A 119,203-nucleotide genomic window follows, 5' to 3' on the forward strand; every position below is an offset into this window, starting at 1 on the left:
GTGAACAGTTTTCTGCCTTCTCCACCTGTAAGCCAGATATGATAAACGCCATCCCGCACTTAGTGACAAACACATGAAACAGTAGCTCCTGCCTCTGTAGCAGAGGTGACAGCCAAGGGCAGTCCTGTGCTATCTAGGTCTGGTAGCGGGGCAGCCTTGCCTCAGGTGAGGGCTGAGGGAGAGACTGAGGTGGAGCAGATGGCAGTGGTAACCAAACCAGTTCCCTTGCCTTGGGTGGGGACAGAGGAGAAGCACGGAAGCATCTGGAACTAAGCAATCAGGACAGGAGGCTCAAGCCTGGGTGAGTCAGGAGTCCAGGGGCTTTCTTCTCTTCCAACCCACTGTCTGCTGGTGTCTCGGCAAAAGCCAGCCACGGCCCTTCGCCATCCTTCAGACTCCAGGGTGAGCCCAGCCCAGCGACACAACAGAAACCAACCGCCATGGGGGCTGGTGTCCTCCACCAGCATTTCTCCTCTGGTCACATCTGTGTCCTGATGGGACTTCTCCCTCCACCTTGGACCATCAGCTTTACAGTCCAGACCACCCTGCGGCCTCCCAGCTGCCCCAGTCTCTTGGGCAGGATGCCTTTTGAGCCTGTTGGGAGAGGCCTTGCCAGGAGAACAGTGCCTGGGGCAGGCAAGAGGACACAGTCTTTGGGAGCCAGAAGAGCTGCGGCCCAGGGGGCCGGGCCACTCCCAGAGGACAGGAAGCCCAAAAGCAGGGAAAGGCTCCGTGTTATGGTGGCCCCATGCTTGGAGGCTGTGCTGCCTTCTCTCTCCCTGACTGCCCAGGCATGGGGTGGCGTGGGGCATGAAGCATCCTCTGGTGTTCCCTAGTAGCCCAGGCTGTGTGCAGGGGCTCCCATTTTGTGTCTCAGTTGCAGGAAGCCACGAAAGGAGGAGAGGCTCATGGGACTGCTGAGAGGAAGGTGTGAAGAAAGGGAGTGTGGCCCTAAATCAGTCCTTTAAAAAGCCTCTGTTGCCTGAAAGGAGGTCAAGCAGAGAGGAATGGTTGCGTATGTGTCCTACTGGGCAGGACAGGACGGGACAGAGGGAGGTCATTGTTACACAGACATCTCCCCCTCCTTTCCTCCTTCTCCTCCACTTCCCTGTGAAGGCCTGGGGCAGGCTGTGGCCAGGCTCAGGCCCCAACTGTGGGGTACACACCAGGGAGGGCCACGCCTCCCGACAGAAGGGGTGGAGTGGTCAGTGGAGCCAGCACCCTCTGCTGCTTCAACATCTCCGCCTGGAGCCAGCTGTCCCCTCTCTCCCAGGCTCCATCCGAACAAAAGGAAGGCACAGCCTGAGATCCGGCTCCCCATACCCCTCCATTCAGCACTCAGTTAGAGCTGGGTGGGGGCATGCCTGCCTTCACACGCTGCCTTATGGCTTTTGTGTCCCCAACAGCCCTCAGCCTCTGGCTGCTCTCCTTCCCAATAGTCACAAGATTTACCATGATAATAATAGGTTAAGACTTGAATAGTGTATTCATCCTCTTTCATCTTCACTCTGTCTCACGTTATCTTATTTTTATCGTGATGACAGAATAGGTACTACAGGTATTTTTACCCTGGTTTTACAGTCAAAGAAACTGAGGCACAGGCAGGTTTGCCCAAGGTCACATAACTGCTTAATAGCAGGGTAGACAAGTGAAGTAACTGGATGTGTATCAGCCATGCCCTTTCCCCATGCCCCCGGCACTCCCCATGACAGCTCCCTGAATCCCAGCATTTTATTCTTTTGTAGGATTAGACCCAAGCATATAAATTCCTTTTTCCCTCTCTCCATTCCCACATCCTTTTATTTTCACATACTTACTATAGGCCTTGTAGGGGCTCTGTGAACCAGACAAAGGCCAGGTACAGTGGCTCATGCCTGTAATCCCAATGCTTTGGGAGGCTAGGCGTTTTGAGACCAACCTGGGCAACAAAGCAAGACCCGGTCTCTATAAAAAATAAAAATGACCCGGGTATGCTGGTGTGCACCTGTAGTCCTAGCTACTTGGGAGGTTGAAGTAGGGGGAATCACTTGAGCCCAGGAGTTCGAGGTTACAGTGAGCCGTAACTGCACTCGTCCTTTCTTTGGTTGACAGAGAAAGACTGTCTCTAGAAAAGAAAAAACTAAGACTGGTAGTTCTGGCCCTCATGGGGTCAATCATCCAGCTAGGCAGCCAAGTCCATCAGTAACAGAAGATGCTGAGGGATGAAGTCCAGAGCAGCAGAATCCCAGGGCCGCGGCATCTCAGTGCTTACCCTAAGCATTGAGGCCCAGAGCTGCTCCCGTCGGAGCATAGGTTCATAGCCCCAGCTCCTCTGAGCCCTGCATAGCTCTGTCCCCTGAGATGGGGGTGCTCTCCCCTTACCACTGGCACAAGCCACCTGAGTAGCAAGCAGCTATGGTGGCTGGTGGCTGCAGCAAATTCCGACCTGGCAGTTGTCCTCAGCCCCTTTCTCCCTTCCACAGACCTATAGGCCAGAAAGTACATGTCTTTCCAAAATGTGTCCTAGTACCCCAACCCACACTCAGTATTGAGCTCCTCCTACATCGGCCAGGCCATGGATCTATACTAAGTAAGTGTCCACCCAGGCCTGTCCAGTTGCTGCAGCCAATTTAGGCACCCTCCTCTCAGATTCTGGACTCTTCAAGACCTGAGCCGTAGCCTTCTTGCAGCACAGTCTGCTGGCATCTGAAGGTGAAGGGGCTTGCGGGCCAGGACACAGGTGACTGCCGTCCCTCCCAGTGATGATAAAACTGGATCATCCTGAGAAGCCGAGTCTGACTCAGCTGCACTTAGAAAGAGTCTTCTCTCCCATGCCTGGGGGCCTTCCTAGAGCAGGTGCCTCGATGGGGTCAGGGGAGGATGCTGCTGGTGGTAGTTGGTAGAACACAGAGGAGCCTGGTGACTCCCAGAAGATAGAAGGTTAAGCTCACAGCTTGGACCCACTTTTTGTGCTAGGAGGTGTGGGATTCTGGTTGTGCGTGTGTATGTAGACTCTGACCAGTGTGCACCCTGGACCAGTGAGCTGGATGCTTCAGGCTTCACCCTGACTCTGCCTGCCTTGCTCTTGGCCCTTGGAGAGCACTCGGGTCTTGGTTTTCTCACTGGAGTGAGTTGTAGGCAGCTAGAGCTGTTTTGGACTGCTGAATGGAGGGCTGTACTGGCTTTCCTGGCACTTAGGTGATCCTAGCCAGCAGAGAGGTAGAGACAGGGTGCCTTTTTAGGGGGCCAGGACAACAGGATATTTTAAACTTACTTGACCACCCAGAAAAGTGTCCTGTCCACCAGAGTATAAGGCAGCATAGGGGATCCCATAGGTGGGCAGTGTGCTGGGGCAGGGGGGCCTCTGTCTCTCAGTAGCCCTGGGCAAGGCAAGTGCCTTCCTCTCCCTGGGCCTCACTTTCCCCATTTAGAAACAGGAATTTGGATGAGAAATGTTTGAGGATCTATGAATTCGGCAACTCAGGGTGTCAAAAGGGCCCCTTTAAGCATCTTCCCAGTGGTGGCTTCCAGCCATGACTGCTCATGGGAGGGATAGTGAGCTGCAAGCACTGTTTCATTGGAAGGGTTCTCAGAGCTCCCTACCCTTGAGTGTTGCTCCCTGCTACCTGCCTGAGTGCATGACTGCTTGCCTTTTACTCTTTGAGTTCTAGTTGTCAGTAGAAGGCCCCTGTTATGTAGATACATAAGTTGGGAAGATTCTAATGGCCCAATTGTAGATTCTAATTAATATTTCTAATGGTCACTCTTAAAAGAATGGAAAAAGAAGAGCCTCAAGGCAATGGCATTAGGGGAATTTTAATGGCATGATCAGTGGCAAGGTCCAGAGATGATTACTTGGGTGGGAGAGTGTTACAGGGGTCCTGGGAAACAGGGCATCCAGGGTGGGAATCAGAGCGAGAGGTAGGTGGCCAGTTTCACCCTCTCAGCCTTGCTGGGGCTGAGTCCTGCAGGAGCAACCTGTGTGCTGGAGGGAGAGCCTGCACATGCAGGCTGGACTCTGATGGCCCAGGGAGAAGGTCAGCAATCTTTGTTTCTCTTCTCTGGTTCTTGACTCCATGCCAGGCAGCTGTGGATAATCTCATCAAATAGAGCACAAGGCTCAGGAGGCTGAGCCATGGAGTTGCTGCTCGTAGCTTAGCCCCATTGAAGCTTTTAGCTTCTCCCAGAATAAAGCACTCTTCTTCAGGCTGCAGGACACAGCCCCAGAAAACGGGTGGTTCCTTTTGGCACCAAACCAGGTGAGTTAGACGGTGCGACTCATCAAAGGGCCATCCCCAAGACTTGAAAATACTGACGGTGCACATGTTTTAAATGAAAATATATCTTTGGAATTATAAAATAAATATTACATCATAGAGACTGTAGATTAGAGAAACTGCCACCTTCTCACTATTGTCATTTTCAGAACTTTTTTTTTTTTTTTGAGATGGAGTCTCGCGCTGTAGCCCAGGCTGGAGTGCAGTGGTACAATCTTGGCTCACTGCAAGCTCCACCTCCTGGGTTCACGCCATTCTCCTGCCTCAGCCTCCCGAGTAGCTGGGACTACAGGTACCTGCCACCACGCCCGGCTAGTTTTTTGTATTTTTAGTAGATGGGGTTTCACCATGTTAGCCAGGATGGTCTCAACCTCCTGACCTTGTGATCTGCCTGCCTTGGCCTCCCAAAGTGCTAGGATTATGGGTGTGAGCCACCGCCCCTGGCCCAGAACATTTTTATTTGTATTTTTAATTTTTATTTCTTTGAGACAGAGTCCTGTTCTGTTGCCCAGGCTGGAGTGCAGTGGTGAGATCTTGGCTGACTGCAGCCTCTACCTCCCAGGTTCCAGCAATTCTCCTGTCTCAGCCTCCTGAGTAGCTGGGATTACAGATGTGCATCATCACGCCCGGCTATTTTTGTATTTTTAGTAGAGACGGGTTTTTACCATGTTGGCCTGGCAGGTCTCGAAGTCCTGACCTCAGGTGATCTGCCTGCCTCAGCCTCCCAAAGTGCTGGGATTACAGGTGTGAGCCACTGTGCCCAGGCACAAAACATTATTAATATTCATTTTTCAGGCCTTTCCTAACCATCCTATCTAAATTACACCCTTTGTGGCCCCCCCTTTTTTTTTTTAAACAAACATCTGGTCTTATGTATTAGGCACTGTTCTAAAACCTTTGCAAGTATTAACTTATTCTATCCTCACCATTGCCCTCTAAGGTACTCTTACTTGTTCTATTTTAGATCTACCGGGGAAACTGAGGCACAGAGGGGTGAGGGAACTTGCCCAGGGTTGTACAGCTGGTGAGTGTCAGAATTGGGATTCAAACCCAGGCAGCTTGGCTTTAGAATCAACAGTCTGAGCTTTGTGTCCTGCTGCCCAGACCTGGCTGTAGATGCTCTTTATGTCTTTCTTTCCCTCCAGCTGCTGAGCTGCTCACTCTTTATCCACTTTGCTTATCACAGTATCTGGCACAGAGTCGCACTCAAGTGCTATTTGTCAGGTAAATGAAGGAATGATGAGAAAGGGGGAATTTCCCATAACCCAACTACCTTAGCACAATAATTATGGTAATTTTGATAGATTGTAGATTTCAAATCATGGGTCAGGAACTGCTCCTGCCAGTCCTGTTGTCCCGTCATCGTCTTTCAGGCCAGAACGGTCCAGCTGCGCCAACATACCTGGGGCGAGAGGCAGCCCATGTTCCTCATGCCAGGGGCCAGCTGTGGGTTGGCCTCGGGCCTGTGTCTCCTTTGATCTTGCCCTTACTCACTCCCTCGCTGTCTCTCTGAGCCTCCTTATCGCTGTCTGCCTGTCTTGTCCACCTCTCTTTGTTCTCATTGTGCCTCTACACGCTCTTTAAAGCCACTGGAGTTTGAGGACATGCAATAGTAATTTTCTAATCGTTACTGGGCAGTGTAAAACAAACATTAGCACAGCTGGCAAAGAGTGTAGGCAGGTGGTTCCTTTGGGATCCTAAAAAAGCAGGATACAGCTGAGAACTCTGTGACATCGTGGATTCAGAAACTGCTGGAACTATCCAATCCCTGTGGTGGCTGCCCCTTGTAGGGGTGGTGCCAAGGGTGGCTTGGGGGTTTAGGGCCTCCTAAATTTCCATTAGGCCCCAACAAATATACAATATAGCTAAAAAAAAAAAACAACAAAAAAAAAACAAACAACAACCCAGTGTATTTGTTACGAAAACGCAACTTCGAGATGAGTCTCTAGACCCCACAGTCCCCCTTTGGATAAACTCTGGAGCTTCATAGCTGCCAGAGATCCATTTGCTGTCCTCTGCTTTGCTAACCATCTTCACTGAGTCTTTAATAACAAGTGGGGCTGGAAGGGTGACCAGTGCCCTGATTCATTTTCATATTGAGTCATTGCAGGTCCCAGACACAGGTTGATAATTATCTAACTGTTAGATTCTAACACACATTGGATGGCAATATAAAGGATCCATGAGGCAGGGTCCCCTTCTCAAAGAACTTCAGAGGAAAAGTTAAATGGCAGTGCAGGGGTTAACTGACACCATTGGCAGCAACTGATGGTCAGAGATGACTGCGCTGTGTCAAAGGCACACAGAACAAATATGCACAACCGAGTTCATAGGCAGGAGAGATCCTGTGGGCTGGAGAGAGGAGGTCAGGCTTTGTGGAAGAGTGAATTTGCCCTGGGGCTGGAGGATGAGTAGGAGCTGGAAGCTGAGCAGGGAGGGTGGAGGAGGGTGTTCCAGGCTGAGGACCAGCATGGGGTGTGGCTGGCACAACTAGAAGCGCAGCATGGGACTATGTGATGAGTGGGCCTAGCTGGGAGGTCTGACGGATATGCCCAGCCCAGGCAGTGAGTGTGATGCTGATGTCAGGGCTGCCCACAAACTTAAACAAAAGCCTGGGAACACAAACGTGGTATGCACCATGCTAACCAATGTGGGAAAGAAATCACACATGGAGCTGCTTCTAAGACACATTCAGTAAGATCAGACATGGGTGACCATCCTGCGCTTCTATCCTGTGGGCCAGGGCAGCACTCCCAGGGAGAACCAGCATCTTCAGGTGCCAGGGTCCCTTTGGGAGGTGAGTCTGGGCCTCGCCTGTGATGGGCCAGCTGCAGGGTCCTTCTGCACTCAGGTCCTTTGCTGAAATGATGTGACCTTGGTTTTGCAGGAGGGCGAGGATGGTAGAATAGGCTGGCCTGGGCAGGTGTCCCTTTTAGTTGTCTCTGGGTAGTCTCTCTCATGGCCTGTTGATCCTGATAGACCCCAGAATACCTGTGGTAGCCCAGAGATGAATGAGGCCTACTTCAAACAATGGCCTAATACTGGGGCTTATCTGGCCTTTGTCCCACCAGAAACCAATCAGTTCCAGGAAGAGTTTTTCAGCCTGGCCTGAACCCTGCCAGTCCAATAACAGCATAGCCCCTGGCATGTGGTGAGCACTCGATAAATATTTAGCTGATGGAATTCCCACTCTCTACATCTCTGACAGCTGAGTGCCTCCCAAATCCTTGCCCAAGCAGCCTCACCCTCTTCCTCACTCTCCAAGCCTTCACAGAGGCCACAACTGCACCATCTCTGTTGCTATTCTCATCATCGAGACACCATCTACCATGCTTCTCCCTCCACTCTGTCCCTACCCCAGCTCTCCAGGACCCAGCCTACTGCGATTCCCAACTTGCTGGCTGGTCCCACTGTGGCTTCTTGGGAAGTCTGCAAGGATGGAAAGCCCATGTGAGTACCTAATGGCATGGGGTACTAAGAAAGAGGAGCAGCAGAGTTCTTGGTCCAGAACAGGCTAGCAGGGAAGAGAAAGCTGTCTGAAATCTATCTTAATGTATCTCTCTGTGTGTGTGTGTATACACATATATGGACATCTAAGTTTATGAGGCATCTTTGCATGAATATGTATTGATATATTTTCATTTATTGACTTAATGGATTTTTTCTGCCTTCGTCAGCGTGTCTTTGGTTATAAAATCTGGGGTTTGGGAATCTGATCTGCGAAGAGGGAGCATGAGCAGCCGTGAGAAGGCATATCCCAATTCCCCACCCCTCAACCCTCAGCACCAGAGGCATTGAAGGAGAGGCAAGACAAGCACTTAGGGTTGTTTAGGGAGTTGCGACATCCTATGAGAAGTGGAACTAGATGACAATTGAGGTCCCTTTAATTCCAGTGAATTTAAATCTAGACTGCTTTGTACAGTAACCAGACATGATTAAGTGGTGGTTGAAAGTGTGATGTTGTGGGGCAATGGAGCAACAGTGCTTATGAGAATGGCCCCTGGTCAGATGGATCTGGGTTGAGGCACAGCTGCATAACTTAATGATTGTGTGCTTCTGGGCACGTCTCCTAGCCTTTCTGTGCCTCAGTTTCTTCATTTGTAAAATGAGGACAGCAATAATACCTATTAAGGTTGTAGTGAGAATCAATGAGATAACACATATGATAACACACATGGTAAGTGCTCAGTGAATGTTGCTGGTGGTTGTTAAGGCTGTTACTCTTGTTGAAGGATGCAGTTTTAAACACTTCGGTCCTCAGATGAACCATCTGGCTCTATGGAGTCAGCCCTAACTGTCTTCCCAGCTCCCATCCTTGCTCCTGACCTAAAATTCCACTAATGGGGGGAAGAGCTCCTGCCCTCAAAACACCATCCCATAGCCAGTTCAGCTGGACACCAGGAGAACCTAGCCAGGCTGCACTCCACTCTGACAGCTTTGGCTTCAGTTAGGGTCCACCCAGCTGGACACTTGGAAGGGACAGACCATTCAATCCCAAATTCTGAGGCATCATCGCTTCCCAGGCCAGCCAGTGACACACTCCTTTGTCCCCTAAACAACAGGAGTCAGAGATATGTTTATGTGGTGCCAATCCAGGGAGGATGAGGATTCTGACGGGCAGTGACTCTGCAGCCTGCTTTTAGGTTGTGTAAATGAAACTTATGCAAATGAAGCAGCCATTTCTGCTCTTACTCCCTATAACCAGCTTCCTTCTGGGAGAGAAGGGCCAGGCTCACTCTTTAGTTGTGCTTCCCGGCCGGATGCAGTGGCTCACACCTGTAATCCCAGCACTTTGGGAGGCCAAGGTGGGTGGATCACCTGCGGTCAAGAGTTCGAGATCAGGCTGGCCAACACGGTCTCTACTAAAAATACAAAAGTTAGCCAGGTGTGGTGGTGCATGCCTATAATCCCAGCTACTTGGGAGGCTGAGGCATGAGAATTGCTTGAGCCCAGGAAATGGAGGTTGCAGTGAGCCGAGATCACACTGCTGCACTCCAGCCTGGGCGACAGAGAGATTCCATCTCAAAAAAAAAAAAAAAAAAAAAAAAAAAAATATATATATATATATATAGAGAGAGAGAGCACTTACGGTGTGAGCTCTTGCAAAGGTTGCTTGCCCTAGGCCTGTCCTTCTCTCTACCCCTGAGTCCCTATGTTTGGACTCCTCTCTACACAGCAACAGGTTGGGGGATTTTCTTAAACCCACCAGCAACTGTTCAACCTGGCGTGTGGGCAGGAAACCTCGAGATTAAAATCTGATAACCTGGAAGGGATTGTCAGATCCAACCCCATCATTTCAGATGAGAAAGCTGAAGACCAGCGAGAGGAGGAAACTTCTCCTGTTAAAGCACACTGGATGAAGACGTGCTCCACTCCCAACCTCCGGAAAAAAAATCACTGATAGAGTGGCCTCCACTGTTCACCAGTTTTCCCTTTGTATATGATATTTTCTTTTCTGAGAGGGCTGAGAATCCCCATGCAGTGCTCTTTCTGGCAAGGGCATCATACTTTGCAGATTTTACCCTTATTATCGTGGAAAACTTGACAGTCACGGGGAGCTGTTCCTCTTCTTTTGGACTTGGAAACAAAAGAACCTCACTGGGGAGGAGTTCTTGAGGAGAGGAGTGTAAGTGGGGGTGAAGGGAGCAAAACCCTGGGCTCCCAGGGGAAGAAGAGTGGGCCTTCAGTTGCCTTTAAGAGGCCTCTTGCCCCTCCCCTGCCTCATAAGGAATCTGAAACATTTAAACTCCAGAGGCTGACTCAGTAAGAGTCATTTGCATAATATTTTAGGGTGATTTAGCCATGCGCAGCTAAATGTGGCTGATTTAGCTATGCTGGGCTTGGTGGTAATAAGAATAGCCCTGGTTCTGACAGACACATCCTATATGTCTCTGTCCAATGACCCCAACCCTTGCCTGGGCACTTAAACTGCTTGTCAAACTTGAACCAATCACCTTACTGTGTGCCAGTGTCATGCTAAGCACCAGGAATTTGAAGATGAATCCAACCTGTGGCCCCTTGAAAAGTCAGGTCTGAGACTTGGAAGTAGGTGTCTGTTTGGTGGGGATCACCCAGAGATCAGCCCATGGGTGTCCCTAATTTGGACAAAGAACCCCCCCAACTGGACCCATCTTGGTGTGCCTGCCTGCATGACCTATTTTTAAAGCTGCAAACAGCTAGCATTACCTGTTCTTAACATCTGGCATTACCTACCTGCTTAGTCACCTTCCCTCAGGCTTCAAACAGCTGTAGGGCCCCACCTCCTATCCATCTAGGGTCCCTCCCTTCCATTTTTCTTCCTGAAAGGATCTGGAGACACCAGCTCTACAAGTCCTGGTGTCTTTAAAAGGATCAGCTTGAGGAATAAGGCTCATTTGAGAGCTGTGACATTCATCTGACTCTAGTGAAAGTACAACAGCCACTCCCTTTTTGGCCTCCAGCTGGGCACCATGAGGGCCTGCATCCCCCTGGTATTGGCCGTGCTGTGCAGCCTGGCCTGGGCTGGTAAGTCACTATCTGGCGGGCATGGGATTGCTGGCAGGGCGGGATCTTGCCTAAACAAGCAGAGAATTGGGGAACTGGTAGAGGGCAGGGCTATGGGACAAGGGAGGGTAAGCTCTGTTCTAAACCCACAGAACTCTTTTGGGTTGTCCTTGTCTGAGGGTGCAGGTGTTGTTCCTGGAATGAATTGGACTATGTGGAGAGAGTTGTAGGGCTGATGGTCTGATTTCATGGAAGTCCCTTCTTGACACCTTGGAGGATCAGCCCCAAACATCCCTTAGTCCAGCCTGACTTTTGATCTCCCCAAGATTTTGTTGTCTGGGGCCACTGTATGGTATAAAGCTAGGGATGGGTTCCATGGGGTCTAGTGGCCTGGCTGCCCTTGGTCACTCCTTCCACTGCCCGGTGACAGGTGAGGTTGTCTAGGGTGTGATCTTACTTTGTGTAGTGCCTTAGGAGGTGGGCAGGCTTAGGAGGAAACTGGAAGGATCCTTAACCAGGAGGTGGGCCACGTCCTATCTGGGGCTATACAGGGGTCAGAGGAATGGATCTCTGTTGCAGTGTTAGGGGAATTAAAGAATAGAGAAGGGACCTGGCCCACAGTTATAAGAGGTTCAGGGGATGGGACTGGCAGAGGAACAGGACCATGTTCTTGTTTAGTAACTGTGCAAAATGCTGGTGCTGATGTGTTAATTGGTAGCTAGTGGGTGGGTGGGAAGGACTGCCAAGGGAGGGACTGAGCTGAGGAGTGTGGGGAGAATCCTCCTCTGCCCACAGGAGAAAGAATCTTTCCACTGGGTTACTCCTGTATGGGACTGTGGAAAGGATTAAATGAGATAATGTATGAGAAGCACCTGGTGCAAAGTGAGATCTCAGTGAATTGGAAATTCGCTATGATTATGACTATAAATATTCTTGAGACAAATTCCACTTGGGGTCATTTCCAATGGGGTTGTGGAAAGGAGACCCCTAATGGGATTTTTAAATGGAAAACCCTTGGAAGAAGAAGTTGTGCCTCTCAACTGTGGATGAGATAGTGTGCCTTACCAGGAACCAGCTCTGCCTGGGCCCTACTGGTGGAGAGGGAGTGGAACCTGGGGGGGCTTAATGTGGAGGGGTGGCCAGCAGTCTTGGCATATCCCAGCCTTAGGAAAGGAGAGCAACTCTGGACATTTGGTCCCTGGGAGGACATCCCTGAGGGCAGAGGTAGCAGTAGCTTTAGAAGTGCAGGTGGAGCTCTTGCTGCTGGGTCAGAGGGCAGTATCTGCTTCGTCTGTGGGATGGATGGGAAGTGAGGTCAAGTGTGTGAGGCCTCCTATGGTGGCAGAGAAGAGGCTCTGCACTTGTTGATACTATCCCAACATCTCAGAACTGAGAGGCAAGAATATGAATCACACAGGGAATCATTGACAGCCTCAGGTCCTCCTTTATGAGCTGGATGTCTGTGGAGAACCTTGGTTGATTTTTTTGGTTGTGAATGGAGGCAGGAAGCTAGTCCAAGGGGTGAGGCTTCTTGGTTGACTAGGTCTCCATGGAAACAGCATCTGGGGCCTTCTGAGAGGTACAGACATGTAGAATGTCCCAGTCATCAGAGGGGCTGAGCGCCAGTGTACAGGGACACTGTGTCCACCCAGGCTTGGGACCAAGCTTTCTTGATGGCCTATGGATAGGGAGTGGCTGTTCTGGCATATTGAAGTCTTAGAAAGTACAGAGAAATTGAGCATTTCATAGGGAATGGAGGAAGAATCTGAACCCAAGAGAGGAAAGACTCAAATGAAGAAAGGCAGAGAGTCAGAGAGGTGAGGCAGAGGAACAAGAGGCACAGGTTACTAGAGCAGTGATTCAGGCACCTGGCTTGGGGAGCAAGGCTTACTCAAGAGTATTGGTGTCAATGGCACAGTGTGGGGGTGCTGGAGTGAGTTAGGGTGACTAGTTACTCATCAGAGTGTCCCCAGAACGTCACGGCAAAGTGCCTGTGAGGAAAAGTTCCTCCCACCCCTGCCCTCCACTGTCAAATCCCAAGGTCACCTTGAAGCAGACCAAGTGCACAGAGAAATGTGAGAAAGTGCTGGCATGGGGCTCTTGCTGGAGACAAAGTTTTTGAGCAGAGATGAAAAAGCCCACTCAGCTTGGGCCGGCGGGGGTGCTCTCCTGCACGTCCAGCTGACTGCTCGCTTGCAACCCTTCTCAACTGGTGCCAGCTGCTGGAATGAAGTGAATTATTTCCCTGGACTCTGCTGATTTGGCCCATTAAAAACATTGCCCTGATTTGCCTGAATTCTCTCCCTTTGGATTCTGGGTGTACTGCCAGGCTGACTGAGTAGGGAGCTGATGGGCTGAAAATTTCTCCTTAAGATCTTTGCATTCAGGCTCCAAGGGAGCATCATTTAACATTCAAGAGGAGTTCCTGTGGGCCTGAAGGAACAAGTGGCCTTGGGCCTGGTCTCTTTTAGGAACTGGAAACCTGCCTTCCTGGCCACCTTGGAGGCCTGACAATGCGAAGTTGTCTGAAGACCTGGGTTAACCTTGACCCGATGCCTCTCTGATATAAAGAATACAGACCTGTAGTGATGAAGTCAGCCAGGAAACCAGCAACACAGATGTGCTGACAACCCAGCCCAAGGGATGGCCCTGTTGAAACCCTGGGAGAGTGTCAGCTAGATTAAGTGTGTCAATAGGGCCACCACACAGGAAAGACTTCTCCACCCAGTCTGAACACTTGTCACTTGGAAGATGGGCATGAAATATTGCCACCGTTTATTCACCTAACAAATACTTCTATAGTACTACTATGTGTCACTTGCTGTCCTAAGTGCTTTACACATATTAACTCATTTAATTCTTATAAATATTCTATGAGATAGGCTCCATTATCATCCCACTTTTACAGATAAGAAAACCAAGGCACAGAAGTTTAAATAACTTGCCCAAGATCACATAGCTAGAAAGCAGTGGAACCAGAATTCCAGCCTCAAGCAGTTTGGTGCCAGAGTCTAGGTTCTTAACCTCTCTGCTATGCCGTCCCTCATTAGACACAGTATCAACCCTAATCCCAGAATCCAATACTAGGGACTGGTAACTAAACCCAACCTCTAATATTTGAGCTCTAACCACTCCAGGCTTAAATTAAGATACTATACCTGTGTTGAATCATAACCAGAACCAAGCCCCCAAACAAAACAGGGATTATTCATCTTTTCTCATCCTGACACATTCCTCAACCCCGAATGTCATCTTAAGTCTATTCCTGTTCCTTACCCAAATATCAATACAAAATTGTTAATTTATCAACTAATTTAACTCAAGCCCAAATCCTAACTGTAGTTCTTAACCTAACTAACCCCAACCCTGGTTCAAATTAGGTTTCAGTTTCCTCACTGATACAAATTCTGATGCCGATGGTAACTCTGACTCTGATCTTGACATTCTCTGTAACCCACAGTATGACCTCTGAAGCCAGCGTTCGTGAAATCCAAACCTCAGGAACCTCAAATCGAACAAAGACTCTTATCACCCTTAAAGCCCAGAGTGGATAGTGGGTTTCCACTGTTCCTTCAAAATGTCTTGTCTTACGTCCCTTGCGACCAAAACCTTGCTTCTGCAAACCATTTGGCTGCAGTGGGGGATGTGGTCTGTGGTTACACAATAGAATGCTAGGCCAGAGCCCAATTCTCACCCGTACCCACCTCATTCCCCACCCTGAGCATAAATTAATCTGAATGTACTCCAAAGATGGGAAAGAACAGAAAGATGTGACACAGGGGGAAAGAGGGTACAGAGAAGACAGATGAAGGGGAGAGAAGAGCAAAGAAGCAAAGAACATAACAGGGATGGGATAAGAGCCCGGGGAAGGTCAGAGGGCAGGGGACATCCCTGGTACAGCATCTACATGATAGGTGAAGGGGGCCTGTGGGCCACACCCAGTTCACAGACCTATTTCTTTGATGTGCTTAAAGTTTTACATGGTTGGAAAATTTCACATCAAAATGAAGATTTATCTTGAAAAAAAAAATGGGAGCTCTGGCAACACTGAGCCCACATCCCAACATGGCAACAATCAGCTGGAGCTGAGCATCAGCTGCGAATTTCAGATGGAGCATTGCTCTCAAGCTTGTCACGGTCTCCATTTCTTCCTACTGCCTCAGACCCTGCTTCTTTACTTGTTTATGTTCTGGGCCTAACCCAAATGCCTATTTGGGTTTGTAATCCTGGTCTCTTTGATGAGCCTTGAAATATTTGGTGGGTGTTGGGCGGTGGGGAGGAGGCTTATGTTGTGCACGGGAAGCTGTGGATGTACTTCTCCCTTGCAGAGAGTAATGCCCTTCCCTGCCAGGTACACTCCTGTCCTGATCTGTGAACCCTCCTGTAGGAGGCACCTTGGGGAGGAGAACAGGTTCTCCATAGAGCTGAGTTTGTGACCTTTACTGACTATAGGAAAAATGGAATCCTGTGCATCTCGATGTAATGAGAAATTTAACCGGGACGCTGCCTGCCAGTGTGACCGCCGGTGTCTCCGGCATGGGAACTGCTGCGAAGACTACGAACATCTGTGTACTGGTGAGCCTCCTTGTGAGACGAAGGCACGTCCAGCCTGTCTAAGGGGCCATTGGCCTTGGTGTCCAGCAGGCCAGAGCAGCGTTCAGAGCTGACAGGGGCTCTAAGGATCTGGACAGAAAGCACCGAGAGACAGAGGCAGGGTCAGGACTTTGGCCACCACTTTTCTCAGGTTTTCTAGGATGCCCCCAACTTAAAATACAGTAGATGTCATTTACCTAGAATTCTGTCTGAACTACCAGTATTAACAATATCTTGAAAGTTTAAGTACCAAATTCTAAAAAAGGGTAAAATGATAAAAATAATATTTTAGTATGTATGACATTACTAATTGTTATTCAACACTTTAAATCACAAAAATGTAAAAATGGTAGCAAACTCTCACAACTCGTGTACCGCCAGGAAGACTGCATGGTGTCATCACAGTGACGGACACGATTCATACCACTCTTCCTCTAGTGAAGGGACCACATGGCACAACATCTCCATACCGTCATTTCCAGCCCACCAATTAGAACAGGACATGCGCCACCTTTAACTGCATAGTTTTAAATGAATACTTGAAAAACATAATGTATGAATAATCAAATTGTTTAGGTGCTTCCAATGTTGTCAACTCCCAGATTAATGATCTTCTGCTTTGTGACATCATTACCTAACGTGGCTTCAGTGAGCATGTTTTCACAACTGGGAGTCAGAGTGCACGGATTGCCAGCACTTAGAACACAGCCTGACACATAGTAAGTGATCAGAAGATGTTTGCTGACTGAAGAATAACTTGACTGGTAGTTCTGATGGTAATAACTTTTCAGCAAACTCACTAGTAGATTCTGAATCACTTTGTCACAGTATTGTTTGTTGGGTGTATGGAGGGGATTGGTGGGGTATTATTCCACTGTGTGATGAGAGAGGAACTCAGAGTCCCCAGGAACATTTCTCCCTGCCACACCACCGCCAACCTCAAATCCACCCTTCTCTGCCCAGAGCTGAGCTACAATCACTCAGCTTGCAGGTGAAGGGAGTGGGGCAGCAATAGGAATGTGCTTTTCTGAACATGCCCTTTCCCTAGACACAGTCTTTGTGGCCATTTCCAAGTGGGGCGAAGAAAGAAGGGGAGTTGGAATCTCAGGAAACAGCTCTTATTCCTTGAGGCCCTGAGAATTTACCCTGAACTCTGATGAGAAGTTTTTCTAGGTACAGGATGTTCCTAAGTGAGGGCCTTGTCATTAGGACAGCATCAAGGCTCTATTCATCTGTCAACTTTTGTTAAATCAGAGTTTTCATCACCAAAATCAGAGTTTTCAATCCAGATGTGTCACCTGGGGAAATTATTTTCCTTTTTTATAAGTTTTCTATAATGTGTCTTCCCTTGGAAACATCTTCCATTTTCTGTTTTCATCCTCATTATTTGGTGCCCGTCCTTTGGACCCCAGCCCCTGGTCGGGATTTGCACCCAGTGCCCTTGCTTGTCCCCTGAGGCTGGGGGAGCAGAGAACTAGAAACCAAGCAGCAGGGGAATTCTCAGGTTATTGGTGACTTTATTTTTCTATTTACCTGCAGAGGACCACAAAGAGTCAGAGCCATTGCCACAGCCGGAGGAAGAGACAGAAGAGGCCCTCACCAGCAGTGAGCCTACCTCCCCAAAGGGGGGCCCTCAAGATAAAGCAGGAGGGACATGAGGGTGACAAGGAGGGGCGGCCATGGCAGTGGCACCAGGCACAGGCCTCAGCCAGATGACAGGCTTGTTGGACTCTGGGAACCTGGGCAGGAAGAAGCCTGGTGGGGCTCAGCCAGCCTGGGGGGGCTATGGGGGGAGGGTAGCTAGGAAAGAGAGCCTGAGGCCTGGAGAGGGAAGTGGAAGAGATTTTATTTTTAGAATGGGAAGATTAGAAAAACAGCATGCCAGAAAGTAAAGATCGGCATCAGAAAGGACTTCCTGACTGTGAAGGGTGTGCACGAATTAGGCTTGTTTGTTTTCCTTCCCTGGAGATCTTTGCTGGGCAGAGTCAAGAGAGCCAGGCTAGGGAGGGACGGCCTGCGGGGTGTTCAGAGCGACCTCTAGAGGTCAGCCCGGGACACACCTCCCCTCTCCTCTCAGACTTGTACTCGGCACCCACCTCCTGCCAGGGCCGCTGCTACGAAGCCTTCGACAAGCACCACCAATGTCACTGCAATGCCCGCTGCCAAGAGTTTGGGAACTGCTGCAAGGATTTTGAGAGCCTGTGTAGTGACCACGGTTAGTCTTCTGCTCCCTTAGCTAAGCTGCAGAGACAGAAGGACTCTAGAGCAGGTTCTCAATGTGTGGTCCCTGGACCAGCAGCAACAGCAATGTCTGAGAACTTGTTAGAAATGCAGACTCTGGGGCTTCACTCTGGGCCTACTTAATCAGAAACTCTGGAGGTGGGACTCACTTTCCTGGTCTACCAGGGCCTCCAGGTGATTCTGATGCATGCCCAAATGTGAGACTCCTCCTAGGGGGAAGGGGCCGAGGACATTCTGTGGGCAATGCCTGTGCTGATTTTACAGGTCCTTTAGGCTCTGGGCCCCTGTCTACCACTAGGGTGTCCAACTGTGGCTCCCCTCTGTCCATGCTGGCTTCTTGAAGGTGCCCAGGAGGGGATGCACACAGACAATTTCCTGCCCGCCCCCCCTTCCCTCTGGCTCTGAGGCCACCCCTCTCCTAATTCCTCCCAGAGGGCTTCTCCCACAGCAGTGATGCCATAACCAAAGAGGAGATTCAGAGCATCTCTGAGAAGATCTACAGGGCAGACACCAACAAAGCCCAGAAGGAAGATATCATTCTCAATAGCCAAAACTGCATCTCCCCGTCAGAGACCAGAGACCAAAGGGATCGCTGCCCAAAGCCGTGAGTTCCCGCAGTTCCTCTTCCTACCCCCCAAATCTCGCCCCCATCCTTGCTTCTTTTGATGCCTTAGCTCTTTTATCCTCAAGTCAGGCAGGATCAAAGGGAGAGCAGGAAAAAAAATAGGTCTCTAGAGACAAAGCCATCTTGAGCGACTGTGGATATCCAGTTGGGAGGGTTTCTGTGATTAGCCAGGTTGAGGATAGAACAGCTCTTCCAAAACATGAGGTAGAAGAAAAGTGACCTGTGGCTTTCAAGGGTACCCAAAGTGCCCCCTCGGCTCCTGAAGCCAGCCCTCGCCTGCCTGCCCCTGGCTTGTCTAGAAGTCTCTGGAGGGGTTGCTGCCCCGTGTTTGGGGCTCTCAGTGGGTTTCCCTCTGCCTCCCCCAGACTTTTCACTTATGTCAATGAGAAGCTGTTCTCCAAGCCCACCTATGCAGCCTTCATCAATCTCCTCAACAACTACCAGCGGGCGACAGGTCATGGGGAGCACTTCAGTGCCCAGGAGCTGGCCGAACAGGACGCCTTCCTCAGAGAGATCATGAAGACCGCAGTCATGAAGGAGCTCTACAGCTTCCTCCATCACCAGAGTGAGTGAGCACCCCCAGGCCCCAGGGTGCATGAGTCTGTCTGAAGGGAGCCAGGCGGGTGGGGGAGGGGAAGGTTAGGAGGGCAGGTGAGGAGGCGGTGGGGACTCTGTGGAGGTCAGTGTACATCTGGGAGGGATGAGGGATGAGGCCAGGGGGAAGCCAAGGAGAGGTTAGGAACCCAACCAGGAGCTGACACATCCTCTGGCTGGCTTGGAAATCACCCCACCTTTGACTTCATGTTAACTGCCTCATGCATGCCCACCCTTTGCTACAGTCTCAGGGTTCTCTGCTGGGCATGAGCCTCCCCTCACATCCCAACCCCACCCAGGGCACGTCTCAGTCGCCTCTGCGATCCAGGAGTTAGCGCCATGTTTCAGACAGGTAGAGTCACTGACTCTACTCCCTCCTCCTGCACTAAAGTCCAGGAATCGGGTTGGCTGAGTCCACCTTTTGGCTGGGGAAACAGCATCAGAAAATCAACAAAGGTTCAGAGAGGGAAGTCCTATCGGGAAGAGTTGTGGTTGGAAAGCCTCCAGATAGAGATACATTAGAGTCAGACCAAAAAAGATTTTGGCCGCAGGACTTCTTGGCATGGGGTTGTGTTTGTTAGTGTTCTGCAGATTCCTTTCCCAAACTCCAGGCAGCTGGGCTTTGTCTGAGGGGTGGCTCTGTCTGGGTCTTCCCTCGTTGTCCCTGAGAGTGCCTTGGCTCAGAGCTGCTGCCTCCCTTAAGAGTTGGTGACACTGTTTTTAGGCAAAGTGACAGTGACACAGAGCGACTCTATGAAGAAGTTGCAATCTTGTGCTGCCCCCTGGTGTTCTCTTTGTAGTAAATACACAAGAGAATCTTGGAGGTCTAGACTGAGCAAGGGCTTTTCAAATGAGAGAAATGGAGGCCAGACAGGCTAGACTTATCTGAGGCCACAAATGAGTTGGAAGCAGAGCTGGGGCTGGAACTCAGGGTTCCGATGCCAAGGCCAGGCTGTCCCGTTACTCACTCTCTCCTCGCCTCTCTCCTTGTCCAAATCCCACTTATCCTTAAAGTTCTATAATAGTTCATATCCCACAACATTTGTGAAGGCTGCACCTGCCCCAGCTCACTCTGGCTTTCGGCACCTCTGCAGAGTCTGGAGTGTGGTCCACAATAGCCTTGGGTCAGAGAGATTTGGTTTAAATCTTGGCTCTGCCACTTGCTAGTGACTTGACCCTGGGCAATTTATTTGATCTCTCTGGGGCTTCCCTTTGAAATGGGGTTTTTGAGGATGACTGCTTATAAAGCACCCAGTAGAAAGCCTGGCACTCAGTCCGCGCTCAGTAAGGGTAGCTATTCAGTGTGTGAAGCCATTCTCTGTTATTTTTTGTATATTTAGTCTTGTTTTCCAAATGTGTTTCAAGTCCTTGAAAGGAAGGAATATGTCTGGTTTTTCTTTTGTATTCACCGTACAAAATTGTGGGCAGTGAACAGTCAATCTTTGATGGTTCCCTCATTGAAATCTCCAGCCCTGAACTTTCCCAAGGGCCTTTTCAACAACTCCACTTAGCTATCTAACTGATATTCACACAGAACTTAGTGTAGAAAGAATTTTTGGTTCCCATCTCTTCCTCCTTACCTGCTCCTCTCTGGGTCTTCCCCATTTCATAAATGGCAACGTAACCCATCCGGTTGCTCAGGCCAAAAGCCTAGTAATTAGATTTAATTGTTCTCTTTACCTCAAAGTTCCCTACTCCCATCTCCTCCATCAGTAAAGTAACGTCCATCACTCCCACTTCAAAATATGTCCTGGGCCTACTGCTTCTCTCTCCTCCTCCGGAGTTAATACCACTATCTAAGCCCCATCAACTTCTTACGTGGACAAAGCATGAGCCTCAAAACTAGTCTCTCTCTGCTTCCACTCATACCACCCCATTGCCTTTTTAACATACACAGCCAGGGTGATCTTTGAAATGCTCCTATCATACAATTCCCTTGCTTAAAATCCTTCAGTGGCTCTGCACTACCAAGAAGCTACAGAGTTGTTAAAGAGATTGGTCTCTGGAGCTAGACTGAGTGGACTCAAGCACTGTCTCCACCTTTCATTAACTGTGATCTTGCATGAGTTTCATACTTTGTCTATCTCAGTTTCTTCATTTCTAAGTTGGGGATAATTAGTATCAACCTTATGTGAAGATTCAATGTGAGGATTCAGTGTTACATTGAAAGCACTTAAAATGGCACTAAATGGACAGAAAACAATTAGTAAATCTAAAATATTTTTTGTTTTATTTCTATTTGCCTGAGATCTGACCTTCTTGCCATGGCTTGAAGGATCTGACCCCTGGCTGCTTCTCAAACCTCCTCCCCTACCACTCTCCTCTCCTGCTCCAGCCTCACTACTTCTTTTGGTTCTTTGAACAGCAAACTCAAGTCTGTCTAGAGCCTTTGCTCTTGCAGTTCCCTCTACACAGAATAATCTTCCCCCCAGTTCTTCTTCTTTGTGTAGCTAGTTCCTTATCCTTCAGCTCTCTGATAAGTACTACCTTCTCACGGAGGCCTTTCTGTTCTTCCTTTCTAGAAGACTCCCCCCTGCCTCCTGTCCCCAATGTGCCAGCCCTTTCCCATCATTACGGGCTACTCTGCTTCACAGCACCGATTTGAAATCATATTTCTTATTGTTTACTTGTTTATTATTTGACTCCTCCACTGGAATGTAATATAGATAGAGACTATGTCCTCACTATTCCCAGCTGAATCCTCAGCCTTTAGATCTGGACCTGGCACAAAATAGGCATCCCATAGATAATCATTGAATAAACAGCTGAACACATTTGTTGATTGAACCCCCATGTTTCTTGACGTGTGGAACAAGTAGCTCTTTAGGTCTCTGTTTAGCGCTCCCAGGACCTGGCCCTGCCTCCCCTCTCCAAAACCCTCTGTGTTACTCTCTGTAGATCGCTATGGCTCAGAACAAGAGTTCATTGATGACTTGAAGAACATGTGGTTTGGGCTCTATTCAAGAGGCAATGAAGAGGGGGACTCGAGTGGCTTTGAACATGTCTTCTCAGGTGGGAGCACTTTTCTTGGAAAGAAAGAGTTGGAGGGATGAAGAGGAATGGTTTTGCTCAGGAGCAGGGCAGCCCTGGGTATGGATTAATCAGCAGTCCGGCCAGCTAGCATGGAGGGACCCATGCATTCTCCCCCACCCAGATGGCCGGGGGAGGGGGGTGTCTGAGGAGCCATTCTGAGAAACAGTCTTTTCTGGAGTACCTAAGGGGGAAAGAAGACCAGATGCTGGGGCTCCCCAGGGAGCACATCTAGGGCAAGACACGTGTCTGGGAGCAAGTTTGCCTACCTCTGAACAGTCCTTTGCTTCCAGAGCCTGGCCAGCTGCTTTCCAAGAGGGCCATGGTCTGTTCCCCGCTGTTCTACCCCATAAAACTCCCACCAAGCCTGGCTTGCTGCTGGAGTAATGGCTGAGAGAGGTCATCAGGATCACCAGAAGGAAGGATTCTCCCAAGGGCTTGAGCCAGAAGGGGTGCCTTCCTGAGGTGAGAGATAGGACTGTGAGAGACTCTGGGGGCTCAGAGCAAGGGGCCAAGCAGCTAGAAGTCAGAGACTGGAGAAGGGGGAAGCCTTGGCATGGGGTGGAGAAAGGGGATTGGAGGAGAGGGTGGGGAAGGAGCCCAGATTATCCATCTTGGACTCTTTATTATAGGTGAGGTCAAAAAAGGCAAGGTCACTGGCTTCCATAACTGGATCCGCTTCTACCTGGAGGAGAAGGAGGGTCTGGTTGACTATTACAGTCACATCTACGATGGGCCTGTGAGTACACGACCTGGAAAAGCCTTGTCAGCGCCCAGATGTCCTGCTCTCACTCTGCATTCCAGTCAGACTTGTCTCTCAGCCTGACTTTCATGGGGCAACCCCAGGCAATTGTGACTATGATGTCCTCACCTGCTGGACAGCCAGTTTAGCCAGCCGGGACACTGGAATTCCCTTCCAAACAGTGAAGGCTTAACTGCAAGGGACAGGAGGCAGGAGGCACAATATTTGGGTGGGAGCCTGGAGCCTGGGGAGGATTCTCAGAGGGAAGAACAAAGATATGCAATTACTCCCTGCCTCAGCTTCCTTAGAATGTGGCTGAAAATTTCAGCCTGGCTAGTCTGAGCTAAACTTCATACACTTTATAAGACAGAAACCTTTGCTGCCTGGTACCAGGAAATAATTTGGGGGTAGTAAACTATCCTTCTCTTCCATGTGTGAGGGCCATTGGGAATAGTGATGTCCTTGATACCCAGAGATGGATCCTATGGATAGTGATTTTGGCCTTCCTGGTAGATGTGCACTAGCAGCTCCAGGCAGAGGGTCTGGGTGGGCTCAGACACCTTAGCAAGGCAGACTGGCTCCTCTATTTAAAGAATCCAGTCTCCCTGGAAGGTTCACACAGGCCCCTAATGGACCCTCAACAAATACTGTCTGACTGTTGCCATTGGGCATCTGTTCTACTCCACTCTGTGGCACTCACCAGACCCCCTTTTCTGCCCTTCCCTCCACAGTGGGATTCTTACCCCGACGTACTGGCAATGCAGTTCAACTGGGACGGCTACTATAAGGAAGTGGGCTCCGCTTTCATCGGCAGCAGCCCTGAGTTTGAGTTTGCACTCTACTCCCTGTGCTTCATCGCCAGGCCAGGCAAAGTGTAAGGACGGGGCCAGCCAGGCCTGGGGAGCAGGCTGGGGCTGCAGGCTGTCCTCAGCCAGCACAGAGTCAAGAGACTTGGACTCTGCCACAAAGAGGCTGAGAGGGTTTGGACAAATCTGTGCTTTGGGCCTCAGTTCTCTTGCTTGAACAATTAAGTTTCTGGATTGGTTTGGTGGCTGCCAAACTTCATCTTAGCAGCAAAACTATCTCCCTTCATCCCCTCAAAGTGAAATCTTACATAGGACCTTAATATATGAAATAGAAATGGAGTTGTCCTGGGGCTCTCAGCCTCTTTATTTGTGCTCTGAGGCTACTTAGGGGAACCTAGAGCCCCAGAAAGTACCACTAGGAACCACGGGGCTTCATGTTCTCTAACATTCGGACACATTAAGTTCTCCCACTTCTGAAACCCTAAGCAAACATTTAATTTCTGAGGATTTCACCTCTAGAATCTGGGATTTTGGAATACTGCTCTGGGAAAGATGAGGAACAGCATTCTTTAAGAAGACAAGAAATAAGGCAAAGATTTTGAAATGGCTCCTTGCACATGGGGAGCTGGAGGCAGCTGCTGAAGAAAGCAGTGCCAGCTCTGTCTTTCAGGCTGTTTAAGCAGAACGGAGCCCTTCTGCTTAGGTTGGGCTTGATCCTTCCAGTCCAGGGAGAGGCAGGGTGAAGTGGGGAGCCCCTCTGATTTCAGGATCTTTCCCCACAGGTGCCAGTTAAGCCTGGGAGGATATCCGTTAGCCGTCCGGACATATACCTGGGACAAGTCCACCTACGGGAATGGCAAGAAGCACATCGCCACAGCCTACATAGTGTCTTCCGCCTAATAGAACTTTGGGCCAGAAAGGGGTATGAGGGCTCTTGCAAGACTGAAGTGCTATCTTCTCCGGACTAGAGAGAAGAGGGAGAGGACTGGGAGGGATCACCAAATCTTAAAGCAATGAGAAGCATTCCTAAATCCCAAAGTGCCCACATGGGAAAGAGATAAAATGTACAAATTAGAAAAATTGGATAAACAGTCAAACCTTTATCCTCTAGAATTTTGGCAATGTAGACTAAGAAACAGAGTCCAGGCAGAGAAGGTAGGAGCCCTCCATAGCTCTCTGCCCTGATGTGTGGGGTAACTAGGAAGAAGTCCTTTGACCTCCCCAGGCCTCATGCTTCCCTTTAATGTAAAGGGAAGGGGTTTCCCCACTTTCCTCTTTTCGGGGTTGGTGAAAGGGCAAACCCTGATATTTTTACTGTGATAGTGTTTTCAATTGTTCTTAGGAAGAACAGCTGATAGAAATTCAAGATTACTATAATGGCTGTTATTATACACAGCTCTGTAAACTACAACTCAGCCCTGTGTTGCAATCCTCAAAGAAGTAAGGCCACAGTAATCAAGCAAGGGCCTTTGTTTTTTTCCAGCGTTAGATCCTCTCAGAACAGAGTCGGGGAGAACTCCAATGCTGAATGGAGAAGGGTAATAGGTTGGTGCAGTGAATGGGCTGAGGGTGGGGTGGCCTTCTCCAGGCCTGAGTGTTTTTGTGTCCAGCTCAGTATCTGCATCAAGAAGTTTCCCACTTGTGGATGTTTAGTGCAGCCGCAGACTTGTATTTTGATCCCCAATGTTATTTTTGAAAGAGTTCTCATAGGAGGAAGATTCAGCATCAGAAAAAGAAGGAACCCACAGCTTGGTGTCATTAACATAATTATTTTAAGGCTTATCCAGCAGGCATAATTAGAGTAACTCTAGGAGACCAGAGAGACTGTGGTTCCCTATTTTAACCTCAATTATGCATTTGTCCCCCAACCCCACTGAGAACTAAATGCTGTACCACAGAGCCGGGTGTGAACTACAGTTTAGAAGGTTCAAGTTTCCAATTAAAGTCATGGAAGAAAACTTGAAATGAGTGTCTTCTTTGTATATGGCCTCCCTCCACTGTCTGTCTCCCTGCCTTTTCCCTGGAGCAGGGCTGGGAATGATACTTTTGCTCTAGCGTTTTTTCAGAATGGCTTGCAGAATGCAGTATCTGGGTGAAGTCCCTGTTGACTCACTAAGTCTCTCTAGCCAAGAGGGGAAGAGAATTCTGTAATATGAAGAGTGGAAGGAGCATTGCATACAGATAGTGAGGCAGGGGGTAAATGGAGATTGGTGGTCCCCATCCCCAATAACCAGTTCCCTTGATCACATACACAGGAGTATAAGGACATTTCTGGATGTAGCTTCTGTGGTTGCAGAGGTTGACTACACTGGAGGAAGAGGAGATGCTAAAGAGATACAGAAAAAGACTTCTTATCTGTAAACAGATTGCTCAAGCCACAATGCTAGAAAATAGTCAGATATGAAGGGATACCTCTGGCAAGTTTATAGACTGCAGATGGATGAAACAGGGCTGTGTCCTGCCCTTTCCCAGGGATGTTCACAGTCAATGGGCAAGACAGTGAGTCAGCAGAGCACAGGGGTAACAGGTACAGGCTCTGAAGTCATGTTGCCCAGGTACCTAGCCAGGCTCTGTTGCTTACTGGCCATATGAGCAAATTTCTTACTTATTCAGATTGTTTCCTCACCAGTCAAATGGGGATAATATTACCATTGTTGTGAGATAAGGAATGTGAAATAACATGCTAGTCTTTCTTATAGTAATAATTGTCTCATACAGATTTAATTTTATACTGAGAGAGGCAATTTACTATCCCTGCTATCAGCCTTAACCTTCACCTACTGGTGCCCAGTACTTGTGCTCTTCATAGGCCTCTTCAGGTCTTCCAGGTAGTCCAGTAGGAGACAGAAAGACAGAAATGTATGAGAGAGTACTGTATTCCAGGGTCTGGGCTTTAGCTTTGCAGGAGAGAAGGGTAAGAACTAACATTTGTTAAGCTGTTACCATGTCCCAAGCTGTGCTAAGTAGTCCTTTTATATTCATTTTCTCAATCTGGTGGGTATTTTTATCTTCACCACTTTAATTTTACCTAGACAACTGAGGCTCAGATTAAGTCACATTCTTAGTCAGTAGCAGAATCAGGATTGCAAATTCAACCCTTTTCCTTATGTTGTAGTGAGCCTGGATTTCTAGTATTCATTCATTATGAATACTAGAGCCTGGATTTCTCACTTATTCATTCATTATTTTTTAAAGAATATTTATTAAGACCCCTTACAGAGGCTGCTGGTTACCCCTCAGTGTCTGCTCTCCTCTTCTTCCTTATTCATTGAACTCTTAGTTTTTAGGTACACAAATGACTGTCAAGAGTACAGACTCTTGACCTCCCTTGCAACTGGAAGTAGGCGTGTGTCTATGTCCTTACCAATAGCATGCAAAAGGAAGTATTCTTAATGGGCAGGGGGTACCGTTATTCCCACTCTTGCCCTTTGCTGCTGACGGGATTTCAGACAAGATCGTGGGAGCTTGAGCGGCCAGCTTGAACCATGAATGAAAGCCATGTGCTGAAGATCACAGAGCAGCCAGGAAGGAGCCTGGGTCTCACACTGGAACTGTCACACTGGTCCTGGATTGCTTATATTCAGTCTTATATGAAAGAGAAATAATCTTTCATGTTTAAGCCACTCTTATTTTGGGCTTTCTGACACATGCAACCAAACTTAACATAGTATCTCCATAACAGGAAGTTCCAAGGTTCATTTTCTTCCTAAAGTTACTTAGCTAATACTTCCTTTCTTAAGATTTACATTAACTGTCAGACTCTTCAACTATTTGAAAGATCCCAATAATTGTTTTGGATATTAAAATTAATAGCATTTACAATCATTAATTGCAGCATTTTAATGTTGCAATAATAAACACTCCTGTTTATTTCCACTGACCATTACAATTTCAACATATAAAACACATAAAAAGGTTTGTCTCTTTGAAAATAACTATTCAGGTATTAATGGTAAGTTCAACTGAGATGACTGGAGTAGATGAAGAGACATAAAAGAAAGGCATGATTTACACATTTTGTTGAAATCCATTTGACGATAACTGCCAATAGAAGTGGGGAGGTCTGCATGGAATCTAGGAAAGAACTTAAGGTGGCCTAGGTCTGAGCTCACAGCAGAGAAGGCTGTCATTGCAGGCACAGGTTTTGTGGGACAGCAAGAGCCTCAGAATTAGGTGATGATGACCATCAAAACCGTTTGATTAACTTTTCTCACTTTGACTCTATATTCATTAAGCTACCTCTGATTATTATGTGGTTTGAGCGAGAAAAGAAGATAAGTCAGGGCATATCTAAAGACAGAGTGTAACACTGGCACATGTCAAAGACAGACTCAGAGATAGATTCACTCAGGAAAGGAGTTTACTTGCAAAAGATGCAAGGGAGTTAGACGGAAGGACTAGTTTGCCAAATACCAGTACTTCAAGAAAAACAAAAATACCCTAAAATTACCAGGATTACCAGTTGACAGTAGTCTGTTCATGGTGGAAAAACAGTAACTTTCTCACATGGTTATACTCACAAAGGTCAGACAAATCGTTAGACATTAGCAAGGTAAATATTAGAGCTTAAACTGTTTGAAGGGAGTCCAACGAAATAGTCAAGGTTTTATTGTTTTGGAGATCAGAAAATCAGGATGACCCTGCAGTTTTTGGGTTATCCCCTATTAAGTTTAGTCATATTGGAAGGAGGCAGAAGGCTCAGATATTGCTTTTACATACCCTCAAGCCACCAAGCTGGTTCCATCCTGAGAAGGAAGTCACGAAGCTTACTTCCTGCGCGCGCTCAAGCCCAGGCTAAAGGGGGCGGGGCGAGGCCGCGGGGACTTGTGGGAAAGCGCAGGAGGCGGGGCTCTGCGTGAGTCACTGCGGGGCTGACTGGGCTGCAGTGCGGCGGGTTACGGCCTGGTCAGGTGAGCGGGCGTTGCGGTCCTCGCTGCCCGGAGCAGCGCAGGAAATCCTTGGGGTGGCCGGTGGGAGGAGAGGTAGCGGTTATGGGTAGCGGTGAGGCGGGGCGGGCTAGGGCTAGCGGTGGAGGCGCACGTTGAGGCGGCGCGTCGGTGTCCAGGGTAGCGGCGTCCCGGGGTGCGCGTTCCCGGAGGGGCTCGCCCTGGCAACACGGGCCTACGCGCTCTGCTTTGCGGACGGACCCTCCACCCTGCTGCCCGGGGTATTGGGCGATTTGCAGTGCTCGGGAAGGCAGAGCCGCCCTCCCGCAAAGACGGCGGTGGGACCCGCCCCCTTGCGGCGTGGGTGTGCGGCGTTCGCCGGACAGCGCGTGTGAAAGTGATACCCCAAGCGCTGGAAGTTTCTGATTGCTGGCTCGCACCCCTGCCCCATCGCAGGGTCCCTGGGAGAGTTTTTGGGCCTGCTTGAGCAGCAGCGGTGATGGGTGAAATGGAAAAGCATCTAGCACCCGTTAGTATCTGACTGACTTGTTGCGCTTTTATTCATTTATTTGAGTCCCCGACGAAGTGTTGTACCAGTTTTGGTTTTGAATGAGATGTACATGTATGATCCAACATGGACACTGCCTGAAAGAAGCTTAAACCTAATTTAGTTGTTGAGGCTACGGGTCAGAAGACCTATCTGCATCTGCAGCTGTCTCTTCTTAGTGAGGTATTTTTCACTGTCCTAAACAAATATTTTTCTAATTCCGTCTACTTCCCTTCCACCTTCTCTCCCCTCTCCCTCAAGCTTTGAATCTTCTTCCACCTTTTTGGAGACTTTGCCCCATCACTCATCCTTTTTCCTGTATCTTTTACTTTGTTCCTCTTCCCCCAGACTGTGCTCAAGAACAGGTCTTACATTATCAAAGGCAAATGTACTCTAATTTCATTTGCTTAACTCATTTCATTCCCCCCTCCTTTTTTTTTTTTTTTTTTTTTTTTTGTCCAAGGCTGGAGTGCTCTGAGGCCATTACCGCCCACTGTAGCCTCCATCTTCCGATCCTCCCACCTCAGCCTCCTGAGTAGCTGGAACTATAGGCACCCGCCACCACACCTGGCTGATTTTTGTATTTTTGGTAGAGACGGGGATCTCGAAGTGTTGCCCAGGCTGATCTCGAACTCTTGAGCACAAGCTATTCCCCCGCCCCCCAACCTTTGCCTCCCAAAGTGCCGGGATTACAGGCATGAGCCACAGCGGTTGGCCTTCCGCCCTTTAAAAAAAATCTCAATGAAACTGAGTAGAGGTCAGGCGTGGTGTCTCACGCCTGTAATCCCAGCACTTTGGAAGGCTGAGATGGGCGGATCACTTGAGGTCATGAGTTCCAGACCAGCCTGGCCAACATGATAAAACCCCGTCTTTACTGAAAAAAAATACAAAAATTGGCCGGGTGTGGTGGCCTGCACCTGTAATCCCAGCTACTCGGGAGGCTGAGGCAGGAGAATCACTTGAACCTAGGAGGTGGAGGTTGCAGTGAGCTGAGTTCGTGCCACTGCACTCCAGCCTCAGCGACAGAGCGAGACTCTGTCTTAAAAAAACAAAAACAAAACAAACAAAAAAACCCCAGCAACTCTGAATAGTCTTTATATGACTAAACATAATGCACTTTCTTTCCCTCTATGTATTCTCCGTGCCATTTGGCACTGCTAACCTCTCTCACTTTCTTGAACTCATTTTTTGTCTTCTGTGACAGTACACTCTAGGTTTTCGTCCCAGCTGTCTAGGTGCTACTGCCTACTTTTTTCTTCCTTGGCATCTCTTCCTCCATTTAGTGTTCTCCAGGTTCACTCCATTCCCAGTTGTCACAATGGTTAAACATGGCCACATCCTTGATTCTAGCTTCTACCTTTATGCTAGTGACACCGGCATTCGTCTCTAGTCCTATGTAGCTACCTATGGAATATCTCCTCGCCCCATTAGCATATCCCAAACAAATTCTGCATATCCCAAACAAATAATCTGACTTTCTGTTTGCCCTCCAACTGACGCCTCTTTTCCTTTTAGCATTGTATTTCTTGACTCAAAATGGCATCAGTAATCTTACCAGGCTCCCAAGCCAGAAATCTAGGCCTCTGTTTGAGTCTTTCTGTGTTCTCCAACACCTCAGTCTAATCAGTCGTCAAGTTCTTTTTACCTTGATATTTTCATATAACTTTCAGAATATAGGTTATACCTCATGGCCTGCCATTTCAAGTCTGTCCCATGTCCACCTCTTTAATCTTCTCTTTCTTCATTCTCCCTTATAATTCCTCACTCTGCCTGCCCTCTCCTCCCTGTTAGTCACTTGGTGGGCCCCTTTGAAATCCAGCTAAGTTCCAACACCTCTGGGGACTCCTTCCTTGACTCTACCACCCTACCATCTGATCCATGCCTATTTTTTTGCAGTCAGTTCTGTAGCATCTGTATGTACCTCTCACACAGGGTTCTCAACCAGGGGTTATTTTTACCTCTCAGGGAACATTTGGCAGTGTCTGGGATTCTTCGTTGTCACAGTCCATGAGGGGAAGGGATGATCCTGGCACCTAGTTGGTAGAGGACAGAAACGTTGCCAACCATCCTACAGTGCACAGGACAGCACTCTTACAACAACTTTTTTGGCCCAAAATGTCAGTGATCCCAAGGTTGAGAAACCCTGCCTAACGTATTTTGTTACTGGTACTTTATATATTTTTTTCTTCTCTGCTACACAAGGGACCTCTTGTTTTTGCATCCCTAAATCTTGATTCAGGGCCTTTCACATAGAAGAAGTTAAATGTTGGAAGAAAAAGAAATAAAGGAGGTAATTGCTCAACTCCAGAGATGAGCAGCCTGTCTGCTACCACAGGCTGCTTGATAATTTCAGTGATTTTTCTCCCAATTACCTTTCTTTAATGTTGCCTTTCAAGGATGCTCAAACTTGTCTATTTTTCATTTGTTTATTCAGCAACTGATTTATTTTTAAAATATTATATTGAATTTTTTTTGTTCAGCATCAGTTGGCTCTCTTCTGTCCAGGTATCTTGGCCGCTTATGAAGTGGTAAAAAAATAATTAGCTAGCTTTCAGAAAAATAAACCAAATAGGCCTATTCTTATCAGAGGTTGGTTGTTCAAAACTCTGCAGGCCATAATGACTTCAGCAAATAAAGCAATCGAATTACAACTACAAGTGAAACAAAATGCGGAAGAATTACAAGACTTTATGAGGGATTTAGAAAACTGGGAAAAAGACATTAAACAAAAGGATATGGAACTAAGAAGACAGAATGGTGTTCCTGAAGAGGTAAATTAAGAATTCCTAATTAAGATCCACCAAAACTGTTTTTATAAAAATAAAGCATAACTTTTAAAAATGTTTTGTGAAAATACTGACATTGAAGTGATTTGCTTCATTGTCAATTTGTTTTTTCTTTTTATTTGTTTTTTTCTTTGCAATGGAGTCTCACTCTGTCACCAGACTGGAGTGCAGTGGCGCGATCTCGGCTCACTGCAACCTCCACCTCTCGGGTTCAGGCAATTCTCCTGCCTCAGCCTCCTGAGTAACTGGGACTACAGGTGCGCATCACCATGCCCAGCTACTTTTTGTATTTTTGTTTTTTAGTAGAGACAGGGTTTCATCATGTTGGCCAGGATGGTCTTAATCTCTTGACCTCAAGTGATCCGCCCACCTCAGCCTCCCGAAGTGCTGAGATTACAGGCGTGAGCCACTGTGCCCGGCTCACCGTCAATGTTTTTAGAAATTCTGCTTTTCAAAAAGTCTTTGTAATAATTAAATATATTACTATATTTTAAGGCTTAGTGACTAGTTACCGAAAGGATGATCATGTGATAATACTTAGAGGTAAATAAATGACTAACATCATAAAATATATAGAGCAGTGTGTGTATAAAAATATGTGTAGTTATATACTGATGATATATTAACATACCATATTGTCATAAAAATGCAGATAGTACGTAGGTTCAACCAAAAGTTTTAAGACAGTGCATTTAAATATGGCTGGGTTTTTCATACTGTACATAATATGGAGGCAGTTCAGTTTGCGTTTGCACTACTGCTGGTTCATCGTACTAAGGCTGAAGATAGGTCGTTTTTGAAGTTTGAATTTAGGATTGCAAATTAAAGGTATAATTAGAATTTCTAGGTAATACTTTTTTCTTGTGATTGAACAATGTGCAACACTCAAAGTATGAATTAAACTTTTCAAGCATAATTATTATAAGTGAAGGTGGTAAATTGGTCTTTTTAAACACTTTAAAATTAATGCTTATAAGAAAATATAATATAGTGAGAATTTTAAACATAGCTAGTTATACAAAGAATAACAGAGCATAATACTCACAACTTTGTGTTTTTTTTTTCCCTCCTCAGAATTTACCTCCTATTCGAAATGGGAATTTTAGGAAAAAGAAGAAAGGCAAAGCTAAAGAGCCTTCCAAAAAAACCAAAGAGGAAAACACAAAAAACAGGATAAAATCTTATGATTATGAGGCATGGGCAAAACTTGATGTCGTAAGTTAGTCTAGTCGTTTGCTTCTTAATATTTGAGTGAAAGTTTCTGGGAGTTAGCTGATAGTCATGGGCTAAGTGAAAAAGAATGTAGGGTTATGGCTTGTGTCTTTCTCTTATACATGATTTTATGTGGAATAAACATTTAATTACATAGCTCTTTAATGAGATAATTTTTTTTTCCTGCAATCCTCTTTCAGCGAATTGTGGCTGAAACAGCCAGGATTTTATTCTTTTTTTTTTCTTTTTACAAAAATTACTATTTATTTACTTATTACTATTTATTTATCCAGTGTACTCTTCATCCAATTTCCTCTGGTGGTTACATCTTTCTTAGCTGTAGTATACAGTATCAAAACTAGGAATTGACATTGGTATAGTGTGTGTATGGTTCTATGTTATTTTATCCCACGTGTAGGTTTGGATAACCCAACCGCAATTAAGATGCAGATATATGGCACCACCACAAAGATTCCCTTTGTGCCATCCCTTTATAGTCGTACTGCTCCCCTCTTCGCCACCTTCTCTAACCCCTAAACAGCCAGAATTCTAAGATACTCCCAGAAAAGAATGACTGTGCAGATGTCTTTGTTGTAAACTGAAGGACCTGCAGTAATCTGTTAAAAGAGAATGCCTTTGTGTCTAGTCTTAGGACTGGGGCTGTGTAACAATAAACATAGGCCTATCTTGATCCCAGGAAGTTGGGCTTCTTTACCCTTCTAGACTGGGATAGCAGATGTGTGTCCTCCCATCTCCCACATGTGATACACAACATACTTGGAGAATCACCACCAGTGCTCTGCCTTACAACCCTTTACCAGTGTTTCAAGCAGCCTGTTTCAAGCAGCCACTGTCGTGTCAGCCTGTGAAAGAGAACCTGTTGGCCAGCCCTATTCTGCACTCCGATCTACTTTAAGGGTTGATTTGGTTAGGGGTATGTGTGTTAGGGGATGTGATAACCAGCTGATGAATTTGGAATATATATTCCTCTTTAGTTTTTAAACAAGTGTTTATTATGTAATATTTGATTCATACCAAAGAATATGTAGAGATATATGTTCTAAAGCATAGTAATAAAATGAATACATGAGCCTACTATCTAACTTAAAGAGAATTTTTCCAATATCTTTGAAGCTACTGGTGTGCTCCTTTCTGATCCCATGTTGTTTTCTCCCTTCTACTCCCAGAAGTAACCACTGTCTGATTTCTCTGTTTATTTTCTCTGCATTTTTCTGTTTAACATTTTTACTAAGGTATAATGTACATAAAGTCCAAAAATCTTAAGTGTACATCTTCCTGAATTTTTACTCAAGTGTACACCTGTGAAACCACTGTTCGGATCAAGATATAGAACATTCTGGGAGGCTGAGGCATGAGAATGGCTTGAACCCGGGAGGCAGAGGTTGCGGTGAGCCAAGAGCACACCACTGCACTCTAGCCTGGGCAACTCTGTCTCAAAAAAACAAAAACAAAAAGAACGTTTCCAGCCTCGCAGAGGCCTTACTTTCAGTAGATGACCTCTCAAAATTAGCCACTGTTCTCACCTCTCATACTGTATACAGTTTTGGAATTTCATATAAAGGTATTATACAGTATGCATTAAGTTTGGCTTCTTTCGCTATCATTATTTAAGATCCATATTGTGAGTAGCAGCAGTTCTTTTTCATTGCTGACCAGAATTCCATTGTGTGGATGTCTTAATTTGTGTCCGTTCTTCTATTGATAATACTTTTGTATTGTTGGTGGTTTGGGGCTATGATGAATGAACCTGCTGTGAACATTCTTGTACTTGTCTTTTGATGGGTATAAGCACCCTAGAGGGGATTTGCTGGGGCATAGTTTATAAATACATTTAGCTTTAGAAAATACTGTCAAACAGTTTTCCAAATTATTTGTGTGGTATTTTTCTTAATAAAACTAAGGCTAATTAAGAGAGAGCTGGGGATTTTATTTAGTTTGCCATCTGCTTCAGGATTGTCCCAATAAAGGAGAAGTAAAATTTTGGGTCTTGAATTTATCACTGTTGGAAATACTTTCTGAAAATAGAATTTATTCTCAAGTGTCATGTAGACTGTCTTCATTTTTTTTTGTGTGTGACTTTTCGTTATAGCCTGTTCCTTTTCATCAGCTGGTGTCTTCTTATAATGTCCTTTCCTGAAAGACATCATCTCAGATGATTTCTTATAGAGGTGTTTTCTACACAGGCATTTACTCATTCAGCAGATACTGATTGAGCTCCTGCTGTATGTGGACAATGCCATCAAGATTGTACTGCATAACTTGCAATTGTCATTTTAGTGTCTCTATACAAGATATAGTTGTTTAATTCCCATTTCTTTCTGGTTCAGATCTGAGCAGCTGCTTTAGTGTTCTGCTACTGTTAGTTTTCTATACATGTCAGCATAGCAGGGTTGGATAATCCTGGCTACAATGTTGGTAGGCTGGTGGTATTTCTAGAATCTTCATGCTAAAACACATAGCTAAATTTTAATCCATGTTTCAATGTTCATTTAATGAAACTATGCATAGTTTTTTTATTTTTATAAGCAATTTGTTTTTTTCTTATGTAAATAACTTTAAAATAGTGTTTGAATGCAAAAAGGATTTTGTTTACATAATAAGTAAAGTTTGTGTTTAAAAGTGCTTTAATGAACTCTAATGGTCGTCCTGGTGGCTCACGCCTGTAATCCCAACACTTTGGGAGGCTGAGGTGGGCAGATTGCTTGGGCTTAGGATCCAGACCAGCCTGGCCAATGTGGCTAAAGCCCGTCTCTACAAAAAATAAAAAGCTAGCTGCACATGGTGGTGCACGCCTGTAGTCCCAGTTACTTGGGAGAGCGAGGTGGGAGGATGGCTTGAGCCTGGGAGTTGGAAGTTGCAGTAAACTGACATCACACTACTGCACTCCAGCCTAGGCAACAGAGCCAGATGCTGTCTCAAAAATAAAAATAAAAATAAAATCTTACTAAAATCATTGTTTTATCATATTAAAAATAAGAGAAAAATTCTGGTGGCAGTCTATGAAATTATTTATTACCATGAAAGTAGTGTGAATCAAAAGAGATTGAGAATCATGGGACTAGCACATTTTTTATTTTTCCTTTGGTAGAGGCAGCTATATTTTGGAATACCCTCAGAGACAGTATAACATATCGATTGAGAGCTCTTGGAGGAAGTAGACTTGGTCACTTACTAGCTGAGTGACCTCGAATGAGTTAACTAACTTCTGCATTTCAGTTCCCTCAAGTGGAAAACATGGGTAATTATACCTTCCTCATAGGTTATTGTGAAGATTAGGAGTTAATGTGCTCTTCTTTTGTTTGTTTTAAAATAGCAGTTTTAAAATAGCAGTTTTTTGTTTTAAAATAAGGAAGAAAAAAATTTTTTTAAAAACCTTTCTCTGCTAATGGGTGCTAATTATATTAGTTTAGGGCTATTTGCAAACTTCCTTTAAACCATAATACCTAACTGCTAATAGTTTGTGATTTAGGAATGATTTGTACAGTTAGCTTTATGAGTTCATAGTCAGATTCTTGGTTTGCATCTTGGTTTTCTAAACAAAGGCATCTTTTTCTCTGGATATAATCTTAACAATGAGAGATTTGGATTGCTTTGTAAGCCTGTAGGTCCTTAGATTGTAACAATTTACATTCATTTGAGTGTATTTTTTTAGTATGTCTTTTTTTTTTTCCCCCCCCCAATCATATAATTATGACCACTGTTTTCCTCCTTTTGGTTTTAGGACAGTATCCTTGATGAGCTTGACAAAGACGATAGTACCCATGAGTCTCTGTCTCAAGAATCAGAGTCGGAAGAAGATGGGATTCATGTAGATTCACAAAAGGCTCTTGTTTTAAAAGAAAAGGTACTAGTTAGGTGTTTTGTTTTTTTTTTTTTTTCAGGTAAGCAGGAGATGTTGAAAATCATGTGGACCCTAAAGTTTCTTGAGCACAGTTTTAGTAGGTGTTTAAACTCTCTGTTGTTATTGGCTACATCCCTCTCTGGAGGCAGTGTAACATATTGGTTAGGAGTACATGCTCTGGAGCCAGATTACCTGGGTTCAAATCTCGATAAGTTCTTTAAACTTCTGAACTTCAGTTATCTCTTCTGTAAAATGATAATAATATTACCAACCTCAATGGGTTCTTAGGAGTAGTAAGTGAACTGTTTTATGTAAAATGCTTAGACTGTACCTGGAGTTGTCCGGTGTTTTTAGTAGTAGGTTGAAGTAACTTGAAATTAGTGTGTGATTCTTGGCATAAATATTATATTCCACTCCCAGGTATCAAAGGCTATTTTTGGTTACTTTTTGGAATGTTCAGTATCTCCCTGAGGGATGCCTCATTATTATAAAACCAGCTGTATTACTTTCACAAAGGTAGAACTCTTTTCAGATTAAACTCTTGATGCTTTTTTTTGGTTACATTTCTGTAGGTTGGCATTCTCAATAAGGAATATAATGCTAGGTATTTTACTCATTTTTCTGCCTGGGCTCTTGGGTTGTGCCCATACAATGACCATATACAGTTACCCTTGAACAGTGTGGGGTCAGTGCCTCATGCAGTAAAAAATCTGCATATAACTTGTGACTCCCCCAAAAACTTAACTACTAATAGCTTACTGTTGACCGGAAGCAGTATGGATAACACAAATAGTTGATTAGCACAAATTTTATGTGTTATATGTATTATATACTATATTCTTACAAAAAAGTAAGCTAGAGAAAAGAAAATGTTATTAGAACATTTTAAGGAAGAGAATGTGTATTTATTTATGTAAATATATTTCACTATGTAGAAGTGGATCATTTAAAAGTCTCCATCCTTGTCATCTTCACATTGAGTAGGCTGAGGATGGGGAAGAGGAGTTGGTCTTGCTCTCTCAGGGGTGGCAGAGGCCGAAGAGGTAGAATAGTTGGAAGGGGAGGCAGGCACACTTGATGTAGACTTTTATTGAAAAAAATCCACATTTAAGTGGACCCATGCCCTTCAAACCTGGGTTGTTCAAGGGTCAACTGTAGTGAATTTCAGAATTTGTAAAAAGGGTCATTTTATATAATTTTCTTTTTTTTCAGGGCAATAAATACTTCAAACAAGGAAAATATGATGAAGCAATTGACTGCTACACAAAAGGCATGGATGCCGATCCATATAATCCCGTGTTGCCAACGAACAGAGCATCAGCGTATTTTAGACTGAAAAAGTAAGGACTTTTGTAACGTGTGTGAATGTGAATGTCTTATGTATATATGGAGACTTATTAAAAAAACTTCTGGAATAAGGTGTGGAGGACAGATTGTGAATGTATCGCATTTTCTTTTCAACTGTAAATTCTTATAGCTCACTCCTTTTTATTGAATTATTTTGCTTAAGCCATTTTAAACATCTGGTGCTAAAACCTTGTTCCCATGGCTCACTTTACTGAGGTATTCCTCTAAAAATTCAGTAATAGTGTTCTTGTCTAATTCACAAAGCTAAAAAAGTTAGTTGGATATTTTTAGAAATCAGTATCCCATTATTTTGAAAAGCTATTTATCCACTATTTAATCTAGAGAACATTTATTATGGAAAACTTAAGATATGTTTCAACATTTGTTTGTCATTAAGTCATACTGACTTTTAAAATAAATAATGTGGAAGAATATAAATGTGGTATTGTCTTGTCATATGCAGGTAACCAACCTATCAAAGGGGTTTTTTAAAAAGATAAACACCATCAAGGAAGACATTCTTACTGTTTTAATTATTTGGAAATACAAATTTTATTGGTATCTGAGTTTTTACTATTTAAATAGCATATTTTTATGTCTTTGAAACTCATGATATTAATCTTCTAAAAAATTAGGGAAATATTTACATTTTATAATATTTGATATCTGCAATATATGTATCATATACATAAATTACAGAGAATAATTTAAAATAAGCCTATATAAACACCCCTCTCAACTTAAGAACCAGAACATTACCATTATTTTTGAAGTTACCTTGATGCTCCTTTCTGTATCCTGTCCGTTGCCTCCCTCCCAGTTAACCACTATCTTGAATTATATATTTGTCATTCTTTTGATTTAAAAACGGTTTATTATATATGTATATGTTGGTAAATAATATATGGTGTAATCTTGCTTATTTTTGAGCTTTAAAAGTATATCATACTGTGTGTAGTTTTCTGTGGCTCACCTATTTCTCTATTATATTTTTATGATTCATTCTTGTTTTGATGCATATAGTTCTAGAGCTCTGATTGTAACTGTTACAAAGGATAATTTCTTTTTAGAAGTATACCATTATGTGTCTATTCTTGTGTTGCTGGATTGTTGGTTCGTTCCTTTCTTCCTTTGTTTTTCTCTCTCTCCCTCCCACTCTTTCTTCCCTCCTCCTGTCCCTCTTTCTATTGCCCACCTTCTGTCCTTTCCTTCCTTATTTCAGCAATGCTGTGAACATTTTTGTATATGTTTCTTGGTGTTGGGTCATAAAATGTGTAGATGTTCAGCTTCACAGGATGATGACAAAGGTAGTTTGTTGTTACACAGTTGTTACAAAGGTAAATGGATGAGTTTACAGTCTCATTAGCGGTGTATAATAATGCCTGTTTCTTACCCTTACCAACACTGATATAGTTGGGCTTCTTAATTGTTGTCAATCTAGTGGGTGTAAAATGGCGTTTCATTGTGTCTTTGAAATGCCATTTTGCACTTCTCAACTACTAGTAAGGTTTTCATTTCTCAACTGTTGGTAAGGTTAAGCATCTTATATATTTTCCACTTTTTTTTTTTTTCCCCTGTGAAATGCCTATTTGGTGTTTGGCCATTTTTTTTAGGGCTTTTTCTATTTATTTTGAGAGTTCTTTATTCTGGATACTAATCTTTTGGTCTTTTTCATAATAACTGTCTTCTCTCAATTTGTAGCTTATCTTCTTTATGGAATTTTAATGAATATAAACATTCAATTTTAATATAGTTCAACTTATTGATTTTTTAAAAAAGATTAGGACTTGATAAAATGATTTGTTGAAAAAAATAGTTTGCTGCTTGAGTTCATAATAGTCTCCTCTACTTTCTTCTAAACATTTTTAAGATTTAATTTTCACATTTAGGCATTTTCACATATGCTGAAGGTTTTTCCAGCTCTATTTTTGGAATAGCCCTGCTTTCTCCTGTGGATCTGCTATGCTACTATTGTCATATGTCATGTTTGCCTAGATCGCTTTCTCATCTCTCTGTTCTTTACACTGGTCTATTGCCTGTCCTTACATCCGTTCCACACTATCTTTAATTATTATAGCATTATAATTGTAAGTCTTAATATTTGGTATACTGAATATTCTGCTACCTTTTATTATTCAGGAATGTTTTGGGTATTCTTGGACTTTTACTCATCAATGTAACTTTTAGAATTATCTTCCCAAATTCCTTAAAATATCCTGTTGAGATTTTGATTAGAATTGCATTAGATTTATAAATCAGTCTGGAGAGAATCATATTGTGTGTTCTTGTACTTTATTATAGGTGAATGTGAAATATCTCCACGTATATTGTCATTAATGTCTTTGAAAACAGTCTTACAATTTTTTTGCATCTGTGTCTGGTAGGTCTTTGTTAGATGTTTTGTTTGTTTGTTTCTTGTTGGTCTGTCGTAGTCACCTTACTAAACTTTTAATATTTCTAGCAATGTCTCTAGATTGTTTTGAGTTTTCTTTTAGGACCATCGTATCATCTGAGAATAATTTCAGGCTTTTTTCCTTGTTTCTAGTCTTTGTGTTTCTTTCTTGTGGAACTGCTTTGGTGAAGACCTCTATGTAATACCAAGAAAAAGCAGTGATAATGGGCATTCTTGTTTCTTGCATTAAAGGGAATGCTACTAATGTTTCACCATTAGGAATTATAGGCATACCTTGTTTTATTGTGTGTCGCTTTATTGCATCCACAGATACTGTTTTTACAAAATGAAAGTTTGTGGCAACCTTGTATCAGGGAAGTCAAGCAACTCCATTGGTGCCATTTGTCCAACAACATGTGTTTACTTTGTGTCTGTGTGTCACGTTTTGGTAATTGTTGCAGTATTTCAGATTTCTTTTATTATTATTGTATCTGTTATGGTGATCTCTGATCAGGGATCTTTGACGTTTCTATTGTAATTGTTTTTGGGGAGCCATCAAGCACACCCATATGTTGTTGTACATCCTGTCTGCTTCATTGACCAGCTGCCCCCACAACCCAATCTCTCTCCTTCTCCTTGGGCCTCCCTATTCCCTGAGACACAACAGTATTGAAATTAGGCCAGTTAATAACCCTACAGTGAGGCCAGGCACGGTGGCCCACACCTGTAATCCCAGCACTTTGGGAGGCTGAGGTGGGTGGCATCACTTGAGGTCAGGAGTTGGAGACCAGCCTGGCCAACATGATGAAACCCTGTCTCTACTAAAAATACAAAAATTTAGCTAGGCGTGGTGGCGCATACCTATAATCCCAGCTACTTGAGAGGGTGAGGCACGAGAATCGCTTGAGCCCAGGAGGCGGAGGTTGCAGTGAGTTGAGATCATGCCACTGCACTCTAGCCTGGGCGAGAGAGTAAGACTCCATCTCAAAACAAACAAACAAACAAACAAACAAAACCCTACAGTGGCATGTTAAGTATTCAAGTGAAAGAAGAGTCGCAGATCTCTCATTTTAAATTGGAAGAGCTGGAAATGATTAAACTTAGGAAGGCATGTCGAAAGCAAAGACTGACTGAAAGCTAGGCCTCTTGTGCCAGTTAGCCAAGATGTGAATGCAAAGGAAAAGTTCTTGAAGGAAATTAAAAGGGCTACTCCAATGAACACAAATAATTAAAAGCAAAAGAAGCTTATTGTTGATAGGGAGAAAGTTTTATTGGTCTGTATAGAAGATCAAATCAGCCGCAACATTCCCCTGATCCTAAGTCTAATCTAGTGCAAGGCCCCAGCGCTCTTCAATTTAGTGAAGGCTGAGAGAGGTGAGAAAGCTGCAGAAGAAAAGTTGAAAGCTAGCAGAAGTTGATTTATGAAGTTTAAGGAAAGAAGCTTAAACAAAAGTGGAAAGTGAAGCAGCAGGTGCTGATGGAGAACCTGCAGAAAGTTATCCAGAAGATCTAGCTAAGGTAATTGATGAAGGTGACTATGTTAAACAACACATTTTCAGTGTTGACTAAACAGCCTTCTGTTAGAAGACAGTGCCATTTGGGCTTTCACAGCTAGAGGGAATGCCTGGCTTCAAAGGACAGTCTGATTCTCTTGTTAGAGGCTAATGCAACTGGTGACTTTAAGTTGAAGACAGTGCTCATTTACCATTCCAAAAGTCCTAGGGCCCTTAGGAATTATGCTAAATCTACTCTGCCTGTGCTCTATAAATACGACAACAAAGTCTGGATGACAGCACATCTGTTTATGAACTGGTTTACTGAACATTTTAAGCCTGCTATTGAGACCTACTACTTAGAAAAAAAGATTTATTTCAAAGTAGTGTATTGACAATGCACCTACTCACCCAAGATCTCTGATGAAGATGTACAAGGAGATGAATGTTGTTTTCATGCCTCCTAACACAATATCCGTTCTGCAGCCCATAGATCGAAGAGTCATTTCAACTTTCAAGTCTTGTTATTTAAGAAATACATTTCATAGGCTGTAGCTGTCATAGATTGTGATTCCTCTAGTGGATCTGGGCAAAGTAGATTGAAACCTGGAAAGGATCAGCTATTTTAGATGCCATTAAAAGTGTCCGTAATTCATGAGAGGAGGTCAAAATGTCAGTGTTAACAGGAGTTTGGAAGAAGTTGATTTCAACTCTTATGGATGACTTTGAGGGGTTCAAGATTTTAGTGGAGGAAGATGTGACTGAATTGCTGCAATCTTGTGTTCAAACTTGAATGGATGATCAGTTGCTTCTTATGGATGAGCACAGAAAGTGGTTTCTTGAGAGAGAATCTAGTCTAGGTGAAGGTGCTGTGAATGTTTTTGAAAGGAGAACAGAAGATTTAGAACATTATATAAACTTAGTTGATAAAGTGGCAGAGTTTGAGAGGATTGACTCCAATATTAAAAGAAGTTCTATTATGTAAATGTTATCAAACAGCATCACATGCTACCTTCACCACCCTGATCAGTCAGTAGCCATCAACATCAAGGCAAGATCCTCCAACAGCACAAAGATAAATATTCACTGAAGACTCAGATAATTATTAGCATTTTTTAGCAATAAAGTATTTTTTAATCAAGGTATATACATTGTTATTTAGACATAAAGCTTTTGCACGCTTACTGGATTGCAGTATAGTGTAAATAAAACTTTTGTATGCACTGGAAAACCAAAAAATTTGTGTGACTAGCTTTATTGTGACATTTGTTGTGGTGGTCTAGAATCAAACCCACAATATCTTTGAGGAATGGCAGTATTGCTTTTATTATGCTTAGTTAACTAAAAGGAGGTGGGAAAAATGCCTTCAGTGGGCAAGTAAATTCCCTTTTCAAGGATTTCAGAAACAAATTTTGAAGTTTTGGTTTAGTAAATTAGTTTTGTTAACTTTATTTGTTTTAATGTTTTTAAATTGCAGATTTGCTGTTGCTGAGTCTGATTGTAATTTAGCCATTGCCTTGAATAGAAGTTATACAAAGGCTTATTCCAGACGAGGTGCTGCTCGATTTGCTTTGCAAAAATTAGAAGAGGCCAAAAAAGGTATTTTCTAGTCATTATCTAAAAAATTCTTTAACAGTGTTATCTAACAGATGCTATGTAGAGAATACTGAGTAATCACAGTTACTACCTTTAGAGAGCTTTCTGTATTTGAACAAAGGTCATTTTTGGAACTGAAAAGATATCTTGATTTTTTAAGAAAGAATGTGTTATTTGCCACCAATCAGAATTTGGTTCAAATTTTCATGTTACTAAGTACTAGCTATGTAACCAGTATCTTCTCTGACTTTCAGTTTCTCATCTGTAAAATAGGCATTAAAATGTCTTCTTGGCTTTTGTGAGGCAAGAGGTAGTGTGTTTAAAGCTCATAACACATTTTTGTTCACTTATAAATTCTAAGCCTTCTATTATTCCATAAAATAGGTTTGTGTATTGTAAATCACAAAATCTGAATAAAGCTGATATTTAATTGGATTTTGCTGCTGCTTAGGTTTTTTTTTTTTTTTTTGATACAGAGTCTCGCTTTTTCGCCCAGGCTGGAGTGCAATGGCGTGATCTTGGCTCACTGCAACCTCTGCCTCCTGGGTTCAAGTGATTCTCCCTGCCTCAGCCTTCCAAGTAGCTGGGATTACAGGTGCCTACCACCACGCCCGGCTAATTTTTGTAGTTTTAGTAGAGACAGGGTTTCGCCATGTTGGCCAGGCTGGTCTTGACTCCTGACTTCAGGTGATCTTCCCACCTCGGCCTCCCAAAGTGCTGGGATTACAGGAGTGAGCCCCCGTGCCTGGCCTGCTTCTTGGTTTTATGATGTACAACTTATGATAGCAGGTATCCTTCCTGGGGCTGGTGGAAGATGGTTTGTCATAGGATTTTGTCTGCCCTGGGGGAGAAGAAGAAAGTTCAGTGGCTTGGCTGGACACAGTGGCTTACACCTGTAATCCTAGCAGTCTCGGAGGCCAAGATGGGAAGACTGCTTGAGGCCAGGAGTTTGAGACTAACCTGGCCAACGTGGAGAAAACCTGTCTCTACTAAAAATACAAAAATTAACTGAGCTTGGTGGTGTGTGCCTGTAGTCCCAGCTACTCAGGAGGTTGAGGTACAGAGTCACTGGAACCTGGGAGCTGGAGGTTGCAGTGAGCCAAGATTGCGCCACTGCACTCAGCCTGGGCAACAGAGTGAGAATGTCTCAAAAAAAGAAAGTTCAGTGGCCTAATGATAGTATTTCTTTGTTTCTCTTTTATTTTGCTGTAGGACAGTTGCCTAATTGTCACAGGCAACAAAAGATTGTTTTATACAAGTTTTTAAATATTACTGATCTTTAGAAATTTTTTAATCTTCTCTTAGATTATGAAAGAGTATTAGAACTGGAACCAAATAACTTTGAAGCAACAAATGAACTCAGGAAAATCAATCAGGTAAACTATAGTTATTTAAATTTTAAGTGTATTGCTTATAACTTTTATTTGAAGAAGTAAAGCTTTTTGCATGTATTTTGTACTATGGATTTCTTAATATTGAGATTTTCTAATTTTAATTCTTTGTACCATAGAGTTTTACTAAATGAATTTGCAAGCCAGAGGGAGTGTAATGGTATTTAAAGACCCTTGATTGTTCTAAAAGTTGCCTGAGATCTTTAGAACTACTGCTGCTTTACTCTTTCCCAGATGACAGAATTATTGTTTTTTTATCCCACTGATTTTCTTCCTTTTTGGCTTATGCACTGATTGAAACATTGAGAGAAAAATGACAGTGATTGGGGAAAGTGTGCTTTTAAATATTACCATTACTATTGCACGTAAGATCTGCTGGTAAATATGTTAACTTGATTGTAGTTGTGAACTCTATTATATATTTTTAAAATTTTGTGTTAGGTCAAATAATGACTGTGAGTATTGAATTTGAGAAGTTTGGTAATGTAGATGTAATGAACTGTTAGGTCTGAAAACAGCTCCTAAAACAGTGCCTGGCCAGTATAGAAATTCAATAAATATTTGTTGAATAAATGAGCAACTACTTTTAATGGATGCTACTTATTTATTTATTTAAAATAATTTCAACTACTATTTTAGATTGAAAAGGTATATATGAAGGCTTTTTACATGGGCATATTGTATGAAACTGAGGTTTGGGGTGTGAATGATTCCGTCTCCTAGATAGTGAGCATAGTACCCAATAGGTAGTTTTTCTTCCCATCCCCTCCCCACCCCCAGTGTTTCTCTCCTCAACAGGTAGTCTGTAGTGTGCATTGTTTCCGTTCCATGTGTACCCAATGTTTACCTCCCACTTATAAGTCAGAACAGGCAGTATGTGGTGTTTGATACTAATTTTAATTGAAATGAGAAGCACGTTAAATTTGTTATATACTTATTTTACTTTTTACTTTAATAAGTAGAAAGATTTTGAATTAGAGTAGAAAATGTTATTTCGATTATTTAAAATGTGGCAGAAATTCTAATATATTTGAGGTATTTATGTTTTAAGGTCAAATGTATATGCATCTTGTATTACTTGTTTTATTTTAGCTGACTGCTATGTCTCCTAGGCTTTAGCATCCAAAGAAAACTCATATCCAGAGGAAGCTGACATAGTGGTTAAGTCAACAGAAGGAGAGCGAAAGCAAATTGAAGCACAACAGAATAAGCAGCAGGCCATTTCAGAGAAAGATCGGGTAATCCAAAGCTAATCCAACATAGAATGTATATATTTTGCTGAGTGTTGATTTATTTCTTGTATATCAGTTAAATTTTTTCTCTAATATTAAAGTTTTGCTTGAGTAGGAATTGGAAATTAAATACACTAAAGCCTCTGGGACCTACTAATTCAAAATTTGGGTAATTGATGACTTTATACATAAATTTAAAAAGTAACTATGGAAACACTTAAGTTTGAAAACTACTTTTGAATGTTTTATATATTTACATATACATAGTTATAAATTTAACATAGAAGTTAATTACAATCCATTCTTATAATGTACTTTTTTCATTAATTCACACTGAACTGTTTCTGATTGAAATTCCTCTATTAATCGTGAGTTGAGGAGGTTTCATTTATTTATAGCCTTTCCTGGACCCACAGAAGATTCATAATAAATACGTATGAAATGATTATTGATTGTGATATTTGACTCTGATTATAAGTAAATGTTATAGTGAAATCAGGTATACAAATTCCAATACAGTTGAATTTATCTTATATTTGGGCATATTAAAGTTATTGAAGAGTGGGCTTTATGATTCTGGTACTGTGTTCTTTCACAAAATTTATTTGAGTTATGAAATTCTTTTGTACAGCTTCTAATGTAACTTAAGGAAGTATATTATTTGGACCTTTGTTAAAATAGGTTTTTAAATTTAAGCTTTGCGTAGTATGTAATTAATGGAATAATAGTGAATGCTGCAAAGTAATATAGTAGTATACATGGTTTTTGTTTTTAGTACTGAAAGAACAATAATGCCATTAAAAAAGAAACAACCCAAACCAACAGATTCTAAAACATGTCTCAAGGGCCAGATTTTTAACAATATTCTTTCCTGAAATACTGTTGGTGAATATCCTTGCAGTGTTTCATAAGATTTGAATTCGTTTAATTTTTTTGCATTTTTTTTATTCTCCATATTTCTCTACAAAATAACAGGGGAATGGATTTTTCAAAGAGGGGAAATATGAAAGAGCAATTGAATGCTATACTCGAGGGATAGCAGCAGATGGTGCTAATGCCCTTCTTCCAGCTAACAGAGCTATGGCCTATCTGAAGATTCAGAAGTAAGTATTGGTTAATTTTAGTGCTTTTCAGGATAAAAATTTACAATAAATTGGTAAATTTTTACCATAAGTTACCTAACATACCAATTATGGCATGTTAGGTTAGCTTACATGCCAATTTATGGTAAATTTAAGTAAATTAAAATTTAATTGATATATTTTTGAGCATTTAAATTAAAGTGAAATGAGAGGGGAAAAATAGTGTGTATGTGTATGTGTGTGTTTATGTACCTGTGGTATACATAGTTCCAGGCACAAGGTGTGTATTCAGTAGATGTTCTTGTTAATATTTTCCCACTTTTGGCCGGGCGCGGTGGCTCACGCCTGTAATCCCAGCACTTTGGGAGGCCGAGACGGGCAGATCACGAGGTCAGGAGATCGAGACCATCCTGGCTAACGTGGTGAAACCCCGTCTCTACTAAAAATACAAAAAAATTAGCTGGGTGTAGTGGCGGGCACCTGTAGTCCCAGCTACTCGGGAGGCTGAGGCAGGAGAATGTCATGAACCTGGGAGGCAGAGCTTGCAGTGAGCCGAGATCGCGCCACCGCACTCCAGCCTGGGTGACTAAGCAAGACTCTAAAAAAAAAAAAAAAAAAAATATCTATATATCTATATATCTATCTATATATCTATATATCTATATATTCTCACTTTTAAGTCTGACATTACACAGTTTACCAGTTTTTCTCTAGTTACTTTATATATAGTATTCTGAATCTTGATTTAAAAATTATTTTTAACTTCAGAGCCCTTTGGGCAAAGTCTTATCTGGAAGTGTTGTATATACATACATGTAAAACAAAAGGGAACTGCTGTCTTTGAAACTGCTGATCCTTTAGCTGTATGTTGAACGCTTCTCAGAATATTTTTAAATGCTTAGCTATGCAACTAGGATTACAAAGGAAACCAATTATATCAAAATATAGTTTTGAAAATATTAAAAATTGTGATATAGTAGTATATGTGCTTTTTTATTAACACACCTCAAAATGAGAAACTACATTTAAAATACAGGCAAGTGCTGTGTTTTATGCTCACCACTCTTCAGAATTACAGTAGAAATTTAACCTGCTGCTTATTTGCAATCACGTTGTACCGTATTTGAAACTACATTTAAAATACAGACAAGTTAATGTTAAAAAAATTTTAAAGACATGATTGTAAGGTTTCAATAAGGACACAATTTTGGGATGATCCCCGAACATCTTCCACTTATTAATCAACAAACAAGTGTGGACAGGGAATACCTGAAGCAATGCAGATGATTAGATTTCCAATGTGATAACACATGCCTTAGCTCTTTGGCTTCTGAATAACTACTAGGGCAGAGTTGCCCAATGGTTGCCAGCCTTGTCACAAGAGTATCTATGAACCAGACACTGCAATCACATGCAAGTAAGCAACAGGTTACATTTTTACTGTAATTCTGAATAGTGGTGAGCATAAGCAATATTTTGAGATACCAGTAACAGTTGTAATGCGATACGGAAATATCTGATTTTTACTTTTTTTTTTTTGAGACAGAGTCCCACTCTGTCACCCAGGCTGGAGTGCAGTGGCGTAATTTCGGCTCACTGCAACCTCCACTTCCTGGGTTCAAGTAATTCTCCTGCTTCAACTTCCTGAGTAGCTGGGACTACAGGCGTGCGCCATGATGCCTGGCTAATTTTTGTATTTTTAGTAGAGATGGGGTTTTACCATGTTGGCCAGGCTGGTCTTGAACTCCTGACCTCAGGTGATCCGCATGCCTCGGCCTCCCAGAGTGCTGGGATTATAGGCATGAGCCACCACGTCTGGCCAAAATGTCTGATTTTTATTGGTGACAAAGTGATAGGTACTGTTGTTTGCGTTTGTATTTGAAAGAAAGCTAAATTTTATTTAAAGTTTAGTGAAAATAGTGATACGGTTTTTTTCCTAAACAAGTTTTCACATCCCCCAGAGAATCTCAGGTTAGGAGCTCCTGTCATAGAAATAAATTTTGATTATATATTTAACCTCATTTAAAGCAATAGATATCATTAGAGATAGATTCTTTTGTTGACTAGTCAGAGTAAAGATCATTGCTTCTCTTGCTAGCTTATGAAAATTTTGATTTTTGCTATGGAAGAATTGTGCATTGGTTTAAAAATTGTAAAGCCTGAGTCCGTTGGTTTGATTAATGCTAAGAGTAATACCTTTTTATAGGTGAGAGATTATATATGCATTTATAAGATATCTATTGTATTAGTTTTATTGCTTTAGTTTATAATCATATTAGTGGAATATATTATACCAAGTTAGCAGAGTATACTTTAAATTAAAAGAACTTTATGACTCTTATTTGTATCTTTTTCTAGTTTATCTTTTAGATTCACAGTTAATATCAGAATTTTTTTCTGTGCGTGGAGATTGTTATGTATTATGGACTCTGTGAGGAACATAAAAAAGCAACATTTCAATCTTGGACTACTCCTAGTTTAGGTAACCGTCCTATAGCTTGAGGTTCTACAAACGGTGTCAAATTAGAGCTAATGAGAACCAGCAGTATAGTCAGTCTTACCTACTAGTGTGTGGGGTAGCAGTAGGGAGTAAGAAGGAATTCACCTAGTTAGGCCAACGAGGATTCCTAGAGAATGTGGTTTCTGGAGGTGATAGTCTACATTAGTAGATTGCATCAGGAGATGAGCAAGACATCCTTGAGTTACAGTAATGGAGTATCTGTGAGCTGGCAAATTGTGGAATGTAGGTTGGTAGATGGTTAGGTTCAGAAAGGCTGAAGAAGTAAGATAATCAGAAATAAGGACAGAAGTTTGGGCCTACATTGTAGTCCTTGAAGAGGACTGGCCAAGAACAAATCTGGGTCCTATTCTTAGAGTGAGTAAAGCATAGATTTAGAGATAGGATAAGAAGAAAACAACCCAATAGTATTAGATATTAGATTTGGGAAACAGAGTTGAGAGTTGGTCACAAAAATAAGGTGGAATCTTGGTTGCTGGAACTGGAACCAGATTAAGACTTGATTTAGTAGAGGGTTCACTTAATGGTGATTAGGGGTGGCATTGACACTAGAGCTAGAGTAGACTTAGGACAAGTGGACCTAACGGAAAATCAGAAGGAATCACGGCTAAGGAGCTAGGCAGAGATGATAGTTTTTTGCACTCACCATTTTTTTTCTATTTTTGATTAGTTTGTCTTTTTCTCCAACCACCTAAAAGATGTTTGTTGATTGGATTTTTCTAAATTCAGTTTACAAATGGAGTGCACGGGAGACATTTAACAATTTTAAAGGACTTACATGAGTCTATTTTCAAAGAAAAATCATCTACCTCTGTGGCAACTTCAGACTTTAAGAAAAATTGCTGGGTTTTCTTCAGCTGTACAATAGAACACGAAATTAAATATGCAATTAAAATGGTTTCCTAAACGTTTATCTTCTAAATTTTCTTTGAATTTGGGTGTTGGAAATGTTTTGATTTACTTATTCAGCAAACATTTATTGCGCTAAAATGTATCAGGTGTTCTGTTAGGCGCTGTGGAAGGTATTAAGTATACTAATGTATAGTTGTTTTTAAGAAACCCGAAGTTTGCAGGGAGCGACAGAAAAGGAGACCAATATTTGTGAAAATATGCTAAGATAATGCTATGAAGGACACATGCTATGGGAGTTCAGGGTGGGAAGAATACTGGCATAGACTGAGTCCAGGCAGGGGAATTCATGGAAAGCATCTTGAATTGTTCAAACCAAACTGAGATCTAAACTAGTAATATGAGTTAGTGAGGTGAAAAAACAGGAAACAGGTCAAGTGTTCTAGTGCAGGTTCAAAGACATGGGAGTAGGCAGGTTGATGGTACCTCAACCTGGAAAGGGTGAGTAGTTCATATTATGGCTGTTACCGCAGGGGACAGTGGCAGAGAGAAGGCCAGATACTCAGGCAGGCCCCTGACTTTACGCTCCAAAGCAGTTTGACTTTATCCTGAAAAGTGTGGGGGCCATGCGGGTATCTTGAATGATATAATCAGGCAAGTAGAAAATACATTGATAAGGGCATGAACACAGATACATTCTTTATCTCTTGCTGGAAAGTGAGTTAAATAAATCAGAGATGTTTAAGTTCATTCAAAATTCTGATTTTGTTCATATGATATCTTGTTTTGAGGGGAAGATGACATCCATTTAGGCCTTGGGGAGAATGCAATTACAGGAGGTTTTTTTTTTTTTTTTTAATATGAAGCTTTTCAAACTTATACAAAAGTAGTATAATAAACCCCATGTGTCTATCGTCTAATTCTATCAGGCCATACTTTTTTGGGTCATATTTGTTTCAGCATTTTCCCCCTGAATTATTGTAAAGCAAATCATGACGTTTTATCGCTAAAGAAAGGATATTTTATGCATAACGACAACCATTAGCACTCCTAAGAAATTAACAATAATTCATTAATGCCATGTTAATATATGGGAATGTCTCAGGTATTTTTGTTGTTGGGTTTTTTTTGGGGGGGCGTTTTTTGAGCTCTTCTTAAGCACTTTGTTATTGTAGAGCAGTAATGAGTAAATCTGTAAGTCTGAATTGATTTCTGGTTGCATGGCTGAGTAGTATTTATGCAAAGTATTAGATGATATACTATCACATACATAGCAAGTTCTCATTTTTTGGTTTTTCTGTGAGTATGGGAAGTTTACTGTGGGTAAATGTTAATAAAGTTTTATTAGAAAAGTAATGCCAGTTAAAATTCTAATGTAGTACCTGTGCATATTGAGACTTGGAGAAGAGGTAGGCTGCCAGCAGTGGTATTCTTTTGTCTGCCCTAGTCATACTTTTGCATTATTATTCCATTGCTCCAGCATACTCTCCTAACATTCCCTCAATCTGGTACCTTCTCCCTCCTCACCAAATGATTCCAAGATTTGGTGAGAATAAAAAATTTATAAAGTAGTTCTCCACTTCAAACACAGATTTAGGAGTTAGTGATTTAAATTATATACAAGCTTTTAAAATTAGAAACTTAGTTTATATGACATTTTTCCATAAGCTGCCTTTTTTCCAGTCAGTAATTTTATCATGTTCAATAGATACGAAGAAGCTGAAAAAGACTGCACACAAGCCATTTTATTAGATGGCTCATATTCTAAAGCTTTTGCCAGAAGAGGAACTGCAAGAACATTTTTGGGAAAGCTAAATGAGGCAAAACAAGGTAAGACTTTATAACAGCTGGCACTCAGTCATCCTGATGAGTGCCCAAGTTTTAGAAGTAGAGATTCATGTAACTTACCCGTGGTTCAAAGATATTGAACTTAGGGAGTTACGTTTTCTTTCCACAGTTTAGATCATGAATAGATTTGGAGGAATGCAGCTTCTGCAGTGTACCAGATTATCTTTTGTTTAGTAGCATACATTCTGGCTAATTGCCAGCCAGCATTAATGAAAAATTTTAATTATAGGTGAAAATGGAAAAAGCGATAAAAAGACAAGAATGAAAAGGAAGGGAATCAGTGTTGTTGAGCGAAAGGGACTCACTGCGTGATGTGCTTGAAGCCAATACTGTGACACCAGGTTTTTGAGAAAAGGCTTTATTTATATTGAAAGTTGACTCCCAAAGAAACAGGAATCAAAACTCAAGTCTGTCTCCTTGTCCTGGCGTTAAGGCAGTAATTTTATTAGAAAAGGTTTAGGAAGGTGGATACTGGAATTACCAGGTAATTAGTGGAAGGAAAGGGAAAAGCTTTTGGGCATATGTAACTGTCTCTTCATGCTAACTAATGGATTGCAGATGCAAATTTGGGGTAGTTAGTAGAACTTGGTGGAAATTCAGGCTATGACATCAGCAAGCTTGTTTTTGTGCAACCTCCACTTGGCCATCTTGGTTCCAACCGATTTCAGGAGTTGTTTTTTTTTTCTTTTTTAAAATCCCAGCGAGCAGAGGAAGTTTCATTGTTTCAGCAAATTGTATTTTTTCCTATCTGCCATCCTGCAAACTCAAGAATTTCTGTTAGTGATTGAATTTTTTTTTTTTTTAAACTCTTTGAGCAGTGGTTTTATCAGCAGGTAGGGAATGGAGGATAATGGAGATCTGATGCCATTTTAATTCTTGATACAAGTTTTTTTTTTTTTCTTTTTTCTTTTTTTTATGATCTTGTCTTTTAGGGTATTCATTGAGTTAGTCTTTTCGAAGAACCAACTTGGTTCTTCTGTGTGTGTTTTCTATTTAATTTCCTTCTGCTCTTTATTTTATTCCTTCAACTTTCTTTTGGTTTAATTTGCTGTTTTTCTAGCTTCTTGAGATCAGTACTTAGATAAGTGATTTTCAGTCTCTGTTCTTTTCTGGTATGTGCATTAAAAATCTGGCAGTTTCTCTGTAAGCCTGTTAGCTACAGCAGTGTTTTTTTTATTGTGGTAAAAAAAAAGTAACATTAAATTTATTATTTTAACCATTTTTCAATATATAGCTCAGTGGCATTAAGTACATTTACATTGTGCAGCCATCACCACTGTCCATCTCCAGAACTTTGTCATCATCCCATTCTAAAACTCTATACAGTTCAAACAATAACTCTCCATTCTCCTCTCCCCCTAGCCCTGGTAACCTCCATTCTACTTTCTGTCTCTGAATTTGACTGTTCTAGATAGCCTGTGTAAGTGGAATCATGCAGTATTTGTCCTTTTGCCTCTGGCTTATTTGACTTAGCATAATGTCCATGTTGGAGCATGTATCAGAATTTCATTCCTTTTTAAGGCTGAGTAATACTTTGTTGTATGTAATTCTCTTAATCTATTAATATTTTACATTTAGTGAGTTACTCTGTCATTTGTTTACTTGGTGAACTTTGCTAAGTTAGATGACCTCTAGGAGCTTCAGTTTTATCACCTTTAAAGTGGGATTGTAGTGAGGGTTATGTGAAAATTCATATAAAACAACTACGACAGTGTTCAGTAAAGGTTCTTACTATAGCTCACCTGTTTCCTAGTAATCCGAGTAAAACTTCTTGAGCTAAAAATGTGATTACCAACTGAATGGATCATGAATGTACGTGCAAATATGAAAACTCCACATTTTAACTATGTTGTAATATTTTTAAAAAACTCACTTTAGATTTCGAAACTGTTTTACTTCTGGAACCTGGAAATAAGCAAGCAGTAACTGAACTCTCCAAAATTAAAAAGGTAATGTATTCTTTTCACTCAAACATGGTCATATTTTCTGAAACATAAATATATTTATTTGTTGTATAATGGATATTTTGATAGTTATGATTATAAATTTATTTTCAAGGAATTAATTGAGAAAGGACACTGGGATGATGTCTTTCTTGATTCCACACAAAGACAAAATGTGGTAAAACTCATTGATAATCCGCCGCATCCTGGATCAACTGTAAGTAAAGCACTTTCATTTTTTCCTTGCCATTTAAATATGTTGTATTAAGAGAATTAGAAACCAACTATTGTATTAATAAACTTTTTTTTATTGTTATTATACTTTAAGTTCTAGGGTACATGTGCACAATGTGCAGGTTTGATACATAGGTATACATGTGCCATGTTGGTTTGCTGCACCCATCAACTCATCATTTACATTAGGTATTTCTCCTAATGCTATCCCTCCCCCAAAACCCACCCCCACAACAGGCCCTGGTGTGTGATATTCCCCGCTCTGTGTCCAAGTGATCTCATTGTTCAATTCCCACCTATGAGTGAGAACATGTGGTGTTTGGTTTTCTGTCCTTGTGATAGTTTGTCCGGCAAAGGACATGAACTCATCCTTTTTTATGGCTGCATAGTATTCCATATTCCGTGGTGTATATGTGCCACATTTTCTTAATCCAGTCTATCATTGCTGGACATTTGGGTTGGTCCCAAGTCTTTGCCATTGTGAATAGTGCCTCAGTAAACATACGTGTGCATGTGTCTTTTTTTTTTTTTTTTTGAGACGGAGTCTCGCGCTGTGTCACCCAGGCTGGAGTGCAGTGGCGCGATCTCGGCTCACTGCAAGCTCCGCCTCCCAGGTTCACGCCATTCTCCTGCCTCAGCCTCCGAGTAGCTGGGACTACAGGCGCCCGCCACCACGCCCGGCTGGTTTTTTGTATTTTTAGTAGAGACGGGGTTTCACCATGTTAGCCAGGATGGTCTCGATCTCCTGACCTCATGATCCACCCGCCTCGGCCTCCCAAAGTGCTGGGATTACAGGCTTGAGCCACCGCGCCCGGCCACGTGTGCATGTGTCTTTATAGTAGCATGATTTGTAATCCTTTGGGTATATACCCAGTAATGGAATGGCTGGGTCAAATGGTAATTCTAGTTCTAGATCCTTGAGGAATCACCACACTGTCTTCCACAATGGTTGAACCAATTTACACTCCCACCAACAGTATAAAAGCCATTCCTATTTCTCTACATGCTCTCCAACATCGTTGTTTCCAGACTTTTTAATGATTGCCATTCTAACTGGTGTGAGGTGGTATCTCATTGTGGTTTTGATTTGCATTTCTCTGATGACCAGTGATGATGAGCATTTTTTCGTTTGTCTGTTGACTGCATAGATGTCTTCTTTTGAGAAGTGTCTGTTCATATCCTTTGCCCATTTTTCCATGGGGTTGTTTTTTTCTTGTAAATTTGTTTGAGTTCTTTGTAGATTCTGGATATGAGCCCTTTGTCAGATGAGTAGATTGCAAAAATTTTCTCCCATTCTGTAGGTTGCCTGTTCACTCTGATGGTAGTTTCTTTTGCTGTGCAGAAGCTCTTTAGTTTAATTAGATCCCATTTGTCGATTTTGGCTTTTGTTGCCATTGCTTTTGGTGTTTTAGTCATAAAGTCCTTGCCCATGCCTATGTCCTGAATGGTATTGTCTCCTTTTTCTTCTAGGGTTTTTATGGTTTTAGGTCTAACATTTAAGTCTTTAATCCATCTTGAATTAATTTTTGTATAAGGCATCAGGAAGGGATCCAGTTTCAGCTTTCTACATATGGCTAGCCAGTTTTCCCGGCACCATTTATTAAATAGGGAATCCTTTCCCCCTTTCTTGTTTTTGTCAAGTTTGTCAAAGATCAGATGTTTGTAGATGTGTGGTGTTATTTCTGAGGCCTCTGTTCTGTTCCATTGGTCTATATCTCTGTTTTGGTACCAGTACCGTGGTGTTTTGGTTACTGTAACCTTTTAGTATAGTTTGAAGACAGGTAGCGTGATGCCTCCAGCTCTGTTCTTTTTGCTTAGGATTGTCTTGGCAATGCGGACTCCTTTTTGGTTCCATATGAACTTTAGTGTTTTTCCAATTCTGTGAAGAAACTCATTGGTAGCTTGATGGGAATGGCATTGAATCTATAAATCACTTTGGGCAGTATGGCCATTTTCACAATATTGATTCTTCCTATCCATGAGCATAGAGTATTCTTCCATTTGTTTGTGTCCTCTTTTATTTCATTGAGCAGTGTTTTGTAGTTCTCCTTGAAGAGGTCCTTCACATCCCCTGTAAATTGGATTCCTAGGTATTTTATTCTCTTTGTAGCAATTGTAAATGGGAGTTCACTCATGATTTGGCTCTCTACTTGTCTGTTATTGGTGTATAGGAATGCTTGTGATTTTTGCACACTGATTTTCTATCCTGAGACTTTGCTGAAGTTGCCTATCAGCTTAAGGAGATTTTGGGCTGAGATGATGGGGTTTTCTAAATATACAATCATGTCATCTGCAAACAAGGACAATTTGACTTCCTCATTTCCTAATTGAATACCCTTTCTTTCTTTCTCCTGCCTAATTGCCCTGTCCAGAACTTCCAACACTGTGTTGAATAGGAGTGGTGAGAGAGGGCATCCTTGTCTTGTGCTGGTTTTCAAAGGCAGTGCTTCCAGTTTTTGACCATTCAGTATGATACTGGCTGTGGGTTTATCATAAATAGCTCTTATTATTTTGAGATATGTTCCATTAGTTTATTGAGTGTTTTTAGCATAAAGGGCTGTTGAATTTTGTCAAAGGCCTTTTCTACATCTTTTGAGATAATCATGTGGTTTTTGTCATTGGTTCTGTTTATGTGATGGATTATGTTTATTGATTTGCATATGTTGAACCAGCCTTGCATCCCAGGGATGCAGCCAACTTGATTGTGGTGGATAAGTTTTTGATGTGCTGCTGGATTGGGTTTACCAGTATTTTATTGAGGATTTTTGTATCGATGTTCATCAGGGATGTTAGTCTAAAATTCTCTTTTTTTGTTGTGTCTCTGCCAGGCTTTAGTATTGGGATGATGCTGGCCTCATAAAGTGAGTTAGGGAGGATTCTCTCTTTTTCTATTGATTGGAATAGTTTCAGGAGGAATGGTACCAGCTCCTCTTTGTACCTCTGGTAGAATTTGGCTGTGAATCCGTCTGGTCCTGGACTTTTTATGGTTGGTAGGCTATTAATTATCACCTCAATTCCAGAGCCTGTTACTGGTCTACTCAGACATTAAAATTCTTCCTGCTTTAGTCTTGGGAGGATATATGTGTCCAGGAATTTATCCATTTCTTCTAGATTTTCTGATTTATTTGCATAGAGGTGTTTATAGTATTCTCTGATGGTAGTTTGTATTTCTGTGGCATCGATGGTGATATCCCCTTTATCATTTTTTATTTCGTCTATTTGATTCTTCTCTCTTTTCTTCTTTATTAGTCTTGCTAGCGGTCTATCAATTTTGATGATCTTTTCAAAAAACCAGCTCCTGGATTCATTGATTTTTTTGAAGGGTTTTTTGTTTCTGTCTCTTTCAGTTCTGCTCTGATGTTAGTTATTTCTTGCCTTCTGCTAGCTTTTGAATTTGTTTGCTCTTGCTTTTCTAGTTCTTCTAATTGTGATGTTAGGGTGTCGATTTTAGATCTTTTCCTGCTTTCTCTTGTGGGCATTTAGTGTTATAAATTTCCCTCTACACATTGTTTTAAATGTATCCCAAAGCTGCTGGTATGTTGTGTCTTTGTTCTCATTGGTTTCAAAGAACATCTTTATTTCTGCCTTCATTTCATTATTTACCCAGTAGTCATTCGGGAGCAAGTTGTTCAGTTTTCATGTTGTTTTGTGGTTTTGAGTGAGTTTCTTAATCCTGAATTCTAATTTGATTGCACTGTGGTCTGAGAGACAGTTTGTTGTTATTTCTGTTCTTTTACGTTTGCTGAGGAGTGATTTACTTCCAATTATGTGGTCAGTTTTGCAATAAGTGCGATGTGGTGCTGAGAATGATGTATACTCTGTTGATTTGGGGTGGAGAGTTCTGTAGATGTCTGTTAGGTCTGCTTGTTGCAGAGCTGAGTTCAATTCCTGGGTATCCTTGTTAACTTTCTGTCTCGTTGATCTTTCCAATATTGACAGTGGGGTGTTAAATTCTCCCATTATTATTGTGTGGGAGTCTAAGTCTCTTTGTAGGTCTCTAAGGACTTGGCTTTATGAATCTGGTGCTCCTGTATTGGGTGCATATATATTTAGGATAGTTAGCTCTAATTTTTGAATTGATCCCTTTACCATTATGTAATGGCCTTTTTTTGTCTCTTTTGATCTTTGTTGGTTTAAAGTCTGTTTTATCAGAGACTAGGATTTCAACCCCTGCTTTTTTTTTTTTGCTTTCCCTTTGCTTGGTAGATCTTCCTCCATCCCTTTGTTTTGAGTCTATGTGCGTCTTTGCATGTGAGATGGGTCTCCTGAATGCAGCACACTGATGGGTCTTGACTCTTTATCCAATTTGCCAGTCTATGTCTTTTAATTGGGGCATCTAGCCTGTTTACATTTAAGGTTAATATTGTTAAGTGTGAATTTGATCCTGTCATTATGATGTTTGCTGGTTATTTTGCCCGTTAATTGATACAGTTTCTTCCTAGCATCGATCGTCTTTACAGTTTGGCATGTTTTTGCAGTGGCGGGTACTGGTTGTTTCTTTCCATATTTAGTGCTTCCTTCAGAGCTCTTGTAAGGCAAGCCTGGTGGTGACAAAATCTCTCAGCATTTGCTTGTCTGTAAAGGATTTTATTTCTCCTTCACTTATGAAGCTTAGTTTGGCTGGATATGAAATTCTGGGTTGAAAATTCTTTTCTTTAAGAATGTTGAACATTGGCCCCCACTCTCTTCTGGCTTATAGGGTTTGTGCTGAGAGATCTGCTGTTAATCTTATGGGCTTCCCTTTGTGAGTAACTCTACCTTTCTCTCTGGTGCCCTTAACACTTTTTCCTTCATTTCAGCCTTGGTGAATCTGACAATTATGTGTCTTGGGGTTGTTCTTCTCGAGGAGTATCTTTGTGGCGTTCTCTGTATTTCCTGAATTTGAATGTTGGCCTGCCTTGCTAGATTGGGGAGGTTCTCCTGGATAGTATCCTGAAGTGTGTTTTCCAACTTGGTTCCATTCTTTCCATCACTTTTAGGTACACCAATCAAACGTAGATTTGGTCTTTTCACATAGTCCCATATTTCTTGGAGGCTTTGTTTGTTTCTTTTACTCTTTTTTCTCTAACCTTGTCTTCTTTATTTCATTAATTTGATCTTCAGTCAGTGATACCCTTTCTTCCACTTTATCGAATCAGCTATTGAAACTTATGTATGCGTTATGGTGTTCTTGTGCCATGGTTTTCGGCTCCATCAGGTCATTTAAGGTCTTCTCTATGCTGTTTATTCTAGTTAGTCATTCATCTAATCTTTTTTCAAGGTTTTTAGCTTCCTTGTGATGAGTTTGAACATCCTTCTTTAGCTCAGAGAAGTTTGTTATTACTGACCTTCTGAAGCCTACTTCTGTCAGCTCGTCAAAGTCATTCTCTGTCCAGCTGGCGAGGAGCTGCGATCCTTTGGAGAAGAGGTGCTCTGATTTTTAGAATTTTCAGGTTTTCTGCTCTGATTTCTCCCCATCTTTGTGGTTTAATCTACCTTTGGTCTTTGATGTTAGTGACCTCAGTTGGAAATGCAGAAATCACTTGTCTTCTTCATTGATCACGCTGGGAGCTGCAGACTGGAGCTGTTCCTATTTGGCCATCTTGGAACGTCCCCTAACTCTTAAAGGAAATGTGGAAATGTCTTCCTGGGGACTTTTTTTTTTTTTTAAGAATCTTTAAGAAATACTTCCTAGGATTACTGACATATGAGGGAAATTTAGCAGTGTTTAGCGTTTTGGGGTAACTTTTTTAGTGACTATTTTAACACTGTAAATTTTAATATTTCTACCTATTTCTCTTATATTAAAGGAATTTCAAGCAGTTTTGCATTTTATAGAATTTAAATGTCTTTGTATTTTTATTACTATTCTTTTCTGAAGTTGGGATAAACACCCTTGCATCAAGTAAATTATGAAATGTACAGTAAAGTACACAAGACAAAGTATGATTTAGAGAATAATTACAAAGTGAATACCCATGAAACCACCAAGTCAGAAAACTCAAAGATATCACCCTCAGAAAACCTCTCTATGTACCCCTGACTGATCAAGATCCTCTTCCTGCCCTCTTAAACTGTTATGCATAGACGATCCTTTGCATAACAGTTTTCTTTATTAGAAATAAGAATTTCATAAGGAAGACAGAGGAGGTATTTTTATCCTCTTTTTGTAAAGGCAGAAAAGGAGAGAAAGTTTGTTTTGTTACGTTTGTACTAGTTAGTAGTTAGTAGCAAATAGATTTCTTAGTTTAATACTTTTCCAATGCATTTAATATGACTGTATTCTTTTTTTTTTTTTTTTTTGAGATGGCGTTTTACTCTTGTCCCCCAGGCTGGAGTGCAGTGGCAAGATCTCAGCTCACTGCAACCTCTGACTCCCGGGTTCAAGCAATTCTCCTGCCTCAGCCTCCCTTGCAGCTGGGATTACAGGCGCCTGCCACCATGCCTGGCTAATTTTTGTAATTTTAGTAGAGACGGGGTTTCACCATGTTGTCCAGACTGGTCTTGAACTCCTGACCTCAAGTGATCTGCCTGCCTTGGCCTCCCAAAGTGCTAGGATTGTAGGCATGAGCCACCGTCCCCACAGCTGTATTTTTGGTAATACTGGTTGTGTGTGTTGTGTATGCCAGGGATAAATCTAGTTATTTTCACACATTATGGTCATTTTCACATATTTATTTACTGTTCTTTTCAGTAAAAGTGATTAAATATTAAATATAGTTTAAACTTTTACATCTTTGCAAGACTTCCTTACAAAAATTAATTCACAAGTTTACAGAAGGCCTTTGTTAGATGTCACTGTCCATAATTATAAAAACATTGCCACGTGATATGTGTAATGTCCTGCGACTAACATACAATAAGGAGCTTTTACAAATTTGTTGGGTTCACCTTCTTGTTAAAAATGAATTTATGTTAATAGTTGTGAAAATACAATGTGAATTTAAATCTCTTATGGCAATATGACAAAACAAAACACCTCTAGGAAATGAGAAATCTTGGGGTAAACCGTTGTGTAAATGATCCAAAATCAACAAAGTTAGTATCCCAGTGGGGAGGGAAAAAATTGCTGTTTATTTTTATAATGATTCTTCATGATAAAAAAAATGTGGGCATTATTTTTAAAAAGTAGAGGTTAGCAGTTTAGTATAATGCCTTTGAGACTGGATTTGAGCCCCACTTGATAAAACTTCGCAATCTTGAGCAAGTTAATCCCTGTGTTATCCTTACTTTTTCTCCTTAAATTGAGAATAACTCCCAGATTATATCAAAGGAAATAATGTGCGTAAATGTTGAGGCAATTTCAGGTGAAACGAATTTTAATTTCCTTTTTAGTCACATATTTGTGACACCACCTGGTCACTGGGGAAAGTGGTCAGGAAAGAAAGGAAGACTACAGAAAGTAGAGAGAGAGTGAGTCTCAGTATTATTGAAATGAAGGCTAGGCCAGGGTAGACTGTGCTTGAAGGGCTGGCAGCTTGGAAGTATTTTTAGCAAACCTCTAGGCAGAGTGTAGGAGAGCAGAGACGTAGGTGAACTTGGGCCTGGGGTTTCCCCTGAGAATGGTATCAAGTGAAAGTTTTCCTGATCCTTTAGTCTCTGCTAAAATATCTTATTTTGCTTTATTTCCTTTTTTTTTTTTTTTTTTTTCATTTTTCTGTTTCCTGATGTCAAAACTTCACCTATTCGGTCCCTTTTTCTCTTTATTCCTTTGTTCTTTTCTCTCTCTCTTTTTTTTTTTTAAATGATCACAATATACAACTAAATAAAATGTTAACGCTTCTGAGTCACGATTTAAAAAAGGAATGAATTGAACCTTTCATATTTTCTTAAATTCTTTCTTTCTATAGTGGTTTCTTTCATGGTTTACTCCTGTTACTAGCATACTGTTCTTCCCCACAGTCCTTCCAGCTGTCATCAGTGACCCTCAGCAGCTCTCAGTACCCCAGGTCTACACTTAGCAGAGACCAGTGATTAGGAAATTCATAAATTCAAATCATTATTTACATATCTGTTGTCAAGGAAAAGGTTTAATAGACATATCCATTCTTGATCAGTATCTTGATGAAAACTGTTGCTGATATAGTTCTTAGCAAAGCATAGGCCATAACTTAATATTATTCTTTAAAATAGAACTGCTTGAAGGATTCTGTTACAGATTTTCTTACAGCTTTTTCATTTTTGTACCTTCATTTAGTAACACTCTTTTATTACCATTGGGTCATATCTCAGCTGTGTTAATGGAATTTCTGGTTTTAACGTTGAGTTTGATATCTATTGCAGAAGCAGAAGTTCTTATATTTATAACTTTGCAATTTATAATTCAACTGTGTTGTTGGAATGTATACTTAGAGTATATTGAGGAAAGTTTCTTTCTCTTTTCTAAAGATAGAACAAAACAAATTTCAAATGTATATAAAAGTATATAGTGCCAACTGTTAATCAATATTTGCAAATTTTAGAAGAAGCTTTTCTTAACTTGTTTCAGTTTTCAATACCCTTGGTGGAACAATAGCTCCTCAGTGTATTTCTGTGTGTCTGGTATGATGATATAGTGAAAATATTGTTATATTTTATTAGATATAAATATATTATTAAATATCAACATAAGTTGAAAATGACACGTGTGGTGATCGAGATAAACAGTGAAAGCCATTTACTTTATTAAATTGGAAAAAAGGGTTTACTTTTACCAATTTTGTGAATATTACTTGACAGATTTTTAATCCTGGGCTAGTTTTATCCAGCTACTATATATATAATCCTATTAATCTAGTAAACACATTTGTTTAGGTTTTAATGATAGTCTATCCCATACATAATGCTGGTTATTGTCTGCCCTTATTCCGCTTGCCTTCAGTTAGTCCACAATACTACTGTTGGTTTGGTTATTTCTTTGCTGTATTGCCCCTAGAATAGAGTCCAAACTCCTTCCATGGCATCCAAGTCCCTTCATAAGCTGTCTTCAAGCAGCCTTTCAGGCTTTGTCTCCACCGTGCCTTGCCTTGCACCAGCCCTACTGGACCTCTCACCTTTCCACTGACTGTGCTGCACCCTTCAACTTTGCCATTCCTGTGTACTTTTTCTGTGAAGGCTTCCCTTATGCCAGTGTTTATCTTCCCTCCTGTGTTCTCTTAGCATTTTGTGCTTTCATCTCTTAAACATACCTATGGCCTTATATATTTACATATACATGTCTCTCTCCCTCGTTTAGACCTACCTGGGATAACTGCTTTGTATAGCTTTTTATTTTTATTTTTTATTTATTTATTTTATTTTTATTTTTTATTTTTATTTTTTTTTGAGACGGAGTCTGGCTCTGTCGCCCGGGCTGGAGTACAGTGGCCGGATCTCAGCTCACTGCAAGCTCCGCCTCCCAGGTTTACGCCATTCTCCTGCCTCAGCCTCCCGAGCTTTTTATTTTTGTATTATCAGACTCCTACGTCTGTCTAGCCACCAAACTGAATTTACTAATCACTGGGATATTAGCTGTAAGAACATTGTAGCCTTTTAACTTGTGACCCTAAAATAGGAAACCTTTCATATTTTGATTTAAGGAATTGATTTTAATTGTTTTAGAAACCACTCAAGAAGGTTATTATTGAAGAAACTGGTAATTTGATACAGACTATTGATGTGCCAGATAGCACTACTGCTGCTGCTCCAGAGAATAATCCTATTAATCTAGCAAATGTAATAGCAGCCACCGGCACCACAAGTAAGAAGAATTCAAGCCAAGATGACCGTTTTCCCACAAGTGATACTCCAAGAGCAAAAGTATTGAAAATAGAAGAAATCAGTGATACTTCATCCCTGCAGTGAGTAGAAATACTGTTATTTGATGATCAACTAGAATGGGATAATTCCACTGGAGAATTGGTATTACTGAGACTTCTGATTTGTACTCATCATGCTGATTTTTTGAACTGCCTAACTTAAGGTTCTGGCTTTTTCTTTTTTATTTGTACTTATTGTAAGGGTGATTTTGCTTAAGGAATGATTACTATCTTTTTTTTTTTTTTTTAACCACAGTATGAAATTTAGAGATGGTAAGAAGGTATCTTGAAAATTGATTTTGTTTAAAATTTTTCATTTCTAGAATTTCAGTTTATTTAGTTCAGCAAAATTTTAATTTTTTTAAAGGAAGCTTCACAAAAATGTAAAACTTATGTATTGCCATTATTTCATCCATTAGTATTTAAGACTGTTGTGGACTTTAACTTTTATTTGGCATTTAAAAAATAGTTTACGTGTTTTTTCTTAATAATGAGAATATAGAAGATACAGACTAATTAGGTTCATTTTGAGGTATTGGAAACCTTACTCATAGTTTTACATTGCTGCTCAACAAACCTGCTAAAAGTTGTTTTTTTCTTGTGAACTTTGAACTTCAATAGTACTTTTATTAAAGTGATAGTATAGATCATGGTACAATACTAAATAGGCAGTTTTTTTTTTTTGGAAGATGCGTTTCTTCCTTTTTGGAGTATCTTAAAAATGATCATTTAGATCTTTGAAAGGCTAAATCATTAGTGTATGTGACACGGTAACTGAAATATACAGAAATGGTGTACTCAAAAGGTGGATGGGCTAGCTGCCCAGCAGAGTAGAATAGTCATTACATAGCCAGCATGTGAAAATTTGCAAGAGCTTAATCTATTTTGCCAAAAAATGTTTATATATTATTAGCTGAAATAATTTTGAATGCTTGTATAATACAAATAGATTATATAATATCAAAAATTCAAAAATTTTTATTGATGTCTCCTTGATTGAGCTGATTATTTATGGTTCTTTTCTGTTTGATGCCTCTGAAATATTTCAGACCTGAAGCCAATTTGAAACAGGATGTATGTCAGTCTTACAGCGAGAAATTGACTAGAGAGATAGGACAAAAACCTGCTCAGTTTGCCACAACTGTTCTTCCTCCAATTCCTGCAAACTCGTTCCAGCTCGAATCTGATTTCAGACAATTGAAAAGTTCTCCAGATATGTTGTTTCAGTATTTAAAGGTAAGAGAGAGGAAGCTAGTACTTCTGTTGTAAGTAAAAGGTCAGAGAACTTCTTTTGTCACTTTATAATAATGGTGCCATATTTGCTTTTTGTAAGATATTATTGTAGAAATTATTGTAGAATACATCACCCTGGTCAGACCATTTAAAAATATTTACAACCAGGGAACCTGGGTGTTCTCCTTTGGCAATAGATTCTGTGTCAAATTCTGTTGTCTCAAATAACTTAATCTAATTTCATATATATTAGCTTAAGCTTAATTCTTCATAAAAATCCTAAAATGCATTGAGTGTCTTCTGTGAGCCAAGCAGTACTTGCAATATGTAGGCAATCATTCTTATAATATTTGCTCTAAGAAAAAGAATCAAATCCTATGAAATTTAGCAAATAATGGATTAGCATGGTCTTTTTCAAGTGTCATGAGAGTAACGTTCCCTTATAATTATGCAATATAAAATTACTTCCAAATACATTTTCTCATGTAATTGTACTTTTTAAAATCTCTAGTGTTCTTTGAGAGCCTCTAAAGTTTTCTGTCTCTCTTAGGATGGTGTGTATCTCTTCCACTCATAAGACTTTTCTGTGACTGGAACAGAGTGATTATCATGCAGTTCCTGTAACTTTCATTCTTCTATCATAATTGCATTTTAATGTGACTCCATTATTATTCATAAGTGCTAATGCATAGTAGTTACTCTTTTCTTTTCGTTTGGGATGGAGTTTTGCTCTTGTTGCCCAGGCTGGAGTGCAATGGCGCAATCTCAGCTTTCCACAACCTCCGCCTCCCAGGTTCAAGCAATTCTCCTGCCTCAGCCTCCCAAGTAGCTGGGATTACAGGGATGCGCCACCACGCCCGGCTAATGTTTTGTATTTTTAGTAGAGATGGGGTTTCGTCATGTTGGTCAGGCTGGTCTTGAACTCCCAACGTCAGGTGATCCTCCCGCCTTGGCCTCCCAAAGTAGTTATTCTTTACTATTTTTACCCAAGCAATTGTTGTGTAATTTGTGATCTGTAAGTGTTGCCATCAATTAATTGTCTAACTTTTTATTTTTATTTTTCAAGCAAATTGAACCATCTTTGTATCCTAAGTTGTTTCAGAAAAATCTGGATCCAGATGTATTCAACCAGATCATTAAAATTCTGCATGACTTTTACATTGAGTAAGTCAAGTTTTTTTTGGTTATACAGTAAGTCCTCACTTAATGTCATTGATAGGTTTTTGGAAACTGCAACTTTAATTAAAATGATTAAGACATAGGAACATAAGTCTTGTTTATATCAGTTGGCCTATGGTAAAGTTGGTTTGTTTATACAGTATGCCATTTCACATAAAGTCGCAGTTTTCACGAACCTATTGATGATGTTAAGTGAGGATTTACTGTACTCTCATAATGCTATGCTATTTCCAATGATTTGGGGAGTTCATTCTTTTTGAATGTATATAGCAAATTAGCAGCATATAGCAAAGTTAGCTTTTTTGTAAGTTTCATTGTTACAGAAGTTGCAAGGAAATGACAAGTACAGACAATAAAAAGGGAAAAGTTTAAAAGGGAGGAAAAAGGACTCTTAATTTTTTTGTAGAGAAAAGTAGGGTGTAGAAGTGACCAGTGTTTTAACAGAATGATAGTTTCCGTGCTGAGCTCTTATTTAAGAATATTGTAATTTCTTCAGTTGACTTGATAAATCTCTTCATTTGGACATTTAAAACATAGGTAGTATCCAGGGGAAAAATGATGTCATTTATGTATAATTAGATGCCTTGTGTTAGTAAACAGAATTAACAAATGAGCTACTTTTAACTGATCATTTGTTTTTATATTTGGATTATTTCAGGAAAGAAAAACCATCACTCATCTTTGAAATCTTACAAAGACTTTCTGAACTAAAAAGGTTTGATATGGCAGTGATGTTTATGTCAGAAACAGAGAAGAAGAGTAAGTTCTATGAAAGTTTTCCCATGTTTGTTTATTTTTGTACTTTCCTTTATTCATTCAACAAATAATAGCTGATATTTATTGACTATTTACTGTGTATAAGGTTACATTTAATTATATTTAAATTATATTAAATTATATTTAAGTTAATTAAATTGGATAACAACAGTTAAAATTGTATTGTTAGTCCTGACAATATTATGAAGTGTAGGTACTATTTTCACTCTCCTTTTACGGAGGAGGAAACTGAGGTTTAGAGAGGCTAAGAAACTTGCTAAGGTCGCATAGCTAGGAAGCCAGACCCAGGATTCGAACCCAGGCAGTCCAACTCCATAGTCTGAGTTCTTCTACTTGAAAACTCAATAAATGGTATAATGGTTGAGTTCCTACTGTTACTGAGTATGTAAAGGATCAAAGCCACAGGACCATGTAACCAGGTGAGGTATAGTAAAGGCCTGATCTATTCTGAGAGAGGTAATTTCCCTGAGTTTGCTTTTAGCTGAATTCTCAAAGAAGTGCAAGAGTCAGAGGAAAGGCTGGGCAAGAGAGTTTTAAACTGAAATAATGATATGTGCGGCGGTTCTGAGGCAGGAAAGAGCAAATTGAGTCCAGAGAATTTAAAGTGGTATGGCTGGATTGTAGAATAGGGAGTAATAAGTGGCAGGTGATGAACCTGAATAATTTTATTTCTCTTTTATTTCCACATCACAATCTTTGGCATAAAGAGTCCGTTTTGAGAAATCCTAATTAAAGTAAAATTGCACTATGCAGAAACTTCAGTTACTCAGAGTTTTGGACTATACTCGTTTCAGGAGAAAAGAGAAAAATCATTCACATACAAGTGTGTCTGTTTTTTTATTTTTAAAAATTAGCAAAACTCAGTGTACCATTTTCAAATACCTCTTGTGCTAAACATACGTGGGCTTCTTTTATTTCTTCTTTATCTTTTTAGCAGTGATGTTGAATGATTTTTAAATCTATAAGAAAGATACTTTTGAAATTATACTTAGGGAAGTGGACATGTAATTTAGATATATATTTTTTTAGGCCAGGCATGGTGGCTCATGCCTGTAATCCCAGCACTTTGGGAGGTTAAGGTGGGAGGATCGCTTGAGACCAGCCTGGCCAACATGGCAAAACCCTGTCTTTACAAAAAATACAGAAATTAGTTGGTTGCGGTGGCATGCATCTGTAGTCCCAGCTACTTGGGGGGCTGAGGTGTGAGAATCGTTTCAGCGCAGAAGGTTGAGGCTGCAGTGAGCCATGATTGTGCCACTGCATTCCAGCCTAGGCAACAGAGTGAGACTCTGCCTCAAATAAATAGTTAAATAAAAATTATATATATGTGTGTGTGTATATATATATGTGTGTGTGTGTGTGTGTATATATATATAAAATAATGAGGGTTTAAACCAAAAGTTTTGGTTTTAGCTTTAGTTAACCAGAAATGTTCCTTGAAATCCCTGAAAAATGTTACTGTTTCTTATTACTGTTTTGACCTCATCTTTTACCACTCTTTTTTCAACCACTCTGCCCTGTTACAGTGGTTTTATATAGCTTTTAATATACCAAACTGCCGACTGGGCACGGTGGTTCACACCTGTAATCCCAGCACTTTGGGAGGCCGAGGCAGGCAGATCACCTGAAGTCAGGAGCTCAAGACCAGCCTGACCAACATGGTGCAACCCCATCTCTACTAAAAATACAAAAAAAAAAAAAAAGAGAAAATTAGCTGGGTGTGGTGGTGGACACCTGTAATCCCAGCTACTTGGGAGGCTGAGGCAGGAGAATTGCTTGAACCTGGGAGGCATAGGTTGCAGTGAGCTGAGATCGCACCATTGCACTCTAGCCTGGGCAACAAGAGTGAAACTCCGTCTCAAAAGAAAAAAAAAAAATTACCAAACTGCCAAACTTATTTTGGCCTCGAGGACTTTGTGTTTGGCTCTTCTCTCAACCTAGGATATCTTCCTACATATCTTCACTTGTGTGCTTCTTCATTTGGTTTTCATCTATCACCGCTTCAAAGACATCTTTCTTTACCAACCCCCAATCAACCTCTCTTCTTACCCTGCTTTATTTCTCTTCATAATACATTACTAACTGACAGTGGTTTATGTGTATGTTTATTATATCTCCCTCTCTAATAGAATGAAAGCTCCATGACAGCAGGAACTTTGTCTACCTCATTCTCTGGGCCTCAGTGCTAGTACATAATAACCCATCAGTGTTAGTGTGTTGAATGAATGAATTTATTGTAACTCTAATGTGATAAGTTCAAGGTGTCCAAGAATGCAAGTGGGCTCTTCAGACTGGCTGACAAATAGTACTGTCTTGATGAGGTTTCCACTGTCTGCTAAGTTAAACATGGAAAGCACTTAGAATGGTTCTGGCATGCAACTGAGTATTCAGTAAATACTTAGCTGTTGTTATCTTTTATTATTGCCATTATCATTAATAACTGTTAGCTAGTTCTCCAGTTTTAACGTTGAGAAGCATGAACTATAACAGTGTTTTCCTAATGTTGAGTGTCGACCGATTAGTGGTAGTAAATACAATTTTTTTGCAATTCATAATCTTATTCTTAACATTTAGTAGTTGTAATTTGTAATATAAAAATATTTAAATGTCCTATCAAGTGTGATTTCATTGATGTCATTGCTATTTTTCATTTGCAGTAGTGATGTAAAGTTTTCTTTTAAAATAAAATGATTTAGGTTTGAAAAACAGTTTAATTGAAATAAAAATATTAAGTAAATAAAAGTTCACTTGTTACACAAGGTGAACATTTTAAAGGTAGTACAGAATGAATTAAGTTTAATCTGCAAGATTAATATTGAGAATGCAGGGGAAATTTTATGCTACTAAAGCAAAATATTCTGGAGAGAACCATTGTTGGATTGCTATATAATTTTGTATTCTCAGATTGGCTTTTTAAACATCTGAATTAGAATTTATAAACCTATTTATTGCTTTAAAATGTAAAATGTTTTTGACAAATCAGATTGCTCCTTTTAATTTACATTTTGCTTGGTTTTTAAAAAATGAGATTAAAATGGAGATTTTTTTTTTTCTTTTTCAGTTGCACATGCATTATTTAATCACATAGACAAGTCAGGATTGAAGGATAATTCTGTCGAAGAACTCAAGAAAAGATATGGTGGTTGATTTCCATTTTTGCTGAAATAATTGTTTCCGACTTTCATATGTAAATTTTTTCTACTGACAGTGTTTTGCTTTTTAAGAAAATGAAATTATATAGCAGGAAAGGACTATCTTTGAACCTAATTAACTATAAAGTGAACTGTGATTTAACTGGTGAGAATTGTATTCAAGTGAACTCTGTGTTTTTTTGAAAATAAAAATATAAACAATGAGGTATGTTTGTAAGGATCAGCATTTTATTATATGAGTCATTTTAAATGTTAAATTTAGACACATTCTTCAGTGACCCATAAATGTAACATTATTTTTATATTTTCATGAGTTTTTGTAAATACATGCCAAAGCTGTTTCATTAGCATATGAATAATTATCTTTGTATAGAGGAAGTTAAATAGTGAGATCCTTTCTTTATAAAACTTTTTAATGTTATTGTGCCAATTCAGTAACATAAAGTTATTTAGTTGCAGGGTATGCATTTTTAGTATTTATGTTGAAAGAAAGAAGACTTTTAACTAGATTTTCAAACTAGGTTAATTGAAGTATCACAGTATTCTTACATTTTAATGCCAGAGGGTTTTTTCCCTTATGATATCCATGTTACATACCAGCTAAGGACAGATAATCTAATGAAGGTGTAAAAATGTAAAAATTAGTAATGTTTAAAGTAGTAATCAGTATATAGCCCATATGTATGTGTTGGATGTGAGTGTAGCGTTTGTAAGCTTTTGAAAGTAGGGCTAGAACTCTATTCATCGCTGTACTCTGCATGGTACCTAGTACAAACCTTTGCACATAGTTAGGTGCTCAACTGATACTTATAAAATTTAATTGAATTTGACACAAGAATCATATTAAGTAAATGTTTAAAGTAGCAGCCTAGCAAATTTTTGGCATGGTGTAAACACTGGTAAAACCAGTGTAATTTTAGAGACTACCAAGTTGTTAAAAAATATTAGGACACCATCCTATAATTGTTATCAGCATCAATAAGACAGTTTAGTTTACAATTTTATACAATATTGTTAATTTTTATTGCCACTATACATATTACTATTCTTATGAATTGTTTGAGAAGTAATCATAATTTATTTACAAAGATAATTTCTCCAGGCTGTGGTATAAATTATTGAGATATGTTTGTAATTTGGATAATTTGAATGCTTTACAATACACTTAAGATAGCGTTTATTTTTTGTTCGTTGTCAAATGTATTATGATATATAAACAGGCAATGGATTTTAGCTTTTTATCTGCTATGATCTGAATGTTTATATCCCCCACAAATTCATACGTTGAAATCCTAACCCTGAAGGCAATGGTCTTCAGAGGTGGGGCCTTTGGGAAGTGATTAGGTCAGGAGGGCAGGCCCTTGTAAAAGAGGCCCCCGAGAGCTTGTTCACCAATTCCACCATGTAAGGACACATAAGAAGGCACCATCTACAAATAAGAAGGTGGGCTTTCACCAGACACCAGAGACCAGAATCTGCTGGCATCTTCATCTTGGATTCCCCAGCCTCCAGAACTGTAAGAAATAAATTTCTGTTTATATTAATATAAGCTACCCAGTTTGACATTTTATTATAGCAACCTGAATGGACTAAGGTATGATCCTTTGAAGAAACTTACAAGGTAGTCAGGGCAGGTAATGTTATTGTCATTCTTAATGTAAGAAAAGGAGGCTCAGAGGGTTAGTGTTCTCTGCATGATTATAGAGCTAAAAATTGGCCAAAACAGTTCAGAACGTGCTGTCTTCTCTTAATGTAGAGCTATTTGAGCCACTCCCGGCTGCAGTTTTTTTTTTTTTTTTTGGAGATAGGGTCTTGCTCAGTCACCCAGGCTGGAGGGCAGTGACCTGATCTCGGCTCACTGCAAGCTCCGCCTCCCGGGTTCACACCATTCTCCTGCCTTAGCCTCCGTGCCCGCCGCTACGCCCAGCTAATTTTTTTGTATTTTTAGTAGAGACGGGGTTTCACCGTGTTAGCCAGGATGATCTTGATCTCCTGACCTCGTGATCCGCCCGCCTTGGCCTCCCAAAGTTCTGAGATTACAGGCATAAGCCACCGCGCCCGGCCTCCCAGCTGCAGTTTTTATGTTGTGTTACCTGTGTAGAGACTGTTAACTGAAGAAATACAGATCACAAGATTTACTGTAGAATTTGAATTTTAAAAAATTTCTAATGTTAGCCTGATTTCTCCCCAGAGACATTTTCATGTAGTGATTTAAGACCAGAGGCTCTGAATTCAGACTTCTTGAGTTTGAATTCTGGCTCCATCTGGCTTTAGGGCCTTCAACAAGTTACTTTTCTATTTGTTTTTGAAATCTGTAGAATGGGTATAAGTGAGGACTGAACAAATGCACACATTTTGTGTTTGGAGCAGGGCTGGGTATATAGTAAGCTACCACTGTTACTATTATTATTACAATTACCATCATTTCCTAAAAGTGATCAGAATAAAGAACAGTTTTTAGGGGCTATCATATTATTGCCTTATTGCAAAATAGCATAGTGGTTAATAGAGTCATTTTTGGGTCAAATAACCTGAGTATACAGCCTATTGCACTCAACTAGCTTGTGAATTTGGACATATTGCTTAGCCTCTCTCAGCTTCAGTTTCCTCTCATATGAAATAGAATATTAATAAATGCCTACCTCAAGATTTTTAGAAAGGCTAATACTTGTAAGTATTAGCACATTAGTGCCTGTCACATAGTGCTCAGTCATTTTTATTAATAATAGTAATATTATTGCCTTAAAGGTACAAAAGCAGTACTTTCCCAAGTGGTTTCTTTCTGGAAATGTAGTTATTTACTGTTAATTGTATCTTTTGACTTGATAGCAACATTTACATCATAATTATTATTGTATTGTTGGTGGAAGCACCATGCCCATCATTTAGTGGCTGCCTCCCACTCTTGTTTTAGTTATACTCAATTTAATAAATTGATGAGGTATACCCAAGTCCTCACCATTTTAACAATTTGTGCTAATGCATTTGAAAAAAGTTTTACTTCCAACATATAAATCCATTATCTCTGTTAACAGGAGGCGTTTCTGAACATAGTACCAAGGCTCATTTTACCTTTTTACAATTCTTTCTTAATGTTTGACGTTTATCAGAGTTATGTTTAAAGAAACATTAAAAATTTAATGTTAATGAAACTTCTGTTTGATTCATTCATTTAATTAATTTAACAAATATTTGTTGAATCTACATATAATGCCAGGCACTGCTAGACACTGGAAATACAAAAATGAATACAGTAAACATGGATTCTTTCCTCACAAAGCTTACAATGAAGTGGGAGATGGGATGGGATGGGGGGGATACAAATAAAGAGGTACAGTGTAATAAATGCTAAACAGGTAATACCAAGGGATCATGGGAAATACCAGGAACAACAGATGCAAAAGGCAAGACAAGTTTGAGAAAACTTGTTTTATTTCCAGCATAGAGTGGGAACTGGATAGTGGTTAGAAATGAGGCTGGTGAAGAAAGAAGGATTGAGATTCTAGAGGACATTTAAACTTCATCCTGAGGGTACTGCGGAACTAGTGATAGTTTATATGGAAAGGTGATTCTCAAATTTGTATTTTATAAAATTTACTTTGGCTACTATGGGAAGAGCAATTGCCTGGGGACATTAGAGACAGGGGAACTTGTCAGAGGACTTTTGGGGTACCTAAGGCAAGAGAGTATGGTGTCCTGAACAAGAGTACTAGCTGTGAGGATGGAGAGAAGTGACCAGAATGGGGAAGTATTTGGAAAGTAGAATGGGCAAGATTTGGCAGCAGATTCAGGGCCCCCACATTCAGGGCTTAACTCCAAGGAGCACCCTTTACATTGTGGTCTGCGTGAACGGCATCCCTGGCACATAATGTGAATGCTTCCTAACTTGTACAATTTGGTGATCCTGTGTGGACTGGGAAGCAAGTTGAGAAGCAGAAGGAAGCATTAATGGTCGTGCCTAGATTTTTTCCCCCTAGGACAGTGCTTTCATTCACTGAAATATAGACCACAGCGGGGGGTGACACCATATGTGGCAGTGGAAAGTTTGGTTGAGTGGCTGAGAGAAAGGTTCAATTTGGGATTTGTTCATTTGTGATCCCTTTGGTCATTGAAATAGATTAGGGATGGTGATTTGGGTTTGGACATTAAAAAGCATGTAGGTGGAGTCTCAGGATTAGATGAGATTACTTGGAAGTATAGAATCAGGAGAAAAGGATGACTGGGTAAGTGGAACAGAACTAACGCCCACATTTAACAGATTGGAAAAGGAGCACATAAAGCAGACTGGGGAGAGTGGGCACAGAGAGGGTGACGTTGGCAAAAAGCATGTGATGGAATTAAGTTTTTTGTTATTGATAATTTAAAAGCTTTGTCTTCATAACTAATTATTGGTTCTGTCATGTAAGTTTTTAGGATTGTTGCCAAGTTTGAGAAAATCTCTACCATGTGTCTTTTGTATTTGAGCCATATGATTAAGGGTTTATATGAGTATATATTTCTGGCAAGGCAGATCTCCCATTTTGACCAGGCGTCCATGTAGCATCCTGTTACAATACATGTCTGAAGACTGAGAAGTATCTCCACAGATTAGCTTCGGGATCCATACATTACAAATTTTGTCTGCCACTGCACATGTACTTCTGGGGCTGGTTACTGTCTAATGCATTTATATCATGGTTCAACTTCTGGCCTAAAACTGGGAAAGTTGATGGTATGGACAGTAGGAGTATCCCTAAAATCTTCCTATGCTGAGATGGTGAGCAGTAGTTCAACCTGGTACAGAAATGACTGCAGACAATGTAAATATATTCCATAACACTCAGCTACTTCATAGTCTAGATCTCAAAACACTTGGTGCAGGGAAGTTAGAGTGGAAAGGGACAGCAGTCTAGACTGCTTGTGGTTAAAATATCTTAGTTTTGAAATTTAGTTTGAAAATGTAGTTTGCAAAAACATAGTCATGTAAACACTTCCCTGGAGCCCCTCTCAGGGTGGAAGTGGCTTGTGCAAGTGAGAGTTCCTGGGACTTAAGCTTTGTTAACTTCAGGGTAAATCAGCTGTTTTCTCAGTCCATAACCCTGAGGCCTGTGAGTGTTTAGCAAGCATCTCTTCTTTTGCAACACCAGGGGTTTTGGATGCACAGCCTATACATCTCAACTGTCAAATTTGTGGAAAGCTGAAGGCTTATGCCTTTTTAGGGCTTGATCTGTCTGGTATTGATTTTTCATTTTAGGTATGAGTTATAAGAGCTAACCCTGAAGAGGTTATTTGTTTTCTCTTGCATGTATATCTCCTTTTTTTAGAGTGTGGGCCTTGAGCCCATGCCCTTCTCTCTTTTCTATTATCTTGTATCCTGTCGTCCTCTATTTTCTGAGGCTCCTCCCCTGACTACAAGCAAGTCTGGATTTCCCTGCTTAGAGGAATGGTCCTTTGACCATGTCTGTATCCTGTCTCTCTCCTGGCTATCCCCAGTAGTTCTGTGATGGTAAAATTAGTCATTTTCCCCTTAGTTCTTACTGTCCTTGACCCCCTGTAGCATTTGACCTGGTTGGCTCTCTTGGCCTTGGTGACATTTCACCCTTTGGTTGCTTGCCTCCTCCTCATAGCTCTGTCTCTGTCTCCTTTTTCTTTGCAACTTCAGTGTCTAGTCCTTGGCCCTCTCCTCTCCCGTGAGAGCTTGACTACTCAGAACCTCTACTAACAACTCCCAAATTTGTTTCTTAATTGTTCTCCTTTTTCCCAAGTGCTAGTCTTTTTCCCTGGTTCTGTACTGTTATTCCTTGGTGTGCTATTACTGACCAGAACCCAGCATTGTAAATAGCAGCTCATTGCCCTTGCAATCCAGCAGCCCCATTCTAGCCGTCTCTCCTGACTGCCCTTCTTTTAATGTGGCCTTTGTTGGTTCAGACACAAATTTCAACCTTAGCATTATTTTTGACCCCTACTTCTTTTTGCCTACATCCAATCACTAACTCATGAAGTCCAGTGAGCTTTCCCCTTGCAGTGTCTGCCATGTGTCACCTCATGGCCTGAAGATGGCAGTAACCCTTAAAGTGTCTCTCTGGCTGTACTCCTGTATAATCCACCGTGTGCCTCTGCCAGCTAAATCTTCCTTTAGCATTGCTTTCATCATGTCACCTGTGCACACAGCCTGCAGGACACCTCACTGCTTATGAGACTTCTTGTGATGGCCGTCTTCTGAGTTAAATATTGGGACAAGGTGTTTGACCAAGGGCTTTCTGATTTGTGGATTTAACTCTTTAATTCAGCAACACATATTATGTGCCAGCTGCTATGCTAAGCCACAGGCTTTACCCTGAAGTATCTCAATCTGTTGGGGGAATTGGACAAGAAATATGAACTATAAAAAGGGTGACAAATATAATGATAGAAGTCTAAGAGGCAGGACTCAAAGCTTACCTGGTAGGATTGAGAAAGGCATTCTGCAGAGGAGCCATCTAGTCTCAGACATGAAGGATTACAAAGAATCCAGGCGGATGTGGGGAAAGCATGGTTTAGGTAGAACAGCTTGGAACAGAGGAGTGTGAAAACAGGAAACATTTAGGGATTTGCAGGCAGTGGAGGTACTTGGGGCTTGGCTGTGAGGAGATGGTGAAGTAGTAGGAGCCAGATTATGAAAGGCCTTTGCTGTGACAAAAAGATCAATTTTCTGAAAGTGATCCAGAATCACTCAAGGGCTTCATTTTAAAGGTAAGGAAACAGAGGCTTATATAGGTTATATAATTTGCCCATAGACATCTGATTAACAGGTGGTGGAGCAGAGATACTGTACCAAGTAGTCTGATTCCAGAAGCCACATGCCCAACCACCATTCTATATGTTATTCTCTTGGATGTATAGAGAAGACAGGATGGATTTTTATTTTTATTTTTTTGAGACAGAGCCTTCCTGTCACCCAGCCTGGAGTGCAATGATGCGATCTTGGCTCACTGTAGCCTCAGCCTATTAGGTTCAAGCAATTCTCTAGCCTCAGCCTCCCAAGTAGGATTACAGGGATGTGCCACCATGTCCAGCTAAGTTTTATATTTTTAGTAGAGATGGGGTTTCACAATGTTGGCCAGGCTGGTCTCGAACTCCTGACCTCAAGTGATCCACCCCATCTCGGCCTCCCAAAGTGCTGGGATTACAGGCACGCCCAGCCGACAAGATGGATTTTCAAAATATATGTAGGAGGGAGAATCCACAGGACTTGTGGGCATTCATTCATTCAAACATTTCTTAAGTGTCTATAATGTACCTGGTAGGGGATTAAGCATGAGAAAACAGACATAACTTCTGCCCTTCAGTAACACACAGGGTAGCTGGGGAGTCAAATAAATCTGCAGTTACAGCACAGTGTCATGAGTGCCCTAATAAAGGTTTGGAAAGAGCACAGAGGGCAGCCCTGAATCAGACTTGGTGGGACAGGGAAGGAAGAGGCAGCATTTGATATGAGACTTGAGAAGGATGGTCCAGGTGCACAGTGGGAAGGAGGATATCCAGGTGGCGGGATCAGCATAGGTGAAGGCCATGTATTAATAGCATAGTCATGAGCACCTTGACTTGACCTTGGGGTTGTAGGCAATTCTGTACACTATGGAAGGTGACATGGGGGATAGAGTTTGAGTTGACTGGTAATATTTCCCTTCGTTTTTTATTTGTTAATTTTTCACGTGTGCACATAACTGGATTTTAAGTTCCTGGAGGGTCGTGACATCATCTTAGATGTCATTAGTGCTAACATTGGCCTTGTCTATGGCAGATGCTCAGCTAATATTTATTGAGTGATCAGTCTAGATTATTACGACATTAGGCTAGAATTAGTGAGTTTCACCTCTTACTGTGGTTATTTAATGCAGGACTGTCAAATCTAATTCATGAGAGAATTACACTCTTCATGACTTTTTCATTGTAATCACTTAAAGAGAAGAAAAATCAAGCCACACATGATATAGGCTGTCCCAATCAGTTTGATTCTACTTTGTCAAATAATAATTTGGGGCAACAAAAAGACTTGATTAAAAATAGTTTTTAACATGATTGTTTTGTTGAGCTTATATAAGTTTAAAATTTATTTCCCATCAAACATGAGGATGGGTAGCCTCACTTCAATTTAGTCTTAATGGCAGCGTGTCTAGCCATAAGGCTTTTAAGATTTGTGACGGCTTTGAATTTTATACAGCAGTAATTTTAACCTAGTAGCAGCAAGGAGACAAAACTCCTTACATTCTGTCTCTGGAAATAACCACTCCTAAAGTAGGAACACCTCAGGGATATGGGAGCCTCCATTAGCTGATGCTTACAATTAGAGTTTGAATTAAGTAAAAAAAGGCCTCTGGGTAATTTTATGTAATAAATGCTGTTCACCTACTATATAATTTTTTGCTATGGTCTTAATTTCTGTGTCTCCCCAAATTCATATGTTGAAAACTAATCCCTAGTGTGATGGTATTAGGAAGTGGGACCGTTGGGAAGTGATTAAGTCATGAGGTCAGAGCTCTCATGAATGGGATTAGTGACCTTATTTAATAAAGAAACCCCAAAGAGCTGCCTTGTCCCTTCTCCCATGGGAGGTTATAGCAAGAAGATTATCCCTCACCAGCCATCAAATCTGCCATGATCTTTGACTTCCCATTATCTAGAATGATGAGAAATAAATTTTTGTTGTTTATAAGCTACCCAGTTTATGGTGATTTGTTACTGTAGCCCAATTAGACTAAAACAAATTTAGAATATCCATTTATATTTTATAATAGACAAAATACCAAACAACAATAACAGACCCAAGGTTTATGTGTATATGAAGCCTTGCTCTGGTGTCCTGCTGAATGCAGCTCTGGAGGAGGCTGTAGTTAATTCTGGAGGCCTATCCCAGGATCCAGGTATATGGGCAGTTTACCTAAGCAGAAGACCCTCCTTCAGTGTATTTGACTTCTGTGATCACAAGCAGCCAGTCAAATGGGAGGTAGGATACATTTCCCTTGTGGCTTATGGAATCAGTACTGTGCTTTTGTAGTGACTGGTGCTGTGCTAAGAACTGCAAAGAAGTAAGACTGTGAGTGATGACTCAATCAGGGGTTTGATGATTCTGGAGGTGGCAATCTGGGGAATAGACAGGGAAGGTGGCATGGAAGAGGTGGGGTCTGAGGAGGCCTAGAAGCATGGGTCAGATCTGGTTTAGGTGGAGGAGGGTTCATGGCTTCTCTTAACAGGATCCATCTTAACTTCTGAGAGATACAGATGGATAGCAGAATGGTAGGATGGGAATTGCTGTGGCACCTTTCTTGAATGGCACATCAAAACCCAGACCTGTTCACTCAGGAGATATCTTGGGATGGAGAACAGTGGTAGAATTGTTACTTAGTTTGTCTCTTAAAAGATTCTTAAATTTTATGTGACACTTCAGCATTTAAACTTCCTGCTTTCAAAATACCAACCTGAGAGGTCAGAAGAAAAGAAGATACAGAGTGCAGGCACTCAGGCAGTTGACATGGGTAAAACTCAATATTTGGGCCTCACTAGAATCTTTCTTTTGGTTTATTATATCTTCAGGGAATAGTGTAAATGAGGAAGATATGCGTGAGTCCTGGGGTCTATTTTAACCTACCAATTATAGCTTGCTTTATTGACATTTCAGATCACCCAAGCCAGTGAACACATTCGTGATGATCCTGAAGCTGATCGTGGGCGAAAATGTTTTCTAAAACTAGGGGCATCCTTTGGGTGGATGAAACAGATGAAATCAGGATGAAACAAGCAGATTAATAAGGGTTGAGTATAGGCCATAAGAAATAGTAAAAAACATAGAAAACTGTCATCAGTGATAAAATATTCTCAGGTACTAATAAGTTACTGAAATACATCAAACATTCTTCTGATCCTTGGCTGGTTCTCTTTGAGTAATGAGTCACTGCAGTTTCTGCCACCTCGGGAGGGAGACCAGTGTGCACAGGGCAGAGCATTGAGGAGGCACTTGATGAATGTTCACTGAGTAAAAAGTGAACAAAGCTGGAGACAGTTGTTGCTGTGCATTGTCCATGAACACCAGGCAAAAGTTGTAAATTAATTTGATTGTAATATATTATTATTTTTGAGACAGAGTCTGGCTCTGTCGCCCAGGCTGGAGTGCAGTGGCACGATCTCAGCTCACTGCAAGCTCTGCCTCCTGGGTTCACGCCATTCTCCTGCCTCAGCCTCCCAAGTAGCTGGGACGACAGGCGCCCACCACCACACCTGGCTAATTTTTTGTATTTTGAGTAGAGACGGGGTTTCACTGTGTTAGCCCGGATGCTCTCGATCTCCTGACCTTGTTATCTGCCCGTCTCGGCCTCCCAAAGTGCTGGGATTACAGGTGTGAGCCACCATGCCTGGCTGATTGTAAATTAATTTGATATTTTAAAAGGTAAACTAAAAAAAAAAAAAATTCTGTAGCCAGAGTAGTGGAAATACATGAAAATAGATGACTCAGTCATTCCATCGATCCTGTACTAGAACAGAATTTGTAATACCATTTAGAATACTTCTGGAACTCTGTCCCAATAAGAGCAATAAGCTTTTATCATAACAAGGTGCTCTGAGCTGTATAGTTTTCTTGACTTTTTTTTTTTTTTTTCCTCTCTGAGACGGAGTCTCACTTTATTGCCAGGCCTGGAGTGCAGTGGCACAATCTCAGCTCACTGCATCCTCCGCCTCCTGGGTTCAAGCAGTTCTGCCTCAGCCTCCTGAGTAGCTGGGATTACAGGTGCACACCACCACGCCCGACTAATTTTTGTATTTTTAGTAGAGACAGGGTTTTACCATGTTGGCCAGGCTGGTCTCAAACTTCTGACCTCAGGTGATCTGCCTGCCTCAACCTCCCAAAGTGCTGGGATTTCAGGCGTGAGCCACCACGCCTGACCCTTCATGACATTTTCAGTTTATCTTATTTGACTCTTGCAACTGCGTTCAGTGGGATAGTTAGAGCAGTTTACTGAGTCAACCCCGTAGCACTGCAAACCATTGAATGTGGATTCAGTGGTGCTACAGACTGAATGTTGTGTCTTACCCAAAATCTGTATGTTGAAATCCTAATCCCCACTGTGATGGTATGTGGAGATGGGGCCTTTGGGAGGTAATTGGGCCATCAGGGTGGAGCCTTCATGCTGGGATTACTACCTATATTAAAAAGGAACGGGAAAGAGCTTCTTCCCCTACCCGACCCCCCTTCTCTCTGGCTCTTTTTCTGTCTGTCTCTGTCCTCTGCCATGGGAGGATACAATGAGATGACAGCCATCTGCAAACCAGGAAGAGGGCCCTCACCAAACACCGGGTCTGCTGGCTTCTTGATCATGGACTTCTCAGTGTCCAGAACTGTGAGAAATAAATGTTTCTTGTTTAAGCCACCTAGTGTATGGTATTCTTAAAATAGGCTCCTGAACTAAGAGACATGAAAACTAGAATTGGTCTACCTATCAGTGAGATTATAAATGTGCAATGTATTTTAAAGAGTTGATCTCCAAAGTATAGTACTTAGCACATAATATGAAGTTAACAAATGTTTGCTAGATAAATGAACGAATGCAAGCATTATAGAATGAGAATGAAGTATTCAGATAAGCCTTAAGTTTGGCTAAAAGCACTTGTCTGGACATTTAAAGACCTTTTCATCATCAATGAGGATTATTTTAATTCCCTTTTATAGGATTGTGTTCAGAGTGTTCTTCCCTCAAAATGTTTTTTGAATATCAAGTGAATGTAAAAAGGAATAGGGTTATAATGTTCTGTTTCTCATGTGGAACTCCCTTGTTCGTGGCAGTTGAAATAGACTAATATTAGCTAATATTTATATGTGTCCTACTGTGTGGCAGGCAGTGTACCAAGGGTTTTGCATATATTATCTCAATCCTAGAAACATGCAGAATAGATTTTCCTGTGAAGCTGGGGGTCAAGCAGAAGCTAGTCTGACTTAGATGCTCATATTCTTCCTCATACACTGCAGTGGTTGCTGAGCCACTGTCAGGATAACACAAGAGCACAGTGGCTGGAGAAGGCAGGCTGGCAGCTGGCATTTCCTCGGTATTACTGCCACCCACTGGATGCTCAGAAAATAGCAGTATGCGCGTGGCAGAAAGCATTCTGATAGGAATAAAAATGAAAGTGAATTTTAATTTCTTAAGAATTCGGCCAGCGCAGTGGCTCACGCCTGTAATCCTAGCACTTTGTGAGTCCAAGGCGGGCAGATTGCCTGAGCTCAGGAGTTCGAGACCAGCCTGGGCAACATGGCAAAACCCCATCTCTACTAAAAATATGAAAAATCAGCTGGGCATGGTGGTGCATGCCTGTAGTCCAGCAACTCCGGAGGCTGAGGCATGACAATCACTTGAACCTGGGTGGCAGAGGTTGCAGTGAGCTGAGTTTGCACCACCGCACTCCACCTTGAGCAATTGAGTGACACCCTGTCTCAAAACAAAGATTTTGGCTGTTTAGTATCTGCAAAAGTCTTCTAGTGCATAATGAAGCAAAATCAGCAAAATGTGCATCAGCAAAAATGAAGATGTAATATTTGATCATGTTGTTCAGCATTGAAACCTGGGAGGCCAGGATATGGTGAAAGGGGAGGATATGGTGAAAGGAGGGAGTACGGTGGACAGTTTGTTACGGCAAGTTCATTCATTTAGCCAACATACAGGTCCTGGAGGCCTCCTCTGTGCCAGTCACTGTGGTGGTTGGCTTGAGTAGCTGGCAGACAGGAAGGGATGTCAGTGCTTATTTGGGCCCTGTTATGAGACGTTGGATTTACTCTGTCCTGTAGCCTGACAGTCCTGGGCCACGGTCATGTAGGGAAGCTGTGGAATCATGGTGGAGTGTCCAGACAGGGAGCATACCTCAAAGTCAGTTCCTAAGCATGGCTAGGTCAGAACTCCATCTTCCTACATCAAGGAGAGTCCCCTTCCTAATGTGTCACAAGGTCTTTCTAGGGACTTAGGGTGGAGTGTGTGGGCAGCATTTTTCCTCCCCTCAGTACTTTAGTGCATGAGACCTAGATTTAAGCTAAATATTGACTAAATTTTGAAGAGGTGGAGGTGTCACAAAAATGCAGTTAGAAAGGAATGTGCAGAAAGGACTGTTCTTCCTTGAGAGAGGGGTGTGTGCGTGTGCATGGACGTGGTGGGCAATGCTGTTTCTGTGTAGCATTCAGGTCTACTTTACTGGCCTACAGAGATACCTGCTTCTCTTCTACTTCCCCTTCCTCTCAGTTTCTAACATCAGTGAGTCATTTTGATGTTTACTGTATGAGGCCTCTTTAAGTGGTAAAAACAGTGATTTTGTTTAGTCTCACTTGGATAATTGAATATGCATTTCTGTAACATCAGAGCAAAACTGTATTTATTAAGTCAACACAGACCCTTAATTATGATGAAGTAGCACACTTGCAATGGCAAAAAGCCAAGTTGACACCAAGAAGTGTCATAGTTTTGTGGTCATTGATTTGATTTCTTAAAGATCATATCATGTTCAGTTCTCTCTTTTCTGCGCTTTGTACCAAGCCTTTTTGTGAGTGCTAAACATCTTTGAATTATCTGTGATTAGGTACTGCTCACTGGGCAGGTATTAGGTTATGAGGAGGGTGAAAAGACCAAAAGAAAGGACTCACTCACAATTCTGTCCAACAATAAATAGAGTTGACTGAGGTGGCAGTCTGTTTTTTCCAGCTGAAGTTGCTACCTGGCTGGGCGTGGTGGCTCACGTCTGTAATCCTAGCACTTTGGGAGGCTGAGGCAGGTGGATCACTTGAAGTCACAAGTTCAAGACCAGCCTGGCCAACATAGTGAAACCCCATCTCAACTAAATGTACAAAAATTAGCTGCGCGTGGTGACATGCACCTGTAGTTTCAGCTATTCGGGAGGCTGAGGAAGGAGAATCTCTTGAACCCTGGGGGGTGGAGGTTGCAGTGAGCTGAGATCATACCACTGCAGCTTGGCCAACATAGTGAAACCCTGTCTCAATGAAATATACAAAAATTAGCTGGGTGTGGTGAAACGCACCTGTATTTTCAGCTACTCAGGAGGCTGAGGAAGGAGAATCTCTTGAACCTGGAAGGTGGAGGTTGCAGTGAGCTGAGATCACACCACTGCACTCTAACCTGGGTGGCAGAGCAAGACCCTGTCTCAAAATAAAATAAAATAAATAAAATAAAATAAAATAAAAATAAAGTTGCTATCAACCTTATTTTAACCCTAACATCCTACAGTTGAAGACCCGGGGCAGTATTATCCATAGAGTCTGGCAGTAGTGGAAGCTCTGCATCGTTACAGACTGGATCATGTCCTCACTCCTGGCCCTGGACTAGCCAGCAACCTCAAAGTGCCAGAGGGCTCCTGCCAAATACATTTCCCCCCTGCCTTGCCAGAATGCCTGCAAATCCTGTCCTAGACTTCTTAGAGACACAAACATTTTAAACTCAGCCCAGGTATTACTGTAATTTGAAAATAGTAGCATATGAGCTAATTCATCTATTAACAAAGATGATTTTATTTTATCAGTCCCATGCTTTGGAGAGGAGGATCCTGAAGGAACCTAAAAGCAGGCCTTGGGAGGCAAAAGCCAAGGTAGGATTTGGGTTAAGTCAGAAGTGAAAAAGGATGATTTAACTGGGGAAATGAAGAATAAAGAAGGTAGGCATAGTCTTTTTACCTCCCATAGGCTCAGAGTTTTGCCTTAGTTGGGGCTGGAGAGGCTGAGATCCCAGGCTCATAAATTTGACATAGGGGTTTTCCTGAGTAGACTCAGTACTAGGTAATTATAACTTATGGCTCTGGTTATTATTACTTCAGTGATAATTAGATTGAGCTTAATGGAGGGTGGGGTTCAGTAGGATGTTTCAAGGCAGCTACCATCTGCCTTTAAACCCCACCATAAACCAAGCAGCAAAGCCATCTGAAGCCCCCAATTTGCTGGAAAGGCAGAAGCAAAAATAGAGAACCAGATTCAAATGAACTTCTATAAATGAACTTCTATAACTATCATCAGGATATCCTCAAGGGCTCTAGCTTTAGAGGGTCATCTGTCCCATTGATGCTGGAAAACATAACCTGAGCCTCTTTCTTGTGTCACTAGAAGGTATCAGTCTTTGTTGGGTCCCAGCAACACCTACCTAGGGTGTGTTTACACACACACAAATCCAGCCATACTGTTCCCAGTCAGCTCTCCTGTGGGCAGCTGCCCAGGCTTCCCTGCAGCGGTTGTAGCCTTGTCTCTAGGCTTCCTCTCCACCCCTGGCCTGTTTAACCCCAGGCATGGGTGCAGGCCCTTCCATTAGCCTTCCAAACACAGCTGATGCTAGAAGGCACAGTTTAACAGTACTTTACCATATACTTGAAGATACCATTGGGGCCTTATGTGACACAAAATGAACTTTAAAACCAGGCACCCCTGCTCCTGGAGTCCACTGGCTGTGCTTCTTTGCAGAAGTGCCCTTCCTTAAATCCCGAATTCTCCACCAGTTGGCCTAAGCCAGATGAAGTGAAAACCAGTTCTCATCCTCTAACAGTCTCTGCAGAGCTTCACTACACACTCAGTGAAGACCGGCTCAGCGTCTGAGTCTGAAGCCTGTGCATGTGGATTACTCCCTGCTTTCAGGACTTCCCTGACCTGAAAGAGTGAGTAGGCATTTACCTTAGATCTGCTTGACCAAAACAAACTTTTTCCTAGAACTATAGGAGAATCTTCCCAAAGGAAAAAGAAAATCCAGGAAACACACAAGAATGAAAAGAATGCTTCTGATTCCCCAAATGTTGGCTTTAATTTTGTTTTCTCATGTCTGTTGCAATGGGTACCTGGAATTTGATTTTGTCCTTTTTTACTCACTTACCACCTTTTCCATCCAAGAACGCCTGATTTGGATAATCAGAGTAAGTCAGTCAAAATGTTCAAATTGGGTATAAGGTCTTTCAGGTAAATATCAGCCCTTACAATCTGAAATGTTGTCAAGTCAAGCTACACTGCATGTTTGCCATCTCACTTTTCATTACACTTGATTTGTCCTTGCATTTGACCAAGAAGCAGAACAAAGTTTTCACCAACCAACCACATGACAGCATTAACCACCAGAGGATTTTGAACCCAAGCCTGGTGGACATTCAGAAGCAGGGAAAATCATGTAAGGCAATGAGGCTTCTTAGAGAAACTTCAAAGATCTTGTTAATAGATCAACTTAACTAATTGTAAATGACCTGAATTCAGGACTAAGATTTCCATAAATATAGTGATCAATGTTGATTTTAATTACATGACCTTTAACACTTGTTAGAAGGAAAGCAAAGAATCTCATTTTCATGTATAATTACTTTTCATAGATCTGATACACTTTTTACTTAGCTTGGGGCAATGGGTCATTTTTTAAAGGACTACATTATTAGCTTTGATCTAATTTTCCTGGGCTGCGTTTAAAATGTTTGTGTTTCTAAGAAGTCTAGGACAGGATTTTCAGGCATGAGATGGCTCTGTGCTTTCCATTTTGGTACTTGGATGTGAAATTTTATACCTCTTATTCCCAATAAGCTGTCATATATAATAGGGTGGTGCATTGTGAATTTCATGATGTATTCATTGGTCCACTACATTAAAACATAAAAACTGAATCTGAATTATAGCAGTGGGGTCCTATTATAAATTCATAAAAATTAAATTATTTTTATCAATCAAATAATGAATATTTTAATACAATACTGGGCATTGGGGGTAAAATAGAAATTTTAAAAGCCATTGTTGCTTAAAACCTGTAAGTGGTGTCATAAGGCTAATAAAAATGAAACAAGACAAATATGTGTTAAATGAAATAAGAATTAGGATAAAGGAGAGATTACTGTGGTCTAACATCAGCAAGAAGACTTCTTAGTGGGAGGTGATACTTAAAAAGTTTGGGGGGACTCCTAGGAAAAGATAGTGGATTAAGCACATTTTTTCTTCTCCTTATCTTTCCTCATATTCATGTAAAATAATAGTAAAGAATTACACATGAATAAATCATAAACAGCAAAAAGAAGGGGAACTGCATTAGGAAACAAAAAGTATTAATGCATTTAGAAAGATGAAGGTGGAGTTACAGAAAGGATTTGCATGAGGGAGCATGAGGAAAGTATTATGGGCTTAATTATGTTCTCCTTAAAATTCATATGCTGAAGTCCCACCCCCCAGTACCTCAGAATGTGACTACATGTGGAGATAGGATCTTTAAAGAGGTAATTAAGTTAAAGTGAGGTCATTAGGGTAGGCCCTAATGCGATTTGCTGTCCCTATATGAAGGCGATTAGGACACAGGCACATATGGAGGGAAGACACAGGGAGAAGACAGCCATCTGCAAGCCAAGGAGAGAGGCCTTTAGAAGAAACCAATGCTACTGGCAGCTTGATCTTGGACTTCTAACCTCCAGAATTGTGAGAAAATAAATTTTTATTATTTAAGCCATCCAGTCTGTGGTACTTTGTTATGGCAGCCCTGGCAACTGAGTACAGATAGTACTTACATTCTGGAACTCTTGAGAGCCTCTGGACTAGGGAACACTAGGTACAGTAAAGGGTGTATAGTCTGTTGAGTAAATATCAGCTGATATTTTGGGAAATTCTCAGTCATTATTGCTTCAAATATTTCTTCTGTTCCTTTCTCTCTTTCTTCTGGTATTTCCATTATGTGCATGTTACATCTTTTGTAATTGTCCCACAGTTCTTGAATATCCTGTCTTTTTCATTCTTTTTTCTTTTTGCATTTCAGCTTGGATATTTTGTGTTCTGCATTTAGGCCTATGATCCATTTCGAGTTAGTTTTTATAAAAAAAATTGCACTAGCTAATGCATTGGTTAGACCTTCCAGCATTATGCAGAATAAAGAATGGTGAGAATGAATATTCTGGCCTTATACCTGATCTTAGGGAGAAAGCATTCATTCTTTTATCTTATGAAGTATAACTCTAGCTGTAGGTTTTTGTAAATATCCTTTATCAAGTTGAGGGAACTTTCTTCTATTTGTTTGTTCTCTTTATTTAAAAAAAATAAATTCAGGAACAACTCTACCTTTTCTCTCCAGGAAAGTCCCCTCAATTTCTGTTACTCAGAGAGTTTTTATCAAGAATCTCTGTTGAATTTTTTCATATGCTTTTTCTGTATCAATTGATATGACCATATTTCTTTTTTTTTTTTTTTTTTTTTTTAATTTATTTGTATTATTATACTTTAAGTTGTAGGGTACATGTGCACCAACATGCAGGTTTGTTTGTAGCATTGCCATGTTAGTCTGCCACCCATCAACTTCGTCATTTTACATCAGGTATAACTCCCAAATGCAATCCCTCCCCCTCCCCCTCCCCATGATAGGCCCGATTGTGTGATGTTCCCCTTCCCTGGAGTCAAGTGATCCTCGTTGTTCCAGTTTACCTATGAGTGAGAACTTGTCGGTGTTTAGTTTTCTGTGATAGTTTGCTAAGAATGATGGTTTCCAGCTCGTCCATGTCCCTACAAAGGGCCTTGACTCATGCATGGCTGCATGAGTATTCCATGGCAATTGTATATGTACGCGCATTTTTTTCTTAATCAATCTGTCACTGATGGACATTTGGGTTGATTCAAGTCTTGCTATTGTGAATAGTGCTGCGGCGTAAACATCGTGTGCGTATTGGCACGCCAGCAAGCATAATTTGCTTATTCCTTTGGGTATATCCCCAGTAATCGAGTTGTTTGCGGGTCATATGGTACATCTGAGTTCTAGATAGCGGGAATAGCCATGCTGTTTCCATAATGGACAGAGACTGGTTTTACCGTCCCCACCAACAGTGTAAAGTGTTCCCTATTTCATCCACGTCCCTCTCCAGCACCTGTTGTTTCCCTGGCTTTTTAGATGGTGTAATTCCTGGCTGGTGAAATTGGTATCTCGTGTGGTTTTTGATTTACTGACATTTTCCATTGGCTGAGTATTGATGAGCATTTTCATATGTCTGTTGGCTGTAGCGGATATGCACTCGCGGTATCTGTTCATATCCTTTGCCCACTTTTTGATAAGGGTTGTTTGTTTTCTTGTAAATTTGTTTGAGTTCTTTACCTTGGGTTTCTTGGATAGCAGCCCTTTGTCAGATGAGTAGATTACCAAAATTTTTCTCCCCGTGCCGGGTTCCTGTTCCGCTCCAGTGGTAGTTTCTTTTGCTGGTACCGAGCTCTTTGGTTTGATTAGATCCCATTTGTCAATTTTAGCTTTGTGCCCGTTGCTTTTTGGTGTTTTAGACATGGAAGTCTTTGCCATGCCTATGTCCTGAATGGTACTACCTAGGTTTCCTCAGGATTTTTTATGAGTATTAGGTCTAACTTTTGAGTCTCTATTGCATCACTTAGGGCAATTTTTGCGTATGAGGGTAAGGAAAAGGATCCAGTTTCAGCTTTCTACTTATGGCTATTAATTTTCCCAGCACCGGTATTTATTATTAAATAGAGGAATCATACCCTGTTTTCTTGTTTTCTCAGGTTTGCATCGAGATCGAGGTAGAAACAATAGATGTGTGGTATTGTTTTGCAGGGACTCTGTTTCTGTTTCCATTGGTCCTATATCTCTGTTTTGAATTTGCCGGTGCCATTGCTGTTTTGGATTTTCACTTTGTGCCCCTGGCGAGTAGGTTTGGTCGGTGAAGTGGTATAAACTTTGTTCTTTGACTTGGGATTTATGCTTGGGAGAAATGTGCGGGAGAGCACCTTTGGTTCCATGTGGAGCTTTAAAGCAGTTTTCAATTCTGTGAGAGAAACTCCCATTGTAACGATGGGATGGCATTAGTCTGCAGATGGCCCGAGATAAGGAACAGCTCAGTCTCAGCTCCCAGCCGACACCGAAGGAGTGAGTGATTTCTAGAAGGCATCGCTTCAGCTGAGGCCACTGGGGTTTCCTCCTGGGGAGTGCAGACGGTGAGTGCAGGTCCAGTTACTGCGGCTTGACAGCGAGAGCTAAGAGCAGAAGGCATGCCTCCACCTAGGAAGCATAAGAGAAGAATCCCACACCTATCCTGGGGAACTGAGACACACAGCACCCTGGAAAATCGGGTAACTCCCACCCCAATATTGCGCTTTAAGCATATTTCTTTTCATTAGCACAATATGGCAGGTTATGTTGATTGAATTTTAAATATTGAATTAGTCTTGCATCCCTGGAATAAATTCCACTGGGACATGGTGTATAATTCATTTTGTATAATGCTGAATTCTATTTGCTAATATTTTGTGTCTGTGTTCATGAAGGATATTGTCTGGTTTTCTTTCTTTTTTAAATATTCTTTGTCTGTTTTTGGTATCAGGGTAGTACAATATTCAAAAATGAATTAAGAAACCTCTCCTCCTCTGTCTTCTGGAAGAAATTACATAGAATAGATGCTAATTCTTATTTAAAAAATAGGTCAAATTATCCAGTGAAACAATCTGGGCCTACAGATTTATTTTTTGAGAGTTTTAAAATTATAAGTTAAATTTCCTTAATATTGTAGGCTACTCAGATTATCTATTTCGTAATAGAAAATGTGTGGTAATTTGTGTCTTTTGAGGCATTGATGTATTTCTTCTGAGTTGTCAAGTTTGTGTGTGTAGAGTTTTTTGCAGTACTGCCTTATCATCCTTTGATGTCGGTAGAGTCTGTATGATAGTCTCTGTTTTACTCTGGATATTGGTAATTTGTATCTTTTCTTTTTACTCTGTATAATTTCAGTTCTTTTAAATTTGTTGAGGTTTGTTTTATTTCCCAATTTATGGTCTGTCTTGGTATATGATTTGTGGATTCTTGAAAAATCTGTTGATTCTGTTGTTGTGGGGTGGAATAGTTTATAAATGCTAACCTGTTGGTTGATGGTATTGAGTTTTCCTGTATTGTTGCTGATTTTATGTTTAGTTGTTCTATCAGTTGTTGAGAGGGTATGGGAGCCTCCAGTTATAATTGTGGATTTCTCTATTTGTCTTTTCAGTTGTATCAGTTTTTGTTTCACATATTTTGCAGTTCTATTTTTGGGTGCATACACATTTAGAATTACTATGTCTTTTTAGTTGATTTATCCTGTTGTCATTATGTAACGTCCCTCCTTGTTTTTGGTAATTTTCTTTGCTCTGAAGTCTACTTTATCTGATATTAATATAGCCATCCTTGCTTTCCTTTGATTAATGTTTGCATGATATGTCTTTTTCCATTCTTTTACTTTCAGTCCTTTTATATAATTACATTTGAAGCAAGTTGGTTATAGACAGCATATAGTTGAGTCATGTTTTGTAACCCAACATGCCATCTCTTTCAATTTGTTTTTAGACCATTTACATTAAACATAATTGTTATGTTAGAATGTATGTCTACCATTTTATTTTTTGTTTTCTGTTGTTTTCATATTTTTTTGCCTTCCTGTGTGTTACTGTAATATATTTTAGAATTCCACTTTGATTTATCTATATAGTTTTGAAAAAGTATATGTCTTAATTGTTTGGGTGCTGTAGATATTACATTATATATACACGTCTTATTGCAGTCTACTGTTGTTATCATTTACCAGTTCAAGTATAGAAACCTTGCCTTCCTTTTTGTTCTGTCATCCTCCTCTACTTACAGTTGTCTTAAATATTTCCTGTACATACATTTACAACCACATAGCACAATGCTGTGATTTTTGCTTCAACCTTCAAACATAATTTAGAAAACTCAAGAAGAAAAGAAAAACCTGCTGTATTTGTTCATAGTTTTTGCTTACTGTGTTCTTCCTAATGTTTCAAGTACCTCTTTTTATTATTTTCTTTCTGTTTAGAGAACTTCCTTTACCCATTCTTTTGGGTAGTTTTGCTGGTGAAAAATTATCTTAGTTTTCCTTCAAATGATAATTTCTTTTTTTTTTTTTTTGAGACGGAGTCTTGCTCTGTGCCCCAGGCTGGAGTGCAGTGGCGCGATCTCGGCTCACTGCAAGCTCCGCCCCCCCGGGTTCACGCCATTCTCCTGCCTCAGCCTCCCAAGTAGCTGGGACTACAGGCGCCCACCACCTCGCCCGGCTAATTTTCTTGTATTTTTAGTAGAGACGGGGTTTCACCGTGTTAGCCAGGATGGTCTCGATCTCCTGACCTCGTGATCCGCCCGTCTCGGCCTCCCAAAGTGCTGGGATTACAGGCTTGAGCCACCGCGCCCGGCCGATAATTTCTTAATATTTATATATTAATAATTCCTTAAAGATATTTTTACTGGACATAGAATTCTTGGTTGGCAGTTGTTTTGTTTTGATTTGGTTTTTTGAGATGGAGTCTTGCTGTATCACCCAAGCTGGAGTGCAGGGGTATGACTTTGGCTCACTGCAACCTCTGCCTCCTGGGTTCAAGGGATTCCCCTGCCTCAGCCTCCCGAGTAGTTGGGATTACAGGCATGCACCACCATGCCTGGCTAATTTTTTTCTTGTATTTTAGTAGAGACAGGGTGTCACCATGTTGGCCAGGCTGGTCTTGAACTCTTGCCCTCAAGTGATTCACCCACCTGAGCCTCCCAAAGTGCTGGGATTACAGGCATGAGCCCTACATGGTTTCTGATGAAAAATCTGTGTTTTTTTCTTTTGTTTTTTTCTGTAGGTAAGTTGTCATTTTTCTCTGGCTGCTTTCAATATTTTAAAATTTTTATATAGTTTTCAGAAGCTGGCATGGATTTCTTTCAGTTGATTATGTTTGGAGTTTGCCCAGCTTGTTGAATTAGTAGGTCTTTGTCTCCTGGCAAATTTGGGAAATTTTCAGCCATTACTTCTTTGAGTGCTTTTTCAGTCTTATTGCCTTTGTCCTCTCCTTCTGAAACTTTGATTACATGAATGTTATTTTTTAAATAGTCCCACAGGTCCTTGAGACACTGTTAATTTTATTTCGGTCTATTTTCTCTGTGTTTTTCAGATTCACTAATTTTTATTGTTTTGTCTCTCAATTCACGATTTCTTTCCTGTGTTTCCTCTTCTTACTATTGAGCCCATCCACTGAGACTCTTATTTCAGTTATTTTATTTTTGAATTTTAAAATTTTCATTTAGTTCTTTATATCTTCTATTTTCTATATTTTATTTGTTTCAAGCAGGCTTGTAATTGCTTGTTGAAGTATTTTTATTTTGGTTGCTTTATTATTTATTTTTGAAAGAATAATATTTTATTTTATTTCAATTAAAAAAATGTTTTTTATTATACTTTAAGTTCTAGGGTACATGTTCACAACGTGCAGCTTTATTACATATGTTTACATGTGCCATGTTGGTGTGCTGCACCCATTAATTCGTCATTTACATTAGGTATATCTCCGAATGCTATCCCTCCCCGCTCCGCCAACCCCACAACAGGCCCTGGTGTGTGATGTTCCGCTTCCTGTGTCCAAGTGTTCTCATTGTTCAATTCCCACCTATGAGTGAGAACATGCGGTGTTTGGTTTTCTGTTCTTGCGATAGTTTGCTGAGAATGATGGTTTCCAGCTGCATCCATGTCCCTACAAAGGACACAAACTCATCCTTTTTTATGGCTGCATAGTATTCCATGGTGTATATGTGCCACATTTTCTTAATCCAGTCTGTCACTGATGGACATTTGGGTTGATTCCAAGTCTTTGCTATTGTGAATAGTGCCGCAATAAACATACATGTGCATGTGTCTTTATAGCAGCATGATTTATAATCCTTTGGGTATATCCCCAGTAATGGGGTGGCTGTGTCAAATGGTATTTCTAGTTCTAGATAGTTCTAGATCCTTGAGGAATGGCCACACTGTTTTCCACAATGGTTGAACTAGTTTACAATCCCACCAGCAGTGTAAAAGTGTTCCTATTTCTCCACATCCTCTCCAGCACCTGTTGTTTCCTGATTTTTTAATGATTGCCATTCTAACTGGTGTAAGATGGTATCTATTGTGGTTTTGATTTGCATTTCTCTGATGGCCAGTGATGATGAGCATTTTTTCATGTGTCTGTTGGCTGTATAAATGTCTTCTTTTGAGAAGTGTCTGTTCATACCCTTTGCCCACTTTTTGATGGGATTGTTATTTTCTTGTAAATTTGTTTGAGTTCTTTGTAGGTTCTGGATATTAGCCCTGTGTCAGATGAGTAGATTGCAAAAATTTTCTCCCATTGTGTAGGTTGCCTGTGTTCACTCTGATGGTAGTTCTTTTGCTGTGCAGAAGCTCTTTAATTAGATCCCATTTGTTGATTTTGGCTTTTGTTGCCATTGCTTTTGGTGTTTTAGACATGAAGTCCTTGCCCATCCTATGTCCTGAATGGTATTGCCTAGGTTTTCTTCTAGGGTTTTTATGGTTTTTTGTTCTAAAATTTAAGTCTCTAATCTGTCTTGAATTAATTTTTGTTTAAGGTGTAAAGGGATCCAGTTTCAGCTTTCTACATATGGCTAGCCAGTTTTCCCAGCACCATTTATTAAATAGGGAATCGTTTCCCCATTTCTTGTTTTTGTCAGTTTTGTCAAAGATCAGATGTTTGTAGATGTGTGGTGTTATTTCCGAGGCCTCTGTTCTGTTCCATTGGTCTATATCTCTGTTGTGGTACCAGTACCATGCTGTTTTGGTTACTGTAGCCTTGTAGTATAGTTTGAAGTCAGGTAGTGTGATGCCTCCAGCTTTGTTCTTTTTGCTTAGTATTGTCTTGGCAATGCGGACTCTTTTTTGATTCCATATGAACTTTAAAGTAGTTTTTTCCAATTCTGTGAAGAAAGTCATTGGTAGCTTGATGGGGATGGCATTGAATCTATAAATCACTTTGGGCAGTATGGCCATTTTCATGATATTGATTCTTCCTATCCATGAGCATGGAATGTTCTTCCATCTGTTTGTGTCCTCTTTTATTTCATTGAGCAGTGGTTTGTAGTTCTCCTTGAAGAGGTCCTTGACATCCCTTGTAAATTGGATTCCTAGGTGTTTTATTCTTTTTGTAGCAATTGTGAATGGGAGTTCACTCATAATTTGGGTCTCTGTTAGTCTGTTATTGGTGTATAAGAATGCTTGTGATTTTTGCACATTGATTTTGTATCCTGAGACTTTGCTGAAATTGCTTATCAGCTTAAGGAGATTTTGGGCTGAGATGATGGGGTTTTCTAAATATACAATCATGTCATCTGCAAACAGGGACAATTTGACTTTCTGTTTTCCTAATTGAATACCCTTTCTTTCTTTCTCCTGCCTAATTGCCCTGTCCAGAACTTTCAACACTATGTTGAATAGGAGTGGTGAGAGAAGGCATCCCTGTTTTGTGCCAGTTTTCAAAGGGAATGCTTCCAGTTTTTGCCCATTCAGTATGATATTGGCTGTGGGTTTGTCGTAAATAGCTCTTATTATTTTGAGATACATTCAAAACTGAATATATTGAGAGTTTTTAGCATGAAGGGCTGTTGAATTTTGTCAAAGGCCTTTTCTACATCTAATGAGATAGTCATGTGGTTTTTGTCTTTGGTTCTGTTTATATGCTGGATTACGTTTATTGATTTGCGTATGTTGAACCAGCCTTGCATCCCAGGGATGAAGCCCACTTGATCACGGTGGATAAGCTTTTTGATGTGCTGCTGGATCCGGTTTGCCAGTATTTTATTGAGGATTTTTGCATCGATGTTCATCAGGGATATTGGTCTAAATTTCTCTTTTTTTTTGTTGTGTCTCTGCCAGGCTTTGGTATCAGGATGATGTTGGCCTCATAAAATGAGTTAGGGAGGATTCCCTCTTTTTCTATTGATTGGAATAGTTTCAGAAGGAATGGTACCAGCTCCTCCTTGTACCTCTGTTAGAATTCGGCTGTGAATCCATCTGGTCCTAGACTTTTTTTGGTTGGTAGGCTATTATTGCCTCAATTTCAGAGCCTGTTATTGGTCTATTCAGGGATTCAACTTCTTCCTGGTTTAGTCTTGGGAGAGTGTATGTGTCCAGGAATTTATCCATGTCTTCTAGGTTTTCTAGTTTATTTGCGTAGAGGTGTTTATAGCATTCTCTGATGGTAGTTTGTATTTCTGTGGGGTCAGTGGTGATATCCCCTTTATCATTTTTTTATTGCGTCTATTTGATTCTTCTCTCTTTTCTTCTTTATTAGTCTTGCTAGCGGTCTATCAATTTTGTTGATCTTTTCAAAAAACCAGCACCTGGATTCATTTATTTTTTTGAAGGGTTTTTTTTTTTTTGTATCTCTATCTCCTTCAGTTCTGCTCTGATCTTAGTTATTTCTTGCCTTCTGCTCGCTTTTGAATGTGTTTGCTCTTGCTTCTCTAGTTCTTTTAATTGTGATGTTAGGGTGTCAATTTTAGATCTTTCCTGCTTTCTCTTGTGGGCATTTAGTGCTATAAATTTCCCTCTGCACACTGCTTTAAATGTGTCCCAGATATTCTGTTCTGTTGTATCTTTGTTTTCATTGGTTTCAAAGAACATCCTTACTTCTGCCTTCATTTTGTTATGTACCCAGTAGTCATTCAGGAGCAGGTTGTTCAGTTTCCATGTAGTTGAGCGATTTTGAGTGAGTTTCTTAATCCTGAGTTCTAGTTTGATTGCACTGTGGTCTGAGAGACAGTTTGTTATAATTTCTGTTTTTTAACATTTGCTGAGGAGTGCTTTACTTCCAAATATGTGGTCAATTTTGGAATAAGTGCAATGTGGTGCTAAGAAGAAGAATGTATATTCTGTTGATTTGGGGTGGAGAGTTCTATAGATGTCTATTAGGTCTGCTTGGTGCAGAGCTAAGTTCAATTCCTGGATATGCTTGTTAACTTTCTGTCACATTGATCTGTCTAATGTTGGCAGTGGAGTTTTAAAGTCTCCCATGATTATTGTGTGGGAGTCTAAGTCTCTTTGTAAGTCTCTAAGGACTTGCTTTTTGAATCAGGGTGCTCCTGTATTGGGTGCATATATATTTAGGATAGCTCTTCTTGTTGAATTGATCCCTTTACCATTATGTAATGGCCTTCTCTGTCTCTTTTGATCTTTGTTGGTTTAAAGTCTGTTTTATCAGAGACTAGGATTACAACCCTTGCCTTTTTTTTGTTTTCCATTTGCTTGGTAGATCTTCCTCCATCCCTTTATTTTGAGCCTATATGTGTCTCTGGATGTGAGATGGGTCTCCTGAATGCAGCACATTGATGGGTCTTGACTCTTTATCCAATTTGCCAGTCTGTGACTTTTAATTGGAGCATTTAGCCCATTTACATTTAAGGTTAATATTGTTATGTGTGAATTTGATCCTGTCATTATGATGTTAGCTGGTTATTTTGCTTGGTAGTTGATGCAGTTTCTTCCTAGCATCGATGGTCTTTACATTTTGGCATGTGTTTGCAGTGGCTGGTACTGGTTGTTCCTTTCCATGTTTAGTGCTTCCTTCAGGAACTCTTGTAGGGTAGGCCTGGTGGTGACAGAATCTCTCAGCATTTGCTTGTCTGTAAAGGATTTTATTTATCCTTCACTTATGAAACTTAGTTTGGCTGGATATGAAATTCTGGGTTGAAAATTCTTTTCTTTAAGAATGTTGAACATTGGCCCCCACTCTCTTCTGGCTTGTAGAGTTCTGCCAAGAGATCTGCTGTTAGTCTGATGGGCTTCCCTTTGTGAGTAACCCAACCTTTCTCTCTGTCTGCCCTTAACATATTTTCCTTCATTTCAACTTTGGTGAATCTGACAATTATGAAGTTGCTCTTCTCAAGGAGTATCTTTGTGGCATTCTCTGTATTTCCTGAATTTGAATGTTGGCCTGCCTTGCTAGGTTGGGGAAGTTCTCCTGGATAATATCCTGCACAGTGTTTTCCAACTTGGTTCCATTCTCTCCGTCACTTTCAGGTACACCAATCAGATGTAGATTTGGTATTTTCACATAGTCCCATATTTCTTGGAGGCTTTGTTCGTTTCTTTTACTCTTTTTTTCTCTAAACTTCTCTTCTTGCTTCATTTCATTCATTTGATCTTCAGTCACTGATACCCTGTCTTCCAGTTGATCGAATCAGTTACTGAAGCTTGTGCATTTGTCACGTAGTTCTCATGCCATGATTTTCAGCTCTATCAGGTCATTTAAGGACTTCTCTACAGTGGTTATTCTAGTTAGCCCTTCGTCTAATATTATTTCAAGGATTTTAGCTTCTTTGCGATGCGTTCGAACTTCCTCCTTTAGCTCAGAGAGGTTTGATCATCTGAAGTCTTCTTCTCTCAACTCATCAAAGTCATTCGCTGTCCAGCTTTGTTCCGTTGCTGGTGAGCAGCTGCGTTCCTTTGGAAGGGGAGAGGCACTCTGATTTTTAGAATTTTCAGCTTTTCTCTTCTGTTTTTTCCCCATCTTTGTGGTTTTATCTACCTTTGGTCTTTGATGATGGTGACATACAGACGGGGTTTTGGTGTGGACGTCCTTTCTGTTTGTTAGTTTTCCTTCTAACAGTCAGGACCCTCAGCTGCAGGCCTGTTGGAGTTTGCTTGAGGTCCACTCCAGACCCTGTTTGCCTGGGTATCAGCAGCGGAGGCTGCAGAAGAGTGAATATTGCTGAACAGCAAGTTTGCTGCCTGATCGTTCCTCTGGAAACTTTGTCTCAGAGAGGTACCCGGCCATGTGAGGTGTCAGTCTACCCCTACTGGGGGGTGCCTCCCGGTTAGGCTACTTGTGGGTCAGGGACCCACTTGAGGAGGCAGTCTGTCCATTCTCAGATCTCAAACATTAATTTGCATATAAGGTGTAAGGAATGGGTCCAGTTTCAGTTTTCTGCATATGGCTAGCCAGTTTCCCCGGCACCATTTATTAAATAGAGAATCCTTTCTCCTTTGCTTGTTTTTGTCAGATTTGCCAAAGATCAGATGGTTGTAGATGTGTGGCATTATTTCTGAGGGCTCTATTCTGTTCTCTTGGTCTCTATATCTGTTTTGGTACTAGTACCATGCCATTTTGGTTATAGTAGCCTTGTAGTATAGTTCAAAGTCAGGTAGCATGATGCCTCCAGCTTTGTTCTTTTTGCTTAGGATTGTCTTGGCTATATGGGCTCTTTTTTGGTTCCATATGAAATTTAAAGTAGTTTTTGCTAGTTCTGTTAAGAAAGTCACTGGTAGTTTGATGGGAATAGCATTGAATCTATAAATTACTTTGGGCAGTATGGCCATTTTCATGATATTGATTCTTTCTGTCCATGAGCATGGATTTTTTTTCCATTTGTTTTTGTCCTCTTTTATTTCCTTGAGCAGTGGTTTGTGGTTTTCCTTGAAGAGGTCCTTCACTTCCCTTGTAAGTTGTATTCCTACATATTTTATTATCTTTGTAGCAATTGTGAATGGGAGTTCGCTCATTATTTGGATCTCTGCTTGTCTATTATTGGTGTATAGGAATGCTTATGATTTTTGCACATTGATTTTGTATCCTGAGGCTTTGCTGAAGTTGTTTATCAGCTTAAAGAGGTTTTGGGCTGAGATGATGGGGTTTTCTAAATATACAATCATGCTGTCTGCAAACAGAAACAATTTGACTTCCTGTCTTCCTATTTGAATACCCTTTATTTCTTTCTCTTGCCTGACTGCTCTGGCCAGAACTTTCAATACTGTGTTGAATAGGAGTGTTGAAAGAGGGCATCGTTGTCTTGTGCCGATTTTCAAAGGGAATGCTTCCAGCTTTTGCCCATTCTGTATGATATTGGCTAAGGGTTTGTCATGAACAGCTCTTATTATTTTGAGATATGTTCCATCAATATCTAGTTTATTGGGTGTTTTTAGCATCAAGGGGTGTTGAATTTTATTGAAGGCCTTTTCTGCATCTGTTGAAATAATCATGCGGTTTTTGTAATTGGTTCTGTTTATGTGACTGATTATGTTTATTGATATGCATATGTTGAACCAGCCTTGCATCCCAGGGATAAAGCTGACTTGATCATGGTAGATAAGGTTTTTGATGTGCTGCTGGATTGTTTGCCAGTATTTTATTGAGGATTTTCGCATCGATGTTTATCAGGGATATTGGCCTGAAATTTTCTTTTTTGTTGTGTCTCTGCCAGGTTTTGGAATCAGGATGATACTGGCCTCATAAAATGAGTTAGGGAGGATTCCCTCTTTTTCTATTGTTTGGATTAGTTTCAGAAGGATTGGTACCAGTTCCTCTTTGTACCTCTGGTAGAATTTGGCTGTGAATCCATCTAGTCCTGGAGATTTTTTCGTTGGTAGGCTATTAATTACTGCCTCAATTTCAGAACTTGTTATTGGTCTATTCAGGGATTCAACGTCTTCCTGGTTTAGTCTTGGGAGGGTGTATGTGTCCAGGAATTTGTCTATTTCTTCTAGATTTTCTAGTTTATTTGCATAGAGGTGTTTATAGTATTCTCTGATGGTAGTTTGTATTTCTGTGGGATCAGTGGTGATATCCCCTTTACCATTTTTTTTACTGTGTCTATTTGCTGCTTCTCTCTTTTCTTCTTTATTAGTCTGGCTAGCAGTCTATCTATTTTGTTAATTTTTTTTTAAAGAAACTGGCTCTGGATTCATTGATTTCTTTTTTGAAGTTTTTTTTGTGTGTGTGTCTCCTTCAGTTTTGCTCTGATCTTAGTTATTTCTTCTGTTCTGCTAGATTTTGAATTTGTTTGCTCTTGCTTCTCTAGTTCTTTTAATTTTGATGTTAGAGTGTCAATTTTAGATCTTTTCTGATTTATCATGTGGGCATTTAGTGCTATAAATTTCCCTCTAAACACTGCTTTAGCTGTGTCCCAGAGATTCTGGTATGTTGTCTCTTTGTTCTCATTGGTTTCAAAGAACTTTGTTATTTCTGCCTTAATTTCATTATTTACCTGGTAGTCGTTCAGGATCAGGTTGCTCAGTTTTTGTGTAGCTGTGCAATTTTGAGTGAGTTGGTTTCTTAATCCTGAGTTCTAATTTGATTGCACTGTAGTCTGAGACACTGTTTGTTATGATTTCCGTTCTTTTGCATTTCCTGAGGAGTGTTTTACTTCCAATTTTGTGGTCGCTTTTAGAGTAAGTGCTATGTGGTGCTGAGAAGAATGTATATTCTATTGATTTGGGGTGGAGAGTTCTGTAGATATCTATTAGGCCCGCTTGGTGCAGAGCTAAGTTCAAATCCTGAATATCCTTGTTAATTTTCTGCCTCATTGATCTAATATCAACAATGGGGTATTAAAGTCTCCCACTTTATGATTGAGTGGGAATCTAAGTCTCTTTTTAGGTCTCTAAGAACTTGTTTTACGAATCTATGTGCTCCTGTATTGGGTGCATATATATTTAGGATAGTTAGCTCTTCTTGTTGCATTGATCCCTTTACCATTATATAATGTCCTTCTTTGTCTTTTTTTTAATCTTTGTTTAAAGTCTGTTTTTATCAGGGATTAGGATTACAACTCCTGCTTTTTTTGCTTTCCATTTGCTTGGTAAATATTCCTCCATCCCTTTGTTTTGAGCCTATGTGTGTCTTTTTGCATGTGACTTGGCTTTCCTGAATACAGCACAACAATGGTTCTTGACTCTATCCAGTTTGCCAGTCTGTGTCTTTTAATTGGGGCATTTAGCCCTTTTACATTTAAGTTTAATATTGTTATGTGTGAATTTGATCCTGTCATTATGATGCTAGCTGGTTATGTTGCACATTAGTTGAGGCAGTTTCTTCATAGTTTCATTGGTCTTTATATTTTGGTGTGTTTTTGCAGTGGCTGGTACCGGTTTTTCCTTTCCATATTTAGTGCTTCCTTCAGGAGCTCTTGCAAGGCAGGCCCAGTGGTGACAAAATCCCTCAGCATTTGCTTGTCTGTAAAGACTTTTATTTCTCCTTCACTTATGAAACTTAGTTTGGCTGGATATGAAATTCTGAGTTGAAAATTCTTTTCTTTAAGAATGTTGAAAATTGGTCCTCATGCTCTTCTGGCTTGTAGGGTTTCTGCTGACAGATCTGTTGTTAGTCTGATGGGCTTCCCTTTGTAGGTAAGCTGACCTTTCTCTCTGGCTGCCCTTAACATTTTTTCCTTCATTTCAACCTTGGTGAATCTGAGAATTATGTGTCTTGGAGTTGCTCTTCTCAAGGTGTTCTCTGTATTTCCTGAATTTGAATGTTGGCCTGTCTTGCTAGGTTGGGGAAGTTCTCCTGGATAATATCCTGAAGTGTGTTTTCCAACTTGGTTTCATTCTCCCCATCACTTTCAGGTACCCCATCAATTGTAGGTTTGATTTTTTCACATAGTCCCATATTTTTTGGAGGCTTCGTTCATTCATTTTCATTCTTTTTTGTCTAATCTTGTCTTCACGCCTTATTTTGGTAAGTTGATCTTCAGTCTCTGGTATCCTTTTTTCCGCTTGATCAATTTGGCTATTGATACTTGTGTATGCTTCCTGAAGTTCTCATGCTGTGTTTTTCAGCTCCATCGGGTCATTTATATTCTTCTGTAAACTGGTTATTCTAGGTGGCAGTTCCTGTAACCTTTTGTCAAGGTTCCTAGCTTCCTTACATTGGGTTAGAACATGCTCCTTTAGCTCAGAGAAGTTTGTTATTACCCACCATCTGAAGCCTACTTCTGTTAATTCGTCAAACTTATTCTCTGTCCAATTTTGTGCCCTTGCTGGAGAGGAGCTGTGATCATTTGGAGAAGAGGCATTCTAATTTTTGGGACTTTCAGCATTTTTGCACTGGTTTTTCCTCATCTTCGTGGATTTATCTTCCTTCAGTCTTTGAGGCTGATAACCTTTGGATGGGATTTCCGTGTGCGGGTCCTTTTTGTTGATGTTGATGTTATTGCTTTCTATTTGTTAGTTTTTCTTCTAACAGCCAGGCCCCTCTTCTACAGGTCTGCTGCAGTTTGCTGGAGGTCCACTCCAGACCCTGTTTGCCTGGGTATCACCCATGGAGGCTACAGAAGAGCAAAGATTGCTGCCTGCTCCTTCCTCTGGAAGCTTCATCCCAGAGGGGCACCTGATGCCAGCCAGAGCTTTCCTGTATGAGGTTTCTGTCAAACCCTTTTGGGAGGTCTCTCCCAGTCAGGAGGCATGGGGGCCGGGGACCCACTTGAGGAGGCAGTCTGTCCCTTAGCAGAGCTCGAGCACTGTGCTGGGAGAACCCTCCTTGTCAGGATCTGCTGGTCTCTTCAGAGCCGGCAGGCAGGAATGTTTAAGTTTGCTGAAACTGTGCGCACAGCCACCCCTTCCCCCAGGTGCTCTGTCATAGGAAGATGGGAGTTTTATGTATAAGCCCCTGACTGGTACTGCTGCCTTTCTTTCAGAGTTGCCCTGCCTAGTGAAGAGGAATCTAGAGAGGCAGTCTGGCCACAGCCACTTTGTCATGCTGTGTTGAGTTCCACCCAGTCTGAACCTCCACTCCAGGCTTTCTTAGCACTGTTGGGGGAAAACCGTCTACTCAAGCCTCAGTAATGGCAGATGCACGCCCCCTCACCCCCCAGCCCACCAAGCTCTATCATACCAGGTCGACTTCAAACTGCTGTGCTGGCAGTTAGAATTTCAAGCCAGTAGTTCTTAGCTTGCTGGGCTCTGTGGGATTGGGACCCCACTGAGCAAGACCACTTGGCTCCCTGGCTTCAGCCCCCTTTCCAGGTGAGTGAACGTTTCTGTCTTGCTGGGGTTCCAGCCATCTTTGGGGTACCAAAAAAAAAAAAAAAAAAAAAAAAAAAACCCTGCAGCTAGCTCGGTGTCTGCCCAAACAGCTGCCCAGTTTTGTACTTGAAACCCAGGGTCCAGGTGATACAGGCACACGAGGGAGTCTTCTGGTCTGTGAATTGCAAAAACTGTGGGAAAAGTGTAGTATCCAGGCCAAGTAGCACAGTCCCTCACGGCTTCCCTTGGCTGGGAAAGGGAGGCCCCCTGCTCCTTGCACTTCTTGGGTGAGGTGATGCCCCACCTTTCTTCTGCTTGCCTTCCGTGGGCTGCACCCATTGCCTAACCAGTCCCAATCAGATGAACAGGGTACTTTAGTTGGAAATGCAGAAATCACCTTCCTGCGTTGGTCGTGCTGGAAGCTGCAGACTGGAGCTATTCCTATTTGGCCATCTTGCCAGATCCCCTCACAACATTTATTAAAGTCAGCAGGAACGTGAATCTGGTTGAAGAACTGTATGAATAGAGTTTCTTTTCTGAGTTAATGAATCTTTTTTTATCTCCAAGAGTCAATAAATGTTTGGTCTGCCTAAGATTTGCACTTCCCAAGCTTTAGGTGGTTTTTCCTCAGTTAGCCTCTTCATTTGAATGAACTATGATAGCACCATATGGAAGTGGGGATAATGGCATGGTAAACTCATTCATAGCCTCAGTTTGCTTGTATTTGGTAAAGACTTCTTTACTGTTTGCCAGTATGACTACATGGCATAAAATCCCTTAACTAGGAATTATTTGCTGTGGATTAAACTTTAAATACTGCTTGGAAAGGAAACATAAAATTGATGTTATTGGATATTATTAATAACACCTTCATGATAAATATTTTTTGTGAGTATCTTCTCTCTATGCTATTTAATATGTCCTTAGAGAGTGAAGGGAGTGTGGCCTTTGGATTTGGGGAGAAGGATGGGAAGGAGTGCTGAATAGATGCCAGAAGTGAGTTAGGTGCTCTGGTGCTTTATGCATTTTATCTTCTCAGCACTGTTCTCTTAATTTTACAGATTGGCTCACTGAGACACGTAGAAGTTGAGTAGCTTGACTGAGGTCGCACTGCTAATTGTAGTAAAACTGTAATTCAAAAGCCAGATCTGCGTCCAACTTGGAGTGCCAGTGGAGGTGGGAGCATGGTAGGGAAAAAATGGAAAAGATGTAAGACAACTAAAGTTCATTGAGTTCCCAGTCACACTTTTTTTCAGAGACAGGGTCTTGCTCTGTCACCTAGGGTGGAGTGCAGTGGTGCCATTGTAGCTCACTGAATCCTTGAACTTCTGGGTTCAAGCCATCCTCCTGCTTCAGCCTCCAGAGTAGCCGGGACAACAGATGTGCACCACAATGCTTGGCTAATTAAAAATTTTTTTTTTCTTTTTCTTTTTTTTTGTAGAGCTGGAGTCTTGCTATGTTGCCTAGGTTCACAGTCACACTTTGGCCCTAAGACCTGCCTCTCTGGTCCAGGTGTTGTCTCTTTGACCTTATTGATGTGCTATCTCTCTGTAGCACTTGGAGGAGTAGAAGCATTATCTAAACAGGAAAATAGGCTGATAAAATTCTGGGTAAAATAAAGATGTTTCAGGCAACTATTTAAAATGGCCTGCATGCTTGCTTCCTGTGGTGAATCTGTGGTTTGGAGATCATCAGAAACTCATTTTTATCACATGACATATCATAAGCACTATGAAGGAGGGTAAAACATGAGCCAGACAAACGGTTAGGTATAGACTGGCTTAAGCATGTCATCCCTTGTCCCTCAGAAGGCTGGTGTGATTCTTTGCCAAGTTTCCTTCCTGTTCATGCTTGAATCCCTTGGAAGGAGCAAGCATGACTCTTCAGAATTTGTCCTCCAGAAATGAGGGCTACAGTCCCCAGGGATATTGCCTCCTATGTGTTATATACATTTTATCCTTTGGAGTTTGAAAAGGATCATGCACCCGGCCAAGCAAGGAAGCTATTGTGCAGATTGTGAGTAGGGACACACACCCACACACAGAGCAATGGCATGACCATCTTCTTTTTTTTTTTTTTTTATCATACTTTATATTCTAGGTACATGTGCACAACGTGCAGGTTTGTTATGTATACATGTGCCATGTTGGTGTGCTGCACCCATTAACTCATCATTTACGTTAGATATATCTCCGAATGCTATCCCTCCCCGCTCCGCCAACCCCACAACAGGCCCTGGTGTGTGATGTTCCGCTTCCTGTGTCCAAGTGTTCTCATTGTTCAATTCCCACCTATGAGTGAGAACATGTAGTGTTTGGTTTTCTTTTCTTGCGATAGTTTGCTGAGAATGATGGTTTCCAGCTGCATCCATGTCCCTACAAAGGATATGAACTCATCCTTTTTTATGGCTGCATAGTATTCCATGGTGTGTATGTGCCACATTTTCTTAATCCAGTCTGTCACTGATGGACATTTGGGTTGGTTCCAAGTCTTTGCTATTGTGAATAGTGCCACAATAAACATACGTGTGCACGTATCTTTATAGCAGCATGATTTATAATCCTTTGGGTATACACCCAGTAATGGGGTGGCTGTGTCAAATGGTATTGCTAGTTCTAGATCCTTGAGGAATCGCCACACTGGGCATGACCATCTTCTACTCCTTATACGTAACATAATAAACTTTGACTTGCCGTTCTCAGTTCTGCAGTATCTCTAGGGGGTCTAGCCACCCACTCAGTGTGCGGCAGAGGGAGAAGGAAGGACTCTGCATCTTGGGCTTTAGATCAGGTTCTTAGTCCTCTACAGGGCACATCATTCTGTAACTTCTTCCTTCGAGCTGAAAGCTGGGTATTGTTCACTCTTTCATTTCTTCACACAGCAAACATTTTATCCAGTGACAATTAACATATACCTTGAACACATCACTAAGTGCTATAGATTCAGAGGTAAAGGAGACAACATTGACTTACAATTACCCTGAAAATAAAACCTCATCTCCAGCATCAGGTGGAATATCCTCCTTGTTTGTTTTGCTCCAGCCACATGAGCCTCCTTTCTATTTCTTAAACATGGCTCAGTCCCTTGCTTGGGATTCTCTTTCCCCAGATCTTCACATCACTGTTTCTTTCTTATCTTGCAGGTTTCAGCTCAAGTGTTATCTCCTAAGGAAGATCTCCCCCAGTCACTCAGGTTAAAGTTACACCCGCCCTCTCAGCCACACACCTGGACCTAGTCATTCTCTAGCCAGCATGTCTGCTTATTTTATTGCAATCTTAGTATTTATCACTACATTATTTATCTTTTTCATTTATTGGGTTACTTGTTTCTTGTCTGTTTTCCCATCTGCAGAATGTTAGCTTCTTACACATAGCAACGTTGTCTGTTTACTGTACTCCTAACACTTAGAATAGCTTACAGTAGTCTATAGTAGTTGCTCAAAATATTTGTTGGATGGATGAATGAATGACACTTTTCCTGCCTTTGTATTTACAGTCTACAGAAGTGGTATAGCATCAGAGCTTAGACTCAAGAGTCAGATGGCCAGGAGTTTGAGACAAGCAATGGGGCTAATGACCCAAAGTCCCTAAACTTCAGATTCATAATCTTTAAAAAGGGTAATTATAGCACCCACTTCACAGGGTTGATGTGAAGATTAAATGAGATAATTCATCTAAATTAGTTGGCATTGGGTTTGTAACATAGTCAGTGACAATATATGTTGTGTTTTATTATTACTGGGAGTGAATTTAATGAGAATACAATAAAATGTAATAAATGGCATCATAGAATCAGAAGAATCATACCCAAGTTTCCCTTGCCCTGAGTCGCTCTTGTCCACTTACCTATAGCCTGAGAATCAGACTCTTCATTACAGTGAAGACAGCAGCCCTAGAGCAGTGAGCACCTGTGGCTAGGGATGCAATGGTGACTTTAATAATCTGATGTGGTGGAGAATAATTTTCTCTCTATTTTGAGTCCAGGTCATGTATTTGAAGTAACATCCTAGCCCTTCCATCTGCTGTCAGTTCTGATTTCATGCTTTTTTCTGCACATTCTATCTAAATTAAATCTCTACTGGGAAGCCCTCTGGTGTTTAGATCCTATTTTGATCCTATTTTCAGAATAGTAGTTAAGACTTAGATCTCCAGTAAAGGAGGCCCCAGGGCTCCTGCTGTGGTCTTGGACCCCCGGGCTCTGTCTGGTCTGCATACTCAGTCAGACATGCATGGCTCTGAGGGTTACTGGTGTTTTTTGCCTGTCACTGGGAAATTGTTCAACAAGACACCAATGGTGGCTTAATGCTGAGTACTGGTCCACCTGTAATGATGGGACTGCTCAACAAGCTCTGAAGCCAGAGTCCCAAAGTCAGCATTGGGTTTCTGCCGTTCATGCTTGTCTGGCTCTTTTTTGGATGAGTAGGTAGATGCCCAACGGAGAATGACATGCAAATTAGAGTTGTAAGAGGGAAGAAGTGAACCTGGAAGCTCAGTCATGGACTGTGTTGAAGATATTGGGAAAGACCAGCTGTCAACAGCCCTGGACCCTGTTGCTATTTTTAGTAACACTTGTTGGTAGGGTTGGGGGTGGAGAACTGAGGGTGCTTTTGTAGAGATCTTTCTTGCAGGGCTGGAGGGACCTGACAGGTGAGGAAGTGTGGTGGGACCAAGGGATTGTGACTTGGTTTTCCCTTGGAGCACTCATATTAGGATGTCCACTGCCACCCCTGAGCCTGGCTCCTAGCGTGCAGGGATTAGGCTGTGAAAAATATAGGCCCACGAATGGATATAAACCCTTTCCTTTGGTTCCCCTCAGTCCAGCTTAGACAAGCTGGCAGTTTCAAGAGGACTTCAAATTCTAGGGGCAAGTGTAAAATATAAATAAAGATATTAGAAGCAGAAAAGTTCAGCGTAAACAATCCAGGTCTCTGATGTCACCCTGAGTAGCTCTCTCACCGGATTCCCAGGCCTATGCCATTCTGCTGTGTCCTCCTGAGTCCCCCAATCCAGTTCCTACACTGCCTCCATGTGGAGGACAATTTCTGTCTTCCCTGATGCTGGAATCTGGTTTCCTAGGTGTCAGCACTGATTTCCCTGACACTTAAGGTTCTTCAAGGTCAGGGCCAAGGAAAAATGCTAATTCTGCCTCTCACCTAGGGCCTTCCCCTCAGTTCTAGATTCTGGTCTGAATATGAGTTTTTCTCCAGCCACCCAAGAAGATGGTGCATTTCAGGTAAGACCCTTTCTCTACTTTGAAAAAGCAGCTTTTCTCTTAACATGTCCAAGGATAAAACAATAGATAAGAACGCCCATAAGAACTACCCACTTACATTTTTTAGAGGAATTCACTGATAGATGATGCTCCAGTGGAGCAAATGTGAAGCGTGAAAGCGTGGAAAGTTTGGAAATCCAACCGTCTTCTTCACTGTCTTTCTCAGAGTATCTCTTTTTTGGCTTCATACATCATATTCACACATGTTATGCATTTATTGATTGTCACTAATTATGCCCATGAGCTTTTATAAGCTTCTTAGCAAGTGAGTATCTTAATCTGCTTGGGCTACTATACAAAAATACCATAAACTGGGTGGCTTATAAACAATAGAAACTTATTTCTGACAGTTCTGGAGCCTGGAAGTCCAGGGTCAAGATGCCAGCAGATTCAGCATCTGGTTCATAGACAGCCATCTTCTCTGTGAGTCCTCACATGGTGGCGGGGCAAAGGTGCTTACTGGGCACTAATTTCATTCATGTGCCCAAGAGTGCTCCACCCTCATGACCTAATCTCCTCCAAATACCGTCACATTACAGATTAGGAGGTAACATATGAATTTTGGCAGGACACAAACATTCAGTCTGTAGCAGTGGGCTTTCCACATTGTATAGCATGTGAGGAGTACCATCTTTCGTTACACCAGGCGGAAACTTGTGGCAGTGGGTGTGGGTGAGGGCGGAAGGTATTTCTTCAACGGAAAGTTGAAGGGCTGTGCTGGACTGGATGGTTTCTACCTTTTCACTCTTAAAGTCTTCTTTCACATCTCAGTGGGCCTCTTATTTTTCTATCAGACAATTGCATTTAATAAAGCATTTGCTTTCTCACTTTTTTTTTTTTTTTCCATTCAGGACCTGGCCAGGCATTCATTATTATGACACAACCAGTGTAACTGCATGGAGGTGGTACAATTCCAGTCCTAAGCAGAGAAACCTGGACATATTAATTAACCTATGCTCTCCTAGCACATGTGATGTTTTCATGTTTAAAATAGCAAGGTATCCTTCTTAGAGATATAAAGGGATACTGAGTAAGGTGGTTGGCAGAGGAATTAGTTGATGTGAGTGGAAATGGATTGGTATGGGCTGCTGTAGTTGAGGGATGGTGGGGATATGAAGTCAACATTTATGGCAACAGTTTGGGAATTTTGGAGAGGAACAGGGGAAGAAGGAAGGCATTGGAGGCAGGGTAATATTGTGGGGTAATAAACAGTATGGTATTACTCCATACTTAGCATTCCATGCTAAGGAGCTTTGGAAGATGGAGGTAAAAACAGAAGGGGCAGACTGGACATCTTCATGTGCTAAACCATGGAGACTAAAACTATATTTTGGAGACAAGGGAGACCCGTTGGAGGAATTTGGGCTAGGAAGTAATCTGATGAGCCTGGTTTCAGGAAACTGGTCTGGCTGCATAGGATGATTATGCCAATTTTAGTTGCAGAGATGTATAGAGCAGTGTATTAAATGGAAAAACCATAACATGTAATTTGTTGACAAAAGTGTAACTCTTATATTGTGTTGTGTCAGGAGAATATGTTAAGATACTAATGAATTTTTTTTCTCACCCTGAATTTCCTTCTGTCTCTTGTGCATTCAAGCGATTAGTTGGTCTTGTGTTTCTTACCCCAGGGAAGAGAGAAGAGTGTGGTAGAGATGTATACATATGGAAATCTTTCTAGGTTTTATCTTTGAAAGTCCAAACCCAAAGGAATGAGGAAAAATTTCTGAAGAATGGATAAAAGTTTCTGCCGGAAAGTGAAGGGAAATATGATTTCTCAAAGACTAGGAAAAAAAAAAAAGAAAAATATCCATCTTGTCCCCAGGTTGGGGAGAGGGTAAGAGGTGATGAGAACAGAGAGAACCTCTACCCCATTTCCTAGGCAGAGGCTCTCAGAGGCAGCCAGTTTTCCAGAGACCCTGCAAAAGAGGATGCAAGCTTTAGCAGTTTGCCAAAAACCTGTGAGTTCAGCCTGTCATGGGAGTATCAGGGCTGCGAGGCTTCAGGCATCTTGTGTGGGCCGATGACACAGTGACCAGAAGGGACCCTGCTCCTGTGGAGCCTGACACTGAGTAAGATCCCAGAATCATAGCCCATATTAGGGAGAGAGCCTAGAAGCAGTATTTCTACTATTCCAGCAAGGAGGAGAATTTAAAATAGAAACCAAGTTCAGTTATACCAAATTAAGTTCTAATTTTTGACATCATCACGTATGGACTGAGATTCATACCAGCTACAAGGTTAATTTACATGTAGGAAAAATACTAGTTTATATGAGTATTTGAGTATCTGATCAGAGGCAGTTATCTCTGATAGTCCATTTACAAATCTGAGTGGGAGTTTAGGCCCCTTATTCTGGTGTGGTGGAAAGAGTCCTAGGTTTAGGAGCAAAGACCTATCTTGTAGTTCCAAACTTGCCTCACGCCATTAATGTGATTTTAGGCTAAGGTTGTCATATATAAATACAGGACACCAAGATGAATTTGAATATTAGATAAATAATACTATTTGGGACATAACTTACACTAAAAATTATTTTGTTGCTTATCTGAAATGGAATAAACTGAAATTGATAAGTACCAAATAAGTTTTTAGTATGTTTCCCAAATATTATTTGTTATCTGAAAATCGAATTTAACTGAAAGTCCCATATTTGCACCCGTAGACATGGCAGCCATACTTTGGGCAAGTTATTCAAACTCTTGGAGCTTCAATTTCTTTCTGGACATAATGATAGCTACTACAGAGTGCTGTGCTTCTGATCAAATAAGATCACAATGGTTAAAATGATTTAGACTCTATAGTCCTTTGCACTCCTAGAATGGTGCTATGAAAGTTAAGTCTGTGTGGAGTAAGACAAACTCAGATTTAAAATTTTCTGCTTAATAGATGTGTGTTCTTGAGTATCCATAAAAATGGATAATTTATCTACCTCACAGCACACTTCTGATATGACTCAGTTATTAATGCATGATGTAATAAAGTGAATCAAGGAGACTTGGAAATGAATCATTGAACCAAGGATGATGTAATGAGTACTGCCTCTGTGCTGAGTGGCAATATCTTTTCCTTCCAGTTATTTATCAGAAGGGGATGAGAACTTCCAAATTTATCTGGGGAAGAAATTTACAAATTTTGCTGAATATGTTGAGACACAGATAACACCTTTGTGAGCATTTTTGAAAAAAGCCTAAAATAATTGCCCAAATCTTGGTCCATTCTGCAAACTCAGAAGAAATCAACAGCTCATGTTTTATCCTAGGCAAAAACATCCCTTGTAAACAAACTGTGGGTCCACTGCAGCATTAGATGTATTGAGAGCCCAAGGCTAAAACTCTTACTGTTTATTAAATGAAACATATCCAATCCAGGTCACAATATTAGCAAATGGTGAGCTAGTCTTGCCAGATTTCACTAGATCCCTGAGCTCAGAGGGAGAAAAAAAGAATTAATAAAGCAGAGCTGGGCAGGGGAGTTTCAGGGGAGGCTCTGGCACCTTTAAAATAGGAAAATACTAAGATGTAACCAGACAGAAAGGTAGGAATAGAAGCTAGATATTAGTGGCAGTAGTAGCCATTTTAAACAATTTGTGAGTTTGTTTCAAAAATATGAATATTATTTGTTTCACTGCATCTCATGTATTACCAGGGTTGACTTTGCAGGGACCTCAGAGACTTAATGGAGAAGTGAACTGATAAGCAAGGGAGTCAGCTCTCAGACCCTCCAGCCATTAGATAAACAGAAAACCCAGCCTTCCTCCCCATCTTCCTTCCTCATGGTTCCAGAACCCACCCTAACTTGTGTTACAGATTTCTTTATGTTGCTCTGTCTCTTTTCTTTTCTCTTTCAATCTTTCTGGTAGTTTCTTTACCAAGTCTTTCTATTCTAAAGCTTTCAAAATCCAGTTTCCATGTTGCTGTCTTATAAGTCACTTTTAATATTTGGTAGGCTTAATTGCTGAAGTAATTATGCCTTTCCCTGAACCAATGTGTCAGAATGTGGAGTAAAGTGGAGAAGTAAATATCTGTTTATAGTACTAGAAGAGTGATACACAGATTTGCATCAATCAAGCTACATAGTCTACTGACATATAAGATGTCCCTTGGGAGTGACTGATTTATTTTTGCTTTCTTTTTCAGTTGAAGAAGTTATCATTTCTTTCCCTTTCATATTTCTCCAGATGCAATTAAGGCAGGTCAGTAAATTTAAAATGCACAAGTCAAACATTTCTCTAAAAAGCAGTTGCTTTGAAATAATATATTCCATAGAACCAAGATAATTTTCTTAACCTATCATAAACATTTGCTAATGTAGAAGCCTTCTTATATAAACCCTTATGTATATGTAATAGTGTTATGGACTGAATGTTTGTGTCCTTCCAAATTCATATTTCGAAATCCTAACCTCCAATGTCATGGTAGTAGAAGGTGGGGCCTTTGAGAGGTAAGTAGGTCATTAGGATGGAGCCCTCGTCAATAGGATTAGTACTCCTACACAAAAAGACTGGCGAGCTTGCACGCTCCCTCTGATCTTTGACACCTGAGGGTACAATGAGAAGATGGCTATCTGCAAGCCCTTAAGAGTGCCCTTATCAGACACTGAATTTGCTGGCACATTGAACTTGGCTGAATTATGGTCATGTCCTCGAACTTTATGGAAGGCAGAACTTAACCAGTGGTAAACTAGGATATTTGGCAAAAAAAATCTCTAAGCAGAAATCTCAAGCAGGATGCTGTGTGGCTTCCCTCAATTGCTTATAGTAAAATGCAAGAAAATAGAAAAGATTAAAAATGGAATTTATAACTAAAAGGGAAGCAGAATGTAAATATTTGGAAAATTCTCAGCCTGGTCATGTAACGACTAAACGTGTGTTTAGGAGAGAAAGCCAAGAGTGTGGCCAAGTGACTGTTTGATAGAGATTAGTATGGATAGAAGGAGGCCAAGTGCTATTTATCAAGACAAAGGGAAAATGACCCAAAAGATGGTTCAGAGATATTTGAGCTGCCCCTCCAATCACAGGCTCAGGGTACCAGGGCCAGAATGGTTTGTGGGGATGGGCCCAGGTCACTCATGGGACTTCAGGGCTCACTGCCCAGGGCTGCCTGAGGTCTCTGCTCCCCACATTCCAGTGCAGTAGTGCTCCTTAGCTGCCCCAGTTGTGGCTCAGGGGGGCCCAAGTATGGCTTGGGTCACAACTCCTGAGGGCTTAAGTGGTGAGCCTTGGTGGTGTCCACGTGATGCTAATTCTGCAGGTACTTAGAGTGCAAGAGTTTAGGAGGCATGGCTTCCTCCACTTAAATTTCAAAGGGTGTTTTGCACAGCCTTAGACCTTGAACAGAGACCTGCAGCAAGGAGAGAGCCACTGGAGAGAGTCTCACTAGGGCAATTCTTAATGGAGCTGTGGGAATGGGGCCATGCCCAAGGTTCTAGAACTGTAGAGCCACCAGTATGCAGCATCAGCCTGGGAAAGCTGCAGGCATGTGACTTTAATGTGTGAGAGCTGAAGCATGTACTTTGCCCTGTGAAGCTATAGGGACATGGCTGTTTGGGGGGTTGGAGCCCAACCCCACCCCAGGATGTTTGGAAGGTGAGACATGGAGAACAAAAAGACTGTTCTCAACTTTTAGGATTTAATGTTTGCCCTGTGGAGTTTTAGATTTACTTGGAACCTGTTTCTCCTTTCTTCTGTCTTATTTTCCCCCCTTGGAACAGAAATGTCTGTTTTACAACCGTTCCACCATTGTATTTTGGAAGCACATAACTTGTTTGATTTCTTAGGATCACAGATAGAGGGAATTTGCCTCAGGATAAATTGTGCCTTGAGTTTCAACCACATCTGATTTAGTTGAGACTTTGGACTTGAACTTTTTAGTTGATATTGGAACGAATTAGGATTTTTGGAGCCTTTGGGATGAAATGAATGTGTTTCATATGTGAGAAGTACATGTATTTGGGGGGCCAGAGGTGGAATGCTATGGTGTTGGGAATAGGCTCCCGAAAATCTGGCCATAAACTGGCCCCAAAACTGGCCATAAACAAAATTTCTATGGCACTGTGACATGTTCTTGATGGCCTTAACGCCCACACTGGAAGGTTGTGGGTTTACTGGAATGACAGCAAGGAACACCTGGCCCACCTAGGGCAGAAAACTGCTTAAAGGCATTTTTAAACCACAAACAATAGCATGAGCAATCTGTGCCTTAAGGTCATGTTCCTGCTGCAGATAACTAGCCAGACCTAGCCCTTTATTTTGGCCCATTCCTTTGTTTCCCATAAGGTATACTTTTAGTTAATCAGATATCTACAGAAACAATGTTAATTAGTGGCTTGCTGTTAATAAATACATGGGTAAATCTCTGTTTGGGGCTCTCAGCTCTGAAGGCTGTGAGACCCCTGATTTCCCACTATACACCTGTATATTTTTGTGTGTGTGTCTTTAATTCCTCTAGTGCTGGTGGGTTAGGGTCTCCCTGACCGAGCTGGTCTCGGCACTGTGGTCTGAATATACTCCCCAAAATATATGTCTTGGAAATTTAATCAAGTACGTTTGTGGTCCGACATGAACTCCGAAGTCCAAGTTTCATCTGAGACTCAAGAAAGTTATTTACAGTTGTGAGCCTGTAGAATAAAAAAAGTTATTTACTCCCAAGACACAATGGTGGTACAGGCACTGAGTAAACATTCCCATTCCAAAAGGGAGAAATTGGCCAAAAGAAAAGGGTAATAGGACCCATTCAAGTCTGAAGCCCAGAAGAGCAGACATTAAGTCTTAGTGATAAAAAAAAAATATTTGATTCATGTCTCACATCCTGGCACACTGGTGTAAGGGTGGGCCCCCAAGGCCATGGCTTTGCTGGGTACAGGCCATGTAGCTGCTCTCATGGGTTGGAATTGAATGCCAGTGCCTTTTTCAGGCTGAGGTTGCAAGCTTCCAGTGGCTCTATAATTCTGGGGTCTAGAGGGCACAAACCCTACTCTCACAGCTCCAATAGGCTGCTGCCTTAGTAGAATCTCTATGTGATGGCTCCACCCCTGGGGCAGAATTTGCCTTGTGCATTCAGTCTTTCCAATACCTCCTCTGAAATTTAGATGGAAGCTTCCATGCCTCCACCACTCTTGTATTTTGGGTGCCTACACTCAACACTACATGGAAGCTGCCAAGTCTTCTGGTGTGTGCCTCCTAGAGCAGATGCTTGAGCAATCCCTGAGGCCATTTGAGCCTGGGCTTTACTAGCCAAAGTGGCTGGAATGTGGGGAATGGCATCCTGAGGCAGTGCAGGGCAGCAGCACCCTGGGCCTGTCCACATAAACCATTCTGTCCTCCTAGGCCTCTAGGCCCGTGATGGAAGGAGCTGCCTCAAATATTTCTGAAATGCCTTTGGGGCTTTTTCCCCATTGTCTTGACTATTAGCACCTGGCTCCTTTTTAGTCATGCCAATCTCTTTAGCAAGTGGTTGCTCTGCAGCACCCTTGCATTCCTCTCCTGAAAATGTTCTTTCCTTATCCAACACATGACCAGGCTGTGAATTGTACAAATTTTTACTCTTTGCTTCTCTTTTAAGTATAAATTTCACTTTTAGGAGGTTCCTTTGCTGCCATATCTGATTGTAAGCTGTTAAAAGGAGCCCACCATGCCTTGAATGCTTAGAAATTTCTTCTGCCAGATAGGTCATCATGCTTAAGTTTAGCCTTCCACAAATTCCTAGATCATGGACACAATGCAAGCAAGTTATTTGCTAAGATGTAACATGAGTGACCTTTGCTTCAGTTCCTAATGAGACCTTGTCATCAGGGCCTTTTCTCTCTATATTTCTATCAGCATTTTGGTCACAACCACTTAACCAATCTCTAAGAATTTCCAAACTTTACGTCATCTTCCTGTCTTCTTCTGAGCCCTCTAAACTCTTCCAACCTCTGCCATTACCCAGTTCTAAAGCTTCTTCCACATTTTCAAGTATCTTTATAGCAACACTTTACTCCTTGGTACCAATTTTATGTCTTAGTCCATTTGTGTTGCTATAAAGGAATACCAGAAGCTGTGTAATTTATAAAGAAAAGAGATTTATTTGGCTCACAGTTCTGCAGGTTGTACAAGAAGCATGGTACCCAGCATCTGCCTCTAGTGAGGGCCTCAAGCAGATTACACTTAGAGCAGAAGGGAAAGAGGAGTCAGCATGTACAGAGACCACATGGAAAGAAAGGAGGCAAAAGATAGAGGGCGAAGTTACAATGTTCTTTTTAACAACCGGCTCCTGCAGTAACTAATAGAGTGAGAACTAACTTATTAGGGAGAAAGATGGCCGAATAGGAACAGCTCCAGTCTCCAACTCCCAGCACGAGCGACACAGAAGACAGGTGATTTCTGCATTTTCAACTGAGGTACTGGGTTCATCTCACTAGGGAGTGTGGGACAGTCAGTGCTGGTCAGCTGCTGCAGCCCGACCAGCAAGAGCTGAAGTAGGGCGAGGCATCACCTCACCTGGGAAGTGCAAGGGGGAAGGGAATCCCTTTTCCTAGCCAGGGGAACTGAGACACACAACACCTGGAAAATCGGGTAACTCCCACCCCAATACTGCGCTCTACCAAGGATCTTAGCAAACGGGCACACCAAGAGATTATATCCCACACCTGGCCGGGAGGGTCCCACGCCCACAGAGCCTCCCTCATTGCTAGCACAGCAGTCTGCGATCTTGCGGCAAGGCAGCAGCAAGGCTGGCGGAGGGGCGCCCGCCATTGCTGAGGCTTAAGTAGATAAAGCCGCTGGGAAGCTTGAACTGGGTGGAGCTCACAGCAGCTCAAGGAGTCCTGCCTGTCTTTGTAGACTCCACCTCTGGGGACAGGGCACAGCTAAACAACAACAACAACAACAAAAAAGCAGCTGAAACCTCTGCAGACGCAAGCGACTCGTCTGACAGCTTTGAAGAGAGCAGTGGATCTCCCAACACGGAGGTTGAGATCTGAGAACGGACAGACTGCCTGCTCAAGTGGGTCCCTGACCCCTGAGTAGCCTAACTGGGAGACATCCCCCACTAGGGGCAGACTGACACCCCACACCTCACACGGTGGAGTACACCCCTGAGAGGAAGCTTCCAAAGCAAGAATCAGACAGGTACACTCGCTGTTCAGCAATATTCTATCTTCTGCAGCCTCTGCTGCTGATACCCAGGCAAACAGGGTCTGGAGTGGACCTCAAGCAATCTCCAACAGACCTACAGCTGAGGGTCCTGACTGATAGAAGGAAAACTAACAAACAGGAAGGACACCCACACCAAAACCCCATCAGTACATCACCATCATCAAAGACCAGAGGCAGATAAAACCACAAAGATGGGGAAAAAGCAGGGCAGGAAAGCTGGAAATTCAAAAAATAAGAGCGCATCGACCCCTGCAAAGGAACGCAGCTCATCGCCAGCAATGGATCAAAGCTGGATGGAGAATGACTTTGACGAGACGAAAGAAGAAGGCTCCAATCCATCAAACTTCTCAGAGCTTAAGGAGGAATTATGTACCCAACGCAAAGAAACTAAAAATCTTGAAAAAAGAGTGGAAGAATTGATAACTAGAATAATTAATGCAGAGAAGGCCATAAACGAATTGACAGAGATGAAAACCATGACACGAGAAATACGTGAAAAATGCACAAGCTTCAGTAACCGACTCGATCAACTGGAAGAAAGAGTATCAGCGATTGAGGATCAAATGAATGAAATGAAGCGAGAAGAGAAACCTAAAGAAAAAAGA

General features: G+C 41.2%; 2 protein-coding genes across 5 annotated transcripts; both read left to right on the forward strand.

The window, feature by feature from the left end:
- Positions 1-9,336: 9,336 nt before the first annotated feature.
- Positions 9,337-25,335, forward strand: ENDOU (endonuclease, poly(U) specific). 3 transcript variants are annotated; one of them, XM_031661485.1, is made up of 10 exons: positions 9,337-10,760; positions 15,192-15,314; positions 16,872-16,937; positions 17,410-17,547; positions 18,006-18,177; positions 18,564-18,763; positions 21,691-21,804; positions 22,455-22,561; positions 23,296-23,438; positions 24,153-25,335. In XM_031661485.1, exons 1-10 carry the CDS (start codon positions 10,706-10,708, stop codon positions 24,268-24,270), a joined length of 1,236 nt encoding a protein of 411 aa, XP_031517345.1. In that variant the 5' UTR covers positions 9,337-10,705; the 3' UTR covers positions 24,271-25,335. The 3 variants fall into 3 exon arrangements, with proteins under 3 accessions (XP_031517345.1, XP_021777942.1, XP_009178844.1); XM_021922250.2 differs by lacking the exon at positions 9,337-10,760 and having other exon boundaries at positions 11,473-15,314; XM_009180580.3 differs by lacking the exons at positions 9,337-10,760; positions 15,192-15,314 and adding an exon at positions 15,989-16,051.
- A 2,828-nt stretch (positions 25,336-28,163) lies between these two features.
- Positions 28,164-71,864, forward strand: RPAP3 (RNA polymerase II associated protein 3). 2 transcript variants are annotated; one of them, XM_009180579.4, is made up of 17 exons: positions 28,164-28,280; positions 31,416-31,574; positions 32,664-32,804; positions 36,544-36,666; positions 37,876-38,003; positions 43,373-43,494; positions 44,797-44,867; positions 45,995-46,120; positions 47,090-47,217; positions 52,272-52,393; positions 54,290-54,360; positions 54,470-54,571; positions 64,147-64,385; positions 65,393-65,579; positions 66,643-66,740; positions 67,414-67,514; positions 70,594-71,864. In XM_009180579.4, the coding sequence occupies exons 2-17, from the start codon at positions 31,422-31,424 to the stop codon at positions 70,677-70,679; spliced, it is 1,998 nt and encodes a 665-aa protein (XP_009178843.2). In that variant the 5' UTR covers positions 28,164-28,280; positions 31,416-31,421; the 3' UTR covers positions 70,680-71,864. The 2 variants fall into 2 exon arrangements, with proteins under 2 accessions (XP_009178843.2, XP_021777940.2); XM_021922248.2 differs by having other exon boundaries at positions 66,670-66,740.
- The last annotated feature ends 47,339 nt before the right edge of the window (positions 71,865-119,203 follow it).

This window comes from Papio anubis, unplaced genomic scaffold (assembly GCF_008728515.1).
Source record: "Papio anubis isolate 15944 unplaced genomic scaffold, Panubis1.0 scaffold173, whole genome shotgun sequence".
In the NCBI taxonomy this organism is placed as follows: Eukaryota; Metazoa; Chordata; class Mammalia; order Primates; family Cercopithecidae; genus Papio; species Papio anubis.

What these genes read in the sequence shown, in the direction of transcription:
- ENDOU (XM_031661485.1), top strand. Translation starts at nt 10,706, where the DNA reads ATGAGGGCCTGCATCCCCCTGGTATTGGCCGTGCTGTGCAGCCTGGCC. An exon ending in GTGCAGCCTGGCCTGGGCTG is followed by an intron (nt 10,761 to 15,191) that starts GTAAGTCACTAT and finishes TACTGACTATAG; the next exon opens with GAAAAATGGAATCCTGTGCA. An exon ending in CTACGAACATCTGTGTACTG is followed by an intron (nt 15,315 to 16,871) that starts GTGAGCCTCCTT and finishes ATTTACCTGCAG; the next exon opens with AGGACCACAAAGAGTCAGAG.
- RPAP3 (XM_009180579.4), top strand. Translation starts at nt 31,422, where the DNA reads ATGACTTCAGCAAATAAAGCAATCGAATTACAACTACAAGTGAAACAA. An exon ending in CTCTTGTTTTAAAAGAAAAG is followed by an intron (nt 36,667 to 37,875) that starts GTACTAGTTAGG and finishes CTTTTTTTTCAG; the next exon opens with GGCAATAAATACTTCAAACA. An exon ending in GTCAGAAACAGAGAAGAAGA is followed by an intron (nt 67,515 to 70,593) that starts GTAAGTTCTATG and finishes TTTCTTTTTCAG; the next exon opens with TTGCACATGCATTATTTAAT.